General features: G+C 43.8%; 8 protein-coding genes across 22 annotated transcripts; 5 read left to right on the top strand and 3 right to left on the bottom strand.

The window, feature by feature from the left end:
- The first annotated feature begins 18,951 nt into the window (after positions 1–18,951).
- Positions 18,952–42,614, top strand: boc (BOC cell adhesion associated, oncogene regulated). Of its 4 annotated transcripts, none has more exons than XM_056433974.1 (18): positions 18,952–19,197; positions 30,489–30,617; positions 31,078–31,344; positions 34,579–34,725; positions 35,432–35,575; positions 35,983–36,276; positions 37,064–37,336; positions 37,419–37,687; positions 37,798–37,963; positions 38,156–38,221; positions 38,537–38,746; positions 39,055–39,230; positions 39,354–39,576; positions 39,873–40,082; positions 40,165–40,385; positions 40,896–40,981; positions 41,273–41,421; positions 41,601–42,614. In XM_056433974.1, exons 2-18 carry the CDS (start codon positions 30,506–30,508, stop codon positions 41,768–41,770), a joined length of 3,183 nt encoding a protein of 1,060 aa, XP_056289949.1. In that variant the 5' UTR covers positions 18,952–19,197; positions 30,489–30,505; the 3' UTR covers positions 41,771–42,614. The 4 variants fall into 4 exon arrangements, with proteins under 4 accessions (XP_056289949.1, XP_056289946.1, XP_056289947.1 ...); XM_056433971.1 differs by lacking the exon at positions 18,952–19,197 and adding an exon at positions 19,280–20,182; XM_056433972.1 differs by lacking the exon at positions 18,952–19,197 and adding an exon at positions 19,283–20,182 and having other exon boundaries at positions 39,897–40,082.
- Positions 42,615–43,104: 490 nt separating this feature from the next.
- LOC130206082 (basic helix-loop-helix domain-containing protein USF3) lies at positions 43,105–54,345 on the bottom strand. Of its 3 annotated transcripts, XM_056433821.1 has the most exons (8): positions 54,262–54,345; positions 53,663–53,787; positions 53,534–53,565; positions 53,331–53,413; positions 53,125–53,221; positions 46,000–50,942; positions 45,173–45,341; positions 43,105–44,122 (listed from the first exon to the last, which is right to left on the bottom strand). In XM_056433821.1, the coding sequence occupies exons 2-8, from the start codon at positions 53,704–53,706 to the stop codon at positions 43,563–43,565; spliced, it is 5,928 nt and encodes a 1,975-aa protein (XP_056289796.1). In that variant the 5' UTR covers positions 53,707–53,787; positions 54,262–54,345; the 3' UTR covers positions 43,105–43,562. The 3 variants fall into 3 exon arrangements, with proteins under 3 accessions (XP_056289796.1, XP_056289794.1, XP_056289795.1); XM_056433819.1 differs by having other exon boundaries at positions 43,105–45,341; XM_056433820.1 differs by having other exon boundaries at positions 43,105–45,341; positions 53,663–53,723; positions 54,262–54,340.
- Positions 54,346–54,563: 218 nt separating this feature from the next.
- Positions 54,564–58,369, bottom strand: naa50 (N-alpha-acetyltransferase 50, NatE catalytic subunit). Of its 2 annotated transcripts, none has more exons than XM_056433823.1 (5): positions 58,187–58,369; positions 56,845–56,978; positions 56,365–56,484; positions 56,202–56,268; positions 54,564–55,985 (listed from the first exon to the last, which is right to left on the bottom strand). In XM_056433823.1, the coding sequence occupies exons 1-5, from the start codon at positions 58,192–58,194 to the stop codon at positions 55,808–55,810; spliced, it is 507 nt and encodes a 168-aa protein (XP_056289798.1). In that variant the 5' UTR covers positions 58,195–58,369; the 3' UTR covers positions 54,564–55,807. The 2 variants fall into 2 exon arrangements, with proteins under 2 accessions (XP_056289798.1, XP_056289797.1); XM_056433822.1 differs by having other exon boundaries at positions 56,845–56,981; positions 58,187–58,368.
- A 917-nt stretch (positions 58,370–59,286) lies between these two features.
- On the top strand, positions 59,287–67,281 carry atp6v1ab (ATPase H+ transporting V1 subunit Ab). Of its 2 annotated transcripts, XM_056434447.1 has the most exons (16): positions 59,289–59,368; positions 61,005–61,166; positions 61,814–61,917; positions 62,147–62,275; positions 62,701–62,915; positions 63,005–63,142; positions 63,222–63,373; positions 63,463–63,625; positions 63,698–63,806; positions 63,939–64,061; positions 64,728–64,842; positions 64,925–64,988; positions 65,077–65,280; positions 65,440–65,534; positions 65,696–65,867; positions 66,626–67,281. In XM_056434447.1, the coding sequence occupies exons 3-16, from the start codon at positions 61,836–61,838 to the stop codon at positions 66,716–66,718; spliced, it is 1,854 nt and encodes a 617-aa protein (XP_056290422.1). In that variant the 5' UTR covers positions 59,289–59,368; positions 61,005–61,166; positions 61,814–61,835; the 3' UTR covers positions 66,719–67,281. The 2 variants fall into 2 exon arrangements, with proteins under 2 accessions (XP_056290421.1, XP_056290422.1); XM_056434446.1 differs by lacking the exon at positions 61,005–61,166 and having other exon boundaries at positions 59,287–59,368.
- Positions 67,282–67,608: 327 nt separating this feature from the next.
- Positions 67,609–77,667, top strand: gramd1c (GRAM domain containing 1c). Its single transcript, XM_056434698.1, has 18 exons — positions 67,609–67,625; positions 68,389–68,500; positions 68,835–68,958; positions 69,395–69,495; positions 70,190–70,285; positions 70,371–70,451; positions 72,089–72,207; positions 72,288–72,435; positions 72,524–72,662; positions 72,757–72,900; positions 73,100–73,218; positions 73,300–73,442; positions 73,524–73,627; positions 73,890–74,060; positions 74,953–75,019; positions 75,111–75,230; positions 75,561–75,666; positions 75,879–77,667. The coding sequence occupies exons 1-18, from the start codon at positions 67,609–67,611 to the stop codon at positions 75,945–75,947; spliced, it is 1,980 nt and encodes a 659-aa protein (XP_056290673.1). The 3' UTR covers positions 75,948–77,667.
- A 296-nt stretch (positions 77,668–77,963) lies between these two features.
- Positions 77,964–86,291, top strand: zdhhc23b (zinc finger DHHC-type palmitoyltransferase 23b). 5 transcript variants are annotated; one of them, XM_056434401.1, is made up of 6 exons: positions 77,964–78,110; positions 78,484–78,521; positions 79,692–79,849; positions 83,358–84,047; positions 84,460–84,627; positions 85,144–86,291. In XM_056434401.1, exons 3-6 carry the CDS (start codon positions 79,710–79,712, stop codon positions 85,436–85,438), a joined length of 1,293 nt encoding a protein of 430 aa, XP_056290376.1. In that variant the 5' UTR covers positions 77,964–78,110; positions 78,484–78,521; positions 79,692–79,709; the 3' UTR covers positions 85,439–86,291. The 5 variants fall into 5 exon arrangements, with proteins under 5 accessions (XP_056290376.1, XP_056290373.1, XP_056290372.1 ...); XM_056434398.1 differs by having other exon boundaries at positions 77,964–78,196; XM_056434397.1 differs by having other exon boundaries at positions 77,964–78,196; positions 78,284–78,521.
- On the bottom strand, positions 86,042–95,535 carry ccdc191 (coiled-coil domain containing 191). Of its 3 annotated transcripts, none has more exons than XM_056434394.1 (17): positions 95,218–95,535; positions 94,830–94,868; positions 94,470–94,605; positions 94,201–94,353; positions 93,636–93,814; positions 93,263–93,486; positions 92,625–92,769; positions 92,329–92,519; positions 91,868–92,117; positions 90,501–90,916; positions 89,890–89,981; positions 89,473–89,555; positions 89,275–89,376; positions 89,025–89,156; positions 87,864–88,016; positions 87,451–87,596; positions 86,042–86,534 (listed from the first exon to the last, which is right to left on the bottom strand). In XM_056434394.1, exons 1-17 carry the CDS (start codon positions 95,290–95,292, stop codon positions 86,303–86,305), a joined length of 2,748 nt encoding a protein of 915 aa, XP_056290369.1. In that variant the 5' UTR covers positions 95,293–95,535; the 3' UTR covers positions 86,042–86,302. The 3 variants fall into 3 exon arrangements, with proteins under 3 accessions (XP_056290369.1, XP_056290370.1, XP_056290371.1); XM_056434395.1 differs by having other exon boundaries at positions 92,329–92,510; XM_056434396.1 differs by lacking the exons at positions 94,201–94,353; positions 94,470–94,605; positions 94,830–94,868; positions 95,218–95,535 and having other exon boundaries at positions 93,623–93,796.
- A 356-nt stretch (positions 95,536–95,891) lies between these two features.
- qtrt2 (queuine tRNA-ribosyltransferase accessory subunit 2) lies at positions 95,892–108,570 on the top strand. Of its 2 annotated transcripts, none has more exons than XM_056434491.1 (9): positions 95,892–95,953; positions 96,220–96,447; positions 97,115–97,170; positions 99,218–99,294; positions 99,852–100,061; positions 100,710–100,909; positions 102,363–102,514; positions 107,551–107,665; positions 107,802–108,570. In XM_056434491.1, exons 1-9 carry the CDS (start codon positions 95,892–95,894, stop codon positions 108,028–108,030), a joined length of 1,329 nt encoding a protein of 442 aa, XP_056290466.1. In that variant the 3' UTR covers positions 108,031–108,570. The 2 variants fall into 2 exon arrangements, with proteins under 2 accessions (XP_056290466.1, XP_056290465.1); XM_056434490.1 differs by having other exon boundaries at positions 102,363–102,532.
- The last annotated feature ends 12,971 nt before the right edge of the window (positions 108,571–121,541 follow it).

Here is a 121,541-nt window from a genome sequence, read left to right as displayed (position 1 = left end):
TCAGAGGTCATCATGGAGACTCAGGGGGAGGCGGGCGGGGCTTATTGTGCCCAGTCCGGCTGAGTGAAGGACAGGGTGAATGGGGATTAACCCCACCCCAGTGCCTCTCAATGACCCCCCTAACGCCACCACCACAGGGCCTGGGGAAGGTTCCCATGTGACCCCCCACCCCCACCCCTGTCCCCTATATGTGCCTCTCAGCAGCCTCAACGCACCTCCATTATTCCTCATACACACACATTCACACATACAACATGGAACTTAAAGACAATGGAAAAAACACGATATTAATTATTTTTTTCAATTTATAAAAGAAAATAAATTGTTTACCCGATGAGACTGAATTAAAGTCACACACACACACACTCACACACACAATGACGTGAGGGTGTATAGGGGGGGGGGGGGTAGTTTTCTTTACTCATTTAAATTTGCCCCCACTTCACCTCAGTGAAGGAGCCTGAAGTCACTCAGAAAAACACACACACTAAAACGCTTGTGCACACACTCACACTGGCTCCTCCATCCCTTTGATCGCGTCCAAAGTGACTGAGAAACTCCTCAGGTAGAAGAGAAATGCGTTCATAAATAAACTTGCTTTTCGGGTTTTTAGCATTTGAGCCAACATTTTCCTTGAATTCCTTAAATGATTGTGTATGTGTGCATATATATGCATTTATCTTGTCTTTATTTTTTACAGTTAAACTCTTTCAATCCAAACATCGTATCCAAATAGCACCTCTGTGGTTTATTTTTATTTATTTGGTATTCACGTAATCTGTATGCTTTGTTTCACTTTACCTTAAACGTTGCAGTGTGGTTATTGTACCACTAGAGGGCAATATTAATGTACTGCAAAGGTACATTTTGTGTGAGACGAATTTATGTAAAACTATTTACTAACTTTATTAAAAATCTATTAATTTGATATAACTACATTGCTCATAACACGAACAACTAAATAAACAAAATAAAACGAAACAATGGTGGCATTGGAGCATCTGTTATGATGGACACTTCCCTAATTTTTTTAATAGAATTGGAAAACATAAGATGCATTCAAATAAATGTTTTCATACTTTATTGAACGGTCACATCTATTGTGATATCTTAGTGGTTTACCTACCACACAAGCCACTGAGACATTCTGAACATACAGTAGATTAGTTAGATTAGTTGTTATATTGTAAGTGAGTTTGTTTTGAGACACTTTGTTGTCGTGTAGAAGCCATTTTGTCAACTCATTCTGCTGCTTTCTCACCAGAATTGACTTTCAAATGCCTCAAGTTTTCGAACCAGCATGATGTGACACGTGCCTGACGAGTAAAGTGTGTGTGCGTGTGTGTGTGTGTATGTGAGTGGGTGCCAATGTGCGTAGGCGTGTGCTCCACAGCTGTGCGAGGTTCTGATCTGAAGCAGGCTATTGCTTGCTGTGAAAATATTATTGCAAGTGTTTATTATTGCTTCAGTGTGAAACAGTGGGAGTGGTGTGTGTGCTGCACGGGCTGGTGGAGTACAGAGTGTCTGTGGAGGGATGGGGGGGGGGGGCATGGTTGTCTCTCCCTTCTCCTCCTCTCTGTTTCCCACCGGCCAGCCCCCGGCCCGTTGCCCATTGCACCCTGGGTAATGGGGAGGCCTATTGGAGTTGATTAGTTCCGGCTGGATCCCAGATAGAGTCCTGACAGGCAGGAGAAACGAGCTCTCAGCGTGACCCCCCACTTCCCCCACACACACCCCTGTCTCAGGCACAATGGGCAAGGCAGGGGAAGGGCTTTTTAAACAACTGCAGCTTCACTCTACTCCGCTGCCCCCCCCCCCCCCCCCCAAAAAAAACTGGGCCATTATTACGACAAAACACCCTTTACACTGCTGCACCGGTTCACCCTCACTGCGTCTACCAGCAGCGATTACTCTGAGCATGTGCGCTTTTTCCTCACTATTTTCCCGTTCTCCGTCGGGACAAGTAGGACCAAGCTATCCATCAGCAGCACTAATGTCACACGTCCTTTGATGAATGTTATGGATGCAGCACGCTCAGTGTGTCGCCTCCAGAAGTGGCTGCATACATCAGGATCCGCCACAGTGCATTGTGCGTCCCTGACAAACCATCACATCCACCATGTTGGACACCTGTAGCATAAACTGACATCCATTACACACATTCCTGTGCAGAGCAGCAGCATTCACACACTTTCCCTCTGAGGCTTCATCCTCTCTATCCTCTTTATTTCCCACTCCCCCCTCAGATCATCTCTTTCTTCTTCTCTCCTTTCCCCTCTCCCCCTCTTTCTCCACACATAATTGATTAAGGGCCGTTTTCATAAATCAATTTGGGACGCACATCAGTCAGCCCTGAATGGAGGAACCCCCCTCTGAGCAGCGGTATTAATCTACCTCAGCATGCCCTGCCACTCTCTCTCACACACACACACACACACACACACACACACACACACACACACACACACACACACACACACACACACACACACACACACACACACACACACACACACACACACACAGAGAGAGATCTGTGTATCGTTTGTTTTCTTTACTTTAGGTTTTGGCTGCTGCAGGTTGCCAAACATGAAATATGCAAATGTTTTCAGCAGTTTTGCAGACACTACGGCCTGCAACAGGCGGTTTGACAGACACATACCGACTGTTTCCACTGAGTCTGCACAACGCTCGCTGTTATGAAGAAATTGGAAGAGAAATGTTGGTGTTCGAGGGGGTTGGAGGGGTTGATGGATTAGACACGACGACAAAAGCAGAGGCAAGCAAAAATAAAAAGTATTTTTTTAATGGCAGTGAAAGAAGTCCAATTATTTCCACATGTGCTGGCTGTATATCCCCAAACAAACAAATATGTTGTTCGTACACTCAGCAGTCTGTCTCCGGGACAAATGCGTCTTACTGCTGTTTGTAATTACACCAATTTCATTGTCATTAAGTGACTTCATCTTTCTTTCTTTCTCTCTGTGCGTCTCTCTCTCCAATTCAAAGCTATTGTTTTGAATGTTTTGATATTAATGTAACCATGACATCTCATTAGAAAACAAAAATGTGCCAAGTAGCAATGGATTCTGGGAACATGAGCATGCAACAGCTGCAAGTGATATGCCTGACTTTCCTTCTTTGCCCTTTTTTCTCTCACGTTTTCCTTCACCTTGATCTTTTGTTCTTTTTAACATTTTTTTATTACCTTCTTTGTTTGTACCCCTGTTGCTCCGGCTCTATTTGTTTCTCGTTCCTTTAACTTTCCTCCGTCCCCCCTCACTCCGCCACCCCTCTCCGAGCTCCAGGGTGTTGGCTTTAGTGGTAGTGAAAGCTGCTTTGGCTTAAAAAGCAGTTTGTCTTAATGAGACTGGGGGGGGGGGGGGGGGCGAGCAGGAGAGAGGGGGCGGAGGGTCACAGCTGAAGCCAATTGTGGCCCTTTCCTGTCTGAGGTGCTGCTGGCCAGGGTCAAGCTCAGGGTCACGCTGCCTCGTCACTCCGACTGGGTCCTGGTGCCGGTTCTGATCGCCGCCAGCGTGTGTGTATACGTGTGTGTGTACACGACAGCGGGTGTGTTTTTGTACGAGTTAAGAGCAGAGGGGCAAAAGGCACATCTGTTTCTGATCCCCCAGAAAGCACTGCTCTCCGGACCTGGAGGTGCTGGCGTGCCTGTGGAGGACTGCGAAGGAGAGGGAGGGGAGGAGAGGGCGAGTGAGCGGTCACACCATCGCAGTGGGTGTCGGGGACGATGTGGTGCGATGTGGCCTGTTTGTAACGCCACCTCCTCCTCCACTGCCGCCTCTTTTACACTTACACTTTCAAAATGTAAGCAAGTTCAAATCTTCGTCAAATATAAGGCAGAATATATGCCCAAAACTGTCTTTGTCCAAAACTAACAAAATCTGGCTACCAGCAGCTCTAAAACTCATAAATTGACGAGCTATGTCTTGTTTGTTCAATCCGTATATGAACTAAGTATTAGGAGGTTATGCCCAGGACTCTTTATCGGCCTGGACCAGTACCTTCCTGAAGCCCCTGCTGGTCATCTTGCAACCTTGTGGCGACGACAAGACCTTTTCTTTTTCTTTTTTGCATTATTATAAGTTATTTTTAAGTTAATTTTGTTGTGCAGTTTCAACAAAGCAACTACTGTGAGTGAAAAGTGAGGTTTGAAGAGCCTGACTAGCTGTTTCCACCTGCTTCCAGTATTTATGCTAAGCTAAGCTAACTGGCTGCCTGCTCCAGCTACATGTTTCACTGCACATAAGATATAATTAGGGCCCGAGCATCGAAGGTAGTCAGAGCGAAGGACCTATTGTTCTTGTAATGTGTTAATTGTTTTAAAATAATATGTCTTTCAGCAGAAAAAGGAGGTGCTAGGGATACTAAAAAGTGTCTGTATGACCAAGCAAGTGCAAGTAACTTCGTGAAGCCAGCAAGGACCCTCGACGTGCACAATGGTGCAAGGGCCCGACCAATGCTGCCTGCAGCTTTAATATTAATATTAGACTTGTAACAATCTTTTCGTCTGATTCTCGACAGGAAGTCAAATAAGCATACCAAAAATGTCAAAATATTGCTTTACAAATGCGTTTTTAACCCCCCTATAAGCCCCTCCCCCATCCCAGTTTTTTCTGAAGTGGATTTAAGATTGTTAAAATGGTTTAAAAAGACGTTGTTTGACATCTGTTTATTCTGTAGTATCCAGTTCTTATTTAATACTGAAATGAACTAACCTGTGATGGTGTCTTGTCAACGTTCTGTGGGCATGAACAGTGTTTGGCTGTAGGATGAGTTTCTCATGACCCTTTATCACGAGACTATTTTCTGGTCAACATGAGCTTTCTATTTCTGTCTTTGAATCATGAAACCAGTCTTCGGACTTTCATATCATTTGATGAGGTGATTTTCTTTTTATCTCTTCTTCTGGTTTCCTCCTCTCACGGCTGCATAATCTCACCTCATGTGTTCTTTCGAGTGCTCTCGTTTTGTCTCCGTGTCTTTCAAGACTTCAGTTTGTTTTGTGTGGTTTGAAAAGTGCGCTTTGCAAGCACAGTGTTTTCCGATCAAAATATATATGTTCAAGCATGACCATGAACATCTCACAACCCTGTGCATGAGCTCCCCCTTCTTCCTCTGCCTCGTGGTGACGTGGTGTTTCATCCAGGTTGAGATGAAACACCACGTCAATCTTTGAACAGAGCCCGTAAAACAGGCGCATATTAACGAGCATGACTAACAAGCTGCAGGAGCTGGGTCACACTGTGCATTACACACACACGCGCACACACGCACTCACACACAGACACACTCACACACCTGCATGTCTTCTCTGTGATATATATTTTTTTCCTCTCCCTCCGTGACTTGTTTTGAGTTGCAGCTTTTCTCCATTTTCCACACATATTTCATGCATAATATAATCCAGATCTGTTTTTACACCCTTTGTTCCCAACGTTGTGTCAAAGGATAATTCTAGTTCACGTCAACTTGTTTTAGTCGCCTAGTTTTGGCCACAGTTTGAATCGGTTGTGTTCAGATTGGAGGCTACTAACCAGAGTCATTGATCACCGAGTTAACAACAAATTCGGCGAAAACACAAGAAGTCAGAGGATAAAAAGTTTAGCCGGATCGTCTGGAGGTCAAAGGGAACGTGAGCTCACCGAAATTTGTCGTTGATAATCCTCATTTGATAGTTAAACTACAGCGACTACATGAGGTCGAAGTTCAACCAGGAACTCTGTTGTGATGGATCAGTACCAGTTACACTCTATATTTTGGGCCATAATCTTACTGTTTGCCCTCCTTGTTGTCCTCCATATACATCTGGCTAACTTCTGCTCTGTTTGCTGCCCTGACTTGTCTTCCTTTGGCACTGCCACTGTTTCTGATCAGCAGTTAATCGGCATTGATATCATATCCAATGATAGCAAAAACCTACCGAAATAAGTTGGTGGAATCTGGAATCACCTGTTAAAGTATTTTTAATGCAGAGGCCTAATGGACCAATAATCTAACTGGCTACTGGCTGTAGCTCTACATGTATCTATGATGGTGTTATCAATCTTCTCGGCTATCGGCCAAACCATTAAAAAAAACATTCTGACTGAGGTTTACAGCTCACTACTTCCTTCCTTTGGTCCGTCTTCATTTTCTCCACTCGTCCTGAGGGATACAAGCAAGAAACACACACATACACACACACACACACACACACACTCTCTCTCTTTGCTATGATACACTATTCGCCATTTCACAGGCTCAGACTCCCCACCCGACACACCTGAGCCAATAAAGTGAAACTTTCTGCCAGGAAAAGCTATTTCATTCTGTCTCTCCCCCCTCTCCCCCCACTCCCCCTGTCCCCCCTGTGCCTTCTCTGTCCTCCCCCTAAACTACCTCCATTTCAGTCCCTGAGGCCCTAAAAACGGCCCCGTACTTAACTTCTCCCAAACCCCTGAACACAAGCATATCCACCATTGCCCCCCCAAATCTTCTCCTGTTCCCCAGCTCCTCTCTGGCTTCAGGCCCGAGGGCCTTAAGCCGCCGAGCATTTAACTCCTCCCTCCCTCTCCCCCTTTTCTCTCTCCCCCTCCAGGCTCCTCAAGAGAGGTTCTTTACAGCCCTGTCATCCTTGCCAGAGCAGTAAAAAACACATCTGGAATCGCACTTTGCGTTGTACGCTCTCCCCCCCTGTTTAAGAAGCCCACCCTCTCTTACCTCCCCCTTCATCCTCCCCCCCCCCCATCCCTTTCCCTAACACACACACACAAACACACACACACACTCACTGCAAGGGCCAACCCTTCCATAACGATCTACAAACACTGAAATAACACTGTTACCCTAAGTGAGATGTTTCTAATGAGGGCTGGTGAGGAGAGCGACAGAGAGGCACACATTTTGGGTGAAGAGGGGGGGGGGGGGGAAGGACAGCGTGAAACAAGACGCAGGCATGTTGACTGTATTCATCCACCCACACAGACTGAGGCCATTTTGGATCTTGATCAAGCTTCAGCCTCCCTGCCTGTGCTCTTTCATGAGAGGAATATTGTTGTACGACCCCGTGTTCGCTCTTTTCGGCTCTCGTGTGAGAAAGTGTCTCCTGGACTGAAGCGTGACTATATATACATTTAATAAGAGCCTGTGCGGTGCAGTAATGGCCGGTTGGGCTCAGCTATGGTACAGGGAGGAAATGTCAGCAACAGATAGAGAGCTAAGAGAGCGGCGAGAAAACAAATTGATTCCCTGAAATTGCCGCCTCATCTGCTCCGATTGAGACTTGTGTGTGTGTGTGTGTGTGTGTGTGTGTGTGTGTGTGTGTGTGTGTGTTTGTGTGTGTGTTTCCAGGCTTTTGAACCACTTCACTATCTGTGCGAGAAAGTCTGAGCTATTGTTCCTCACCCTCTGTCTCATTTTTCCTGAACTGGCTCCAGCGATAATAATAAAGGCTCAAGAAATCCTCCGGCTGTTTTACTCTCCCTCTTTTTTCACTGCAACTTAATCGTGATGAGAGAAAGGGTGGAATGAGTGAGGGAGGACGAGAAGGAAAATCTCCCTCTTTTTCTGAAATGAAAGATTTAGAAATGAGACGAATAACTCCACGAGAGATTGGGTTTCATTTGGAGCCAAGAACTTTTTAACCAAGACCATGTGCCACTTCTTGGCTGGTTTGTGTATGAGTGCATGTTCATCATCTGTGTGTGTGTGTGTGTGTGTGTGTGTTACGGCGAGACAGAGGGTCAGGTTTCGGTGCTGAGGGGAGGTGCTCTGTGCTGTAAGGGAAAGAGCAGTGCTGCGTGCGGTAGGTAAATAGGGCACTGACCCAGGCCTGCCTTCTTCTTCTTCTTCTTCTTCTTCTTCTTCTTCTTCTTCGTTTGAGGGGAGGGGGGGGGGGTGAAGTGGAGTTTTATGGTGGATAAATGTGTGTGTGCACGCCTGTGCATGTGTGGTCATTATGTGTGTATGTGTGTGTGTGTATGTGTGTTTGTGTGTTCTGCGGTTTTTCCTTTTTGTGCAGAAACGTTGCTGGAACTGACTTTGATTTTCTCTTTTCTCAACTCTACTTATACAAGACTTTTATACATGTACACACACCCTTGTCCCGTCTTAAAAGGTTTGGATGGACACACACACACACACACACACACACACAAGCTCTACACTCCCAGTTCATTAAATCAAGGGGTTTCAGATCGTCTCTTTTTCCTGTATTCTCAGAGCTCAAGAGCAAAATAAATGTTCCTTTCTCTTTTCTTCCCTCTCAAAACTTTCTTTTCTCCTTTCTTTCCTCTTCTGCTGTTTCTTTTCAACAAGTCTGCTGCTCTCGTCCTCGCTTTGATCCCCCCTCTTCTTGCCCCCTCCCAGGGCCTCTAGCCAGCTCACTGGAGCGGTTTCCTGAGTCTGCCCAGATTAATGAGTGTAACTTTGTGTGTGTGTGTGTGTGAGAGAGAGAGAAGGAGGGAGAAAGAATGCCTCAGTGTACCACACATTGTGAGTGTGTGAGTTTACAAACTGTACAAGCCCTTGTGTGTGTTTGTGTGTGTGTGTGTGTGTTTGATCTGCGGTTTCCAAACCAAACTTTATTTTGTGGATTCTTTTTTGTTCAGAGATCATCAAAGTAAGTGATTCTACAGGAGGCTGCATGGCTTTCGCGTTGCATCTGGGCCGTTTTTTAAAGAATTCCCCAATCACCAAGATGCCGGGATACGTTCACGATCAAGCGGCAGGCGTCTGAAAAATAAGACAAGAATGCTCCCACAACTTTCCTTTGTGGCGCCTCAGTTTGTGGAGCCGAGCATGAAAACTTCATTCACACACAGAGTGTGAAACAATCACAATGCAACTGATTTGAATTCCTCCTTGAAAACACAACATGCTAAAAATAATCCCCTGATTGGAGCCATGTGTTGAATTTGGGGGTGAGAGTGGTGTGTATGTGTGTGTGTGTGTGTGTGTGTGTGTGTGTGATGCGGTGGGTCGTACAGAAAGGCAGGAGGCAGCAGAGGGTGGGATGAATCAAACCGGAGTGAAAAAACAGTTTGTCTTTTCTCTGAGCTCTGATAATAACGCCACGTGAGTCCCCGCTGCACAACGTTTATTTACTCTCACAACTCACAGTGTACACACTTTCACACATACATACACACACTCACACACACACTCACTCTGTCGTCAGCACTGACACATACACACACAGACGCCTTCCAGTAGACTTACTAATATGGACATAAACATGTAATCACAACCATGCATGGGCCAGTTTCTTTCTCCTGTCTTTCCCGACACACACACACACACACACACACACACACACACACACACACACACACACACACACACACACACACACACACACACACAGATGGGAGGAGGGGTGATGGAGAAGAGGGGGCTCATAATGGCCAGGTGGTTCTAGTTAGGATGTATTCCACCTGAGACCATTTGAAAAAAGAAAAAAGCAGAATGAATTAGTTTTCTTGGCGAAGTAATTTTCCAAAAAATTCAACTTGGGTGGTTCTTGTGTGTTACAGTAAAGTGACATAACATTTTTTGTAAAGGGTTACAGACATTTAGAGTAGAATTTCAGACAAATGTTTCTTTTTTGTGAGTCAGAAATTTTTACTTTTAAAGGCTATCCACTGTCCCTGGTACCTGGTGGAAATATAACACGGTCACTGATTGGTCAGAGAGACTTATCACTTGTGGAAACCCAGTTATTTTTGAACAGCCAAGCTTTGGTCCAGCTTTGGTCTCTAATGGGGTCAAGCTCCAAAACGAGTTGATCCTACAGTTCCCAAGATGCAACCTGTCGTTGTTTATCATATATCCTCAATGTCTGATAAATGCCAGTGTATTTGTACACAGCCTCATTTTCCCCACTTTCTGTTAACAGTCTGTGTGGTGCTCAAGCCCAAACTGAGATCACCATGGTGACAACGCTATGACATCATTATGGTTCTTTTTTTCATTTGTCCTGAGCACTTATTGACACCTTTTCGTCTATAAGAAATACAACCATGGAAAGAATGAATCGTTCAAGTGTTGACTCATAAAGCCTTTATATGGTACCACCATCACTCCTTATCTCTCTGCCATGGCAACAGAGAGGAGACGCCGAGTCACATCTGCTTTGTACGCTCGCGCATCTCCGAAGACTGTAAATCAGACACATCCACACCGACACATTATTGTAGATTATTGCAGTCACAGTCAGTGGTGTGAGTGGTTTATTTAGCTGTCGATCATCGGGAACAAGCGGAGGCTCCACAACCCGGAGGAAAGTGGGCGGGACATCCTCTGGGAGCGCGTGGTTGGACAGCGGGCCCGGAGTCAACGTCTGCTTATTTGATAAGAAGTCGTCCGTCAGGAAGGAAAATAAACAGCCGGCGTGCTGCTACTGCAGAGCTGTTACTGGAGCACAACACAATATTTACACTGCTGGACTGGACCGACACACAACCACACAGGCACACTTGCGCCCGCCAACACATATACCTGAATACACATGTACACTGAGACATGTGCACATACACACAAACACAGAGGGGAACCAGCTGCTGGGGGGAACAGAGTATTTAAAAAAGGCCATTTAACTTAGATACAACAGAGATAATGAGAGGATGCATTTGTGTAATTGGGTACGCATGTGTGGAAAGATACTAAAATGTAACATTATATTATTCCTGTTCATTCGGTTATTTAAAAGTACTTAATATCAACACAACTGTGCAGTTATAGAAGTACTACTTGACAGTTTAGATCACGGTTTCTAAACTTTTTCTCAGGAAATGAAAATATAACACATAATATTAACTTATACGGTGAAGCTAAAACAATCTTCTCACATGTTGCCAACCCTTGAACAACAACAGCAGATAGAAATCTAGTTTTGCTTTTTGGTGGTTTACTGTCTCACCTGCAGTGATGTAGATGTGCACCGCAAGGTATGTGTGACATCACTGTTAACAACAACAACAACACACTTAAAACCTTCAGCAACAGATGGCAGTTAAGCACAGATAAGTGTTCTTCAGATTTTTGCCTGATATGAGGTTACTGTTACTCTTTAAACAACAAAGATGGACAAACATTTGCTTGTAATAACGTCTCAAATGTGAGATTGTGGTTTGTTTTGTTTTCTCACATAAACAAAAAACTTTGGGTTTTGGACTGTTGGTTTGACAATAGTTTGAGAAACTCTTCTGCATTACAAAAGTACAAGGATAATAGCAAATGTGAACTTTGAAAGACTCAACCTAACAAAACAATACATTTAAAGACCTCTGCTTGGTGAACTGGTGGTTTGAAATGTCTACAATTTCCTTACATTTAGTAGACTAAACTATTTTGCAATTGATTGAAAACTATTAATATCTGAACCATGGACAGGTGCGTTGATTCGCTTGCATTTTTGCATCCATAATTGGAGGTTTCGTGGTACTCTTTACCTTTGCACGGTGTTCATGTTATTGCGTCCACCCCGCTGTGCTGGTATTACGCTGTAAGAGCATCTTGTTTGTTTGGACAAGGAAGGAGAGGAGAGCCGAGGGACCGTGAGACTCTTGACCTCCTGGTTCTGAGCCCCGCCCTCTGGCTGTGACTGACAGATAGCATCAGTTCAGCTCCTTATCAGCTCCCTGCCCTCTGATCTGGGATCTGCCTCCCAGCACTGCAGCCAGGAGGAGGAGGAAGGGTGGGATGAGGCGGGTGATGAGGGAGGACATGCCAAGGCAAGAGGGCACACAAGACACACCAACAGTTATGCACATATATGGAAGAGTTGTGTTCAGGAATCCATGCTCTGTTTTGTATTGTGACTTACTTCTTACATGTGTCACAATAAATTAATATATGCAGATACAACAACACAGTCCAGTGTTTGTTTAACTGAAACCAGGCAGCTTTAATCCATGGACTCTTTCTCCTTTACATTTCCCCTGCTTTCCCCTCAGGATTAGTCATAATGAGAGTTACTGCCAGTGGAGTGCGTGCGTTGTGGGAGTGTGTGTATGTGTATTGGTCTTGGATAGTAGGCCGTTCTGTGTTTGCGGCCTGTGTTTGGGAGTCTCTGTAAGTCATTTGGTGTGTTTTTTGGACAGAGTGAGATCATGCTTTGCCGCTGACGCTGAACATAAGGAGTCATTGAGTGGAGTACGGACCATAGGCCAAGTCTGGAGGTACGGGGGAAACAGGGACTGTGTATGCTCACATACACACACACACATGCACACGCACGCACACACACACACACACACACTGTCTCTCAGGGCAGTGAGTGTAGAGGGCTCCTGAGGGCCAGGGGGACTATCGTTTTCACCGTTAATTATGACCGTCTGGCAGGCTGGAAAGCAGGAAGTCAGAGAGGGAGAGATGGAAAGAGGGAGGGATGGTAGATAGATGATAGGAGGGAGAGGGTGGAGGAGGGGGGGTTGGAGTGAGAAAGCAAGTCAAAATAAGGGAGGAGAAGCGAAAGGCTAAGACGGATGATGGAAGGAAAGAGGGAAAACTATGAGAAGGGAGTCCAGGAAAAGCTGGGGGAGTGACAGAGAGACAGATCCCCAAAAAAAACATTTGCCGGGAGGGTTCAGATGATAAAACCAGGTGCTTGATAAAAGACGGAATGTCTACTTTTTTCTTCTTCTTCTTTTTCGCTTTAAACGCGTCAGGTTTTTGGATGTTTTCTCTTCCCTCCACCGCTCTGTCTCCTGGTGTTCACTCCCTGACTACTGATATACAACTTTCACTCCCCAACCTCGGCTTTAGTTCAACCTTTTGACCTCTTTCAGGAACACCATCTTGTGCCCATAACTTTACTTTACTATCCAGCTTTTTATACTGTTCAACTCCTCTGAGTGGCCATTTCTCATCTGACTCCCACCCGAGCGCGAAAACAAGTAGAGATGTGGCAACACAGCAGACTGTATGCTCAGATATTAATGTTGGTTGTTTAAAAAGTCAAGTGCTGTAAGGAAAGTTGAGGCCAAGCAGCCATGTGAGCTGAGCTGAGCAGAGCGGTCCTGGATTTAACTGGCTCCAGGTCCAATTAGGACCGTCTGCCACATCTGGACACAGTTAGAGTTAAAGTCAAAACTCACACTTCACTCCAATCGGGGCATAAAGTCACAACTTTTACTCTACAAAGAGCAGAGTATATATTTACAGCTCAGCAGCAGTCATAACACGGCTACAGATAAAACCTGAAATAGGAAGAAGGCAGTGTGAGATGGAGTGAGGCTGGCGTGCTGCTGTCAATAAGAGGACATTGTTCCCATGTTGCAACATAGTTATGTTTGAGGCTTTGGCTGAGGGAAAACAATTACTGGAAAAACTGTAAGATAGAGATCTAACAATGCCTTCAATTGTCTATTAAGTGTACAGACTCGGGCCAAGAAACACAGATATGTTCTCATATCCATGGATGGAAACACATTGTTCATAAGTTTGGATTTTAAACAAGAACAAATGTTTTTACTGGATTTTCTAGCATATTGTTTTGTTGTTGAATAAGAGCGATTCAGTGGTTCCCAAGCAGCCAATAAAACTCAGATTTAAAACACACACAAAAAATGTTTTATTACCATTGAATAGTGGAGCCAGGTTTGCAGTTTCTATTATTTCTTCTAGTGAGTAGCGTCATATTTAATCTTCTAATTCAACTCTAATACAAGAACGCAAATAAGTGTCCTTCACAAAAAGGCAAACTATTCCTTTAAAGTGAGCCCAACTTATAGAAGATGCCACAAGTTACAAATATACAATACCTCCACAACGGTGTATGAAATAAACAGAAGCAGAGATGAATTGTAAGATCAACAAACTTTCAAAGGTCAGACAGCAATATCTTCCTTTATTTATCATTAACATAAACATCAGATGAGGCTGAAGCTTTTAGTCCAGACCCAACCAGCTGATCAGTTCACAACAAGCACCTTCTGTGTCATGCCACCTTCCTCCTTATTGTCTGAGAGACCATTTATAAATTGTGCATGACCAAACGTGAACCTTTAATTCACATTTTCATAATTCTGCTGATAAAATAAATGAATCCCTTTTCTGCTTCTGAAGAAGCTCTTTTAGTTTTCTTCGGAGAGTGGCCCTTTTTTTTAAAACCAGATTTTCAAAGTGAAATAGCAAAGAAGCCAAATCGATTTTTGCCCAAAGACGGGAATGAATATTGAAGCCGTTGCACTGTGGAAACCATTAAGTGGTGGAACAGCATCCAGACCGAAATGGAAAGTTACAGATTGCAGCTTCAAGCAGTGACGATGGCCCACGGTGACGGACTGGATAGACATCAAGTTGCAAAAGCTCTGGAGAAAAAAAAAGTAAACAAAGTAAATCAAATCAATCAAATGAATCTCAACAAACAGATGCCATCACTGCTGCAAGAGCTCTGTTACAATAAAAAAAAAGGGCAGAAAATGGCATCCCGGAGTCTCAGTGAAGATATGAGGCAGAAAAACAGCCTCTAACAGCACATTCCACATCATGACACACACAGTAACTCAGCCTGAGGTCCGACCCCACCTGAGCCTGGATCTCTGTCTCAACAGCACAATCACACTGGAATGAGAACCAATAACAGCCAATTACCCCCCCCCCCCCCACACACACACACACACACGGAGAGTGAGCTTTGCATCAGTAAGAATGCAAAAGAACAATAAAATGTCAGCATATGAAAAACTCCTGTGGCAACATGCACATAGAGTATGAGATATTCTCTGTGTGTGTGTGTGTGTGCACATCTAAAATAAAAAATAAGCCATAAATCTTATTGAGTTTTACAGAGAATTTTGGTTGTGAGTCTGGATGTGAAGCCCGAGGCTCAGTTATCACTGTGGTGTGTCTCTATAAAACTGAGGCAAGCTAAGAAATAGTAAAGCACATTTATGACAGTATGTACTTCATTATATACTTTATTGTACTTCATTATATTTATTTGATGGCTGTTTTTACAAACATGTATACTTTGCACAATCAAGATTCATGCAAAACAAATATAAAGCTCATAAAATGTGATGTATTATGAAACAATTTACTTATTTTTGAAGAATCTCTTGTTGCTATTGAGGAACTAATTGTACATGTCCTGTACAGACTCAGTAGCTACTTGTAAGTTTGGTGGAATGATGCTTTATTTGACCTAAGGGGCACAAAAAGGAAAAGAATGATAAGAAACAAATATTTTGTGAAAGGTTTCATGACAAAATGAGAATGAGTTAATAACTTGACGAAGTGTTATTGTTTAGGCTGTAGCTTCATATTACCATACACTCATCAAAGTGATATGAATCTACTCATCTAACTCTCAACAAGAAAAGCAATTGAACTATTCTGCTAAGAATTGAGAACATGTATGTAAAACTAACCATGTGGGTTATGTCAAATATGTCACAAATGTGAAAACAGGGCGGTGTCAAAAGTCACTTTTTATGTATTGAGCATCTTTGGCTAAATGAAACAGAGAAGCTCAAGATGTTCAATATGCGTCTCTAAAAATAATGTAAATTCGTTACTTTTCATGACTAAAGATATTTTTTCAGTTCACGTGAAATATTTAGTACTATTTGAAATTGTATGACTGATGTTACTCATACTCAAATACCGGATTTGTGTACTTTCTCCTTTTTTAAAGAAAATCGCATGCATGACGCTGCAGTTCAGAGGCCACAAAACTCCATCATTCAGTTCTCCGTGCAGACGTTTTCCCATGAGCTCCATCTGTGAGGTCCTATTTTTTTTCAATTTAGGAGCGCCGGAGAGAAAGTTAGAAAAAGAATAAGCGGTGGAAAAAGCCTCCGACTCCCGCTTTGAATCCTTCCTGAGACAGCTCTGTTGTGAGCTCTGCAGTTCTTCAGCTGGCATGAGTTTATGTTTAAGTGTATATGCTAAGACAATGCCAGGAAGTAGAAGTCCTGCCCCTGTGCTGTTCCCATCATGCTTTATTTAATCCTTTATTTCGATACTGTGCTGGTATTATGTGTCATGAAGGCCTTCACTGGATCGCTACAGAAACACCTCTAGTTTAAATGTCTGGCTTATTCTACCGATGTGAACCATGACTGAGGATGTTTATGAGCAACCAGCAGCATGTTGCTCAAGTCACTGCTGATGAACCCGGAAAATCACGCAGGGCTCAGGGTTGTTGTTGTTGTTGTTGAAATACTCTGTGTGTTACTTTAAAGAACAGCTTTGTGTTGTTTCCAGGGTTATCTCAATACATTATTGTCTTTACTGGCGGTGAAGTGGGGACCACATTGTGTTCCCTGTACAAAATGGGACAACATTCAACATCTTTGGTTTTGGGCAAAGCTTCACTCTGAAGGCCTGTAAACTGCCACATAGCAGGAATCTTGCACGGCTATATGTCCCACTGTGTGAGGAGATGGGTCGAATAAAATGTGGGTCGAATAAAATGTGGGTCAGACTGTGCAGTGTCTGGTTTTGAGGAAGGAGAATGATGGCCCGGTGAAACTATGATGCAAAAAAAGTGCAAGTCGAGACGTGTCATCAACCCGCATCGTCCAGCTGCACCGCTGTCATGTTCTGAAATGCAGCAAAACAAATACAAGCTTTGGCCAACAACTAAGAGAGAACAGCACGGCTGTTTTTAACTTCATTCAAATGTTTTTTCTCGGTGACGATATGTTTCTACTTAAGTGCTTATCTGATGCTTGCCTCTTTGTGCCCTCAAGGGAATCTTTTCCCAAAAGTGTGTGTTGTTATTGTCCTGGGCATATTTGAACAATAATCACATATCCACACTGCGTATGACAGCTTGCTTTAAACCACACCTTTGAGTGTGGCTGTCTTGAACAGCTATAAACACGTTTGTCTGCAGATGTGTCGCACAAACTTTTTCATTTTGAGTCTTAATCTGGCTCTTCACTGGCCTTATTGGATCGGTACCACAGAGTCCAGTGTATCAAGGCCTTCAAGTTCAGCTGTGTCATATGAGATGCCAGCAGTGAAGGAATGATTACAGTGATCAATAACACGTACATATAAAAACAAAACCTCACCATTTCCTCTTGGAAACTTACGACAAATAGCAAATCCAAAATGATTAAACAGCATACCAGTAAGAAATAGAGAGAAATACAAGATTCCTCTTCCGTCTTGGTTTTATGAAGGTGAGAGTGAAAACGCTGCTGATTTAGTACTTCTACGCGCCACAAAGCACAAGTGTGCGTGTGATTCAATCTGGGTTTGTCACACCGAGGAAGTGACACAGCTGCTAAGGTCAGCGGGATACAGAGAGGGAAGGAGAGAGCGGGTCGTTGCCATAGCGCCAGGCTAAACAATGGAGTGAGGAGGTCAGAGAAGAGGCAGCATCACACGGTTGAGACCTTTGAGGACAATATCCCCTCATAGTCTCCACAAACACACTCAATAATGAGACACACTGGACGAGTTCACACCTGACAGCCAACACCCAAAACTCTCGCCACTCTCACTCCATCTAACTCTTCTTTGTTGGTAAAACGCACAAATCACACCGCACCAACACAAGCTGACACCCCCCCCCCCTCCCATCTCTCCTTCTCACTCTCCATTACTTTCATAACAACATTTATAATCATCTACATGACAATCTGTGTGGGGCTTTATCGTGAGGCTCAGGGTGATGAGGGTTAGTGCTGAAGGGAAGCGGTGCATGCTGGGATTGCGGCCTGCTGAGAGAGTGGCATTCTGGGAGGCAGTGTCCTGCAGGCAGGGCCTCTGGGGGATGCAGTATGGTTAATAGGCCTTTCATGGCCGCCCCACAAAGCCTTTGTCCCGAGCTAATTCATCCAGCCCTGCATGGAGAGATGGAGGGGGGAGGGGCATCATGGAGGGTTTTATTGGGGTTGGGAGTCCCCCTTTTTCTCTCCTCTCTCTCTCTCTCTCTCTCTTTACTCTCCAGTGCAGTGCAGGGTGGCGCTAGTGTGAGCGAGCCACATACAAACAGAGCCCCGCTCGGTAGCAACAACACCAAAACATTGGCAGAGCTTGCAAAGTGCTGGCAAAGTGCAGCACAACACTGGGAAACACCAACGATTAATGACTCCTTGAAGACATCTTGAGTCTGAAACTTCCCGCTGGGTATGACGTGCAGAGTCAAAGGATGTGGATATTCTAATGTGGAGTGGGGCTTTTTTGATGAATTGAAAAAGCTGAAATATTTGTCAACTGTCCACACTTTCCCTGAACAAGAGCAACAGGTGTCGTAAAATGCCACAGCGTGGCAGTGAATGGAGCCCTGCTGGGTTGCAATAACCTCTCAGGTACATCATGGTGGGAGTTCCTGCATTCACAGAGGCGGGCCGACTTCCCACCATTAGACCCCCCTATCAAACCCTCTGATCTGGGAATAGTCAGTTATTAATGAACTGGACGGGAACGGCTGCCCTCATCTCAAAGTGTGCTGATTGAAGTGGAGAAGAGAATTCCAGAGCGTGCACAGAGGGGAGGGGGGTTGAGCTGTGATCACTGTAGTATGAGAGTGTGCGTGTGTGTGTGTGTGTGTGTGTGTGTGTCAGTGTGTGCGTGTGTGTGCAGCATGGTCCTGACTGGGCCCGTCCAGTTCACAACAACACAGCACCGCACAGCTGCACTGGAGGGCTTGTAGGCTTCAATGGACGAGGGTCAATACAAACTCTGTGGGGACCAACGCATACCAAATCAGGGGGAACAGAGCAGGAGGAGGGGGAGGGGGCGCACTTTTCTCCCCCGGGACACCGTAGTTCTGAAGAAATTAAGTTTCTGAGAATTTTTATATAAAAAAAAGACACGTTTTCACTTTAAAAGTAGGCATTGAGGCTTTAGTTTGGCCCCCAAACCTCTGGAAAGTGTGACTGCGTTGTGAGTAGGACTCAGTCGGCAGGAGAAACGCGGCTCTGGGGTTTGGGGAGCCAGCTATTGTTCAGATCCCTCCTCCTGCTCGGTAAGTGGGAGGACCCGAAAAGGCGTCGCAAAGGGGAGAATTGTTTGAGAGCTCAGTCATCCAAAAACGGCCTTTCAATGTGAGAACTTGGGGAGCCGAAGAAAATGTCGGAGGCATCGCAGTAAATTACCAAAGCAGCGAGGCTTTAGAGGGAAAAGAGAAGGAGAAACTGTTGTTTTTCTGGGACTACAGCTCACCGCGGAGGAGAGACGAAGAGAAGATCGGCCGCGTAAAACGAGGCGTGAGCTCCAGATTGAGCAGTTTGGGTAAATTGTGTCTCTTCATGCGGTCCATGTTCCTGCGCTGCTGCTTTTACAATGTTGTAGATACTAAGTCGCCGTTTTGCTGCTAGTTCGCAATCTGGCGCGAGACTTTACAAACTCACTTGTTGCTTTATTGATGGAGAAAGTTGTGATTTAGTTGGGAGTTAGATTGCGCTACTACTTTACGCTGCTGACTACTTTTGATCGCCACATTTGTTTTTGTTTTTTCATCTTATCGATGCACGTAAACTTTCCCTTAAGCATTCTCCATCACATATCTGCTTTAACTAGATGGACGTGTGCGTTTTGGCTCAGTGAGCGACTTCCTTCGACTAATAACCTTTACTTTGCTCTCGGGCTTAGCTTGTTGTTGATTGGTTGACTGCCGCGTTCATACCTTCCAAAAGTTTTCCTCAATTTTCCGGATGTATTCGCCGACGTTAACACCCCGGTACGTGTCTGAGGAGAGCGATCGGCTTTGCGTGACACGTTGCGGACATTCCGAGCTGTGTTTTAGGACGTGCGTGTTTTTTTATTATAGTTAAACTGTGTCTGCGCGGTGCAGGCCGCAGCCTATAGTCGCTGCCATAGGGTAACAGAAAACAGACACGGGGAGCTCTGCCAGATTTACCCCCGTATTGCCACCGGGGAGAGCAGCAGCGGAGCACCGGGCAACCGAGGCCACCGGGAGCATCGCTGCAAACACCAATGAAGTTCTCATTTACTAGTTTCTTAATGGTGCTCTGACCCCTTTTTTTTAAAAAGAAGATGCATCTAAAGCTATTGCACCAAATGGATTGCGCAGATGTTATTGTCGGCATAGAGAGGACCATAACAACGAGACCTGCGTCATTTTCTATGGTGCCTCTCCAAAGTCCGGTGTAAGAATAACCCAATTAAAGCCTCCCAGGAACTGACAGCTGCTCAACGCAGCCAGGAATGCAGCATCCAGTGAGGAAAGTGTCCCCGATATCATCCTCTCATTCAGGTTTGGTTTAATGAGAACATGTTTGTCTTAATCCCCGTGCTGCTATGGGTTGTTTGGCCCGGGGGTGTCACTCACCGAGGGGGCCTGGTGGAGGAGGAGGAGGGGATGGGGGGTACACGGAGGAGGCCTGCGGGAACAGCCGCAGGGGCTCAAGTTTCCAACCCCAGGTGTCGTTTTGTTATTTGGATTACATTTAGCCTCCGCTGTCTTGCATGGAGGAACCTTCAGTGACAGACATGGCATCAGACAAGAGGGCCTGATTGTTCCCGCTGAATCAATGTCACTTGGATTAAAAGTCTAAACGAATGGCCCGGCCTCCTCCAATTAGGTGCACAGTTTATGAGGGAATTAATTGGTCTCAGTGAAAAAACTGCCTCTTGTTGTTTGGTAGCAGGGTTTGTTGTTGTTGATCATCTCTGGCAGTCCGGTGGATCAAAGTTGGACTAATTGATTCCAGTATGATTATCTGCCTGTTTCTCACACAGTTCGGCCCCTTTGATTGCTTATGTGGAACCTGGAAAACACAATTATAGGAGTTCATCCTCAATATTGTCAAATAGTATGCAACTATTACAGAAGGTAATGCCACGCAGCTACTGGAAGTTGTAAGGATGGTGTTCGAAGAAGTGAATAATCAAACTTTTAGAGTACAATAGACACTAGTTTTGACTGAACGCCACAGGCACACTTTAAATCCTTATGGGAGTTATACTGATGTGTTTTTTCAGGGTGCAGTTCATGGCCAAACCAACGACTGCCCGAAAGTACAGCAGATTTCCTTTAATAAGTGCAACAGAAAATGTATCGGCAGCTATTTTGCTAATTGATTAATAGATTTTTTTTAGCACATATTTTATAGCTTCTCAAATGTGTTTATTTTCTGCCCTGTTGCTTCAATCAAATTTGCAATTTTGAAGTTGTTTCCTTGGGAAACATATCTTCAGACTTATTGACAATGAAACCATTAGTGCTAGCTCTAAACTGCAGTGAAGTGGACTCAATCCATTATTGAATACCACAGGCTCACTTCAAGTCCCGATAGGAGTGTTATAATATCTTGTGTTTTCTCAAATGCTCTCAGGCTGAAGTCTCAAGCAGAACAGTCTGCTAAAATCCTGCACATTGTGGACCTTTTTGAAAATGTGCATACCTTGAGGCGAAGGAGACCTTTACGTCATGGCAGGAAACCAGTTTATTGTCTTTTGGTCACAGAGACTAATATGTGTCAGAATGTTGGCGCTCTTTCTTTCTCTTGCTGTTACCAGCTGGACCGTTTACAAAGAAACTTTAAATTATGTGTGATTGATCTCAGTTACCAGCCAAATAGACATGTAGCAGAGACACAAGCTGCTGCCAGTTTTTGACTATTTGTCCAGAAGCTGGTGGATAGTTTTTCATGCAGTGTTTGAGTTGAGTGTCTTGTGGTGGCTTGTAAAGAAAAGTTACTGTGTGGATTTACACATGAAGTCATAGCAACAGTCTCTCACTAATATCTTCGTTTGATTTGAAAATGTACCCCGCCATATTGAACCGTGATGTGAAATATGAGCGAAAGAACAGGATTTAACTTGTGTGACTCTCTCCTGTCGGGTTTCTACATCTGGACTTAAATCAAAGTATTTGGATGGATTTCAAACAGCCAGCGGTTCCGTCAGGACCGCTGTTGCTCCTACGAGCTCCGTGTTTGTGAGCCAAAGTTCCTGAGGTTTGAGTGCAAGGCTGGAAAGCGGCATTGTTATTGTAGAGGGTGTAACATTGGCGTTAATTGAGAAAGAAGGGAAAAAAATCCTTCCTGAGGCCCTGCTTTCATCTCCATGACAGCAGGTACACTCATGCAGTCATAACAGCCTGCAGGCAGTTCTGTGGGCCCTTGCTGAATCTGTGTGTGTGTGAGTGTATGAGAGAAGGGGGTAGTTTACACTTTATAATTTCAGCAAGTAGTTTTCACAAACTAGCAAGGAACACACTCATCGCCAAATAAGGCGGCGTTATTTCCCAGAGCCGGACATTGTTGGCCTGCTGACATTCGATGCATTAGTCCTTCAACGCTGACAGATTGTAGGCTCGGGCTCTGGCCTCGTGCCCCCGGGAGGGTTTCTGTGTCCAGTCAGACATCGGAGAACCAGAGAGGGACACCTGGACCGGCAGGTGGCCGGGCTCCAGGCCCCTCCCCGGGGGTTGCATACCTCTCTCCTCCTGATCCTCCTTGTCAGCCAGAGAGAGAGGAATGTGAGGGAAATACAAAAGGAGAATGTCCTGAGAGAGAGTCGGAGAGACAAATTAAACAGTCCACGATCAAAACAAAGTGAGAATATTGAGGTACGAGTGAAAAAAAATTGGATGTGAGGAAAGGAGAGGCAGCCGAAAGAAAGCTGTGAATAGAGTAATGTTTTTAAGTTTTAAAATTAGATTTGAAAGCAATACGTTGATGGCCACACCAGTTCATATCTGTATCATGAATACAATCGCACTCTCATTCGTTGTCTTAACAGCCTCATGGAGATTACCCAAAGCCTTAAAACAAGCTGAGTTGATTTGTTCCACGACTTAAGCCAAAAGTTAAGACGCTCTTGATTGGATAATTAAGTTACCCAAGCCATACTCTCTCTCTTGCACACACACACACACACACACACACACACACACACACACACACACACACACACACACACACACGCACTGTGAGTCTGGAGCGAGTGCTGTTAGATCATTGATCAACTCCAGACTCGGGTAAGAAAGCAGTGTGTGTGTGTGTAGACAAATAGCCCTGTGTGTGCAAAGCAGATATTTGGACAACGATTAGGGGGTGTTATTACGAGCCCAAAGCAACCCAGACGATCTAATAGATCATTCACACACAGGCACAGGATTGCACTCTTGACTGGAGCTGTTCAGTTTAAGCCTGGGTCAGTCACTCTTTTTGTCTCGACTGCACACATTATTAGACATTTTTATCTCTAATTAGCTTTATTAGAGCTCGCTAGATGTGTAGCAGTTAGCGCCTGTGTACTATAACTCCTTTTTAGTGCTGTAATATTAACTAGCGTGATGTATTCCTGTCTCGAGCAAGTGTGAACAAAAGAGTAAAACACCAAAAAACGTAAAACAATCTAGGTTGTGTTGCAGGGCTTCAACCAAGAATCAGATTTAAAGTGGTGCCCTAGAGAGAGAAAACTCATCATTGAAGAATGTCAAACTGGCAGGAGGAGACATGATTCAACAGAATAAATCACTGGGCACCAGATTAGTTGGTTATTGGGCCCCTGAGGGTTATCACAACTGGAATTTTCCGTCGACGGCACTCCTCTCTGCTGTCCACATCGTGTGTGTGTGTGCAGCTTTCCCCCTTAAGGATAATGCACATCCGTGACTGAGTGACGGAACAAATGGCAGCTCTGCTGTACCACACCAATCCAGCTTCTGGTACTGAGGGCTCTCTTTGAAACGAGCCTCCTCCAGCTGTTTCTCCTCTTGAGAAAAGTCCTTCAGACCAGCAGCGTTCACTTTATACGCGTGGAGCAAGCCGTCGACGCCGGTTTCACCGTCTCGAACACCGTTGACGCCCCTCAACCCTCACCTTCTGTTTAATTTGAATTTGCCTCCTCTCCATTTTCTTATTCCTCGTATCTGCTTTTCCTATAACGTCCTGCCTCAGCCGTTTCATATAACTTTACGGCTTTTCTCCATTCCCTCATCCCCCTTTCCGTCTCATCTCAATTTCCTAATGCCTCCCCGATATCTGTTTTTCATATAATATTTTACTCTCTGTGCTTTTTTTCCCTTCCTTCCTCCGTCTCCCACTGGGAGTTGTAGGGCAGACTCTCTCCTTTTCCCCCCTCCTGGTTCCTGTTGAATAATGGGGAGAAATTGCTCTTGATTTATAATTGGTTCCATTCACTCTGATGCATGAGCTGCCAAAGGAGTTTGGGGCCCCATTCCCCCCCTCACATCCCTCCCTCCCGACGATGCCGGAACACACAAGGAGCAGGCTGCAGATATGTACAGCTATGAAAGTCTATATCAGCATGCATGAATGCCGCGGTGTGTGTAGTTTATCTCTCTGGCCTGGCAGAAGTGGGAGCCTGTTTTTTTTGCCGGTTGACATTTGGTGTTGGAAAAACTTCCTGAGGTCTGCATATTGATGTGCTTCTGTGAGTATAGCCTTACCATGTCATAGGAGTTTGTGTGAATGCTTGCTTATGTGTCATCAATTGTGTCTGTGAGATCTGTGTACTGAGACTCTTGGTGATCGCTTCAAGCTTCTCAGAAAGAAGTGTCACTAAAGACGCACACACACACACTTATTGTCTGTACAGTGACGTTTCTGTATAGTCCAAAGTAGTCAGCCTTATTTAAGAAGCTGTACTCGGTGAATGTTTGGTATTTTTTTCAGATTCATCTGCATGTTTTGATGATAAAAGGATATAAACAATGTCTTCAATACAGTTTTAGAGTTAGTGGTCAAGGTTTTTAGTTCAGCCTCTTAGATTTAAGCTGTCCTTCATTTTCATTATTCCTTCAGGCGATCATGTCTTCTTTCCTGCTATTTACTTATTTTCTGCTTTCTTTCTATTATCTATCCCTCTTTCTGTTCTTCAATCTATTTGTTCATCTCTTCTTTCCCTTCCTTTCCTCTATTCATCAACCTTTAATCCACTGCTCCTTTCCTTCCATCTTTCCCTCTTTCCTCTCATCTGCCATCCTGATTTCTTTTCTGCGTTCTTTCTATGCATCCATCTCTTCCTTTCATCCATCCATCCTTTCCGCCCTCCCTCTGATTTGATTGGCTGATGCTTCCTACATCACAGCTTACTCCATCTAGCTGGCTCACACTCCCCAGGCAGTGGTGCCGATCCGATCCTGTTCCCATGGCCCCGGTGGGCACGCTGGCATCCCACACCAGGCAGAGGAATGTGGGTGGGTTTGTTCGCTGCGGCCCAGTAATTAGCTCTCCGTGGTTAATTCAGCTTCGTTATCTAAATTATGCAAATGCCGCATTGCCTAATTGATTAGAACGCCCCCCTCTTCTACATCGCGGGCCTGTCCGGATCCCTCTCGTTAATCCTTGAGACGCTCTGTAGCTCGTTAGTGTCGGTTCGGGGGGCGAAGGAGGGGTCGGACGGGCATCGAGCTCGTTAATACTTTGTGAAGCGTGTGTGTGTGTTTGTGTGTGTGTGTGTGACAGTGAGTATTATGAAGGAGGGGGGGGGGTGAGTTCTCAGCCTCGTTGGGGATGCTGAGATGCTTTTGATGTGTCATTTTATGGCATGAGAACGAGTGGAGGATTTGGACTGGCCCCCTCTCCACCTGTTGGGCAGACTTTCCGTGCCAAGGCGAGACTCCAGAAGGATCCCTTGTGTCCGAGAGATAGATGGGAATAGAGTTGAAGTTTGTTCTCTGCCAAGTTTTTGTCCGTGTGAAGTACAACAGAGAAGATTCTCTACTTCAGTTATCGTTGTCTGCGTTACTTTGAAGTGGAGACAGCCGCATCAAGCAGTAGCAGTTTCCTCCAATGTATTGCACTTGTTATCCTCTTTATCTTGTAAAAGTCAATTGAATACTAATTGCATACGTTGGTTTACTTACTTTACTAATTGGAAGGATGAACATTTCCCCCTATTTCCCCAGAGAATTTATAGGCTAAACCTTTAATCAGAAAAATATTAGACGGGCGCATCAATCATGGAAAAACTCTGTAGCGTCAGCCCCATCTAAAGATCTTCTTTGTCCTTGTTGCTGTTGTTGCTCTTTTCCCCGTGTGTAAAGCGGTCGTGTTGTTGGCTTGTTAAGCAATCCCCAAACCCTCCTCACCCTCTTCACCCTCCACTCGGCACAAACACGGGCCGGACCGAGAGACCAGCAAACACATTGACGGAGCGAGGGGACAATATGTTGGGACATTCAGCGACGCTCCCACAAACACACCCTCTCTTTGACGAGGCCCTGCTCTCTCCTCCTGCTCGCCCGCCAGTTGACATCCTCTCTATTAATTTCAGTCGCCGTTCTGCCTTCTCAGTCAACCTCTCCCCCCCCCTCCACCTCCGTAAACCTCCTTCACCCATCACACATCAATCCATAAAGGCATTGAACCCCCCTCTCCTCCCTGCCTCCCCAAACTCTCCACACACTACTCTCAAACCTCTTGGTCATTGAGCCCCCCCCCCTTCTCTTTGGTCATTGAGCAGGGCCCATCAGCTCTTCCCCGGGCCCTTCAGAGTAGCGTCTCCCCTTTCTCCAGGGGTCTGCGGGGTCTTTGTCCGTGCACCGGCTCACTGCTTTACAATGACTCTCCACTCTATTAAGGTGCGTTCTGCCTGTTAGCGTCGCCAGGGGCAACTGGCCTCCCGCATGGCAGCTATGCGGCACGGCATTGTGGGCCGTGGGCCCGACCGGAGCAGTTGAACCCCCCGGCACTCCTCACACTTGACACCGCATGTGTTTATCTAAAGGGGGGGCTTTGTGGTGTTTGGAGAACCTCAACGTAGGAGTGGGGGGGGGGGGGGGGGTGCACACCGGGTGTAAAAAGACGTAAAACGGGGGGAGGAGGGAGGGCAATGGGTGCATTTGGGGATGTGATAAATATTCAACAGCTCAGCTCCTCAGAAGGAGTTATTACCCTGCTACCCCTCCACCACCACCGCCCCTCCTGTGTCCCCTCTCCATGCTAGAAAGCAGATGGAATGTGAGAGCTCAGGGAGGTGGCTCCAGTCTGGTTTTATCCAATTAGCAGGGTTGTCAAAATGAATTTATCCACGGAGGCAGGGGGACAATGGGGACTGGCAGTGGCCCGGGAGGACAGGGGCCCCGGTGTCTTTACTCAGCACACTCACAATGAACTTCTGTCAAGTGACTTTCTCTCAATGACATATAAGGCACTCGCATACCTCCACTCACGATGCGCGCCTGCACACCATCGCCACCACCTGGGACGAGTTGCGCTCTCCCTCGTCGTCTTTGATGCATACACCTTTAAGTCTTTTGGCTCGGGTCAAGTCGCTGGTTAAGTCAAAAGTCTTCAAAATACAAAAAGGCAAAGTTGCATTCAGGTGTCTGAATGTTTACCATTAAAACAAACAGCCGTTTAACATGTGTGTAGATTTCAGGGATTGACCAATCCAACTTTATTTTATGTTACTGATATGAGGCCAGGGATTGCTGTGGCAATGAAAGCTAAATGTAAGTGGTACATAATTGAATTTGTATAATGACATTGACAAAGAAATTGTATTAAACGTGGATCAGTGACATCGTGGCCCATATCTGATCCACTTAATGAGGTCAGCATCTGCACTGATGTCCCAAAGTAAAATAGTTTTCCCCCCCTCATTTTTCTTATGTGACATGTGACCATGCAAGGCCCACCTGCTGCAGGGGCTGATTGTTTAATTACAATGTTAACCCTAGTGCAATTCATTACCTGGACCGATACGCCACATTCTTCTTTGTTTTAAACAGTTTCAAGGAAGCACGTTTTTCTTGAAAACCTTTGTTATTTAAACATCATAAGGAAAACTTCGCAAATGTTAAATTCCAAAGCAGCTGTACAACAATCTAGAATATGAGTTGCAAGTAAACGCAACAATTAAACCAGAGTCGGTGAGAGTTCCTCATCATGAAGACACAAATAGCTTCCCTCCCCTGTAATCATAAAACTGGCAGATTTGAGTTAAAACATACTCCGGGGACAGTGCTCTGTCCCCGGAGTATGTTTTAACTCCACAACGCAGCGTTGTTCGTAAGGCTGTTATACAACAGTCGAAGGAACACTTTAACGGACACGCATTCCCTCGCTTCTTAATTTAGGAGAGCTGTCTGTGTGCCTGCTCTGGCTTCTATCAGTCTCACTGATGCGTAGGAGGCTTCTTCTCCCTCTCTACGTCTGTGACTTCTCTTGGAAGGATGGATGGAAAAAGTTGGACATTGATGTCAGGCCAACTTTTCATCTTAAAGCAGGGTATCCGCTAAGCAAACACAAAACCCAGATGACAAATGAATCAGACGGACAGACGGGCTCCGAGGAGTACGGCTGACTTTAGAGAGTGATGATGTACGAGGGCCTTCTCATACCGCCGTTTTAACAAAAAACTCTCCCCGTTTTCTGTCTGGCACTACTTCTATTCGTCAGGTGAGAGCGCTCATTGGCGAAGTAGTGTGCCCTGAGGCAGGCTGGCTGGTGTGGTTTACGGTTAGTGGCTCTCACGGTTGGGACAGGTGCTCCATACAGATGTGTATTTTTTATGGGCAGCTGTCCCGGGTTGTGTCCATAGAGCGACCGGCCACTGAAGCCGCAGACCTTCACCTTTGCTTCCTGATTCTCCAGCAGCTCGCTGTTTGTTCACTGAGGAGCCCACTGCCGATGGGCCACTCCGAGTGAATTACAGTCTACATGTATGTGAGCTGAAACTATGGGTTGTTTTCAATATTGAGATTACTGAATACGCCAGTCACAGTCTCCCAGTCCATTGTGACACCCTCAAAGTCCTTGTTTTGTGTGAATATATTTCACTTGCTTGAACATGAATGAGTGAAAGCAGCCCATCTGAGAAGCTAGAGCCAGTGTGGGTCATCTTTGTATGAAGAGATGTATGTATTGTTTACATACAGAGGAGACTTTATTGTCTATAAGCTCATTGTTTTAGCTTTTAGGCAAGAAACTATTTTTATTCACTCATCGGCTTTGTTCGGCTGCAGATTTTTCTGCAGCCAGATAGCTTGGAAAACCAAGTGCAGCTTTCTGCTCAGAACCCAACAGCAGACACACAGTTAGTAAGTTGCTGTTGAAGAATGTACTGCTCAAGAGACAGAAAGATAGTAAAAATGGGAGTCATCAGGTTGTCAGTAAGTCCAAATGAACGCTAATGTTGCTTCATATAATTTCTGTATGTGCAAAAAAGCAACTGTTTGCGAACAAGTTCAACCTATAACCTCAGTAGGTGAAGTCACGAAGTGGCCAAAAAATGTGTTGTTGCAGGATTAATAAATGAATAAAGCAGGTGATCGACTAATCTGTACAGTGCTACATTGTGCACGTTGGACGGGAGTTTTCCTAAACGGTTTGTCGTGAGAATTAACAATCTGAAATTGTTTACACTTATTCATGCTATGCAATTAAAATGTAGCGGCGTAATGTGTGGCAGTTGGCGTAGTTAAGAGCCGTTTTTCCATCAGCCTGCTGCTTTGCTCATTTTCCGTAAATGTGCCTGGCAGCTAAACATTTTCACTGCTGCCATTAGAGTGATGAAGGTGCACTGTAAGAGTTTCCATTCTCTTACTGTCCTGCATTGGCCCTGTGTGTGTGTGTAGTCCCTACCCTGAGCTTCATTAATCATCTCCTTGCCATAATAAGATTGGGAAAAATATGTATGAGAAAGTTCTGTGCTTCCATTTTCACTTCATGCCCTGAGTGTGTGCATGTTCAAATACATGTATATGAGAGAGAGAGAGAGAGATTCAGTCTTGCAGGACCACCCTCCTCATCCTGACGGGAAGTTGTTAGTTTAACCTGACAGGAAAGAATTTGGGAAACTTGGCAGTAAGCGACAAGCGAGAGAGGAAAGCTCCCCTCTCTACGTTAACTGTTAATAGACTGCCTATTAACATCAACTTCTTCATTTTCCTCCCGATACATACTGCCACCATAATACAGCCCTCCTCGCCTCCATCTCGCGCACGCTCCTCGCTGCTGTGATATACATTTCCTCCCCCGTGCCCCTCCCCATCCTGCCTCTCATTAGTTGTTCTTTGTCCGCACTCCTGAATGCAGCCTGTGTGTTTTCCCCTCTCCTCTCCCTCCCTCCCACCTTCCTCCTGCTGGACCCTCTACCTGTATCGGTTACACCTGAGCGGGAAGGTGGAGGGGTCGGGTTACGGCCCACAGAATGAGGGCGCCCCTTTGATGAGTTCAGGCTGGATGGGTGCGGGTGCAGGCGGAGGAGATGGGGTCAGCGTTGAGATGGGGGCTGACAGAAAAGAAAGGCTTCATTTGTGTCTGGAGTTTGGCTGCTGAGGGTAGCGCAGAGTGCACCGCCTCGCCTCGCCTGTTTCATTAATGGCTGCCTGTTTGTGTACATGTGTGTGTGTGTGTGTGTGTGTGTGTACAAGTAAGATAGAGAGCAGCTTATGTATGAATCTAGATCAACTGTTTAGATGGATGTTTCCTAGTTTAGGTAGCTTTTTTTCTTTCTCTCTCTCTCTGTGTGTGTTTGTGTGAGCTTCGATCAGAATGAAGTGGGTTGTGTTGTTTGTTTTGAGTGTACCAAGTCCTGTAAATGACCTTCTGACCTTCCTCTGCATGTGTGTGTTTTAGGGGGCAGTGTATGGAAGATGTCTGGAAAGCGAGACTGGACTCCGTGGATGAAAAAGAGACGGGCTCCAGTGTTGTGCGCTCTGGGTGCAGTACTACTGTGCTGCCTGCAGAGCGGCGCCGCTCTCCCCGGTGAGTAGACGAACTGAGATGTTGGAAAACTAGATCAGCAGAGAACTTTTAAAAGTTAAATTAGTGTTCTCTCCCACTTTAAAAGAGCACACTACTTAACCTATGCCCACTTCATGAATGCCTTTGCATTAGTTTTTCCAAACGGCGGATAGTTTGCGTGATCCGTACTAACTGAAAACGAAAAGAAGTACTGTATTTACAATGGCATTGATTAGCCCATTAATCCATAAGTAGACCCAAAGAAAATGAATCGACAACTGTTTTGTACATTGTTTGAAAAAAATCCTTTCGAATTAATCAAAGCCACACATGTGACGGTTCCAACTTGTAAAATTTGAGAATTTACTGCTTTTCAGCCCATTCTTTGTGACTTCTTTTATGATTCTTAGTTGCAGCTTTGATGAAGTGTCTCAAGATGTCTTATTTTCTTCTGAGTTGTGTGTTTGCTCTTTGCCCTCAGACGAGGCGCCGTTGTTCAGTGAGGAGCCCGTGTCCGTGGTGCAGAAGCTGGGAGGCAGCGTGAATCTGCGCTGCCGCGCCCAACCCGCCTCCGCCAACATCAGCTGGCGCCTCAACGGCCAGGAGCTAGTGGATGAACATGTGGAGCTGGGGCCCAGCGGCCTCTTCATCCCCGCACTCTCCAACCTGACGGTGGGCAGATACCAGTGTGTGGCCAGCACCAGCGCAGGAGCCTTGGCTAGTGTGCCTGCTAACGTCACCGCTGCCAGTGAGTAGCCACCCACACAACGTTCAGACAAATAAACATGAACACACAGACGCCTTCTTTGGTTTGTCAGACTAGCCAAAGAGCGCCTTTGATAAAAAATGTTCTTTGAATAAAACATAAACGATGAAGGAGCGGTATTTGTTTGCTTCAAATTTCCACCAATACGACGCTGTAAACCTTTTAGCTCTTTTTCCACTGCTGTGAACCTCATCCTTCACTACAGCTCTCAGTGATCACTGGTAATACCTCCAGATAGTCGGGCACTATTTCGTCTGTGGAGTTAAATACAACATCTGCTTTTGTAGAGTGTCGTATTGATCCAATGGAGCAAAAGTGAATTATTCTCACCGCTGACATTTTTAGTGCGCTGGTCTGAGTGTGTGGTGTTGTATTTGATATGCATCATGGGACTAAGGAGGGGGCCTGAAGCTGTGTAACTTGAGTCGGAGGAATGGAGGGGACCTGGGGGCCGGTCAGGGCAGGGTAGAGGGGACCAGGACTCCAGCCTGGGGGCCCCCTGCTTCTATCGGGCCCCTCTGCTCCACACAACACCACATTCCTCTCCACAGGGCCGACAGCAGGGCTCGCCAAAAATTATGGCCCCGTAATTGGGTGGAGGGCGAGGGGGAGATGAGGGTGGTGTGAGTGAGGGAGTGGACAGAGGATATTCCTCACTAGAACACACCGTCGGGCGTAGAACGGTGCACCGGTAACTGTATTGTTTCACGTGTAGTGATGGATGAGGCTGCCATCGCTGGAGAAACTGGAGGTGTTTTAGGCCAGTCGAGACAAGATCCGCACGCAAGATGAGACGTGATGTCACATTCTGTCTCCTCGAAGGCCTCCATAACCACACATGTACACACACACACACACACACACACACACACACACACACACACACTCCTCTTCCTCTGCACATGTTTCACTCTTCACCCCATCACTTTCTCTCCTCTTGCCTCCTTTCATTATCGTTCACTTTCCCTCCTCCTCAGTCATCTTCAGCTCGTGTTTTTTCGTCCCCCCTTTCTTTTCTTGCACAAAGGCAGTACACGTTATTGATAGTCTCAATTGTAGAGAAATTGTGTTGAGATTACAACATGTGGTGCCAGACTGTCCCCGCCCCCCCCGACTCTAATTTAATTTAATAACTCGGCCACCCCCGAACCGCCTAAGGAATTGCTCCATGTGGAGTGTGTATGTGCCTGTCTTTCCATGCGAGCTCTCTTAGTTGTACGCACATGTTTTTTTGTGATCAGGATAGGTTGGTTCCAGACCCTCCTCGCTATCCGACTTTTTTGGCAGAGGTTAAAAGCTCTGTGCTTGAATTCTTGTGCAGACAATCAGCCTCCCCTTGCTGCAGAGAACAGAGACATGCATCTGCACAACATGAATGCACAACACGTTGCACAAACATGTTATAATACAGGCACGCGTGCACACACACACACACACACCGGCCTCCTACTGCTACACATAAAGATGATGAATGCACTGTCTGTAGAAATATTTAAGTCTGGCTTGCCAAGCAGCCCTGCTGCGGGAGGTCTGCTTCACTTTATGAATGCCATCAATCCTCCATCCCTGCAGGATGCACACACACACACACACACACACACACACACACACACGAGCACAGGAATACATAAGTGCATGCACACACTCACACCTGAGAGGCACTCATGCGGGGTTCTTCCTGTGAAGAATTTGGGGAGGGGGGGGGTTAAAAGGTGTAACTGGAGGAATTTGGAAAAAGTAGGCAGGAGGAGGAGGAAGGTGGGATGGGTAGATATGAGGAGGAGGGAGGGTGGGGGGGGTGCTGTAAAAACAACACCTAATTGATTTAGCAAATGGAGCGCCACACTCTTTAAGGCTTTTTTACCACACACACACACTCACACACACACTTAGCTTGACATGTCTTGGCTGAGATTCTCATCTATCAGAATAAGAGCTGAAACAGAGATGGAGTTGTGTGTGTGTGTGTGTGTGTGTGTGTGTCCCATTAAAGCGCCCCCTGACAAACCGAGAGGCAGATCCAACATGCTATGTGAATAAATCCGCTGCATGCAGTGAAGGTGTTTGTTCAGTGCTGTGAGTACATCACTTTGCTGCCCCTATCAGTAGACACTCTGGCCTTTACTAAACTTTACTTCTTGAGTTGGAGCTGTATACAAAGTCTCATCAGACGACTGTATAAACCAGCAGCGTGGTCTTCTTGCCAGAGAGCGCTGGCTGGTCCAAGAAAAACACGTCAGTTTTAGCACCTCTGGAAAGAATGGAGAGAGGCCATGTTTGTAAAGAATAAATCAACAAGGAGCTGGCAGACATTTAATTACGTTCCTGCAGAAGTTTTATTTATCTTTAATTTCACTGCTCGACTCCTTCATGACACATGTCTCCAGTTGTTGCTCTGTTTTTTCCCTTCCTGTCCTGTTGCCTTCCTCCCTTTTTCCTTTTCGGAGTGTCATTTTAGTTTCCCTCGGCTTCAAATCTCTAAAATGGCAGCGTCCCCCCGCTACGATTTTTGTGGGGTTTTCTTCTTCTTTCCGGCTTCTTAAGAGCCGAGTTTTGCTGCTTCCTTCCAAACCCAAAATGGATATCTTTCTTTGAAACTCTATAGGATGGACACCTCTCACCTTTGACCCCATGGCCAGGCCTCTGGGCCACTCAGGCAGGGGAGGGGGGGGGGAGGGGTTTGGAAGGTCAGAGGTCGCATGAGTGTCTGCTGCGTAGACTGTGTGTCTGTGGGACACAGTCGCAGCACATGGCCCCAGTAATCCCACTCCACCCATTTCCCACAGAACCGGCTCCAGTCCCAGTATAATGTTTGACAGGATTAATGACACCTACTTGAATGCTACAGACAACATGTTAGGCGTTTGGACATCGTTGCATAAAACTGACGAATGAGCGAGAAAATTCCTGTGACTTGAAGCAGATGGAAAGCCAGCGGAGAGAAAGAAACGACTAAATGGAGGCTTTCTCTCAAAGAGGAGGCACTTTGGAGAAGTTGTGGGAATGTGGTTCTGAGACAATGAGGACAACCAACATGGAAACGGCGCAGCTATCATCCAGTTTATTATTGCCCAGATTATTGTGGTTTCTTCTCCAACTGTCTGTATACGTGTGCAGACAGACGAGATTCCCGCGGTGTATTCCGACCATGAAAGACTGATCTGTGTGGCACCGATCGGACGGCACTGACTTTTCCCTCGCCCGTGTGTTTTTCAGAGCTGCGGGATTTTGAGTCCGATGACCAGCATGAGATCGAGGTGGACGAAGGCAACACTGCGATTATTGAATGTCACCTCCCCGAAAGCCAGCCCAAGGCCCAGGTCCGCTACAGTGTCAAACAGGAGTGGCTGGAAACATCCAAAGGTACGGAGCTGCTTCAGTTCATTAACATCCCCCCCCAAATCTCTCCCTACCTCCCTCCCTAATTCTCATGCTGTCTTCATAATTTACCGGAATGCTATAATCCTGCTATCTGGCCCATTATGAAAGCGGTGATAAGGGTATTATCTGGAGAATGTTGAAACGTGGGAATGCGGTTGTTTATTTTTCTAACTATTTACTTCTAAGTTGCTTGGAAGAGAAGAAAAGCTCCAGTGGTTTGTGGCTGGTCTGCTGATAATGTCTGGGAGCTGTAGGTACTGATATCTGCAGCTTATCTGTGAGGAAATGAATACCACATTCACTGACTGCCTCGTCAGACTCTGCGGCGCCACCTTGTGGTCTCTGGCGACGTGCAAACCTGTGCTGGAATGGCACATCGTACTCCGATTACAGTGTTTCACAATATGGACTCAATTTTCCTGCGGCTCCCTCACTGTCTGAGTCATATCTGTGTATTTTCTTGTATATTTCCACATAAGTTTAAAAACATTTATGTTTAACCTGATCTCATGTGTTTGCTGATACATTATTACTTGTCCAGCACACTGTCCTCTGTGAATCCTTTTTATCACCACTCAACTGTAGAGGATTGTATTGCGTAGTATTAAACACGAGGCCACAATACACTTTTATCATTAATAAATACTAATCAGAATTCTTTGCTTTAATCTTTCATTTGATTCTGTAGGAAACTACCTCATCATGCCATCAGGGAACCTGCAGATAGCCAACGCCACGCAGGAAGACGAGGGGACGTACAAGTGTGCTGCCTACAACCCCATCACCCAGGAGATCAAAACATCCAGCTCCACGGACCGCCTGCGCATACGCCGTGAGTCATCGTCATTCTAATGAAGGCTTTAAGGCATTCTAATGAAGGATTTAAAGATGTGCAAAAAGGTCCATCTGAAATGTAAACCGGTCCGTCAATAAGTGATGACAGCAGAAAGGACATTATCTAAGAGCGTGTTGCTGTGGACACGTGTGTTGCACATGGTGCGAGACTTTTATCATACCTTCTTGCCGGGACACTTTTTTTTTTTTTGCATCTTCAAAGGCCGAGATGAAAGTTCTTTGACTTGCATCGTGATTTAAATCCTTCGTAGTCTGGATGCAGTTTCAGCTGCAACACGCATACCAGCAATTTAAGGAAATGGAGAAGGGCGGAGAGATCTCCGCGGACCGTTTCTCATCGTATGGATGTTGTGTTCCCACCCTGACTGTCCTCCTCTTTTCCAGGCTCCACCTCGGAGGCGGCGCGCATCATTTACCCACCGTCGTCTCGGTCCATCATGGTGACCAAAGGCCAGCGGCTGGTGTTGGAATGCGTGGCCAGTGGCATCCCCACTCCTCACGTCATATGGGCAAAAGATGGGCAGGACTTGGGTTCCCACAACAAGACTCGCTTCCTGCTCAGCAACCTGCTGATCGACGTGGTGGGCGAGGCCGACTCGGGCACTTACATTTGCCGAGCGGACAACGGCATCAGCTCGGCCAGCTCTGCCACGGTGCTCTACGACGTGCAAGTGTTTGGTGAGTACACCTGAACAGGGGAGTCGAGGAACGCTGGCATGTTGTGCGTCGGCTGCTTTGGGCTTCTATAAATACCTGTTAAATGCTAATTCCAGTAAAGGCTTTTCCTAGTGAATGGGGTTTGTTCATTTGACTCTGCAATGTTTTTTGTAGAGTTTTTTTGTCTGTGTCATGGATTTAATAATTAGACGTGTGTGTGTGTGGGGGGGGGGGCGGCGGCGGCATGTAAGCCTGGGAGGTGTTGTGTAAGAAGTAGTCTGTGGAGACAGAGCGCTCTGTTCTCAAGCAGGACTTGATTGAGTGTGTCTAGGTTATGGATGACTGTTTTTAAAGTGATTTACTGTGTGTGTGTGTGTGTGTGTGTCTCTCTCTCTTGTGGGCTTGTCTCTCTGCAGCTGGCTCTAATTAAAGCCAGAGAGCTGCTGTAATGAGCTGCTTTCCCCTGATTCACAAGCAGCCAACCATCAACTCGCCAGCCTGGCTCAACCCCCCCACCCCCACCCCTCTCAGCCCCATACAGTCTTTACGCACGCACACGTGCATCATTATGGTTTTACTCGCATGTGCTCATACAATTGACTTTGTTGGAGCTTAAACTTTAAAAAGTAAAGAAATAGTTGTAATTCATAGAATAATCTAGTTCTGTTGAACGATTAATCGCCTCAGCTCTTAGGAAAATGACCTCCAGCGGCAGCCCCCCTGAACGCTCTTGCACAATCCCACCTATGCACACATTAACATTCACGGTTTTGAACCAGCCTCCTCGCTGTGTGTTCCTTCCCTGCAGAGCCTCCTCGGGTGACGGTGGAGCTGCAGCAGCAGGAGGTCGTGTACGGGGAGACGGTGCGGTTCACATGCCAGGCCCGCGGTAAACCCACTCCCTCAGTGATGTGGCTTCACAACGCCCGTCCCCTCGCACCGTCTCCTCGCCACCGCCTGTCCTCCCGGGCGCTGCGTGTCTCCAACGTGGGCCCTCAGGACGACGGACTGTACCAGTGCATGGCCGAGAACGGGGTGGGCAGCTCACAGGCGTCTGCTCGCCTCATCACAGTATCAACCGGTAAGTCAAGATAAATGATTAGAACATGTGTTACTTCAGTCACAGGCTTTTAGATGCTAAGACGTATTTCTTCTCTTTCCAGGGATTTCATCCAGGGTGAAGCTGCCCTCGATCTATCGGCCGCTCAGCCCAGATCAGGTGCTGAGAGAGCAGCCGCCAGTGATGCCGGGGGCCGCGGGGGCCATGTTGCCTCTTGACTGCTCCGAGATGCCAGGACAGATTCTACCTGCAGAGGCCCCCATCATCCTAAGCCTGCCACGCACGGGCAAGGCGGACTACTACGAACTCACCTGGAGGCCGCGGCATGAACGAGGAGTCCCCGTGCTGGAGTACATGGTTAAATTCAGAAAGGTATTGCAATCCGTTCACTGCATTCTCGGTTTAAATACATGAATAAATATTGTATTTTCATTTCAGTTTTCTGTCGGTAACTCGTGCCTCTTTTTGTCTCTCTCTCTCAGGTGGGAGTTTCTCTAGCAGACTGGACCTCCAGCAGTATCTCTGGCGCCCTCCACAAGCTGACTCTGGCTAAGCTGCAGCCAGACAGCCTGTATGAGGTGGAGATGGCGGCCAAAAACTGTGCCGGGTTGGGACAACCTGCTATGATGACCTTCAGAACTGGCAAAAGTAAAGAAAAATGCATTTTCATTTAGAGCAAGTTGTCACGCTTACCATGTAGATCAAAGCAGGACAGCCTCCCAGAGCTGCTAGCATGACTGGACTTCTGCCTGAGAGGAGAATTCAATTAGAAGTGGTTCCGTGGCTTAAATGCTAGCTCCTCAATTGAAACTGTTCTAACGGGTGTTCTCCTGTCTCCAGGTCGCAGAGGTTTAGGGCAAATTGACCCACCGAAAACTCCTGCTGTCCCTTCGCCAAGCCTCTCTCGTAAGTAACCCGCCAGTCCTGCTCCTCTCCGTGCCCCTTTGCAAACACTACCTCCTATTAACTATACTAACTTTTAAAAAATCACGTCTACTAAACTAACTGTAACTTGATGTTTTCCAGCAAGACCCTGAGCTAACCATTCTTCTTTTGACTAACATGGAAACTTCTCCATCTCTTTTTCTTCCTTTCCGTCTCTGAAGGATGAGCTCTCAGTAAGTGCTGAACGTGGTGTTTTTCCTTCACTGTCATAACAATTCCAGAATGCTGTCTTGAAGTTTATGTCCTCCATCTGACTCGGCTCCTCCTCCCGCGCAGCTCCCGAAGCCCCTGACAAGCCCACGGTCTCCACGGCAACGGAGACTTCGGCATACGTGACTTGGATTCCCCGCGGTAACCGCGGCTTCCCCATCCAGTCGTTTCGGGTGGAGTACAAGAAGGTGAAGAAGGCCGGAGAGGACTGGGTGACGGCGGTGGAAAACATCCCCCCATCGCGGCTCTCTGTGGAGATCACGGGCCTGGAGAAAGGTCGGCCATCTTCACACACACTGTTGCTCTTCACAGCAGTTGTTTCTGACTTGCTGGGGGGGGGGGGGGGGGAGGATGTCGTACCATATAATTACAAAGATGATTGTCCTGCATAATTGCATTCCCACGGCCTGTAAATTCATCAGCATAATGACTGTTGTTACAGTCATTTCAGTAATTGCTGCCATCAATCATAACCGAATCGCACAAAAAGAAAACACCGAGTGATGCTAAGACAAACATCATTAGTCAACAAAATGTTGAGCTTCCTAGGGACAGATTATTAACGGTGATCCCTCTCTCTGTAGGTACGTCCTACAAGTTTCGTGTTGTGGCAGTGAACGTTATCGGTTCCAGTCCACCCAGCGCCCCGTCGAAGGCGTACACGGTGGTCGGTGGGAGAACCCACGAACGCCCTGTGGACGGCCCCTACATCACCTACAATGAAGCCATCAACGAGACGACCGTCATTCTCAAATGGACGGTGAGTGACTTACAAAAAAAAACCGTTGTGTTTTTATTAATTGGTGTAAAAATGACTTTTTCCCGCAGTGCAATGTATTTCACTGTGATGGTGACGTGATTTCCCTTTCCTCCCTCTCAACAGTACACTCCCGTAAACAACACCCCCATCTACGGTTTCTACATCTACTACCGGCCGACAGACAGCGATAATGACAGCGACTACAAGAAGGATGTGGTGGAGGGAGACCGATACTGGCATTCAATCACCGACCTGCAGCCGGAGACCGCCTACGACATCAAGATGCAGAGCTTCAACGAGAAGGGAGAGAGTGAATTTGGCAACGTGGTGATCCTCGAAACGAAAGGTGAGGTCATTATTATGTCGGCTGCCGTTATGTTTTTTTGGGTCGTCGGGCCGTTTCTCGTCCGTGTGATGTCTCAGGCACACTTGGATTGAAATTCATAATATTTTTCACGACATTTCACTGAGGTCACAAAACATTTGTGTCTAACACAATAATTGATTATGCTAATTTTGACTATTTCACACAAATGTAAAAATGATGCAGTGATGACATTTTGGTTGCTTAGTTTACTTCAGGAGCATGTGTTTTTCCTTTTTTGCATGTCTGAGCTTTCTTTTCTTTTTTTCTTTAAACAGATTTTCAACTTTTTATCTCCTCAGCTCGTCCCAATCAGCAGCGGCCGGTTCCATCAGAGACCCCTGACCACAGGTTGGGACAGCCCAGCGGACTCGTGCCTCGGCCCGGCGACCTCCCCTACCTCATAGTTGGTATTGTCCTGGGAGCCTTCGTCTTCATCATTGTCGCCTTCATCCCCTTCTGCCTTTGGAGGGCGTGGGCCAAGCAGAGTGAGCGCTCCTCACAGTTCCTCTTTGCAGTCGTTAATGTTTTTGCCTCGACAGCCGTGTAATTGTCTTTTTGTGCTTTCAGAGCAAATGGCCGACTTGTGTTTTCCTGCCGTGGTCGCCCCCGTGTCCTCATGCCAGTACACCATGGTTCCCCTCCAGGGACTTACGCTGGTTGGCCACTGCCCGCTGGACGCCCGCATGACGGCGCCACATGGCGTCTACCCTGTGAACGGAGAATACGGAGAATACCCTCTGAACGGCAAACCTCACCACCACACACACCGCCTGCCGGGCCTGCAGCAGGTAGGAGCAACTCAAATAGTTAAAGATAGGTTGTTACAGTTACTAGCTTTCCCAATTCTAAAATAATGATACTTTCTTTTCTTATTTATGAACGCTTCACTCGGCGTGCCAGACATAAATAAACCTAGTAATGTACAAAACCATGGATATAGTATAGAGCCCCTACTTCTACAACATCAGCAGCTTAAAGACTGCATTGAAACAACAATGATGAACCGATCATTGACATTTTGAAAAATAGCTGATTTACCATTTTCTTTCCCGTCTGTGCCTTTTTTTTTCTTTTTCATTTACTGTATTTGTGTATTTTCATTTGATTCTGATTATGAACCACTAATTATGAGCCAAGTATGTTTTTTATCACTGGCAGCAATTGGTACTGTCACTTACTATTTTTTTATCTATTGTCCAATCCATATTGTACAATAAAAGGAAGCTAATTATGTGATTGGGTGAATTGTAATCAGCTGTCCATGTACTGTTTTTAACATATGATCTTGTGCTTTGCAGGAGGAGGTGGACTGTGATATGGAGTGTGACACGTTGTTGCCACATACGATGTCAAATGGACATCTTCCTGTTTACCACTACTCCAGGTACGTTTACGTGTTATACCACTCATCAGGCATAAGCAAATACTTTGTAAATAATCAACAGATTGGGGGGTGGGGCCAAAAAACACTGCTCATGGGCAGACAAGAGTTAATCATGCAAAAAGTGACTGAATAGTATTGGTTGAGCTGCATTCAAATAGTTTTGATGGTAATTTCATTGATTTCATTTAAATCTAGCCGGACTGCATCATGAGTCAATAATCCCTTAGCCAGCACATAAATGTCCCCATTGTTCATAAGTTGCAGCCCTAATATAAACCTGTCATCCTTTAGGAGTCCAGACCATCACGAACAGAGTTGCTGTCCTCCGGATGACTCCACCCTTCAGCTCCTCGACTCCTCCCATCAGCACCACGGTTCACAGGAACTGGGAGGCGATGACCTCTGCATTGGAGACAAAGCAGAGGACGGCTTCATTTACAGTACGTGTGTGTTCTTTCACTTGTTGAACGGCGCTTTTCTTATGAGATAATCCTTTAGTACATTAAAATATGCCGGTATTAGTGGCGAATGGGAAACAAATGACATTTAAACCTCCGTTGAACACCACGACCAGCGTTGCATTGTTCTCACCATCTCTCTTCCCTCCTCCTCTCTGCAGAGCCAGCGTCCTTTCCTCGTCTATCTCTCGAAGACGAAGGGATTTTCACCACATCGTCTTCAGCAGCCACAACGCCACAATCCCAAGACGTGACGATACAGGAAGTGAACATCCTCCCAAATGTTGCGTACCCCGAGGACGAAGGGACCGCCAACACAACAGACGCATAAGAGACTGTTCAACAAACAGAAGACGAGAGAAAATATTTATTTTTGTATCAGATATTTATATATTTATGCTTTTGTACAAACTGTATATTAGGTTATTTTCACATTGAAAAAAGATATTTGCTGAACTGTCTGCATTTCCTGTGGATGAAAATAATAAGAGACGTGATTCCTTGTGAAGAAGACCAGCGAGGGGACCGTAGGCCTGCAGGGATTCCTCTCAGTTCAGCACTTCATGTCTAGACCTTCCTCACTCCTCACGTCATTCCTCACAGATATCTTCCATCCTAAATGTTGGGACCTTAAGTACTTTGCTTTATGTACACACAACGGGACCATTCAAACCAGTCTGACGCTGTAGTTATGAGGTGCTTCCCTGCTTTTAGTGCTGTTGTTTTCAAAACGCAGCCGCCAGTCATTCTGTACAGCAATAACACAAATGTATTATGCATTGTTCATTAACAAGATATTAACAAGTGTATGCGACATAAATCATGTTTGTTTCTGTAGTGCAAGAGATTATATATTGTATAGTTTTTTTAAAATCACTGAATGAGAGATCCTGGAAAAATCTTAAACTCAGTCATTGATAAGCTGAACTTCATACTGCAACCACTTCTGTTTACTCATTTGCTGGTTACCAAATGACTGCCAGGTGAGGGCCCAGTGACCGGTGTCAGTATTACTCCCCCCTCACAGGTTGGTGCATTAAGTATTAGTCTTTGCCAGAGACATCTGCAATCAAAATGAAGGAGATGCTGAATCTACTCCCCCTTATCAGTGTAGCCGTTCTGTGGTTGTACACGCTGGAGCACTATTGCATGTAAATAAAAGCGTATGAAATGGACCAGGAGTGTTTCGTGTATCTTTTTAACTCTTTGTTTTCAATCTCAACCCTCCTCCTTACCTTATTATTTAACATTTATATTTTACCTTGAGGTCAATATGACCTGACCCCAAAAAAGAAAATTAAAAGAATTATTAATTATTTATTGTTTCCAAGTTTTAAGTGTGGTACTTTATGTTTTGTTGTTGACGAACGAAGAACACAACATAAACATATTGGGTCAAATTGACCCGAAGGCGACACGAGGGTTAATCTTTGGACATCCCCGTGCGGTAACTAATTGGAATGCCTTGCTATGCTTTAAAGTAAAACAATCTTGTGTATTTGTATATACATATATATTTTTTTACAGATGTGGAAACTTAGTTTGAAATCCACCACTAAATCCACCACTAAACTAAACTAAAGAACGAACCATAGCTACAAAACTATTTGACTGAGTTCAAGCGCCATCTAGAGGAGAAAGAAACACACTTCAGTTGGCAGCAGATTGAAATGTCTCCTTATAAACTTTATTAATCCATTTTGTATTTACAAATACATAATCTAACAATTCTGATATGAAACCGTTATTTACAAAATAGATCTTGAGAAAAAAAAAGATTCTGTACAATACAACTGATAAATTAGTAAAATTACATTGGTGGGTAACTGCAGGTTTCTTAATTACCCACAATACATTGCATTCAAGCTCGAAAGATAATTTAGTTTTACTACCAAACAGTTGGTTTAACCAACAACAGAGCTTTAAAGAAATACATTTCCATGTCACCTTCAATTCAAAAGATTATGGATTTCAAATAACGTTGGCACACGTATGCCAGACGGAACAAATCCGAGATTGAAACTGAACATGTAAACAATCGGACAGACACGGTGTCACTTGAGCTCAAACCGCCATCAGGTGCTTCACCACCACTTTTACATCAAGTGCAGCCGGACCTCTTCTCACACGGCTGAGCTGCCGTCGTGGCCCAGAATGTGGCTGATGTTGTGGGCGGGACGGTTGGGCTGCTTGCCAGAGTCAGACGCCGAGGTGTTGGCGAGCGACAGCAGGGGAGACATCGGCATGGCCGAACCGTCAGCGGGCATGCCGGTGGCGATCTCGGGGAACAGGGAGGTGAGGCTGAAGTTGGATATGTGGGGGGTGATTCCAGATGAGTTGGCAATGGGCATAGGGGGCATATCTGGAAGCAAGGGGAAGCTGGTCTGGCCAAACCCCACTGGGCGAGGTGGGGAAAGGATCGAGCCGAAGCGGTTATTAAGCGGGGGAGCGCTGCTCTTGTCTGCATTCGGGCTGGTAAACATTTGGTTGGGAAAGTACTGGAGGGTGACATCGCTGGGAAGGCTGGGGTGAGCCGCTGGAGAATAAGAAGGGTAGAAGGAGGGTAACGTGTTTTGGGTCTCGACAGGCAGAAGGGACGGCGTACGGGAGGCATTGGGCTGGCTGACCGGAGGGATGAATGTGGAGTTGGCATTGATGGGAGGTGGAGGATTCATCCCTCCTTCTGGAATAAAGGGGAAACCAAAGTTCTGTGTTAAGTGTTGATCAGGAACCAGGTTGTTGTCGCTCGGAACCTGAGCAGTATCTGCCATGAAGCGAACGATAGTGCTGCGCCGCGCCTCTCCTCCAGACTGCGGTCTGCTCAGCAGCACCCCTCCACCCTCGGGCTCAAAGGGGTTGCTCTGCCTCAGAGGACCTGATCGAGGCCGGTCACCAGGCCTCAGCTTGGGGGGCTGAGTGTCTCGGCCGATGTGGCGAGAGTGCTGGTTCGCAGCAGCGGGTGGTCGGGAGGGGGCCGAGGAGCGGCCTGGCTCAGAGCTGCCGTGTGGGGTCAGAGGGTGGGGGAGGCCTGTCCGCACACCTGGGCCTCCGTGCATATTACTGCTGACCTGAGGAATATGGCCCTTGTTGCCCTCTCCAAGCCGCATGGCTGGGGCCTTCTGCGTCTGGGGCCCACTGGGGCTGGAGGCCTTGGCCTGGAGGTCTCCTGAGGAGCTTCCAGGCAGACAGCTGTACTCCATGCTGACCGGGGGACAGCACTGCACTGCCCGCTGGTGGTTGCTCTGCTCAGGCAGGTGGGGCGAAAGAAGGCTTTGCATGAAACTCTGGTGACAACCTTCCTGCTCCCGGGGGAGGCCAACTTGGACTCCCTGTGAGCCGGGATGAGCGGCACTGTAGCGGTTTCGGGCATCTGGCGGAGGGCCGACACCCATTCCGAACGCGCCTTGTTGCTGCCCCTGAGGGCCCCTCTGGGAGGACGGCACTGACTTGGGCACCATGTCACTGCCACGAGACACCTGAGCCTCAAAGCCACCGAGTTGATGCACTCCTCCTCCCATGGTCTTGAATGGCGGACACTCTGAGACCCGCTGAACATCCGCAGATCCTGGATGGTCAGAGGAGGTCAAGCGATTCTGCGGGTTGTGTGCACTGCTGGCCTTCCCTTGCGATGTGTCCAGATAACCACGGAGGTCTGGCTGCTCCTGTGTGGCCCCGCGAGGCTGAAGGTGGAGACCCATGCGCTGTTGCTGTTCACCACTGGTGGAACTCTTACCGATGAGTGCCTCGGCAGAGTAGCTGGAAACACGGATACGCTCCTGGCGTGACGGAGCGCAGGCCAGGTCCGACGGCCGGGGCGCAGGATTGCTGGGAGGAGGGACGAGCTGCTGCTCCAGAGTCCTCGTGCTCATCATCCTCTGCATAGCATTATGGTCCTGACCAGGCTGAGGGAGAGGAATAAAGTCAAAATGTTATTTTTAAACAAGTCTTATTCATTATTCAATCAATATTGATCAACATGTTCCGGTCAGCTCACAAACATTTATATATAAACATATATCTTATTCTAACTGGCAAGAGATAAACAATTTAGTTTCACTTGAAATAGATCGGTCTTAACTGCGACGAAGGTGGTTAGGGATGTCTTTTCCCTGCATGGCCCAGGAAAGCATTTTGTTTTTTGGATTCTTTTTCACTGAAATACTTTTCTAACCCATTCGACTGCACTGACAGAAATGTTCCACTGAGGTCGTGATTATACATCATGTCATCATAATTAAAAGCCTAGAGTAATTACAAATGGCCCTCACAAGTTCCTAGTGTTTAGTACACGCACACATCAAGCTATATATTGCAATTAAGTTGTGAACAGCCGATGTCTGACGTGGTTTAAAAGGTAAATGAAAATTAATTCAAATCTGTTGATTTGTTGGTCCGACAATTACTTTTTTATCAAATTTATTATCAAAAAATTGAACAACGGCAACGCCAGTACACTAAAAAGATACAGAAACAAGATGAACCTATGTACCAGAAGGTGCCACTGGACTTAACTTTCCAATCTCATAAATTGTCATCATCCTCCATCTATGGGACACCTACCTTGAGGTGGTCCTGCTGGCCCAGGAGGCTGCCGTGGTGGACCCTGGATCCCGCTGCCTGGGCTTCACAACTCTTCTCCTGGTGTCTAAAGTGCTGCTGCTGCTGCTGCTGTAGGTGCTGCTGGTGTCTGGAGTGGGAGCTCTGCTGCTGCTGCTGCTGTAACTGCTGCTGTTGGTGTTGTTGTTGTTGTTGGTGCTGTGTTTGCTGTTGATGTGTTTGCTGTTGGTGCTGTTGATGCTGAGCCTGTTGGTGTTGATGCTGCTGTGATTGTTGGTGGGGCTGTTGATGCTGCTGCGTGTGGGGTTGATGCTGCGGCTGCTGTTGATGCGAGTGCTGCTGCTGAACTCCAGACTTCTCCAGGTGGTGCTGCTTCTGTTGCAGGCCAACAGGCGACCCGGTCTGACTGCCTCTGACAAGCCCTCGCTTCTTCTGCACATGCTGCTGCTGCTGCTGCTGCTGTTGTTGCTGCTGCTGTTGTTGCTGCTGTTGTTGTTGTTGCTGCTGTTGTTGCTGCTGCTGAAGCGCCCTCTGGTGTAGTGAGTGGTTCTGTGCGGGGTCAGGCTGTGTCAGGTGGTGTTGCAAATGATACAGATGGTGTCTTTGTTGCTCTTGCTGTTGCTGTTTTATGTACAGGTTTCCTCCCAGGTGCTGGCCAGGCTGGGTTGCAGCATGCTGTGGATGACCCTGGGGCAGATGAAGCACACCTGGCTGGTTCTGCTCAAGGGGTCCTTGAGGAGGGCAGTGGCCATCTGGGGGCCGAACTACTGGGCTCAGGAAAGAGTTTGTGGAGAAGAGGTGGCCTCCATTTTCTGAATTAATCCCTATCATGACAGCAGATGATGGTGGGACAGCTGAGGGCATCTGGCTGTGGTCTGGTGCTTTCAGGTCCATATGGCTAACAGTGGTAGGCTTGGGCCGTTTTCCAGTGTTTAGCATCGACTCTTCCTGGGCCTGCCGTTTGGAGACGATCTTCACTTGTCGCTCACCTACACCGACCCCAGCCTGAGCCCTCATCAACGCAGTCTTTAAGGGGGTGTACTCATTCAGTTGGGCCGCACCTGAGCAGGGGGAGAGGGTGTGGTTTGGGGGTTGGGATATGTGGGCTGAGCTCCCTACAGGTGAGGGAACTGAACCCTGTTGGACAGCAAGACTGGGAGAGCCAGGGTAGGGTTGCTGACTGGAGCTGGGCTTGATCAGGTTGTTGACGCTGAGGCTAGCCACGCTGCCGCTCTGGGATGAGCTCTGAGACTGAACCTGGGAGAGAGACTGAGAGCATGAGATGTTTTGTGGATGTCTGCTTCCATTGGGCCCCTCCTCAGCATGTCCTCGGACAGACACCTGGACAGTGGGTTTAGACGTTACTGTGTCCGTGGGTTTAGTCACTTTTGCCTGCTGTCCAGTTGAACCCCTTTCTTTACTGTTCGACACCATCAGGGCTTTTGGTTGCTCCCATGTGGCTGACGTGGGGTTTGTTGAAGCAGTGTTGCCAGAGCAGCTTCCACTACGCCTTCCTGGACTGTCCTGTTCGAGCATGGCCAAGGCCAGCATTTCTGCCTGCTCAGAGGTGAACGTAAACGTGCCAAAGGAGCCAGGTGACGCACTGATAGTGTGGCCCTGGGGAAGCATGGATGCCACAGAGAACCCTCTGCCTCCACCAGCCCCTGAAGACATGGGAGAATCTGTCTGTCTGCTTGCGGTCAACGGGTGCTCTATAGTTTGATCGTCAAGGTTAGTGTACACCTGTTGAGATAGGGCAAAATCCTTTCTAGAGGGAGTGCCAGAAGTTGCTGCCACCAAGCGGTCTTTCTCTGCTGCAGTAGAGTGTCTCTCTACCTGAGACTCCCTATCTCTTCGAGAAGGCTGAGGTGGTTTGATTTCAGCAGGGTGACAGGGTGATGGGTGGGGAATATTCACATTAGTCTGTTGTGTTGGGGCTCTACCGGTAGTGCCCCTTTTCCTAAACTCTGAGCTTGTTGTAGGGGCTGTCACAGAGCTGTGGGCTGCAGAACAAGTTGCTGCAGGCGATGAGAGCGCCACAGTTGTGGACACCAAGGGTAAAGTGGTGGGCTGTGACTGTTGTTTATTACAGGGCAGAGGCTCTTGGGTATTAGATACCTGGTGGGGACGACATACCGTCATACAAGTTGTTTGGGTCGACTGATTTAAAGATACTGGTGCAGTTTCTGGGATACTGCTGGTGCAGACTGCAGTCAGGCATTCGATAGGAACAGTGGTGGGTGTGAACAGAGTTTCAGTGGCACCTTCAGAACCGACCACAGATTTGCTCGGTTTAGAAACAGAAGTGGTGGCAGCTGACTTACTTTGTGTCGTGCTAATTGCTGAACTAGTGGTTGGCTGTTTAACCTCTGGAACCGAGAGTTTGGTCAAAGCTGAGTTGTTGCCAGAAACTATGGATGGTTTACTCTCAATGGCCATAGCTGCACTAACTGTTGGCTTGACCGATGTGGCATTGACAGTTGCAACTGCAGTTGCCGCACCACAAGTGTCACTGAGCACAACATCAGACCGAGTTGCACCCACGGAGCTTTTGCTCTGTGGTGGGGATTGCCTAAAGACAGGCGACTCACTCGATGAACTACACACAATCATTATCTGACTGTTTTGTGTAGGAGTGATATTCCCTACAGCTTCACTGCCACCTGTCGTTGTGATAGCTGCGGTACAAGTAGGGGGAATGTCCATGATTTTTACTGTCGAAGACTGTAAAACTTCAGATACTGAAACTTTAACTGTCTGACTTTCTCCTGCAGCTACCACAGGTTTGGCCAAAACGGCAACGACAGGTGGGGCCTCACTGAGCTCTTTCTTTTTGGCTGGTTTAGTTCTTTTAGCTGTTGTCGCCCTCTTTGTATTCAAAGTTGTGCGAAGCCTCTTTCCTCGACTTTTTGAGGTATTACCCACCAGCCCTGACTTGACTGGGTTGAAAGAAGGGACTTGTAGCTGCCGGGCTGGCAGAGCAAGAGCGGTTCCAGGGACGGACGCCTGAGCAGGAGGCTGCTTCTGCTGGACTACTGATAATTGAGCAGCTGGAAGCTGGACATTAGTCTGGCTAGAAATGGTAAGTGGAAGGCCCTGAGAGATGCTCTGATTGAGACTGCTGAGTGCACCTAAACTGTTGAGGGCCACATTAGTTGTTGGTTCTTCGGTGGTGGTGGGCTGGACCAGCTGGAGTGTACTCTGGCCAGCATGGGAACTGGATTTGTCAGATGTCTTCATGGGCTGCAAAGCAAACACCTGGCCATTCACAGTGATCGTCTGTGGGGTTGGAGGAATCGGTGGTGAAGAGGAGGCCTGTGTGACCTGAAGGGGATGGTTCACATGAGGCTGAACGGGACGTGGGAGAATGTGCACCAGTTGCTTTCCCCCTACACTCTGTAACGAAGTGGCAGATGTTGAACTACTGGTTGTGGATATCTGGGTGGACACAACAGGTACTGCAATGGGAACAGCAGCAGGCACCATGCCAACCTGAGGATTCTGTGGGACAGGAGCTATTTGATTGGGTGCCTGGATGATTACAATATGTTGACATGGTTGCTGATTTGTCATTTCCTCCCTTACAACTGACTGGGTAGGACAAGAACTGGCCTGTTGCAGAATGACCACACTTGGGTTGTTAGTGTTCTGTTGGGCTGTTACACCTGAGGCGGTCCCTCCAGTTGAGTTGACCTGCAGCACCTGCATGGTCTGAAGGAGGGGCAGCACAGTGGCCTGTGGCACCAGGGATGGCTGAGGCATGTGGGTGGTCGGATGATGGGGAACCAATGACACTGGTTTGAGTACAACAGACTGGGGCTGCGACGACACGACGGCAGAGTGGGCCACCGCAGCTGGCTGGGGTACTATGGCTGACTGGGAGAGAACAGCACATTGTGGTGGGGGTGCTAGAACTGGCTGAGGCTTTACCTGGTTCAGGATTGCTGGCCGTAGCTGGGTCGGTCTCTGAAAGGGCTGTGCTTGAATGTGTGCTGAAATGGGTGATTGCTGTACAGGCACATGTGGTTGCATCTGTATTTGAATGGGCTGAACAGAGGGCGTGTGTCCCATTGGACAGACAGTCACCTGCTGGACAGTCCGAGTGGTGTTGAGGGCTTCTGTGGTGGGGAGACTCTGGCAGACTGGCTGCACTGTGTTTCCCACCATCTGCAGCGTTGTCCAGGTCGTCTGTGTGCTGCCTGCCGCCCCAGCCCTAAGAAGGGCTTGGCTGTTGTGGATAGCAGTGTAACTTACAGTCCTCATGGCAGCATCCTGTGGGGCCCAAGAACAACCCTCTGAGGTTGCTGCTCTGGATGTGGCTATAGCTTGGGTGAATGTTGTCAGATTAGACAAGGGCTGCGCAGGACTTTCAGTGGGGAGCTGTGACGCTGAAGTGACTGCTATGGTGAGGGTCGGGACTGGGGCGGCAGGCTGTGGTTGTTGGGAAAGGGCTGTGGTGGCTGCTGGGATCTGGAGGGTAATGTAAGACACAGAGGGTGAAAGAGTGGGGGCTGCAGCCGGTGTCTCGACCACACACTGCTCTATCATTCTAAGGCCTGTTGAAGACTGGTTGGGTGCGGCCGTCGACCCAGGGAGAAGTGTAGGGATTGAAGAGGTATTAACTTGCAACAGGGCTCCGTTAACTCTCAACCTGGCACTGACCTCAGACGGTGGCTGAAGAATTATGGTTTCAGAAGGCTGTTTTGTTGGGCTGGTCTCCTTTCCTGCTGGACACTTTACAATGCCATTGGAGTAGACGACAATCCCTTTTGAGAGTTGGTGAGTGGGAGTCACCATTGCCACCTTGGTGCATCGCTGTTTGCCCTTCCAGTGAATAGTTGGGTCTTCTAAAATGTTAATATCGTGGGCTTTAAGGAGATCGATGTACTGAGCACTCTCCCTCCTCAGCTCCTCCATCTGACGCCGCAGCCGCCGGATCTCCTCAGCTGCACACAGACCAAGCACACATTATCAATAAAGTATACTCACTCATACGTCAATAACTCTAAATGCACAGTCACGCTAATAACTCCAAGTGTAAATAAAACAAGAAGCAAATAAAATTGTGCACTGCTGTAAAAACATATACAGGACTGTCTCAGAAAATTAGAATATTGTGATGAAGTTCTTTATTTTCTGCAATGCAATTAAAAAAACAAAAATGTCATGCATTCTGGATTCATTACAAATCAACTGAAATATTGCAAGCCTTTTATTCTTTTAATATTGCTGATTATGGCTTACAGCTTAAGAAAACTCAAATATCCTATCTCTAAATATTAGAATATCATGAAAAAGTATACTAGTAGGGTATTAAACAAATCACTTGAATTGTCTAATTAACTCGAAACACCTGCAAGGGTTTCCTGAGCCTTGACAAACACTCAGCTGTTATAAATCTTTTTTTTTACTTGGTCTGAGGAAATATTAAAATTTTATGAGATAGGATTTGCTGCAGAGGCTTTGTGGGCTAAAGTGCTTGACCTGTGGTGATCCACCTACAGAGAAGGCATAATGATGTTTATACATCAGCGTTCAAAGTTAGAATGTCCTTTTTCACTGCTTTTTTCAATGAAGATAACATTGCATTCATCAGAAATACACTCTACACATTGTTAATGTGGCAAATGACTATTCTAGGTGGAAACGTCTGGTTTTTAATGAAATATCTACATCGGTGTATACAGGACTGTCTCAGAAAATTAGAATATTGTGATGAAGTTCTTTATTTTCTGTAATGCAATTAAAAAAACAAAAATGTCATGCATTCTGGATTCATTACAAATCAACTGAAATATTGCAAGCCTTTTATTCTGATTTATTGCTGATTATGGCTTACAGCTTAAGAAAACTCAAATATCCTATCTCTAAATATTAGAATATCATGAAAAAGTATACTAGTAGGGTATTAAACAAATCACTTGAATTGTCTAATTAACTCAAACACCTGCAAGGGTTTCCTGAGCCTTGACAAACACTCAGCTGTTATAAATCTTTTTTAACTTGGTCTGAGGAAATATTAAAATTTTATGAGATAGGATTTTAGAGTTTTCTTAAGCTGTAAGCCATAATCAGCAATATTAAAAGAATAAAAGGCTTGCAATATTTCAGTTGATTTGTAATGAATCCAGAATGCATGACATTTTTGTTTTTTTAATTGCATTACAGAAAATAAAGAACTTTATCACAATATTCTAATTTTCTGAGACAGTCCTGTAGAGGCCCATTTCCATTAACTATCACTCCAGTGTTCTAATGGTACATTGTGTTTGCTCATCGCCTTAGAAGACTAACGGATGATTATAAAACCCTTGAACACCCTTGTGCAATTAAGTTAGCACAGCTGAAAATAGTTAAGCTGGTGAAAGAAACTATGAAATTGGCCTTCCTTTGAGCTAGAATTTGAAGAACAAAATTAATATTTCAAATAAAAATCATTATTTCTAACCTTGTCTGCCTTGACTATTTCCTATTCATTTTGCAATTCATTTGATAAATAAAAGTGTGAGTTTTCATGGAACACACAAAATTGTCTGGGTGACCCCAAACTTTTAAACGGTAGTATATACAGGACTGTCTCAGAAAATTAGAATATTGTGATAAAGTTCTTTATTTTCTGTAATGCAATTAAAAAAACAAAAATGTCATGCATTCTGGATTCATTACAAATCAACTGAAATATTGCAAGCCTTTTATTCTTTTAATATTGCTGATTATGGCTTACAGCTTAAGAAAACTCAAATATCCTATCTCTAAATATTAGAATATCATGAAAAAGTATACTAGTAGGGTATTAAACAAATCACTTGAATCGTCTAATTAACTCGAAACACCTGGAAACACATTTTCAAATGTTTGATTTTGTTTTGCTGTTATAAATCTTTTTTTTTACTTGGTCTGAGGAAATATTAAAATTTTATGAGATAGGATTTTAGAGTTTTCTTAAGCTGTAAGCCATAATCAGCAATATTAAAAGAATAAAAGGCTTGCAATATTTCAGTTGATTTGTAATGAATCCAGAATGCATGACATTTTTGTTTTTTTAATTGCATTACAGAAAATAAAGAACTTTATCACAATATTCTAATTTTCTGAGACAGTCCTGTATGTAGAATTATGGAACTTCACCTTGGACTTTATCTCCTCCTTCCAGAAGCAACGTATCATTTTGTTTCTTCAGTTCAGTGATGTAACGATGGGCCTGATCCAAGATCATGTTCTTACTCTATAGATGAGGGGATATTTAATAGAACAGTTAACTGGCTTGTGCAGACACATATTTGACCATAACATTTACTGATAACTCAAAACTGTGACACCAGATGGTCTCCTACCTGCTTGAGTGCCTTGGAACAGGGGAGTAGATTACCAATGCGGTTAATCCCAGCATTAATCTTCTCTTTTCTGTGTCTCTCAACTGTACAGAGAAGAGACTACACTTTAATGACCAGTTACACTTATAGTGACCACCAGTTAAAGAAACCATCCACTAAGCAATCAGGTTTGAACAGAATCACAACAGGATATATTATTTCACCTGCATTGTGAGATTCTTTGTTTTTCTTCTTTCTGCAAAAATATATTCACATTATTATTTCAATCATGTGCCTCTACGGATATTTTGGTTACAACAGCCATAGACAGCAGATATCTCAAACATCCTCACTTGGGTTTACGACCAGGTGTCGGAGTTTCGGTCATCTCTGGCATCCTGTCTGAACAGTTGCCTGTTTGATAAGCAACCGGTCAACACATTGAACACTTGGACCTTAAATCCTTCCCGTGAAAGTCCTGCAATGAAAACATAAATCACCCAGACAGAGTTTGAACACATATGTTGACACCAGACTTTATCCCACCAAAGACAATCATTCAGATGCATTTATCCAGCAGTGATGTTGTCGTATATATAAGACATTGCTAAACTACACTAAGCGTCTCACAACTAACTTTAATGCTAACAAGCTGGTGTTAATTAACCTAGCTTTACAGCTAACCTAGACTAATTGACCAGCTTCACAGCCTGTTAAACGAATTGCATACAGTTGCGAGTCATTTTTATCTTGTTGACAGCAAGCGAAATTCGAATTACTGTCCCGTTGCTTAACGTTGAACAGCAATTACCTATTAAGCTATCTGTGTTAGCTAACTGGCTAATAGCTAGTTTATTATACCGTAACAGACATGATATTAAGCGAATTACTGGCGTATTTCTTCGTGTCTGTGTTGGAAAGAGGCTGCTAATTGCGGGTGGCTTCCACTAACCTCAAGCCTCAGCATTTCTGAGACTGTCTGTCGCTGAGAGTAGATTGAAGGCTAACTGTGAGCTAGCAAAGCATTAAACTCAACTCATTTCTCAAAACAATCTAGCTAAACCTAACGTAGTGCAGAAAGGGGCGGACCCGAAAGGAGCTGACAGCCAATAGCATTACAGATGTGGGAGTATTCAGCCAATCATGACGGGATATATTTGTTCTACGTTTTTCTATTCAGTTTTTTGTTTTGTTTTATTATGTGCATTTGGCTAGGAATTCAGAAGAATACAGAATAAGACAACTTGCAAAACATTTACTGCAAATAGTAATTCCTTTATTTAGACGTTAAAAAGTCTTACAATATAGAGCTCCAGAAAAGATAAAATTCTTCAAAGAAAGGAAAAACATGCGTATACTACAGTGGACAGGACAACTCTCCTTGCATGCCGAGGGGACAGAGCTTCCTCTGGGTTAACACTGTTCGAGAGACCTTAACAAAACTGCTAAACTATCAGACAAGCACAATGGTGTGTGTAACACAAGCTGACTGTGGCAGATAGTTGTAGAAGACCAATTCTGAAAGATGTTTAAGGTAAGATGTCTCAAAACACTTATGTGTTTAAAGACATATCCTCACAAATCTTTATTATTCTACTGTAAATAATGCCCAAATAGACACAGTCTAGTTGAAACATCAAGATTATGTTGAGTGCCCTTCTCAGAACCACATTCAACACAATATGTTGTTTGTTTCTTTCATTCCTTAATGTTTTCAGTCTTGGTAGTAAACCAAGGAGAAGCTCTGAACCATTTGCCATTTCAAATGTAAAAAATACAAAATTACAGTTGAAGGGGAATTAAATTAACAGGCTGGAAAATAAAGTGATTCAGAAATTACGAGTGGCGACAGTCTTCCCGCCACCTCAAAAACGTTCACCCTTCTTTACACCCGAACCGAGGGGATACATTTCTGCTTTTCCCCTCTGGTCATGACATAACAAGCTGGTCAGACTCATTTCCCATAATTCCCAAGGTTCAGGTGGTGAGGGAATAGAGTTGTGACCATTCCATGGAACAGCTCAAAGCATCACTCCAAGCTGACCAGATGGTACTTGTGTGTCAGTGGTGGTCTTTCAAACACTTTTACAGCTTCTAACCAACCGATTTATTTTGCTCAACAGTAAAGATATGTCCCCATTAGCTTTATAACCGCATTAAAACTCAAACACAAACTGTATGATTTGCAAACACCACACCCTCCCCCTCATCACCAAGTCTAAAACTGTCTTATGTTGTTAACTTTGTCAAGCAGTTTTGAATACTGAGATTTTTGTAGTTTTCAATTATCTGTATGAGGACACGGAGCAATACAATATGCAAAAATCAAAAGGGGACCCCATTGCAAAATAAATGCAGCATTTTTTTATTACTTTAAATTTGTTTTCTCTTTTTGCATCCTTTGAAGAAAGTGTTGAATGTGTCGACCCTGGGGCATTTGTCACAGTTCTGTTTCTGTGGAGGCTGGCACAACTGTGCTCTTTCCAAACGCTGTGCCCCTACTCTGACTTCTGAAGCTCTGCAGTGGGCGGTGCACATGGGCTGCGCAGACTCTTCTGCAACACATGGGCATCTGCGGGCTCTATCCTCTTGTAGTAATTCTTTTTTGTTTCGATGATCTCAAAGCCAAACTTCTGGTAAAAGTGAATGGCTGACTCATTGCTGATCTGCACATGACTGTGGAGAGGGAAAGGAGAAATGTAGTTACTGGTAGTAGAATTTGACAATTTACTCAACGAGTAACAATGGAATTAAATGATTTTTTGGTACGGCGGAAATAATCAATCCCTTCTTTCAGTTTCAGTAGAAAAAGATCAAAATAATGGATGTCAACTTAATCCACTGAAGCTACAATGGCCCCTCCTCATACACCTTCTGCAATTAGACACTCACAGGTAAATGTTGTCAAAAGTGCCATCCTTCTCACAGATGTTTAGCACATGATTCAGCATCTTTGTACCTGCAAAGACAAAAGCGACAAAGGAAAAGTTGGAGACACAACACATAAGATAACAAGGTGCACCGCATCATCTTGTAGAAATACAAAGCTCTTTACCAATTCCAAGTCTACGGTAGGGTGCTAGACAGCCCAGCGTCATGATGTACAGTCTCTTCTGGTTCTGAGAGTGATCCACTCTGCAGCACACAGCACCCACTGCAATATCATTGAAGTATGCTGCAAAACAAAGAGGACTAAAACATCACCAGGGAATCTTTAGTTCCTTCTAACTGAAGAACCTGGACTGCAGAGAATGGGGAAAATTTAGTTTTCATGACAACCAAATTTGATTAGGTCTATTAATGACTGTGTGAATGACTTTGTCTACCAAATGTATGGACCCAAGCAGTGAAGGAAGACTGGTTTTCATCCATGTATCAAGTAGTGTAATCTTCTACATTTCACTGACTAAGGACATAATCCTGACAGTGATTTACACTTCTAATCTCTCACTGTTAGCAGAAATCCATTAGCTTCATGCTTTAAAAAATGTGTTGAGGTTATTTGACAGTAAAATACACAAGTGTTGTTTCTTACCTAGCTTTGCAAGCTCTCCAACTTCCAGTACATCTTTGTAAAACTTGTCATTGTAGCTGACAGGGAAGATGACCTGGTTCAGGCGTTTCAGCTGCTTTATGTTGTGGGGCGTAACATCCCCCAGCTCGATCCGGCTACTGGAACAAGAGCAAAACGGTCAAATGGCTGGCAACAAGTACACTATTGTGACTCAAATGCGATCGGTAACTTTGACATCCAGCTGCATACTGTTGAGTGCTGACATTCTTTTATAATTACTTAAATGCAGTTGCTTTATTGACAAAACGAATGCAAAATATAAAAAGAATAATCGATTACTTATCAACAGCAAATATTGTTTGCGCTTATCATAAAGCTGGGTGAGATGAATCCCCCAAAGTAAAATCAAATGACCAAACCATATGTGGTGGAAGCTTTTCCACTGACATAATGGTCACAGATTACTCCTGATGACTGACACAATCCGCCTAAATCACTCTTTCAAAAGCAAAACTAAAATACCCAAAGCTAATGATTTTGATACACATATTCACTAAGAAATGAATAAGGCACCTGCTAAAATCTCAGAGACAGGATAACCTGAGGATGTATGCTATAATGTCATACTGGGTGACAGACAACTCTCCAGTTTGTATCATTGAGGGGTTCACAAGTATTTATAGGAGACAACACATCCCAAAAACAGCTGGTGGTCACGTGTCCTGGTCATCAAGATACGCAGTGCCAGCATCCGTCCAAACTTCAAAGAAATGTGTTAAACATACTTAACGGTCCTCGTACTATCCGAGCACCAAATCCGGAGCCGAGACATATTACGACGTCTAGCATCAGCGCTCGTGTTTCACTTTGACATGGACTTTTACACGAAGTAAGCTGGAGCACTGAAGCTGATGTCGGGTGTCACGTTATCGCGGTAACCGACAAACATGAGCTCACGGTGCCTGTAGCTTGTTCAGTAACTTTGTTTACCGACTTGGCTGAGATAACACAAGTGGACTCCAGTTGACTAAAAAGACGATTATCACAGATCCAGGATCTGTCTGTTTAGCTTAATTTAGCAAAGTGGTGTTTTCTGGCTCAGCTCCCCAGTAGCAGCTAGCTAGTGACTTAGTTTTGAGTAACCGCGACCTAAAAGAACCGACACGCGGCTTAAGTTAACGAGCATTTACGTGACAGAACAGTTTCGGTGACACGGCTGTCCGTCGTATTTCTTGTCATACACGTAAATGAAAGTAGCTTAGCAAGCTAGCTAGCCTATCCGTCTCCTACCCGCCTCCCCTTGGAGAAAAAAAACTTTACTCGTGCTAAGCTACTTATCCGTGACTCAAAAGCTTACACTCACCCTTTCATTGTAAACAGATAATATCCCTTATGTTCAATGAGGCTGAACTTTAGAGTTGTTTTGGGTAGAAAATGAGGGATTTTGACAGAGTTAGGGTCAGGGATGCCTCCCGTTCTACCCTCCACATGTAGCTAGTTACGGTGTTGCAGTTAGCTTGGCCGCCGCACTCCTTCCACGACTGTGTGGAGACTGTCAACCCTGACCTCCGCATGCGCACACGCGTTGCTGAATGTTTTGCGGGAGTTTTTAATTTCCTGAGTTTGGTCTTCCAGGATGTCTACTGTGTCCGTCAAGCAAGAGGTGTTTAGTGACACTACAGTACGCTGTATTAAAACAGCCACGTAGAATACTTTGAGTACGTATGTGTCTGCGCTCTCCAATAATCATATTTGGTCGTCGGATTTGAGAAGAGAAGGTTAGAGAGGGGTCGTGGTTGAGATTATGTCAAGAATAAAATCGGCCAATCATAGCGGACGAGGCGGGAGTGGTGGATTTGTGGGAAACCTGAGCGGAAGCACAGCCTGTGAGGCCGAACCCAGGGCAAAATATCCAACACAAACTAATGCACATACAACAACTTTCATTTTGTGAGCTTTCTGTACTTTTGCTAAATGAAAAAAAAGTAAACGCTTTTAAATATACGTTCAAAAAAACCAACTTAAAGAGATGAAAACGCTTTTGAATTTACTGCCACAAAAACTAAATTAAAGACATACAACCTTGCATCCTTTCTTGCCACACATAACCACACCGCTTTAGAGAAGTATACATTAATACACTTCTTTGATTTTAGAACATATGTGTCCTTTAACATTGCCACAATTTAGATTGTGATATAAGAGAGATATATAACTATCCCCTGATATGAGAGAGACTTAGATAATGAGTACATATATATTAATTATACATTATGGAACGGATGCAATTTCCCCGGTTTTTGGACCTGAAGGACTGAGTACATTAAACTACTGATTACCGATTGACAATTTTAGCTCACACTGTGACCGATCACCAACGTTCAGCACTTGCAAACGCTTTACGGCAGCTCACGGGGCGGACCCAAATGGTAAACCGAGCAGCGAGTGAATGAAGTCAGCTGATCTCAGTCCGCTGTCACGCACCGCAGCAGCCGTCGTTTCTCTCTCGAGGCAAGACAGTAAACCACCACTTCACAACCAGACGGTAACTATTACTTTTTACTCGTCAACCCAGTTCTCTAAAATATGAATGTATAATGAAATATTACATCTATGCTGTTGCGACCAGACGTGAACGTTTAGAGTCAGCGATTTTCAGCCAGGCCCAGAGACCCGTATTTTCTATTGCTTGCACAACACTGAATGACTTGCGGAGCCGTCTGACGTTGCTTGCAGTGTGAAGATAAAGTGGGATTGAGTTAAAATGACAGATATATTTATGCATAATGTGTCAGTAAAGCGGACCAGTGTTGGATACAGTTTCAAGGAAAGCTGTCAAACTGTATATCCTGCATTGAGACCACATTCGGTACACCACATACAGGCCTCTGGATCATCGTTATGCCATTACATATTTTGTTATTGATATTAGTATATACAACAATCAATTTTGCTGAGTTTCATGCAATTAGTTACATGCATTCAAGTCATTTGCAATTAACACCATGTGTCAGGATGTGGTCATCTCACATAGATGATACATTTCTGACCCTATTTTTGCAAAGACACCAACACCTACATATATATATATTTTCTCTGTTGTTATCCTGCTTTTAAAACATCCAATAATGAGTTAATATAAATCTGCCGCTGGACAGAAAGATGCTGTAAATGTTTTTCTGTCTGGATTACAAGCTGTTGACCATTCCCACCTCTCTTGCCTCCAGCACAAATTAGCCTTAAAATAATAATGGGTGCATTTATTTTGAATATATGCCTCATACCAATTTTCCGTGGAGGATTATAATCTGGGGGGGGGGGTGAACATTTCTCCAGTGTGTCCTCACGCAATCATAATTTATACTTCCCAGTTTTGCACCATGCTAGTTTTCCACTTCCTTAAAGAGACTCATACAGAGCAGACCAGCTAGTCATGTGCCAGGGTCATATGATCAAGTGTGATGTCGGTTGTTGGAGCAAAGATTATTACAAGAGGATTGGACTTTAATTGCTTGTGTGCAAACCTACATGGCCATTAAAGCTGATTCTATTCTATTCTGATTCTATTCTAAGAGTTGTGATATTCTTGTCATGTTTATTTTCAAGGTTTAAATGTAAACTATCTAGTTTGATTTTAAGAATTTCAGCTAATCAAGTAGGAAGAGAGTTGTCTGTGGTATTATGTGAATGATTCATCAGAACAATAGACATTATCTTCCCACTCTAGTCTGCTCTTTGGAGGCTCTTTAAAACTAACTTTAAGGTCGCATTGATGTTATTTTGCTGTGTACCGGCTGAAGGAGGTCCCTGTGTGCTTTTGAGATAAGAATTACAATCAACTAAGATAATTTTGTTTTTTACTTTAAAAATGGTATGCTAGAAGAAGGAAGCCTTTTTAGGGGTCATTCATGCAATTCCTACAATCGACCCTTTGGTGGCGCTGCTAAATTCCTGCACAGATGGAATGAGCAGCCTAGCATAAACGGGAAGATCTGTGCATCAGTGGGAAGGACAAGAAAAGGGCATGGATGCAGAGTACTGTATGTGTGATTTGATTTTCAGATATAAAATATCTATTTAGTATTGTGTGTTTGTGTGCAGTATATTGCAGATAAGAGCATCTGCAGTCAGCTCTCTGTGGGGATGGGTCTCCGTCACGACCTGCTTGTGTTTAACTGCAGGAGCTGCACAAATGCCAGCTGTCAGGAGTAGCAGATATGTGATGGGAAAATTGACCAAAAAAATAGGAATAATTGGAGACGGAAGTGTTTTATACAAAGATGTCTGTGTGGAAAAGAAGCCTGTTCACTGTACGTACACCGACTGTCTGTCCACATGTGAAGGTAAGACGAGGAGCGGGCTGCTCTGTGGGATTCCCCTCTAGCGTTAGCCTCACACGTCGTACTGACTGTACTGCAGTGCCCCAGATCAGAGTCGTGAGCAGGGATGTTGCCATATTTCCCCGGTGGTTTCCATGGTAACAGTTGGAGGTGCCACGACTGAGGTACCATCGTGGTGCCATGACAATGTTTATGTCATACTATTATGATTCTTTCCATAATAATTTTTTTAATTTAGAATACAATTTCTTTTTTAATGAAAGAAATCTGAATCTGTTGTGAAAAGTATTTTTGTTAATTTTTTTATCTCATGCTGAAAATGACGTGTGAGAACTTTACTTTTACTAACAAAATGTATTTATGTATTTAAAGTCGTGCTGCTGCATACAGGGATGATCTTGTATGGCCATATAGAGATTTAATTATCTTTGTTTACAGTTGGCTCAGTTCTTAAACAAACTGGTACTAAAGCACAATGTGGCCTCATGTGAAATTAACTACCAAAGAGTTCTAACCCACCAATAAAACATATTAACAATTAAAATGTAGACGCCAAGGTTATATTATGGTAATTAACCATTGCCTCGACGAGGTTTTGTTCTCTGTTGCCGAATTTCTTCCTCACATTGTCCTCTCCTCTCTGCTTCCAGTCGGCCTAATAAACAGGTGAAGATGGACATGTCCAAGCTGCCAAAGATCAGGGACGAGGAGAGGGAGAGCGAGTTTGGATACGTTCATGGAGTCTCCGGACCCGGTGGGCCACCACACCTGCATAAACACAACTCTCTCTCTTAGCGTTGCACTTCTAAAGGAACATAACTACTACAGAAGCCTGTCAAACAGACGCAGGCTGTATTCTCATCATTAAAACAATATTTGAGCCGAAAATACTAAACGGAAGTGGATAGACTTGTTCAGCTGCTGCTCTATTGATTGTTTAACTGCTATCCAGCTGGATTGTTTACTCTTGTTTGTTTCAATAGTGGTGACGGCGACAGCCATGGCAGGAGCAGCCATGTATGAGCTCGTTCGCGTCGGCCACAGTGAGCTGGTGGGAGAGATCATCCGGCTGGAGGGGGACATGGCCACCATCCAGGTCTATGAGGAGACGTGTATCCCTTTCACCACGTGCCTGTTAATGCCCCAGCTTTACCAGATGTCAAAGCTTTCATATTGCTCCATTGTCTGGCTGCTTTTGAGCCATCAGTCAGGGCCACAAATAAGTGATACAAATTAAAAAATTATTAACAGCTTTAAAAGAATGAGAAGATGTCAAGAATGAAAATGTAACAGACAATGCTTGTCAAACAATACAACAAAGAATAAATAAATAAAATCTGAGCGCATAATTCAGGAGATAGTCTTCATTCTAAGGCGAGGAGGAAGTTGAAATGGAAAGGATACATGAATGTGTTGTGGTTAATGTTGCTGTCTTCCACACAGATGCACAGGAGTCTCTTTGCTAAATGATCGACATGTTTATATTCAAAGTATTCCAACATTCCCCTCCAAACATTTTTCCTCAACTTGAATCCAGCCGGTGTGTCTGTTGGAGATCCTGTGCTGCGGACGGGGAAACCCCTTTCTGTGGAGTTGGGTCCAGGAATCATGGGCTCCATCTTTGACGGTATCCAGCGACCACTAAAGGACATCAATGACATCACACAAAGCATCTACATCCCCAGAGGTGTAAACATCGGAGCCTTGAACCGAGACCTCAAGTGGGAGTTTTCTCCTGTCAAAAGCCTGCGGGTGGGTGTCTGTGCAGCGTCAAACCTTCAGCTTGGCATGTTTGAAATGATCCGATTCATGTCAGCTTGCCTTTTTTTCATCGCTGTTAGGTTGGCAGTCACATCACAGGAGGAGACATCTATGGCATCGTGTACGAGAACTCCCTCATCAAGCACAAGATCATGCTGCCTCCCAGAAACAGAGGCACTGTGACCTACGTGGCGCCACCTGGAAACTACGACGTCTCCGTGAGTCCGCCACACCTCCGGCTATTTTACTATTGTTGGATGTTTCTTGGTGTTGATGGTGTGTGCGTCTCTGTGTCAGGACGTCGTGATGGAGCTGGAGTTTGAGGGGGTGAAAGATAAGTTCACCATGCTGCAGGTGTGGCCTGTCAGACAAGTGCGACCCGTCACAGAGAAGCTGCCCGCCAATCACCCGCTGCTGACCGGACAGCGAGTGCTGGACGCCCTTTTCCCGTGAGTCCCTTTTTTTGGAAAACCTTTCCACTCGAGACACGTTGAAATGTTTTCTCCATCCTTGACTCTCCTCTCCTCTACGTGTGAAGATGTGTGCAGGGAGGTACCACAGCCATCCCGGGAGCCTTCGGCTGTGGAAAGACTGTCATTTCTCAGTCCCTGTCCAAGTACTCCAACAGTGATGTCATCGTCTACGTAGGCTGCGGGGAGCGTGGTAACGAGATGTCAGAAGTGCTGCGAGACTTCCCTAAGGTGAGTGGCGGTGGCGTTGTTTTCCAACTTGATTGGTGTTCAGAGTGACTGACCGTGCCGTCTGACCAACAGCTGACCATGGAGGTGGACGGGAAGACGGAGAGCATCATGAAGAGGACAACGCTGGTGGCCAACACCTCCAACATGCCTGTAGCTGCCAGAGAGGCCTCCATCTACACAGGTGAACGCTCGTTGATCACTTGCATGTGTTGGAATACAGAGTCTCATTCATTGTGGATTAACACACACACACACACACACACACACATACATGCACACGAGTAGTGCTTATTAACTCAGTTTGTTTGGGCAGGTATCACACTGTCTGAGTACTTCAGAGACATGGGATACAACGTGAGCATGATGGCCGACTCCACCTCCCGTTGGGCCGAGGCTCTCAGGGAGATTTCTGGCCGTCTGGCTGAGATGCCTGCTGGTAAGTGTTTGGAGGGTCTTGGAGATTATAATAAGACCTTGAGGCAGGTGATTTGGGCTCCATTAAGTTAATTCCACCTACCCCAGAAAAAGTTCAACATTTCACCGTTTAGTTAAAATGTATAATTAAATGAAGCAAAAATGCAAAAAAATTCAAGATTGTTAAATGTGAATACTTGGAGATTTGATGCTTAACGGAGTATTTTGGGGAGTTTGCACTGTTGGTGATCTCAATATTGTCTACTGCAATTTTTAGAAAGCACAGTATGTGTTCAAGGCAATATATACAATTCCCATTTTCCCTGAGAGAAGCTAAATCACACTATTATCATTTTAAAATGTACTTCGAAGAATATTTAAACAATGTCAAAATGATCATTCCCTCTAATATGGTGGAACATTTTTTCACAATATCTGTCAAAATAATCTCAATTAATATCTAATCGCCATTCGAGTCCAAATCATTCACCCTGAATTTTAAGATGTTACAAATGAATTTTTATGGGTTTTTAAATTATATTTTCATTTTTGTTATTTAAAAACTAAACCATTAATAAAGAAAATATTTTGGGGATTAATCAATAATGACTAGAATCTGTGGTTGCAGCACTTCATTCAAATGGGCTTCACCTGTTTCTCACTTCTTATTATCTGTATCTGCCCACAGACAGTGGTTATCCTGCCTACCTGGGCGCCCGTCTCGCCTCCTTCTATGAGCGTGCTGGCAGGGTGAAGTGTCTGGGCAACCCGGAGAGGGAGGGCAGCATCAGTATTGTCGGAGCGTGAGTTAATCTTTTTCCAACTAGAGGGAGCCATTACTCTGCACATCTGGTACATAGTGTAACGAAACTGTTCCTTTCTCAGTGTCTCGCCTCCTGGTGGTGACTTCTCTGACCCGGTCACTTCAGCCACCCTTGGTATTGTGCAGGTAAATGGTCAAATTCAGATTCCAGCCCAGTTTTGTAGATTTTGAAGGTGCTCCGTTGTTTACTCGTTGCGGTTATTTCCTCTCTCAGGTGTTCTGGGGTCTGGATAAGAAGCTGGCTCAGAGGAAACACTTTCCCTCCGTGAACTGGCTGATCAGCTACAGCAAATACACTCGTGCTCTGGATGAGTATTACGACAAGCACTTCCCAGAGTTTGTGCCCCTGCGTACCAAGACCAAGGAGATCCTGCAGGAGGAGGAGGACCTGGCTGAGATTGTGCAGCTCGTCGGAAAGGTAATTCAGCATCAAGTTGGCGGCAGGGGTTTGATCTTTTAGATTAAGTTTGACTTTTTTTATTTTCACAGTATGTTACTTTAAAGTTAAACACAAGTAAAAAGTAAAAAATAAATCTGTTTCCTACAACACATCTCTTTAATTGAAATTTTTTGACAGGCATCACTGGCAGAATCGGATAAAATCACCCTGGAGGTGGCCAAACTGCTCAAAGACGACTTCCTGCAGCAGAACAGTTACACACCTTATGACAGGTAGCATCATACCCAATGTAGCATGTACTCACTTGCCTTTAGACATACGCAGGCACTGACCAAAGTTCAAATAGACATCGGACACCCTGGAGAGAAAAGTGAAACTCTGCTTTAGGGTATTTGCTCCAAAATGGTTGACTGATCTGTGTCCATGTCCTCAGGTTCTGCCCCTTCTATAAGACGGTGGGCATCCTCTCCAACATGATCTCTTTCTATGACATGGCACGGCACGCAGTGGAGACCACAGCTCATAGCGACAACAAGATCACTTGGGCCATGATCAAGGAGCACATGGGAGAAATCCTCTACAGGATCAGCTCAATGAAATTTAATGTGTGTACATCTGTCAAAGCTTGTATATCGTACCTGCCTTATGTGTTGATTTAGTGATTCTCATTTAAGTGGAATGACTTAACTTATGAGTTGTTTTAGACTTTGCACTTTTTGCTTTATTTCCTTTTTAAAACTAGGGAACAGTTTTTAATATTTAAGACTCATAATCAAAAGTGATTTAAAATATATAAATATTAATTTTAAAGCATTACACATTCTGCATAGGTAACAATGTAAAAGGTGGAATACTGTTTTTTTTTAAAATAAGACGTTTGCCCCATCAACAGTACTCTTTGTTTATAATGTGCTGCAGGAAGTCTACATCAGATGTTACATCAGACATCTCTTAGTGCTGTTTCTTAAAAGTTTACTTCAAGTTTAATTGCCTTAACTAGACCTGTTGCGATGAACTTCACCCATCGGGGTTTCTTTTGTCATAGTTGAAGACACACCTGACCAAGGGCGTAGCATGAAAACATTGTTGCAGCAATAAATGCAAACAACATAACAGGCTGAGGCAAGAGTGTCTGTAATATCCAGTTCAGACGCCTAAACAATACAATTAATTAACTTAAAGCTCAGACAGTTTGAAGTCTTTACATCGCTCGAAGAGGATGGTGCAGCCTATTTAAAAAAGCTTATTTTAAAGGACATTTGTAGGACACCGTGAGGATGGCGGCCATAGCTCAGGCACATAATATGCCTACGCGTTCGCTTCACGTTTGTGTTGTGAGACATGTGTTTCTTTGTTGGTACAGGACCCGGTGAAGGAAGGAGAGGCTAAGATCAAGGCCGAGTACGCTCAGCTGTTGGAGGACATGCAGAACGCCTTCCGCACATTGGAGGAATAAGCCCTCACACAACCTTCCCAGTTTTCATCTCTGACCCCTCCACTGCAGAATCACATTCCAACTCCTCGTATGCCCAAAACCTGCATACTCCCCTGTGCTCCTTTTGTGATTGCGTGAGCGATTGTGTGTGTGCGTGCAATTTCATGTGGAGGGAAAAGAAAGTTGTACTGTATTACAAATGTTTTTGTTGCCTCACTCTGGATCCTCTGCATGGTCGTTGGTCGTGTGTGCGTGTGTGGATTTAATGTGTGCAAAAGAAGGATCTCTTCCACCCCATTTCTTCCTTTCTCTGTTTACATGATTATCTTTTTGTATTTGTGTTGCTCTTCCTGAAGAGGATTTTTCGGTTGATGTATTGTAATTCATGGAACATCTGTACAGAAGAGTATTGAATATAAATTAAATAAGATCAGCATATTTATTGCCGGCATTTTGACGTGAAGGCTTTGTCGTCCTTTTGTTTTTATGGTTGTGTTTCACATTGTGTTGTGTACTTTGCTGTGTGAGCTCTGCTGTCCAATAATTTCATGTTACTCCAGAAAAATTAAAACATGAGGAAAATATATATTTGTTGTGTTTGACTGTGTGATCTGATAGTTCCTGATGATGCTGTCAGAGCTGCTGAACTGGTCTATCTGCATATCACTCGTTCCACCCTGTATATGCTTTGTTCTCAAACATCCATTTATATAATTTACTTTCTGTTTTCTAAAAGCTCTAAGTTTAATTTGGTAATCCGAATTCATAGAAGTCCTCACAAACGGTTGTGATTCTAAAGTAAAACACCTTAATACTTGGCTTTCAGTGGGATCCACTTCTGAATACACTCGGAGATGCCATTTTGCAGCCATTAATTAGTTGTGTGAAAACCAATGAGCGTCACGAATGAGATGACAACTCCCATTAAGTAAGTTACTCTGAGAAGATGAGATGCGACAATCCGCACGAGCACAGCGCATCCTTATCGCTCCAAGAAGACTGAGTGGGACCAACCGGCATTTCCTTGATTTATTCTATTCGATCTTTTGTTTGACTCCGTCGCACTAGGAGAGAACAGGAAACCTGCGTCCACTACGCGCCGGGTAAGTGAGTGACAGCACTAGTGCAGTCTCGTGTCGGTAACCCGCACGCTTCTGCCCGTGTGCTCCTCTTGGCGCGGTACGAGTATTTATTCAGACGTGTAGATCTGATCGTCAGCTTTGATCATGTGGCTGTTGGTTAATAACCCTTCTCGGAGATGGCTGCGATGGCTCCAATCTTCCAACACAATCTGACGGGACACAATAAGAGTTTGTGTGTTTGGTGGAAAGTTTCTGAACATGTGTATACATGTTTTTAACTTTGTGACGTAGCCTAAATATATTCTTAAAGATATTGTTTTACATGAGTCATACGTGCATTACAGTTTCTGTTCTTTGGCATATGACTTCTCCCTCCATTCAACCCAGTCAAACCAGTTATGTGACTGTGGCCTTCCTGTGGTGCTGGATAATCCTTGTTTCATAACATTTACCACCAGGTTCAGATCATGTTTTAGTTCAACTCTCAAAGACTCGCAGGTCGTCATTGTTCTCCTTATGGAGAGATTGAAATGTGTTGATATGAATCTGCAGCCGAGGTGAAGAAGTTTCACAGAGGCACATGTTTTTATTTGTGTTTTATTTGTTCAGTGCAGCAGAGCAGATGGACCAGGTATCCAACTGGTCCGGAGTGGCCGGTGATGATGTTACAGTTGAGTCGACGTCCACAGTGGATGTGAAGTTGAGCTCTGATGAAGAAGAGGTAACAACGCAACACAACACAACACTGCCAGTTAACACACAGCTGCTGCTATATGTAAATGACCATCATATAAGTCATCCAGTTAGTTTGATTTATAACATTTATTATACAACTGCTCCCTATTGGGTCACATTCATGACATGTTTTACCTCACACAAGTGGGATTGCTGTTCATCATCACCTCAAACTCACAGGACCTGTCACTCTTCCTCATTTGGCCTCTGGTCAGAATTACAGCTGATCATTTGTTCTCCTTTTTTTGTTTCTGAAGAAAGAGAACAAATGTACTTGGATTTATGAATGTCTCCGTACTAGTAATGCTCTCCTTCACCAGAGCTCCGACCCTCAGGGACCGTGTCTCGCCTCACCTCAAACGCTTCTGACGACCTACAAACAGAGGTTGGATGAATTTAAGAGATTGTTCAAAGAAGTGCCAGAGTCAGAGATACTCATAGCGGGTGAGTTATATAAAGACTGCTTCTCATGGTAATTATAGTATTGGTCCATTTATTTTGATGATATTCTCCACTGATCAATTATTTCAATTGTCCTTGTTATTCCAGGTTAATAATAATAATAAATAGTCCTTGTTTTATTCGTCAAAGATAAACAAGTTAAGTTAAAATGATGTAATATGATAGGCATGTGACCCTCTAACTCTAGCATGGAAAGGAGCATCTTGAAACCACAAGGCTATGCTGAGTAGACCTAGAACCTAAAATGAATCTAAAATATAAATGGTGACATGGTTTCTTTATCTAAAGTGAAGTGTAAGAAGGTAAATCAAACTACGGCTCCCACACCATCTTATTACATTGGCCTGTTTTTATAAATATAGTGTGTATCCTATTGATTTGCATGGATGATTTCAGTAGCCTTGTATACTTCCTCCAGACTACCCGTGTGCCCTCCAGCGGGACATCCTCCTTCAGGGACGCCTCTACCTCGCAGAAAACTGGATCTGTTTCCACAGCATAGTGTTTCGGGGTACAACGGTAATTGGAGAACAGAGGGAGAGAGGGGAGGTTGTACAGTCTAGAAGCACATTGTGTTCACATTAATGGAGCTGCAAATGTGTGGAAAAAGCAACCGAATATGTGCAAGATTATATTATTATATGAATATCCGATTTTGTTTTTCAGTTCTTTAAAAACATAGGCCAAGACATTTTACTTTGCAAGCATGTGCAACAGATGAACGAGCAAGCCACGACAGTAAAAATAGCATGTGAGACAGTTGCGTCAGTCGACCATATGCTAATACAACATTGCTGCTGTGAGTTCAAGCCTCTCCTTGGGAGTTGCTGAATGTCATTATAAGACGTCCTCACAATTTAACTCTTGAGTGAAGGAGGATCGAGCTCACAACATTGGTATCCAGGTGTTGATTATTTTAATTATAAAATGTTTTCATAAGCATGTTTGTAATGATTCCTTCTGTACACATGGCATCTATTGCACCTGCCCATCTGGGGAGAGGGATCCTCCTCTGTTGCTCTCCTGAAGGTTTCTTCCCTTTTTTCCCTGTGAAAGGGTTGTTTGGGAGTTTTTCCTGATCCGATGTGAGGTCCTGGGATAGGGATGTTGTATGTGTACAGATTGTAATGCCCTCTCAGGCAAATTTGTGAGAATGGGCTATACAAAATAAACTGAATTGAATTGTGCACTAACTACTCCCCTTTTCTCATAGATTATACTGCCTCTTAAAGACATCATGACTATGACCAGAGAGAAAACGGCTCGTCTGATCCCCAATGCCATCCAGATCTGCACAAGGACAGAGAAGGTGTGTTCGAGGAGGGGCGAGTTTATTTCACGTTTGATTAACACATACTCCATTACTTTACACCTCTTTACATCTTCACCTGCAGTTATTCTTCACATCCTTCTCGGGAAGAGAGAAAATTTATCAGGGCATTTTCCGCATGTGGCAAAACACGCTGTTGGACAAGGTAGGTCTTCCCCGATTTACCTGCTGATACATCCTGTCTCCTAACTGCAGACACTCGTCAGTGCAATGCTCATTCTCCATGAGGGAGTGACGACTCTTCATGCAGGCTCAACAATAGTCCCTGATTCGTTGTGCACTGACTTGACCGCTGGGACTAAATTCCTCTTCGATCACCAGCAACTCTGTGACTTTACTCCATTTGGCAGCACTTAGCTAATCAGTCCAGAGTCTTTATTGTATTGCCCCGTCTTCCTTTGAGGTTATCGCTGCTGCTCTGCTATTGAATGTAGGGTAAAGATCTGCACACAGCAGCACAGCAGGGTTCAGTCTGGAAATGGAAGACTAACAATGAAAACTAGTCATTTAGAGAGAAAATTATACAAATGCAAAATCATTTATAAACAGGGTTGGATGTCATGTAAATCTAAAAAGATTAAAACTCCAAAGTGAGTCGACTAAGACATGAAAGCAGTTAAAAATGTCAAAGCGCCATATATGTTTTATATTATGCTCACATACTGGAAGGATTTACCTCCAGTATGTCACAGGTGTAGTCAAAAATAAAAACACCAGCTCAGCCATTTTCATTTAGAGAATGAGTAAATATTAAAGCCTAATAGGACTATCCTGTAAAAACTAAATGTAAAAAAATATAGATGATAAATTATGCAGGCGTTATATTATCTTGTTTTTAAGAGGGGAAATGATGCAGCAAAGACTGTTCTTGTAGACGGGCACCATGGCAGCCTTCCCAAGGGGGTGCGAGTCTGCTGGGATTTGGAGAACCAACACCTGCATGAAAACATCCCGTCTAGAGTTCAGTGACCTCTCAGGTGTGGCTGATTTACATGCTGCCTCGAAACGCACACAGCGCACTTGGCGCTCCGCGTATGTCGAAGCTAAACTGTTCGCGGAATCCTTTTTGTTGATGCAGACCGTCGGTGAACCGGACTTTCGACCTGTAGAACCGGCTTTTATTTACCCTTTTGACATTTTAAAACATTTTGTATCGCGTCTTTACGCCTCTGAACTCGCTCCAAACTCGGGACTTCCTGAATGCGCGTCCAGGTTGTAGATCACTGGCTGACAGACAGTTGAAACTCGCAGCTGCGGGGAACACGTCGTCTGACAAGTAAGTAAAGTCCGTGTTTATGGATCTGAAACTGTATCTCTGTTTAGTGGCGCTGGAACACCGTAGGCCTATGTGGTTCCATATGGTGAAAACAAACAAACAACGTGTCGGGTTAAACGGGCCCACAACAATACGGACTGTTGGTATCACTCGTTGGCACCGCCATACAGCTCCTCTTGTTTTGGTAACTGCTCTTTGGTTGTCAACACGATCATGTCAGATTAATATCCTAGCGACCAGAGGAGACGATATGTTGTGTAGGTGCTTGTCACCCATGGAGATACGACTGTAAATGATACTGTGTGGCGACTAAACGTTTCCAGGTTACCTTTAACAAACTCTGAGTTGACTTTCAGCTACATTCTCTGCATATTATGGATTACATATGTCAAGCAGAGTCCTTATTGTGCAAGAGGAAGGAGTATCTACAGGAGCCGGTTTCCAAACAAGATTGTGTGGTTTTATGTTTCTATGACTTTGTGACCTCCCTTTCTCTGGTCCTTTAGCCTCTGACCAGCTTGGAGTTGTGGCAGATGGTCAGACAGCATTATGGGTATGACCTGGGCCTGAGCCACGAGGAGATGGACAGTTTACAGATATCGGCAGAATCAAGCATGCAGACGAGGTAACGCTCTCCCATCTGCACGGCCGTACTCGCACGCAATCCAAATGTGCTGTGATTTGACACCACCTTTCTGTCTGCAGCCTGACAGTGAGGCCCGGTGGCGACGATGGTATCGGGAAGCTTGAGCACCCTCGGTCCCTCCGCCTCCCTGGGATGGAGCATGGGCCTTTGGAGACCTCCTCTCCTCAGAGGGAGGACTTGCCTTCCCCTCTCGGCTCTCCCAACATGGTATACATTTTTTTCCTTCTCACTTCATTGGTCTGCGCATGCCAAAAATATGTTCCTTTCTCATTGGTTTGCATCGCCTCTCGCGCAGAACGGCTCTCGTAGTCCTGCTCCCTCGCTGGACCGCCTCGCCCCAGAGCGTGTTTCCAAAAACTCCTCGCTCTCTCTTGACCTCAACGCCAATGAGAACGACGTGTCTGAGCAGAGCGGTTCAGAAAGCATCGAGGACGGTAAGAAGAGGCACTGGAGGATACGTGAGCTCATGTGTTGTCCTGTTTGTGGTTTAACATGTTCCTCTGTCTCTAAATACCGTTGCCTCATCAGTGGAGGAGCGAGTGGGTTTGCCCCAGGTACATGGTCGACTCGACCTGAACAAGGTGTTCCACATCAGCGCCGCCAAGATGTTTGAGCTGCTCTTCAGTGACTCCAGCTTCACCCGCAGGTTCATGAACCTCAGGAAGACAACCAGTGAGTGTTCAGTTTTTAAAATCGACATTTAAAGCCATAAACATGAAGGGTGGGCCTTGTATACACTGTTGCATTGTTTATCTGTTGGTTACAATGTTTAACTGTATGATCCCTGCTTAATGAATGAATACATTTCTAAAACCGGTTCTGCTTCATCAAAGCCAGTACCATATATTTGAATTGTCCTTTGTGATATCAGACTACAGCTTTACCGCTTGGCAAAAAGATGCCTCAGGAAACATGAAGAGGAGTCTGAACTACACAGTAACCATCAGCAACCCTCTGATTGGCAAGTTCTCCACCGCTACAGAGAACCAGGTGTGTTTACATTTGTGTAAATGGTCCGTGTGCGTCTGAATGGATGAATAATCATGTATTTGTACTTTAATTATCTCTCAGATACTGTACAAAGAATACAAGGATGGTCAGAATTACCTGGTGGACTCTGAGGTGTACACTCATGACGTTCCCTATCACGATTACTTCTACATAAAAAATCGGTACTGCATCATAAGTAACTCGAAGCGGAAGTGTCGACTAAGGTAAAGAGTTCATGATTATCTCATGACTTTGGATATTTCTTTTAAGCAGCTGCCATTTTAAAATATCTGTTGTGCTTCCAGGGTTTATACCGATGTGAAATACAAGAAGCAGCCATGGGGCCTGATCAAGTCTTTCATCACAAAAAACTCCTGGAGCGGCATTGAAGAAAATTTCCGACAGCTGGGTAAGTAGAAAGCCGTGTCCGCCCAGTGTGCAAAAGAATGAGCTTCTGTGTCTACTTTCCAAAGCTCGTGTCTTTTTCGATCTCCTTTCTGACATCAATGTTTCCTCCAATGCACATCCGGCTCTGCAGCAGAGACTTATTTCACAGCTGCATTTGCAAGAAAGGAGTAAATGAATATAATAGTCAACAAAAAAGGTTTCTGATATACATTAGCCACCCTAGTTTTAACCCTACTAACTGAACCATGTTTGACACTGTACAGAGATAGAACTGCTGGAGGAGGAAGCAGAGTTGAATCGAGGAGGTGGAGACTCTGGGAAGACGGGTGGGCTTCGGAGGAGGAGGCGGACTTTTAGCCGGACTCCGCCAGAGCACATGAAGCCCAACAAGCAGTACGGACCAGACCCTGAACAGCACAGTGATGGCACCATGGGTAAATGACACATGCACTGTATATAATGGCTTTAAAGGAATAGGTTTGTTGAGAAAATCGAAACCACTCTTATGTCTCTCTTTAAAAAAATGTTTGAGCCAGGAACTCACCAACGCTAATTTAATCTTGTTTGTATAAAGACGGGTTGTGGCTTCACAGGAGGTTTAAGTGATCAAAACACTGACTTTCTGAGTCAACATGAGGAAGTCACTGTGTCCTGCCAATAAATAGTTAATAGCAAAATAAGGCCATAAAATGACGTGTTGTTTTTAATCCTTTGGCTATTGTGCAAACGTCTTTATGATAAGCTAATCAACTCTTTGCTCCAGTTTCATTCTTCATGAAAAGATGTGAGAGTATCGATCATCTCATCTTGGGTTTTGTGTGCACATTTTTAACTGAAATGTTTAACCATATCTACAAGGCTGCTAAGTAGAGATTCAAACCATTTACTTAATTGCTCAAACAATATTTTAGTAGGCAGAGATGCCAAAAGTGTTTGTATGTATATTTTAAACCCGGGGGCCCATCTTCTTAATCTGACCTAAGTAAAACATGGACCTGTGAGGCCTTCAGCCCTTTAAAAAAGTACCAAGATGTTCAAATGTTGACTGTTGTGCATCTAAGAGAGAATTTCTTGCTGTGATAGAAACAGCTGTGACAAAGCCTTGTAAGCAAACGTTTAATATTACTCAGTAGACGTCTCACTGTCTTATTGGCTTGCACCCATGATACACCCACAAAATAGCAGCATCAATATCTCAGGCTGATGCAAAATGCTGCACGCCATAGGGTGGAAATATCTTCAAACTTTCTCATATTGTCAGCAACCGAGGTTTTGTTTTCAAATGGCCATCATGTCTTTCTTCTTTTAATCTATAATGTATTCCAGGTCCCGTAGAAATGAACAACCTGCACAAATGGAACACTACGACCTTAGTGGCTGGCATGAGTCTGATGTAAGTGTGAGATATAAAATGTCATTTCTGGTGTTGGCAAGCTTTTTCAAACATTCATCAGGTTAACCTCGGTACTTTCTCTCTCTTTCAGTTTGCTGATGCTGATGGTGATGAACATGGGTCTGTTTTTCAAGTTGTGGGCGATGGAGGACGTGGCCCACCGCATGTACCTGACCACAAAGCATCGGCTGAGGGACAGGGCTGAGGCCAGGTCGGATACTTTTCTGTTCCTTTTGCAAGATGACTGATGTCTAATCAAGGGCGACAATCCAGAGACCTATGCAGATAGTAACTACTGTACATCGGTAGTTGCCATGACCGCTCAGATAGCTGAAGATTTGGTGTGGGTGGAGAGGGGGAAGGGGGTAAAAGAAGTTCAGAATGTGGCATTAGAGCTCTTGCTCTAATGACTCAAAGTGTATCGCCACTGCGCTCCTCCACAACACTGGTTTTATCTTCTGCTACCTTTTTTATATAGCAAATGTAAACATCATGTTTTGCACATGAAAATAATCACTTTTTATTTCTTTCTGTTTTGCAGCTTAGCCCCCGAATATGGGCCACAACGGGGACCGGAGTATGGGACCAGAGAGGATGCGCAGCTGCTAAAAACTGTACTGCAGGACTCCATCAACCTTTTAGAACAGGTAGGACAAGCTGGGAATTTACTGCAGAAGTGAACAACTGTAGCTCTGACGTGAATATGATTTTTGACTATCTTGTCTTCACAAAGCAGAGACATGCAGCCAGCATTTTCTATTTTACAAGCAGCGAGAGTCCATCTCATAAATTCCTCGCTGTCTTGTCACTTTTTTTTTAAAGCCTAAAGCTGAGTCTGTTGTTCTTCTTCTCCTCACAGCTCCGCAGCTCTCTGATAATGCTGCAGCAAACCTTTTCTTTGGCCAATCGCACAGCAGCTCCACAGTGATGCTGCACAGAGATGCTTCACACATGGCGACTGCAGAATGCCTGTCCCCGGCCCTGTGGAGGAACAAAAAGACTTTATAGTGATGTGTCTCTGTTGAAATCTCTGGTATCCAGTGACGTTGCCATGTGGACTTCCCCAAACCACTGACATATCATTTGTTGGCAGGGGTTACAGGTCCCAATGCCTGTGGCGGGGCGGGGCCTCAGGTGCCAGGATGTTTTTAGCGTTGTGGACTAACTGCTGCAAGGAGCAGGAGTTTTAGGTTTCTGGAGGCTGCTGTTGTCTGCTCCCTCGGCTGGTGTCTTTTGAACTCTTTCCTAAAATGGTGGCATTGAACTTCAGCAAACACCTTACTATGTGCTGATGATCGTGCCACACCAAATGAACTTTTGGAAATGCTTTTACTTTTTGTTTTATTCCAGGGATGTGAATCTATATTTAAAACAATTTCCTCGATGTACTCTTTTTGCACATTTTTTAATTTTTACACAATTATCTCGTAGCTGTGTTTTTAATAATACTGTATATGAGCCAAATCTGGTGCTGTTGACGATGGGCCTTTTTCCTTTTCACACCACTTGATTAATTTTCCTCATACTTCATGTATTTTCTTCTACACTGTGAACGAAGTATAATATGTTGGTTTAATTTAAAAGTCTACATGTTGGGTCAGTGAGACTCAGGTTATCTCGCACTTTGCTTTCACACTGTTAACACTAGAGGCATGCTTGATTTGTTATTTACATGAACACAATTGTCTTTTTTTTGTTAATCACTTGTTGGTCACATGCCCCTACAATTGTCAAGTTTGTTTACAGTGTTTCTAACGCCGTAATTTGTGTGCATCATTTTGTACAGCTGTTTTTACTTCAAGCCAACTCTGCAAGCGACCACGTGTTTGTTTATTTTAAACATTTTTAGGCATATTGCAATAAATAAACACGATTTATTGCCGTAATCATGAGCTGTGCTGCAGAGATTTTGAAGGTACACCCTTCGAGCTGAAAATGATTATGTTCATAAATTATTTTCTTGATTAATTATTGTCTATAAAAAGCTCTCAATATTATAAACTATAAAATAGTGTTCATAAAAGGTCCATCAAACCAGCTGACATTTTGGTTTAACCAACTTATTCAGTTTTCTATCATAGGAGACCAAAAAAAACTCCCTAATTTAAACATTTTAGAAGCTGTTGATTTTAATCATTTTACTTTAGGAGTTACTGAATCGATTACAGACCACTGCAGGCTTTAAAACAAGCTCATGATTCTATATTGGCTATTAAATAGTGTGTTTCTTTGCCTTGTGAATTATCTATTTATTATTCTTAAAGCTGATCTGCCTCAGAACAAAGGGAAATTACCATGTTGCTCTTCACCAAGTGTCTGACCAGACAGAGTACTAGACTTCATTGTATGAAGCCAAGATTTTTTGATTGTTTGATTTGTTTTGTTGTATGATGCTGGGAACTGCACACTGTCCGCTACTGCTGAAAACAGAAGTGGAAAACTAAATGGGAGTAAAGCCCAATGTGTCTTTGTCACAGGTGAAATACAAGACTATTCAGACATTCTTTAATTATTTACCACTAGCATGTCCTTGTGTACTCCGAGAGGGACTACCACATTGCCTCTGTAGGATATCTAATACTGGCAATTAGTTTATATTGAAAATCTATTGTTGTAGCCTATGGACTTTAATAAAAGAGTATATACTATCTTGTACTTTTCTCTATACTATAAATATTAATTTGGGGTTTTTTAATCCACTGTTTACAGATAATTACTTCATATGTTTAGGTTATTCATCATTTTCATACAAAACACAACACTACAGACTCTGAACTGCTCAACCGTAAAGCAGCAGTGAGTCAAACTGATCTCAGACCAGCGCGGCTCGAGGTGTGGGCGTGTAACCGAGCCGTGGGCGGGGCCCGGGCGACCCCTATGACGTCAGGATCCAGGGACTCTGTTTGGGGGCGGAGCCACAGGACGTCATCCTTGTTAGCGCGTATCAAAATTGGATGCCCGGTACAGCGATCCCGAACTGGGACGAGATCCCCGTCGAGACCCCGGACCCGTGAACCCAGACCGGTTTATCAGACCATTGTCCTGAAGACTTCCGAGAAACACCGGATATGTCAGCCGCTGAAGACTTCCGGTGAGACGCTTCGACGAGGAGGAAACCGCTTGAGTCGAGATTCGACTCTACTCGAAAGCTTCGGCATGTAGCAGATCTTCGGTCAGGTTTGCTAGGCTGTGTTTCAGCTTGTGTTGTGGTTCTGTGGCTCCACGTGGAAGCCGTGATTAATCGGGTCGGATGTATCTTTACAGGGTTCTAGTTGACATGCACGAGGGGAAATGTGGGTCAGCTGGTACCGATGAACCGAGAACTCCAGGATATGTTCAGTGAAAGAAAAACAAAGCCAAGTGCAACTGTAACACCCAGGGCTCTCAAGTCTCACGCATTGAGGGATGCGTCCCCAGCCTTAATCCCACTGTAACAGACTGTCTCATGTGTTTTGGTATTGCAGATGATATGTCCATTTGGGGCTTGCCGTAGAGAGAAAAGGTAATGGGACTTGGGGGAACAAATAAATAAAGAGTGATGCCGTGGGCTGAAAGACACACCTGATCTCCCGACTCGGTAGTGCATCTCACACACAAATCCAGAACGCTCCGTTACACCACCAACACCTGGAAGGACTATTACTTAGCCTGATGTCATTTTGACTGCTTCTCAGATCAATTAATAATATAATGTGATGCTACACTTTGATTTGTTGCTAATCAGAGGTTCATTCAACAGAGCCAGATCCCCCCCCCCCCCAGAGAGAGGTTTAAGTGAGCGGGAGGATTTATCCCATCTTGCTCTCTACTTTTTATTACTTTACTTTTTTATTATTTTTTATATTCTAAACTTATTTTTTTTACCTTTTTAGGACTTATCTCCTTTTTTTATTACTTTGTATAATTTTTTTACATATTTATTCCTTTATTTTATTTTATTACTTTTTATTACTTTTTTACTTTAGTACGTTTTTATTACCTTTTTACTTTTTCATAACATTTGACTTTTTTACTTTGACACCTTTTTGTTATTGTGTGTACTTTTTATTACTTAACTTTTTATTTTTTAAACTTATTTTTTACTTTTTCCGACTTTACTTTTGTATTACTTTTTATTAATTTTTTACTTTTTCATTACTTTTTAACTTTTTATTACTTTTTTATATATTTATTACTTTTTTACTTAAAAAAATAAATATTGTATTACTTTTTATTTTATTTTTTCAATACTTTTTTACATTTATTACCTTTTTACTTATTAATTGCTTTTTTACTTTTTCATTACTTTTTCAATTTTTTTACTTTTATTAATTTTACTTTTTATTGTATTCTAGGCTGTTTGTGATTGATCCAATAACAGTGATGTTGATCCAGTAACAGCACTCAAAAAAAAACCAATTCAAGCCCTTAGAGGTGACACATTTAAATATGGTGGACTGGGTAGGGTCAAATGAGCAGGTTGTGTGATGGAAATCTGTTTGGAACCACTCCAACATCTAAAACGCAGACCAATGGCTTTTATGCTGCTGTGTGCAGAGGACACTTGGCTTTTACAGTAGTTACAGTTATTGTCTTAGTCTTCACATCTCTTATCTGCCACTTTCTGAATCTCATTTAATCTGTAACATAAATGTTAATTCGTACACCCTTTTTTATTATTTTAATCTCATAGGCTGCTAGGCTGCCCGTCATGAAGAAGCGAGCCAACAAGGGGCTGGAGGAGGAGGAGGCGACGCTGTGCTGCTGCGAGTATGTGAACAGACTCGGAGAGCGCAGCCATGTGGGAGCCTGCTGCTGTGACTGTGAGGACCTGGACGACGCCTGTGACCGGTGAGTGGAGGACTGAGGAACATCACTTTACAGGTGTTTTGGTGTCCAGCGAAAATCATTGTGGGCATAATATTCTAAAGGTGTCAATACTTAATTTTTCTCAAAATTTACCGTTGACATGTATTTAGAAGTTACTGTCTTTTGCATTGTCTCCAAAATAATAAGGGGTCACGACAAAGCAAAGGCATTAACTTCCATTTGATTTCTCACTCTGTTTTTGATTATAGCAAACAATATATACTGTATCATAATGATTATGACCCAGATAGAATATAGTAATATAACATGAAACTATCCACTGAATAGTATATGAATACATTAATTAGGCACTACCTACACTAGTTCTTTGATGGTACATTACCAATTAGAGTCAAATTGGCTAAAATAATCTGTGTATCGAATGAACCCCTCACCCTAACGTTATGTTGGCTTGCACGCTTCATTTCTGCCATAATCTATTGTCAGCAGTCTCCTACCTGTGTTTCGGGGTTTCAAAGCCATTTTTACCAAGATTTTTCCTTTTTTAAGTGAGCCATTTTAATAAATTGCTTGGTGCAGAAAAATAGTACCTTCAAGACACAGGGTGTGCAGTGAAATAAGTGGCAATGCAGGAATGTGTGCAGGCAACAAGTACACACTATTTACAATAAAAACAACACAATATTGTGTGTGTGTGTGTGTGTGTGTGTGTGTGTGAGGCAGGTGTGGTCTGTGTGGTGGGGGTCCTGGTGAGGTGGAGTTTCACAGTCCTGATGGCCTGAGAAAAGAACTCCGCCAGTCTCTCTGTTCTTGCAAGCGATCACGGAGGCGCCTGCCTGACCGCAGCAGCTGAAACAGTCTGTTGTTGGGTGGGTGATGATCCTGCTCTGGTTCTGCTCTCCTGGTTCTGCTGCCCCCTGGTACAAGTCCTGGCAGGGTGGGATAGTTAGTTGCTGCTCAGCCGAACACTACTCTCTCTGCAGCCTTCCTCTCCTGAGCGAGCAGTTGCCAAACCAGGCTGTGATGTGCTTCCTCAGGACGCCTCAGCTCCAGAGTAGAAAGACTGGGAAGGATCTGGGAAACTTTTAATTCCTCAGCTGCCTGAGGTGGGTAGGGCGCTGCTGCCCCTTCTCACCAGTGTCAGATCCTGATGGACGACAGGTATTATTTATACCGCCACCCTCTCTCCACAGTAGTCTAAATCCCCAGTGGTGTACCGTCCTCTGTTGTTGTACCCTCCTAAGTTTTTCATGATGAGGCTGTTGTCCTGGCACCAGAGTGACAGATCAGCAACTTCCTCCAGGTAGGCCTTCTCGCCGTTGTCGGAGATCAGGTGTACAGGGTAGTACAGGGAGGGGGAGGGGAACCCTGGGGATCCTGTGTGTTCAGGGGGGGGGTTTGAGGTGTGTCTGCCACCCTGACCACCTGTGGCCTGGGGTCAGGAAGTCCCAGGATCAAGCACACAGGGGTGTCAGCTTGCAGTCAGGCCAGGAGGGATGGTGTTGAAAGCTGAACTATAATCAATGAACAGCAGTCTCACCCCCCCCCCCTGGCTGTCCAGATGAGAGAGTGGTGTGCAGCACCTGGGAGACAGCAGGAGGAGGAAGGCGCAGATGTAGTCCTTTATCAGCTCAGCATTTTTTGACCCACCGAGGGTGAGGGCCACGGTCGGTAGTCATAACACTGGAGCTGCTTAGCACAGGTCAGTCGTGCAGTACATCTGACCAGCAGACCTGCAGCTCACCTCAACAGAGCCCTCCTCACTCCCTCTCACACTGGTCACGGTCAGTGTTCATGTGTGTGTTCAGAACTCACCTCGGCCTCATCGCATTTGTTGTTGTGTTTGTTGTTAGCAGCGAGCTGTTTGTTGTTGCCTCTCAAAACCGCATAAATAAGTTCAGTCGTCGTCCGCCGAAGGGTCGGCACTCACCTCACCTGGGCTGGGTCTGCTCTGGTAGTCTGTGATAGTGCGTAGGCCCTGCCAGGCGCCTGGTGTCGCTCGCTGCCCATCCTCCATCGTCACACCTCCTTTTGGCTTCCTTCACCGCCCTTCCTCAGTCCATAGACGCTGCCTACTGCTGCCTCCCATGTTGCCGGATACAAGACCCGGTTATAGGGGGCAGCACGGCGTTCACAGCTTCACGGATGGATCTATCAACCCGCTTTTTTTGGAAAAAGACCCTAACTTTACCGTGGGGAGGGTGTCGTGTTAATAAGGCTTGAGGCTCATTGCTACTTCAACTCGCTGACGGCTGGAACTGGATTGGGATCATGTCCTGTCGCACGACGACGCAAGCGCCCTGTAGCTCAGCCTCTTACTCTCCGCTCACTACGCTTCGCGATCTTTTGTTTGGTACCCGAAGCAGAAAATGGCGGCATGGTCTGATTTTCCCGGAGGAGAGAGAGAGCAGCCAGCCCTCTCTGAATGGCGTATAGCAGTGGTCCAACGTTCTTTCCCTCTGGTAGCACACGTAATGTTAGCCTATTAAGTCCCCAGCCACCACCACAGTACTCGGGTTGATTGATGCCCATATAACATATCATGTAGATAGTGCTACGCCGGTGTCCTCCGCGTGGTGTGGTGTAGACGGCTGTGGTGATGACCGAGCTGAACTCCGATGGAGGATGTAGAGATGGATGTGTTCCGTTCAGGGGCAACGAAGGAGGAACGAAAGAGTCTGGTTCTTGGGGGTCGCACTGTTTGTTGTTCGCTGAAGCAAACCCCTCCACCCTTAGATTTACCAGACTTCCGCTTCTGTCTGCGGAAAAAAGAGAGACTTGGGCGCATATATGACTCCGATCCACCAGCGGGGTCAGCCATGTTTTCGCCAGACAAAAGGTCTGTTCCTTCGATGTTTTTCTGCTGCCTCCGTAGTAGCGGCTCCACTGTTGTTGATGTGTTCGTCTGATCTCTGCCCGCCACGCTGGGATCGATGGAAAAAGTGGATTGCGCAAGCAAATAAAGTGTCAGTGCTGTGGTCGTATGCTGTTAGTGCCGATGTGTTTGTGGCAAAGAAAACATTAGTGACATGATTTTGTATATCTATAATCCAGGTCCCTTACTGCCTCCCATCAACTAATCCCCTGAATATTAATCTTGTTTTTTATTATGATGATTTATTATTCTGTTATATTATTAGTTCATAAACCCCTGGACTTTAATAGCGTGTCAATGTGTTTCAGAACAATTTCTGCCGATTTAAAAAATAAAAACCTTTTGCACATTCAAATCCTATTCCACATATCTGTGTTCTCTGAGAAGATGAGAATGAAGTCATGTTATTTTATTTAGAAGAAAATAAATCTGTCTGCTGATCACTCTATTGCGCTGCTGGGGGTGGTAGTATTCCCTACAGTTCGTCTGACAGACTCTCTTGAGGATACAAAGTTTAGAGAAGAAGCTGTGCTTTGCTTTTCATTGGAGGTGGACAACCAAAGTTAACATAACACACTTCTGATCAGACATTAATCTTATCTTTCAAACATATTGCTTGCAGAAGTATAACTCTTTCACGTGTTACTCTCTCAGGTTTCTAAAGAGGGAGTCTCAGAGACCTGAATCCCTGTCACATGTGACTGCAGTCGTCACAGACCGGATTCGTTTGCCCTGGCTATGGGGTGGAGCCCGAAAAGTGGATCTGACCATCATCCCTCCTCTTATTCTCCTGCCGGTCCTTCTGCACGTCGCTGCTCTCCACTTCCTGGTCGGCATGGTGGTCCTGACAGCTCTGCCCGGCCTGGTGCTGTGGTACTACTACTTCACCCACCGCAAGAAAGGACGGACCCTCTTCTTCCTCAGCCTGGCCCTCTTCTCCCTGGCATACATGTACTACTTGTTCATCACTGAGGCGCTTCCCAATGGGGATATTGGTCTGGTCCAGCTGGCCGTGGTGACCGTCGGGGTCGTACTCACCCTGGCCGCCCTCGTCCACACCAAGAGGGAACTCGGCATTGTGCGACCGAACCAAGAGGCCGTCCACAGCAGGGTGACGTATTACAGCTCTCTGCCGGACAGAGACCCTGCCATCAACGGGGGGAGGGTGGACGTGACCATGACCGAAGACAACCGGGCGGGGTCGTCGGAGCATGCGGGGGCGGAGCTGAAGGAAAGCGGTCGAAGGAACTGGTGTCCGGTGTGCAGGATGGTGCGGCCCCCGAGGGCGGGACATTGTCGGATCTGTGGCGTCTGCGTGCTGCGTCTCGACCACCACTGTGTCTGGTGAGTGCCATTAACATGCCTCTCACTCGACCCGTCATCACTGTTCCTTCCACTTTGTCTCACATCTCAAACACTGAAGTTGTTGGTCTTCTCCTCTTTTCTACACAAACTATTCAATAAATCATAAACAATGCCCTTAAGTCTTCCTTTACAGGTTAGGCAATCATCTCAGGCTGAATGAGTGTTTGTCCTGATCACACATGGCACAAATATGTATGTTCTTCTGTCGAGCCAGCATCACCAACTAATAACATTCACAGCTACAAGTGAACAGTTCTTTGCTATCATCCGCTCGTTCACTTGCGTGTGTGCTCCTGCATGTGTGTAGTGTAATGTAACCCTGTGGTCTCAGTACGATGTTTTGTCTGCCTCCCTGTGTACTTGTGCGTCCCCTCCGCCGGCGCCCGGGTAGGATAAACAGCTGTGTGGGGCAGACCAATCACCGCAGCTTCCTGCTTATGCTTGTCTTCTTCCTGTTGACGTCTCTGTGTGGTATCATCCTGGTGCTGCAGAGTGTTTGTCCCAGTCAACACCTCTTCACCGCCCTGCTCTACTGCCCGGGGGTCTACAACCAGTACAGGTACTGAGAGCCTAGACTCACTGATGACTTTCACTTTATAGTCTCTCAAAGTTACTATGTTCCTGAATCTGAAGCCTCCTTATTCTGATGAGATGAGTCCAAAAAATAGACAAATTGGTGTGTTTCAGTTGTCCATTCATTGTTATTGTTCTCAGGCCAGGTTTCACTTCTGATCTGTTATTGTGGGTTTTGCGTGGATAAGTCTTGTTCCAAAATTTTGCGTTAAAAATCGGCTAAACATTCAGCCACGGCATTAAAATCTTTTGGATAACACTGAGCTATACTTTCTGTACTTCAACACAACAAAAACTCTGACAACCACCGTTGTCTACTGGCACCGAGTCACATGACAAAATAACAAACGGACAAGATTAAGCAAAAGGGAAAGAAATTATATATTTCTATTTTGGGTCCTCGATGCTAGTAAACAAAAATAAATCGGTAACAAGAACTTAATAATCACAAAACTTTTGGAGTATTTTCCATTGAGCATATTTTCTCATGCCTGTGTTTCAGCACTGCACTTTGCTTCACCTGTGCGTGGTACAGCAGCATCGTGACCTGTGGGCTGCTCCACCTGCTGATGGTGCAGGTCATCAACGTCAGCTACAACGTAACCGAGCGCGAGGCACGCACGGCCCTGAGAGAGAAAACCGCTCGCAGCACCTACTGGGGACTCGTCGTGGACACGGGTGTCTACTCTCAAGGTTTCCTTGGCAACTGGGGAGAGTTCATGACCATGGGAGAAAAGCTGAATCCCCCATCGCCCGTCCCAGCAGACCTGGTGTCAGAGACCGTTTGCCAGCCCTGATTTGAAAACACTCGTTTGGATCTCATGGTTGCTGTTCCTGTTCAAGTCCACTGGATGGCAGCATGGCTCTTTTCACTACAATGTCCTCTTCTGCTTGCAGCAACTTACTTGTATCACTGGGTTACAGTTATTGAGTTGCTCTGACTTGACACAAAAGCTACAGTAGGATACATTCACTGCCATTAATGTCACCCACAACTGGCATCTCCTCCATGCAGCTGTGCACACTCATATTGACCTTTTAATCTTTTTCCACGAGTCTCCCTGCCAAACTAATATCACCGTATCCGTCACACTGACTATCTTCTCTGGACTTGAACATTGTTTTAATGTCTCCTCTACATTCTAGTGCCTTGCTGGGCGATGACAAACAAGAACAATGTGAGAATAGTTGCTCAGCAGGGCCATGGCAGGAGGCAAGACACATCATTTTAAAGATTGCCTCTCACTTACCTGCAGTGTTTTACAAAGGAGGGTACCTAACTTGACCTTGTGAGTGTCATGGATTATTTATCACTGATGAATGAAATGCCACATAATCAGACAATCAAGGTTCTAGTTTGTCATTGCATTTAACATAATGAATGATCGGACAGCCATGAATATATTAGTAGTTACTTTTATTCTCTTAGCTGGTTCAAATGGATTTCTGAATTAATTAAAAGCAAATAAACCAAAAATGTAATTTATTGGTTTATTGAGAAGTTAGCTTTCCACTATCGCTGATTTTTCGAAAGAGATTTTCTCAAAGGGTTTAAAAGGTTTTATTTGTTTTCGGAAATTCTAAAAGTTGTATTGGTCGAGTTGTGTTTGTATGAAATTCATGTATTTATTTTTATAAATATAATGTTGAGATATGTGTATTCATTTTGTCTTCGTATGCGTATCCTCCAGAGTTGTTGAGATGTTTGTGTGCGAGTCTTTCCCCGACAGTGTCGGCTTCTCCCAGAGGCTTGACAGCGGGTAGGAGCCGAAATCCGGCAGAACCTCAGCCACCCTCCGCCCCAGCTTCTCCCGCCGCGCCTCCTTCGCTCTTTCCTTGCGCAGCAAACAGGGAAGCTGCCTCCAGGCCAGCAAACATCGCCGCAGCACCCGTCTGAAGAGCAGGCAGGTGGAGGGACAGATGGGAACAAAGCAATAAGAAACTGCATTATAGGGACAGACGCGGTGACAAAACCAAATGAGTTTTCACATGATGTCACCGGGGGCCTATTAACCATGGCAGCCGGTGGGTTTCGCTGACCTCACCTGAGAAGCTGAAAAACACTCGCTTTCTGAGTCAATGACGGTGGAATCATTGAGTTAGAGCAGTGCTACAGAAACCATAACTTTTTCCATGATGGAAAACAGGACTGAATAATAATGCTGTTACTCAGCATAATACAAACCACATATTTTTGCTGATTTATAAGTAACATTTGGAGGAAGTAATCCTGCAAAAGTAATTAAATGCAAATTAAGTGCCCACTCACTCACTGACTGGTCACTAGCAAACTTGGCTCAAGGGTAAATGTCTCCAACTATTGGCTGGAATAAGAGTATTATTGTTGAAAATGCTATTTTCTTTTTTTTCAGTCTATAAATGCTAGTTTAACTATATTGAAGTTTCTGCTTAAGCGGCAAAACCCGAATGACATTAAACGTGATATAAAGAGACATTTAGAATGAACAGATTTGAGGCACATCACTGGAGTTAGAGATGATGGTGTTTATAATCGATGCATATGCAGTGGAAAAGATATTGGTAAATGTAAACGATTGCATCTGCTCCAATACCGTTATCATATTCTGCATTATTTGTTTCTGAATTAACCATCTTTATTGCAAGTCAATCTCGAAAGACATGGCTTCCTTAAAAATGTCAAAACAGATACAAATATAAAAAAGGGTTTGATACAAATGTTTTTTTGTGTAACCAAACTGCGCTGATAAAACATTTTGATTTGTAATCGAGCATGCTTTGAAATTGAATTTGACACAGTGAACATATGGGAGAGCCATGGGTAGCAGACCTGTTGTTGTGCTCCTGAGCGAGCTCCTGACTGTCCAGCCTCTCCTGGGTCACATGGTCAAGGAGTGCCAGCAGAAACCTCCTCAGAGTGCGAGTGCGATAGAAACGCTTGGCTCTCTCCTCTTGAATCATCCGCCAGTCTTTAAGCTGAAACATTCAACACATCCTCAGAGATGGATGGATTTTTACTGCATTTATAGCAGCAAAAATCCACAACGGAACAATTGAAAGTTAGTTTGAGTGACGAGGACAGCACCGAGAAAATGTTATTAAATCTTTTTTTTTTAAAGACTGGGCCCCCTGAAAACATGATTTAGTGCAGGTACAGGAGAAGATTAGTAAAAGGTGTTGCTCCAAGCCTGTGGCTGAAGATGGGCAGACTGCAATCCTGATTGTGTGTGTGTGTATACACACTCTTTTCCAGCAGCTTAAGCTCCTCCGAAGCAAAAAGTGCTGGTGCAGTTGGTCAGCAAAAGCTTCCTTCTCCGACAGGGACTCTCTTGCTGATTGCTGCCAGCCTCGTGTGCACCGCCTCAGGACGGAGACATTGTGATGACGCTCGGCCAGCTGGCAAGGATTGAAAAGAAAAGTGTTGATGCACGCTGATAAGTGCATCCAAACTCATATCATACGTGCCAGGTTTAACAAATAGATTTTATATCTATCCATCTGTGAAACATGTCTGCACACACATTCATTTTGTGTCCAGTGAGGAACTTTTTGGAAGATGAAATAATGTAATAAGAGAATAAAAAGAGAATGAGAGGATGCAGCGACAAAGTTGTTATATTCTTTAGCTTGGATTTTTTCCTCCCTCTGCCTTGATATACGTGTGCAGGTCCAGAAGAGTATACTCTATGTGTGTAATTAGGTGGTGGGTTTATGTGGAGCTTTGCCCTTGGCCTGGGGACATAAATCAAGAAAATATCAAGACATAAATCAGCCAAAAAAATAGATAAAGATGAATATGGGATTTAAAAAAAGTTATTTATGCCACCGTCTAATTAACGAAAAGATCTGAGCTTTAGTTAAGACGACTGAAATATGAAAGCACGTACATAATCCTTTTTGAATCACTCAAATTTAAAAGAGATTAGTCTTTATAATCCTTGTTGTATGGAGAAAAAAATGTATATTTTTAATGTGAGACAATTGGGAATCATTCTGTCCACAAGCGGTCCGTAAGTCATGAAAGACTTTCAGCCACAAGTTTGATCAAATTTAATTAGAATTGTAAAAAACATTTCAAGGACACACATTTACTTTTAATGCTGACACACAATGCTGACACACAGTACTGTGCAAGCCGGTCCGTAACCAGTTTTTTGGTCTTTTTCTTAAATTCAAATCCACGTGTTTCCCCGGACTTGGTACCTTTGTAGGTCAGAATGTCCTTTTGCTTATTGCAATTCGTTTTTAGGAGCATGTGTGTTGATGTGAAGCCTGAAGCTCTCCTTGCACAGCTCCCTGTTCAAAGTAAAGGCCAGAACCAAATGTTCCTCCTCAGTTGGAGGACTGAATATACTCCCTATGTTGCTATAGCTGACCGCTGAAATGACAAGACAGGTGGTTCACCTGTATGTTGGCTTGTCTGATCTGAATGAGACGTTTCCATGGCGCCAGGCCTCGCCGCAGCAGCAGGTTTCTGCGATGGTGTTGACGGGCCAGCTTCATTAGCTCCTGTTGCCTCTGTTTCTCCTCTTCCCTCTGCACAGACACAAGGAATATGTGACATTAGTACAGACCTGCTACATGTCGGTCAGTGTTACTGCTTCCTGTATTTGAACGAATGTTATCGGAAACAACCAGGAAGAATGAATCTCACCTCTCTTTCCTGCCTTTTCTCCTCCCTTTTCTTTTCCACTGCTTTGTGTTTCTCCTCCTCCTCCTCCCTCTGCCTCTGCTCCTCAACAGCTTTCATCTCAGCCTGAAAATATATTAATTTTTTACATTTTTTATTATATATATTGTTACAGACAAAACTTGCTACTCTTCCTGCAACATTTATTTTTCAATCCCTCACCAGTTTTTCCTCGTCCTTCTTTCTCTTGAGTTCCTCAATTTCCATCCTTCGTTCTGCGCGCTGACGTGCACGGACCTCCATAGCTTCAAAGAAACAAAGAGGGGTGAGTTGAGAGGTATTCCTCTGTGGTACAATAGAGTCTGAGGAGTGAATATGTGTACGATTATGAGTGATTCATATTCTGAACACGTAACTGGGGGGAGTTGCTGTGGCCCGATATCGGCCTATAGGCTTTGACATCAGCAATGTTATTCTTCTTGGGCGTGATTCGGGGTCATGCAATGTTCTTTACGAAAGAACGACAGCATTCATTGTTGGGAGGAAAATATATGTATGCTATGAATGTATGTGTGTGTGAATTAGTGCATTTCATCCTCTGCTTTTAAGCTCTCTGAGTGAAGGACCTTGCAGACTGACCCGTAATGATTGCACGGGGGCATGTCTGCCGTGCGACAGCTTTCCTTGGCGGTGCCCAGAGACTGTCAGGTTCCCCAGTAACTCTTGATGCCCTGCAGCAGTAACAGTGAAAGCCAGAAGCACAGAAACAAAGGCTCAAATCTCTGTTGGCACATTCACATTCTATGAATGTACAAAATATAAACTTCTTCACAACTATTGACTTTTGCACAACCCCCGCTCCTCTGTTCTCTCGCAGCATTAAAATCCCTCTGCAGCTGTTTCTTTGAATCTACTCTGAGACTTGGATGTAAGAAGAAAAGCTATTCAAGGATAATAACTTTTACCCCAATACACCACGTTGGAATAGTGGAACAGGAAAGGTCTACGACTTTAGATTTAGACAAGTTGCAGAAATGGAATATAATATTATTACGTGTGTTTTCTTACGTGTATAATCACCTGAAAATAAGACTCTTGAATCGTTCTCATAACTGGCAACTCAGATATTGTTATTATTAGTGACTTTAAAAAGTTTATTAACTATTTACAAAGACAACCGTTCTAGCGTGAATATGATGCACAGACATCTAGAGTTTTTGTGACATCTCAACATTTTGCAGTGAGCCTACCTCTGCTCTGAGAGTTCACTGTTGTGGCTTTTTGGTCTTGATGCTCTTAGCATTGATAGCTGGGTGAGCTGGCTGATTTTCTCCATTTCCAGCTCCAAACCCTTTACGCTCTGCTCCTCCTTCAGCTGTGCAATCTTCTCTTGCTGCTCCTTCAACAGTTTCCTCTGCTGTGTTATGATCTGCTCCTGGACGGCGTGTCTGTTCTCAAACCTGCTGCCCGGCAACACTGGACTTTTTGAAGAGGTGAAGCCGCCGCCCTCACCTCTCTGCTGTGCCCCATGGAGCTCAGCGGCAGTCGGTGCTGCATGGTGCCTGGTCACCTGCCATGGCTGAGTGCGCTGGGCCACAGCACCCACAGGGGTCTGAAGTGCTGCAGAGGCTTTGTGGGCTAAAGTGCTTGACCTGTGGTGATCCACCTACAGAGAAGGCATAATGATGTTTATACATCAGCGTTCAAAGTTAGAATGTCCTTTTTCACTGCTTTTTTCAATGAAGATAACATTGCATTCATCAGAAATACACTCTACACATTGTTAATGTGGCAAATGACTATTCTAGGTGGAAATGTCTGGTTTTTAATGAAATATCTACATCGGTGTATAGAGGCCCATTTCCATCAACTATCACTCCAGTGTTCTAATGGTACATTGTGTTTGCTCATCGCCTTAGAAGACTAACGGATGATTATAAAACCCTTGAACACCCTTGTGCAATTAAGTTAGCACAGCTGAAAACAGTTAAGCTGGTGAAAGAAACTATGAAATTGGCCTTCCTTTGAGCTGGAATTTGAAGAACAAAATTAATATTTCAAATAAAAATCATTATTTCTAACCTTGTCTGCCTTGACTATTTCCTATTCATTTTGCAATTCATTTGATAAATAAAAGTGTGAGTTTTCATGGAACACACAAAATTGTCTGGGTGACCCCAAACTTTTAAACGGTAGTGTATATATATAAGCAGCAAAGGCTTGATAGTGAGGATGGCCTCTTTATTGACCTATCCTCCATGAACTCAAACTTGATTTCTTCAGTCCCTCGAGCTCTGTGCCACTCTCCTCCACCTCTTGCTTCCGTCTGCTCTATGCCTTCACATCCCCTATATTCACACCACCCCCTTCTTTACTGCTCTCTCTCCAGAGTTTGGAATATAAGTGTTCCTCCTTAGTTGGCTAAGAAAGGTTCAGGCCATGCAAAGAGGAGATTTGTAATATATTTTAAAAGTATCATCTTCCAAGGACAGGGCTGATGTTTGTGTACAACGGTGATTTGTCAGGTCATTTTCAGTGAGAAGCATCAACAAAGAGGTTAAGACAATCCCTTTGCATTGTTGTTGATGAAATGAGGATTTGTGAGTGCACCTCTCACCTTCTCTGGGGCCTCAGGTGGGTTAGTTGCCTCAGCTGGGGCCATAATGGCCGGTAAAGTTTGGGTTTCTGTTGACATGAGTTTGCCCGTTGATGCAGCGTTGATTAAGGCAGCCATCTTGCGTCGGGTCTCCTGCTGCAGAGCCAAAAGCTCTCGTTGTTCCTTCTCTATCCGACACCATAGCTGCCACTCATTCAGACATCGCCGTAGTAACCGCCTTCGGTCACTCTCCACAGCCAGCTGGCGTTGTCTGAAAGAGGGAACAAATGTGATTTTATTTTTAACCATTAATTATCGCTTTGTCAAGGTAAAAAGGATCAGTGACGGTCTTCTAGGAATACTGTCATAATAAAAAAAATAATATAGGTTCTAATTAGCATTGTGTCATTTGTGGGTAAAGGCAGGATGTATACAAGGATTGGTGATCAGAACCTTTAACACAATCTTAATGAGGTTTTTACCTGTTTTCAGCTCGTAAATCCTCTTCTGTTCTCACCACCTCTCGCTGCTGATGTTCCACCCACACGACTCCCCGCCACCCTCGCCAGGCTCTCAGCTGCCGCTTCCAGTCACAGAGGGCCTTGGCCTTCCCTAAACGTAGCCTTCGGTCCAACACAACTGAATACCATCCAGAGAAATGCCTCTGCAGACGCTAAAACATGCGCACACATGCGTGCAAACATGCAGATTCACAAAATTAGAGAATTTCCATTGATTCATTTGCATACCAACCTGCAACACTCACAACACAACCAACCTTGAGATTGACTATGTGCACCATGGTTTGAAGTTTCTGTTCTTTATAAATTCGCTCTCTATCCTGCGGCCGCTGGTTAGTGAGAGGGGGAGGAGCTGACTGGAGGCTTCTGGCTGCCCTTTGCCCTTCCACTCTCTCTCTTTCCCTGTGGAACAGCCATACATATACACCTTAGTCGACCAGTCATCCACAAAAGTTCCAAGATTAGAAAAAGGTGACCTTGAGACCAATTTACTAGTTACAAATATTTTTGTTTGTGCAAAAACACAAACACTAGAAACTAATCACAAGGTGTTCCATGAGTTCAATTGCCTTGCCCTCTCATGTTGATTTTACAGAATGAATATTTTTTTAATGTTGGCATGGTGACCGCCATTAATTGCTTTTCACAAGGGATTTTTATGATGAAAGTTACCTGGTTCACACTTTTTGAGAGATTGCACAGCCGTTTCATTGTGCTTGCCAAGAGCATATGAACTCTCCAGATGAAACGTCCACAATAAAAGTTTGGGTCAGAGAGCTGGCTTACTTCTCTTGATCAAAGGGTTTTCGCAGTCTGAGCCTGCAGGCCTCCCCTCAGACAAAGAACCCACGCGATAAGCTAAGCGCTTCAGCAGTGGTTGCTGTGAATACCATACCTCTGTCGAACCAGCTGTTCCAGGCCTCTCCTCTCCTCCATCTGACGTCGCAGTGTCACCATCTCCTGCTGCACCATATCCTCCTGTCTACGTGCCTGCTGCCTCTTTGTTGTCTCCTCCTCTCGCTCCATCCTCTTCGCCTCCTCTCTGGCATCACGCCGAGCCTCCCTCTCTCCCTGTTGCCTCTGCCTCTCAGCCTCCTGCCGGGCTCTGTTCTCTCGCACCTTCAGTGGCAATCGGGAGCAATTAGTGGAAGTGAGAAACACAATTTGGGTGCCCGTCATTCAGGATGACTCAACTTTCACAGTTTCTTAACCCAAAGCATTCACTTCTCCTTATCTTTAGGAAATTGAGACTCACTTTGGTGACATACCTGCAGGTGTCGCGCTTCCATGGTGACAATTGGATCTCTGAACTTCTTCCTCTTTTGTCCAACATCCAGCGCCAGTTCCTCCAGAACCCCACAATCTAACACCTCTTGCTCCATCAGGTCTTGTAGGAAGCTGTTAACAGCACTTTGCTCTTCCTCCTCGGCCAGGCAGTTGTACAGATCTTTGCACAAGTGAGAGTGAATAAGAAGTATTATATCACAGCTGAGGAGTTTCTAAAAGGAAAAACAGTAGTACAGTAATGTACTTGTGATTCAATCACGAGTACATTACTGTATTATTAACTTTGATGTATTATTAACATAATACATTTTAATGATAATGACTAAATATTGTGTTGTACTACTCCTTTAAATTTTATCTGGACTAACCTTGGAAGTATTCAACCACAAATCCAAGCTTTAATTCATTAGTCCCATTATTAATTTGGATTTTTAATGTCAAATGTAAACCACACCATTTTTATATAAGTAGAACATTTGAATTTGTCGTGAATAATTTTATTAGAAAGCTAACGTTAGTTGGTAAAAATGTTTCCACTCTATTTACCATCAAAGTTGTTGTAGTTAAGTGCAGCAGGCTGAGGACGAGCCAGTGCAGCCGGGCTTCTCTTCTCATCGCAGCACATCAGGTCATCTTCCTCCTCCACCTCCAGCTCCAGACGCAATTTACTGCTCAGCCAATCACTGAGGAGAGCCTGAGCTGCAAGCAACCACGCACATATCATTGTGCGCCTGCAGCTGCTGCAAAGGCTCAACTCTCTTATGTAGGTAACGCCTCTTGAGAGACACACTATATTTTGTTACGGGCTGACCTACCTTCACTGTAAGAGTCGTCATGATCTTTTAACTGGTCAGAACTTTGCAAGGGTACAGCTCGGCTGTTGGTCCCTGAACGAGGCTTCTTCTGGGGGAAGACTTCAGATACAGCAAACTCGGAGGCCATCTCCACACGCTAAGGAAAATAAAATAAACTAATTGATTTTCATTATCAATTAATCTATGGAATATTTGGTTACTTGGTTAATATCCATCAGATCAATGTGAGATAGTAGCCTACACTTGCTTTATTTGTCCAGTCCAAACTGTCCAGAATCCAAAGTAATTCAGTTCACAATGATACAACAACGTGCATCATGAAAATACCGGTATTTACAGCAGCTGCAAATAAGTTCTCACCTTTCTCCACTGATTAATATCACCATTCTTCACAAGCAACTGTGAAGAAAAGAAAAGAAAACAAAGCTGATACTGTTTGCAAGAGAGCCCACAGGGTCCAGAAAAGGTCTCATGGTCACCTGTGCCTGTTTTAAAATGCCCAGCCATGCTCACTGACACATTGAGCTGTGGGCATTGTTTGAGATTATTTCAGATTGTTTGAGATTGTTTGAGATTATTTCACAGAAAAGCTCAGCCATTGCCTTAAATCGGTAGATTTGTATTTATTTTTATTCCCGGACGTCCAAAAGTCGGCCCTTTACTAGCAGCAATTCAGCAATCTGTATCAGGTAGCAGTCATCATTATTTCTTTCCGACTATAATTATTAACCCTGAAGAGTAAATGTACCTTGTCCGCAGATGTTTTCTTGCCGAGCCCCCGCCACCTGAACAGGTGATGATTGTGACCTGGGAATGTCATCATCTGCTTCGTTACAGAAGTAAACCTCGACTATAATGTCACTGCAGTGTCCTCTTCTACCGACGGACACACACGACAACAATTTCACTGCTATTGTTTCAACTAAAAGGGTGCAGAAGTCATCACAAAGAGCCCTCGCTTAACGAAGCCCTGTAAACAAAACAGACATAGAGTTTAATCGCACAGGACTCTGGGTAATGTAGTACAAAAACACTTTTCTATCCTAAATGTCGCCTCGACGATGTAATTCAGGACTACGTGGACTACGTGTTTCTTTGTGGTTCTTGGTAACCATGGCAACGTTGTTCATTTCTCAAATTGAGCCAAATATGTGCTCGAATTTAAATAAAATGTCAAAGTAAAAATAAAATGAATCCAGTAACATAACGTATTCAAACTGGTTCACAAACACAATCAATTTGTGTTGTGTAGTTTTCCAAGTACTGCCGCGGCAGTTGGTGATGACGACTAATTTAGACGACTGGTAATTCATGTATTTCGTCTCGTCCGACCTATCCTTGCTGATTGGTTTACTATGATATTCCACCCAATGGAGGCAATGAGTACTAGCCAATCAGAGACAGATTAAGGCGGGTCTTCGTATGACGCGTATTAGCCCAGCTTCAGTTCTTCCATCATTCTTGTCAGACAGTGACACTTTTGGGTGAGTGAGTGAACGATGCTAATTAAACAAGTCTTCAATTACAACCAGCACAACTACATATTTGTGCGTTTTCTTTACGTCAGTTAAGAGCATTCACGTTGAACACCTCAACTCGGCGAACGTTTGCAATTGAGCTGGTTAGCTAACGCTAGCTAAGTGGTCAAGTTACTTCACGTGTGTTTTGCGAACTGGTTTCACTGTCGTTCAAACTCGCTGTGGTTTAGAAATTGCTCGTGAGTTAAGTGTAGGTCTGTGAATCTTTTTAGAGCTGCTCGCATGGCTGGCAGCAGAATGAAGCTGGAGCTGTCCCGTGTAGTTCAGGGAAGAGGTCGGCTAGGTGTGCTGAAGGAACTTGGCAAGACGGGGCAGTGCTCTCTGGAAGTCCCGGGATGTCTGCTGCACACACACTTGGGCACAGTGCCCCACCTCACACAGGAAACACGGGGCACCCTGAGCAACCTCCCCTCTGTCACTCAGGTCTCCCTGTCCAATATGTAAGCTCATAACTCATCACGCACACACACACATGCACACACACACACGTGAACTACTATCTTAACTAGGACCACATTTAAACCAGGAGAAACAGTTTCTAAGCAGGCACACGATTTAACTAAATATGACTTCCAATATCTTAATAAACTGGGAAAATATGATCAGATTTGCTTTTATTTTTCTTGTGTATGAACATTTGTATGTTCAGCCCCCAAAGTCTACTTCATGAATTCATGAATACAAAAAACCTCATCAACCAGAGCCTATAGGAAAAGTACCTTCAGGCAGTCAGCCTTTTCCTATCAGCCAACACACACCTGAAACACTATACCTAATGATATGGAACATAACATCTGTATCTATCTGGACAATAACACATGCTGTCATAATCTGGAATATTGGTTGTCAATGTTTTATTAACTATCTGTGCTTAATATGTACCCTTGATTGTGCTTTTGTCTTTACGTATGGGTCTGTGCTAATGTGTTCTTGTGTGTTCTCCTTTAATATTATCAACCTGCCAGATATTTTAGATGAAGAATTAGCTTGCATAGCTAAATATGACACATTTACATTTACAATGAATGTGCCATGTAGCCTCTTAAATTAAATAATAAAAGCACAACATTATCTCTGAAATGTAACTCTTGTTTTCTCTTTCTCAAGAGCAGAGCACCAGGAAGTATTGGAGGAGTTCAAGGATGGAGTCACGAAGTTTGCAGGTACTTTTGATCAAACAGCACTTATAAGACATATTCATCATATTGATGTACTAACTAGAGCTTTATTTACAGACACTTAATAAAAGCAACATATTGAACAAGTATCCACAAATATATTCAATATACAGCAGGGTTTTCAACTTTTTGTTGCAATTTAAGACAATAGTTGTAATCGCTTTAGTTTGTGCTTTTAAAGGCAGTCAACTGCAACATGCTACGGACAGGTTTTAGTAATGTACAGTTCTGATTCTCTATATTGGTCAAAATATTGGACCTGATATTAGAGACCATCTTACGATGGGATCCCACCAGCCGTGAGGCCAAATCTGACCACTGGCATTAACTGGATAGGTAACTCCTTCTCTTCCAACCCCCCACTTGCAGCGGCCTCGCTTATACCACATGCGTCTTCAAGCTCAGCCTTGATTGTGATCTTAACTTCACACATGTTTAGAAGTTTCGCACGATTATGATGATATTTAGGTGACATGATCTGTCCACAAACAGACAGAAATATAAGCACATGGCAAAGTACCCAAACCACTTCTGTGGTAGTTCCCGTTACACAAGGTGTCTCCAGGATGACATTATGCCACATTGACTCACAAAGGTTAATACAGTAGCTGCTCATCGTAAGCTTATTGTAAGCAAAGCATGATTATGAGCAACTTTCTATGTAGAGATTTGAAGTTCCTTCTCTGCCTTAGAAACAAGAGTCTCAACACATGTTCTGCCCAGAAGGTCTTCTATTCCTTCAGTCTTAACTTTAGTTCAAAGGCAACATGGATGAAAATCCATAAAGTGCGTGATATAATTGAAATCTCAACAACTACTGGGTTTGACCTCGGGGTGTTTTTGTCAACATATTTGTATGTGTTAAAGATAAAAAGGATATTATTGGATTAGGCTCTGTATCTTTGAAAGATGCTTCAAGTGAGAGGGCCGTCCTGCAACCGCAGGGTTGTGGGTTCGATCCCCGCTCTCCCCATTAGTTGCAAGTCGAAGTGTCCTTGAGCAAGGCACTGAACCCCCAGTTGCTTCCCGGGCGCATCACTGCAGCCCACTGCTCCTTAATAACTAAGGATGGGTTAAATGCAGAGAACTAATTTCCCCTTGGGGATTAATAAAAGTGTATATTCATTCTAAGTGTAAAGGTCTTTCTCAAAGTTTTCCCCCTGCCCTTTGATAAACCCATTGGTATGTCTCAGGTGAAAAGCCTGGCATTTGAACTATAGCTTGGGTAATCATTAAAAACATGTTTGTCTCTCGCACTGTCAAAACAACAAGTAAAATCACCTCCATTGTCAAATATTAAGAGGCTGTAGAGGAGGAAAGGGACTATTTGTTGAACCATTTAGAATGTACCTTTAATCTTCCGCATTAGTCGTATTTTAAATAGCAGCCACATCAGAAGAACCTCCGCCGGGCTCAAAATCCTGTATTGGTGTGATTAGTTGATGTATGTGACGTAAATGTCAAGCGTGCACCGTGCACAAACTGTCTCTGAAGAGTTACGAGTGCGTTAACGTTATTTCCGCAGGATAGATTGGAGAGACTGGAGCAAATTGCTTCGACATATATATAGTACGTTGAGTTCAATATTGAAAAGCTGATGAGCTCCATGAGCCTGACCAAAAAAGGGTTGATGTTCTGCGAAATAATAATAAATGAACCCACAACAGTGACCTCATTCACTTTTGCTGTACAACAGAAGCTTTGGGATTCTGCTGCAAGCCAACAAATTAGAAACATAATCCCTTGTTTTAAACTGTCAGTGGATTACGACTGTGCTGTCTCTGAAGTCTCAGGAGGGAAGAGCAGTAATTGAATAATTAGAAACAGTAACAGCATTAGCTGCGATTAAGCCATTTGTTTTCTCACCTTTTGATCCTCTGCTGCAGCTGTGTTTGCCGATAAGGCCACACCTCATTCCTCTTTCTCCTCATCACATTAACATGCAGTAATGGAGGTGTCAACTCGCCTTGTGCTCTGCAGCCTGTAACTCTTTGTCTTACTTGATTTTGGTATTGTTTTTTGTTTTGTGCAGGTCTCCGTGATACTGTGTTGTACTGCTCGCTTCACGACCCTGCGACTCCGTGCCCAACGGGTTACACCACGAACAAGGTGAGAAGAAGCTTCTGCTTAAAGGAACAGGTCCACGTGTTGGGAAATGGTCTTCTTCCTTTTTAATGCCGAGAGTGGAGGAGAAGAAGATGAGAAGATTATTAACACACTCATATCTGAGTGCTAGACATGTGTACTCATGTTATTGGACTATTATCTCTCTACATTTCATATTCTTTTTATACTCAATACTGAGAACCTTCGCACATGACCGGGACTATATTTAGCTCATTCCTACTTGTCTTTTTTTTAAACAGTTACATAATGCATATTTTTGAAATATTTGAAGTGTAATTTTTCTGTTAAATATTTGTTTTGTTTCTTACACAAAATAAACCAAAGCTAATTCCTTTAATGTAAAACACTTCTTTGCAATAAACTGGATTATCATTTATATTTCTGGTCCTAATGCTAAACTAAGCAGCTGCTGTCAAATTGGTATCAAACGTCTCATCCAACTCTCGGCAAGAACACAAAGACGTGTTTTTCCCACAATGCCAAACTGTTTAAAGAGACTTAGTTTGCCAAAGCTTCGTTTCTCTGGGACTTGTTCGTAGACGGTGTCCGTGTGGGGCAGCGGTGGGCGGATAGAGCTGACAGTGGCCAAGTTCATGGCTCTCCAGAAGACCGTGCAGCCCGACTGGTACCAGAGCATGGCAGATGGAGAGACGTGGCTGAACAACACCTCCCGCAAAAGGGTTCGAAAGTCAGTGGATCGAACTCTTGCCCACTTGGATGAGTGTCTGTTGGTTCACCAACAATCACAGGTACGCACACAGACACAGGCAGCAGTCTAAAAAATGACATCACGGCTCTATTAAATTGGTGAATTAGTCATGCACGACACGAGCGCAGAAGGCAAGGATTGATTGTTTGGTGTTTTTGTTGTCGCAGGTATCTCTGTGCTGCGGCTGGAAACACACTGAGATTACATTAATGGGTACATACATTATCAGTAGGTGTGCTTGTACCCATCAAGCATGAATAAGGGAATCGACTTTTCCTCTTTCTTTGAAAAGCAGTACAACTCTACATCTTTTAATGAGAGAGAGAACATTTCACAATAAATGTTCAAGTGTAGAATGATATTGAGCTGAGAGCCAGGCAACTGAAATCAAGAGTGTACTGAGAGAGCTGCTTGATTGCTCCTGAGATCAACACCCACAGCGTCTTTCCTCCTCGTGATCTGCACTCACCAAAGTCATCAAAACCCAGATTACCTCTGACAAGAATAAAGATATATTCGTTTGAACTTGAGGTACATTCAAACTATGTCCCTGCAACACGTGTGGTTAGAAAAGACATGTTTCATATGAAATATTTCTTCTTTCTCCTTCTTTTTCTTGCTCTTCTTACTATCTTTCAGAGTTTCATTGTGTCAGCTGTTTAATCACCGAACTGTCTGTCATTGTCAGGAGTTGGAGGGCGTGGAGGTGTTCGGGGTGGTGGAGGGAGGAGACATCCTGGAAGAGAGGGTGCGCTCAGGCAGGGAGACAGCCAAGAGGCCAGTGGCTGGATTCTGCCTGGACGGCCTACAGACGGGCTCAATGGACCAGGCCCTGAGGACCCAGCTCATCACTGCTGTGACCAAGGAGCTGCCCGAGGACAAACCCAGGTCAGCTTGTGACTGTGGAATAAATGTTGATTGATTAATTTATACATCCGTATTGATTTTCATCATTATTGAATATGTTGATTTTAATCAATCATTTACTCTACAAAAGGCTTAAACATGTCAACCATTTCAAAGGGATGTTTTAAAATGTAATTGTTAGTCAATTATTACATTTTCTGTTGCCTCTTAACAATTCTTTTCTGAATCTGATTATTCTTTTCTAAAACAATGGTGAAAATATCCAAAGTAACATCTTCACAGGACATGTTTTTTCCAACCAAAGTCCAACACATCAATATATTCAATTTCCAAATATATTGAACCAAAAGAGCAGCAAAGTATTAAAGTAGCTGAAACCAATGAAATGTAAATGATGCTCTTTCATTTTCTGTTGGTCAAGGAATCTCTTAATTGACTAATTGTTTGAGATCTAATTCAGTTAGCAATATAAACTGGAGGAGAGCAACCAGCTCTTTATATGTGGTAACCTCAAACAATGACATTCTTCATATTTGTACTTATTACCAAAATTCACAATCATTTGCCATCATTTGAAGTTCATTGTTTCCAGTTGCTCCCCAGGCGCTTCACTGCAGCCCACTGCTCCTTAAGGATGGCTCAAGTGCAGACAGTGTACATTTCTTTATTTTTTCTTTCTTTAATTCCTTGCAGCTGAGACAGAAACGAATGACATTTTTAATGAATTATTATCCTTTTAGTTTTTAGTAAGTTGGCGAGTTTTGCTCAATCATGAAATGAACCTGATTGATTACAAGTGGAAACCCAGTAGCTCTGATCCCACAGATTATTTCAGATCTCTCTTAAAGAATAGTGCCAGTGCCATTTAATCTTTAGTCCACTGTGCTACTGTCTGTCTGAATTTAAGTTTACTGTTCTCCAGATTAATTGTTTGCTGACATTATTTCTTTTTTATCTAAAATGTACAGCACTCTAGTACAGTGACTACAGCTTCAACAAATATGTCATTTTTCATTAAGTGACAGTAAAGAAGAAAGTTTTCACGAACATATTGTGGTCGGGATGTGATTTAATGTCACAAAACTGACATGCAAAAGAAGACGATACAGTCTTGCTTTGAGTTTAAAACATGTTTACACACATGAATGTAATGCTACAACAAGACTGTTTAGCTTTTCCAGTGTTTACTAATCTTTCATATATGTAGGGTTGGTTGTCTTCTTCCATTTTATAATTGTAATTAAATTAAAGATGAACTGATTAGTTATCAGTCAATCGTTAATCTAGAAATTAAACTTTCTATTTTATCAAGTAATGAAATCATGTATTGAGATACCGTGATACACCGTTACGTTATCTAAATTGATAATAACAGGTACATATTAACTCGTTTCACTGAAAATCGGATAATTTTGTACTACGTTTCTAAGTCTTTTTGATCCCGTGTTTTCTGCTGTGTGTGCGTGACTCTCAGACTGCTGCAGGGTGTAGGACGACCGGATGAGGTGCTGGCATGTGTGGAGGCCGGTGTGGACCTGTTTGAGAGTTTCTTCCCCTTCCAAGTGACGGAACGAGGCTGTGCTCTTAGCTTCAGCTTCGGCATCTCCCTGGACCCAGAGCTCGCAGGTAGAGCGCCCCCAGCAGGTGTGGTAAATCACTGTGCTGAGGAACAGTAGAGTTTAAACTCTTTGTTTTGAATGAACAACATTTAGAGGGCGATTCATGATATCTGACAAAGCTCAACCGATGTAATGAAAGAAAGTTTAATTTAATTGGCATCTGTGCTGTATCGACGGATAATTATCTTGTTATTGACACTTCGCTTCGTCCCAAACTCAAACGCAGATCGCCCAATCATAGCTTAGCTTCGGCCTCCTCTGATAACGGACAACTAATCGACTGCGCCGAGACACTCATCCAGCTCTTTGAGATCATTTTCATTATGGGATGGTTTTGTGGATTTCGAGCTAGTCAGCGTTAAATGTTGAGTAATAGTGATATTCGTTACCCAGGTAAACCTTTCTAAAATGTTCCTGTTTCTACATAGAAACCTGTGGAGCTAAAATAAATAAGAGTACGTCAGCATACGAGCGTTGGCACCTCCTGAAGGTGTACTGACTGGCTACACATGCTGCTTCTCTTTTTAATGATTGTAACATTGCATTAAGCCCGACCTGGTTGTGTTGTTACAGGTGTGTAAATTAAGCTGGAGGTTGAAGATGAGTCTGGTCTGTGCAAGGAGATAGAGGAAGTGGGGAAGCCCCACTTTACCCCCTCTATTTGGTGTAATTGCTGGTGTAATCCCATCGCTTGGTGGTCTCTAGTTTATGTAGATGGTGCCTCAACACTAAACTCCATTGATAAACAGCTTATTTCATTGTTTGTGATTTTACATGCATTTCCTTTCTCAAATCCTCCGGTCTCATTTTGATCTCGTCACACTAATCAAACATCAGATCATCAGATGTAGATTAAGTTTGTTCACTTCCAGCTGCTCTAACCTTTCCATTTAATCTGCATCAAGGATTCCCATTACGAATGCATGGTTTCACACTGTACTCTCTTCTCAGGCAGTACTGCCACTTGTTTTTAGACTTTAGCATTTAACATTTGGCATTTCAAAACGGTACAATTCTGCTCTTGTCAAATGACTTTTCAGGTAAATGAAACTTGCCTAAAGCCTCGTTTAAAAAAAAAGAAGAAGTGTAATGAAGGAAGTGACCCCAAAAAGATAGAACATCGTGGCATTCGCTTCACGAGCTTGCAACATATGTCTCGAGCAAACCGACACGTCACAACGTAATCTGGGGTCTTGGATAGGGGGGGCCTCTCCAACTAGATGCATTTGGGTTTTAATAAAACTCAATGAAATAAGCTTGTGGTAGAACATCTGTTTCCTATCATGATAGTTTACGAAGCATATTTTCCATGCATAAAAGAGAAAGCGATGAGTAAATATTTGTATTTATTTATTTGAACAGAGAATTTTGGGTGTCCGAGGGGGCACCACTTTTATGTTATTAATGGTTCAGAGTAGACTGGAACAGTTAATCATATTCAAATGGACATCACAATGTAATGGATATTGCTTTGTTTTACTTTTTCAGATTTTATAGGTTATGTTAATAATTGCTATATTGTCAACAATACAGAAGATAAGGAACTTTAAAAAACAATTGCAATATTGTTTTAAAATTATCGCAACCATATTTTTCCATATAATCCAGCCCTCGTACTGGAATGATTAAATATGCCCAATAATAAGACAAACATGCATCTGTCAATTTCTAAAGGAGGAGCCTGTGATGCTTAGAGAAGTTTTTGGTGCTTATACAAACATGAAGGTTCATTCATCTCACAGCAAAAAGGCTGCTCAAAGAATATTGTCTAATTGCACCACCTTTACCCGCACAAAGAAGGTTCACATTACAGACCTTGTACACAGAGTGTCTCCAGTGAATGAACAGCTCTTAATCCGCTTCCAACAAGAGCAAGAGGAGGTCTGACTGCGGTTTTCACATAATTAATAGGAATGAAGTGTTTATCTGTGTGTTATTGGGAATACATCTTTCCCTGCAGATGAGGAATTAATTTTTCTTGAAAATCCGAGCTGTATCTAATGATCGTGTGTGTGCATGCGTGTGTGTGTGCGTGTGCATGTTTTCTAGCACCGGGTCAGTTGAAGTAATTGGGTCGAAAGAGTCAGCTGGTGGAATTTAATCAATGGTGCATTTCATATCTGCTCAGGGTAACCAGTAAGCCCGTCCCAAGTGAAAAGCTAAAGAAGTGTTCTGACGAGCTCTGGGACATGGCCCGCTGAAGACTCGGTGCTTCATTAAAGAAGTAGCGTGAAACTCGACAGCTGGAGTGAAGTTCGCTCTCCGGCAGCATCGAGTGTCAGGCGGCATTAATCGATACTGCACAGGGAGTGGGATGGAGTTCGGTGGAGGTCAAACCTGGAGAGACATTAGAATTTTCCTCTCGGCCAATTACAAACATCCTGTGGGGGAACTTTCCAGTTAACACCTTTTTTGACACTGCAGAGCAGATGCTGTTTCATTCCCTTCCTACACATCACCCTCCGGAAGTTTTACACTCTATTTTTTCATCATCGGGTCTTACTATTTTCCCTGCGCGCACTTCCTCCACCTATTGCACCCTAAAAAGCCCAAACGCTACAGGCAGGGTTCGTACGGTCATGGAAAACCTGGAAAAGTCATGGAATTTTAAAATGGTCATTTCCAGGCCTGGAAAAGTCATGGAAAAAACTTAAATCATAAAAGTTTTGGAAAAGTCATGGAAATGTGTCATAATCACATGTTCATTTACGCCGAGTTTAAAAAAAAGAAAGAAAGACGCTCAAAATATAAGCCGACATACGCTCTCAATACGCACAATTTTCTAAATTGTTCATGTTTATACCGAAATTTCAGTTTGGTCATGGAAATTTGTTTTAAAATCATGGAAAAGTTATGGAAAAGTCATGGAAATCCATTGGTCAAAATGTGTAAGAACCCTGTACAGGACAAATGTGTTAAAGTTTTAGATTGATTTAGGACTAGAATCTGTTTAATCATAATATGGAAATGTATTGTTATTAGAAACGTGTATTTTCAGGGGAACCAACAGTAGTCCTGCTAACCCAACTAGCCTAGCTTATCAGAGAGGCAGTAACTGCCATCTCCATAGCCTCCGACTCCACTGAAGTTCTTATGATGTCATGTTTTTGAGCCGGGCGGCCACCTCCAAGTGCCTTAAACTGGCATAAGAAGTCAGATTGGATAGAATATGAGACAATGACTACTTCTCCCTTGATGTACCTCAGTAAACATTGTAAACATGAGTTTATGTCTCCATCGCGAGTTTAAAGTCTTCAATACAACGTGATGGTCCTTTAGTAAACTATAGTTAAATGTAGATTAAAATAGACTATAACGTGGCTTTAGGGCGGAGCTACCTTGTGATTGACAGGTTGCTACCACATCGTTGTCCAGTCTAATAGTCTGAGTTTTCATCTTTAACCCTTTCACTGTGTGTTTTCCCTTCATGAAAGTTTGTTACAGCATTTTATTTGCTTAGATATTTCTTGTTCCGCCTTCGGTTGTCATTTCTGGTTCCAAAAACACACGATGGCGACGGCTAAATGCCAGAGACGTCCACTTCTAATATACAGTCAATGGGTTGAACTACCGTTGGAACTACATATTTAAATGTATTTCATTAAAGACTAATTCATTAAACTCGCTGAATTGACCAAAAGGAAAAGAAGTGTGACGATGAAGGACACATTTTCTTTGCTGGCTTGTTTTCTCTGCAGCTTTTTAGACGTCAACATATTGAGTGTACGCATGCAAACTATTCGGGTTTCCAACCGTCTGCTTCCGTTTGGCTAAGCTCTTCCGCTCTATGCTTTTGTAAGAAAGAAGTGCCCTTCAAGTTACTGCTCCTTCCTTTTCCTCTTATGAGCTTTGGTTCAGCCTCATTTTGATCCTGGTATTCTCTTATCGCCCCCTCCTTAAGCTGGATTCCATTGTACGCTCCATTTATGCACTTTGTTGCTCCCTGCGTCGCCCGCTTCAGATAGCACTAAACACATTTTGCTCTATTGTTACCTTTTTTAACTCTATCTTACATAAAAGTGTACATTATTATTATGAATCCTGGCCTTGTTATGGACCATTTCCATCCTTCTCTTTCGCTGCCTGTCATTTTCATCTTCCTTTTACACCTGGTTTCTGTAGCTGCGAACAACAGCCCTCTGGACAAAACTCAGTCTTTATCAAACTCTGGTTGCTTTTCTATTCTCATTAAATTAAATGAAGTCACCATTCAGTAGACGCCGCTCTGTGTGAGACATGCCTCGGTTATCAGAATAATAATAATACAGTTTTAATGATATCATAATGGCGGAGAGGATAGAGAAAGATAGATAGATAGATATATACTTTATTAATCCCCAAGGGGAAATTTGTCGTCACAGTAGCAGCACCAATAAACTAAACACACGAGAATAAAATATAAAATATAAAAAACAGGGATGAAAGATATAGATGTATACAAGTAAAATATAAAATACAAAATGAAGTATATATATGTATATAAAATGAAACATATATGTATATATATACACACACACAAACAAATATAATACAATGACTGTGCAAAGTAAAATATAAAATACAAAATAAAATATAGATGTATGCATATATATACAACATATATGCATACACAATACAATACTAATGACTGCAGTGTAAAATTTAATTAAATATAAAAATATTAAATATAGACAGTGTGCAAAATGCAAAGTGTGTGTATGTGTGTAGTGTAAATGAAAATAAAATGTGTGTGTATGTGTGTAGTGTAAATAAATGAAATGTGTGAAGTGCAGATCAACATAGTGTAAATATGAAGTTATTACCGTTATTGCACTAGGATCTGGCAAGAGGTGATCTGTTATAGAGCCTAATAGCCGTAATAGCCGTCGGCAGCCGTGTTTAAAAGCGGTCAAGCGACAATATGTGCTCCTGGTTTATTTTCAGCCTGGGCTGATGGAGCGCTGAGGTTTTCTACGTAGGGATGTATTTTCTGCTCTCAGATGAGAGGTGTGTGAATAGTGTGTGTTTAGCTGCGATTAATGCGATGCGTGTGTGTTTTACCAGTGCTGGAGCTGGACGAAGCGAGGGTCACGTCGGGAGAGATGCAACAGAATGGAGATTTAAATCCTGAGGATCAGTCGCTGATGACATCCTTTGAAATCGATCTCAAAGACCAGAGGTTTGTGGCAGCTGTCATCAAACCCCAACGGCTTTCAAACATCGCAATGCTTCCAGAATCAAGAACACTTGATTTACATTTAGGGTGCGTGTTCATGAATTCTACTGACTTCAGCTTTCTTTGAACTTCGATCCAGATACAAAGATGACTTCAGGCCCCTGGTCGAGGGGTGTGTCTGCTACTGCTGTCAGAACCACCAGAGGGCGTACCTGCACCACCTGCTGGTGACCAATGAGCTGCTGGCTGGAGTATTGCTCATGATCCACAACACAGCCCACTACCATGCCTTCTTCAGCGCCCTGAGAGAAGCTCTGGCCAACGATAAACTGGACGTCCTTAAGAGACGCGTACTTGAGAGGGATTGATCTGCTTTTCCTCTCAAGGACCACTGGACCGACACGGCCAGACTCAAAGCTTTGCCTGACTACTGCAGAGGCCTTGAGGCCGAGTCCTTCCATATGTCCCTGAAGTTACGTCTCAGAAGCACGTTAAAAAGAGGAGGATGAAAACACAACAACTTATATAAAGACGACCATTTGATGTGTGTTCCTTGGATTTGTGTCCTGGTTTCACACCAGGAGGAACTGCCTTAAGCCTCCATATTGATCAGAGCAGATAGCGAGGAGAAGTCAAGGCAAAGGTGGCTGTGAAGGGAGCTGGCTAGGGAGTCAAGAAGACTGCATCAAGAGGGAAATGTAAGGATGGATGGCGGTGGACTATCGACAGTGACTGCATCACTTTGAGCTTCCTGTTGTGCTCTGACTCTTGACTTTAATCCTCTGGACTCATTGACATATGACTTATCTGAATATAGCCCAGAGAATCAAACAGCTATGGGAGAAAAACATCTCTGAAGTAGATCTTTCTTTTCTCTTGTATATTAAAATGTCATTTGTATAAAATGATTTCCCTGAGGTTTTTTTTTGTCATTTCATACTTTATTAATCTCTATCGGTGAAAGAATTGTCATGCGTCTTGTGCTTCATTAATAATGTAAAGTCTTTGTGGGGATTAGTTCCATAAAGTGTTTATATTAGTGGATACACTGAAAGAAAAGCTGAAAAGGAAAATAAATAACATTTTAAAAAGAAATATTTCCATCTAGAAGCTCACATTCTTGAGGGCTGATGGTTACGCACATTCTCTCTCCTCTGCCCGACTCTGCACATTTGTTTCAATTTCCATGTCAAATAGCTCTGAATGCTGCAGTCAGCAGGTGGTCCGCCATACCTCATTTCAACTAATTATACAGACTGAGAGTGCCATTCAGGTGTGATCACTACGAGTTTATTTTCTGCCTCTCCACCCTCCTGAACAAGTTTGCAGTGTGAGCCTCACCTCACATTTATCCCACATTAGAGGCTAGTGCCCTTTAGGGCTTTGTCTGAATTAAGCATTTATTGTATAGGAGTCTACAGCGAGTGTAGTTGCAGCGATGCTTTTAGCTAACAGCTAACATGCCTGCAATGACAATACTAATATGATAATGCATGTTCATTAATCTTATTTCAGGATGTTAGGATGCCAATATTTGCTAAGTAGCACACAATACAAAGTACATCCCTGATGGGAATGTCATAAAACTAAGTATTGGACCAATGGACGTTTTAATGATGCACTAGAGGAATAGTTCAAGGACCCCCCAATGTTATTACAATTTATTTTTAAGCAAACAATACCAAATTTCCTGGCTCTGAAATTTCAGCCTGTTTCTGCATGTAATTAATCAATTTAATAATATGGAAAACAAAGATTAATTACACTGAGTCTTCTTTTTGACAAAAACAAAAAAATCCTCTCCTTGCCTGCGCACACACCCATTCGATGTTATATATACTCCCATTGTCAAGAAAAAGACTGGGGTGGCCTAAAAACATATATTACTGGAAGAAGTGTTATTTTGTTTTCCTCAGTCAGCAAAAAGGCTCTCTCCAAAGTAAAAAGAAAAAGGTTGGAGTTTATAGAAAGTATTTTTTTAAAGCAGGCTTTTCATTAATATTGCTCTGCTGGCCTAGAGGTCACTGGAAGTTGAACGAAAGGTCAGCTGTGTTGGGACAGCGAGCGGATGAAAATGCCACGAATTTGACCTTCACCGGTGAGGATCTAAGGTTAATGCGGGTAAATGGGGAATTAACGCCTCATTCAGCCTCTTCCCAGGTCTGGGCTGATGGAAATGGAAAGAGGAAAGGAAGTTGGAAAGGAAATGTTGTTTGGTAAAACATTAACACTTAAAGGGTTCTCAGCAGCTCTATTAGTTTAACCTTTTACAGTTCAGGGAAATTGCCTGAAGGGATTTGCTGCACTTGATGTGTTTACTGCTGAAAGTATCTTTTAGGATGCCTCCCTACACTATTTTTGGATAGGCAATAGGTTGAAGTTTTACACAATGTCTGATGATTTAAGGATTCATCTTCCCCTCATGGTGCGACATGTGGACTACATCCTACAGGGAGTTGTTTATGAGATTTACTTAAGGAGCCTGGGGGGTAATTTGCAAACCACCTTCAAATCGTTTACATTTGATTGCCACATTGTTTACTGCAAGTTTGAAAGAAAGCAAAGACGGAAGACTTAATCACGCTGGATTTATGTGATCCCCGTGCCATCAAACGCATTCATATACATGTCAACCGTAAATCAGGATGGTTTATTTTCCATTCTAAAATCATTATTTTTATATCCTAAACTATTGTCCACATTTTACAGTGTTTGGATGAAGAATAACAGGGACGGAGGCTGCAAGACATGAGCCAGTACCAGCAATAAAGTTTTCCCCACCAATAACAATCCATCAGCCTCCATCAACACACTTCAAGTACAGCACGTCATCGCGTGTCTTATGTTAGTTCGTTTTAGTAAGTACGTGTGGACAAATGCTCACATTACTTGGCCTTTTGCCTTTTTCCCGTGCGCACACGTTATTATATACGCGGAAGGAACTAAACAAAGTAAACTAACTCAAATCAACAGTGACGGCACCGACAATGCCCAACGTGTGACCCAACGTCTTGATTGTCGCACATGCAGAGCCCTGATTAAATAGTGATGTCATGATCAAAAGGGTTTGGTTGATTCCTTTAGAGTTGCAGTGAGACATGAGCAGAGGTTTGTCTTCTTTGCCTCACAGAAAGGCACAAATGTTGCAACAGCTACTTTGTGGCATGTGTGGCATTATTTCTTAATGATGCACACTTTGAGAAAAAGAACAGTATTTTTTTCCCGCAGACAACCTGTGGAATAACTCACTTTTGCAAGGCAGCAAGGCATTCATAAAACATTGGATAGGCTCTCATGGACGCAAAGACAATTAAATGACATTCGCCAGCAGCCTTTGAGGGAGCAGGCGGCCGGTATAGAAAGGGAATCTTTAAGTGGGAGAATCGAGGAGCGTGGAGAGAAATCCCACCGCTTCTGCTCTTAGAGATGAGTTTTCTTTATTGTGGGCTATATGAGTAGAGGCAGTGAAGAGCAGAGATTTATAAATGCATATATATTTGAAGGAACATCAAAGGCAGATGTGCTTGAAGTCACATCACCAGTCACATCACACATCTGTTGCTCAGCATGGTGTCGCTGCAAATTGTGATGTTTTTAAACCTATTTTCCTTTAAATATCTCCTCTTCATACAATTTAGAAAACATAAACATACTCTGCATTGAAAAAATCTCAATAAACAACTGAAAAAAACCTTCAAAGCACAGGCCTTCTCCCTCATTGAGAAGCCCAGTCTTTGAATAATTACATGACACCAACATCTGGCCACTTTGCTCATTTGGTGATTGTGGCTCAGAAGGCGGAGAGCAGGTCGTCAGCAGATTGGCGGTTCGATGCCCGGCTCCTTAGTCCATGTCGATGCTTCCTTAGGCAAGACACTTAACCCCAAGAAGACTGTGAAATCAGTGTGTGAATGGGTCGTGGTCAGAAGATAGATGTGGTGATGAGGTGCTCTCCAGGTACAAGTCCATCCAGATATGAGCTAACACACACACACACACTCACACACTATCGGATTCAATCTGCTCGCCAACAGCAGTTGCCAGCCGTTGTTGACGGTGGATGAATTGTTTTCTCTGGATTCTTTGAGATGTGATTGCTCAGAGGAGGTTTCAGCCACCTTTTGAGTCTACGTATGGTTCTCGGGCCACATTCAAGGACCGTCGTCATATTAAAGTGCGACAACAGCTCGTTCTCAAATCACGTAACCTGGCTACGTTGTGTGAAATAACAGTAATAATATAATATGTACATCAAACATCTTGAATGATTTGGTTTGCCTCGAACACGCCAAGGAAGAGAGCCAGTCTGTATCGTTATGATTAATTCCCTTGAAGTGCGTCGCTTCATCATGCCGGTGAAACATAACAAGTTTATTTGGTATCTTTACAAACAGAAATATATGCGTTACTTTTTAGATGGAGAGAGGATGGGATTCAATTACATATGTTCTCTCGAGACGCATGTGGGGACGCAGACTAACGGCAGGTGTGAACTGACGGCCCTAGAGCTGTCAACGGGTAATCGAATCATACAAAACACATGCTATGGCCCGTTGTGAACAGGGCTTCGGAAAAATCTGTTTTTGGACCATGATTGTGTGCCATTACATGTGATGTAACACATTATGGACATCTGAGATTTCACCACACGAAAAATAAAGTGTTAACCGCTGGACTTGTAAACCAAGAGATTGGTGCTGTCACTGTGATAAATGCACTCAGTCGTTGAGTTTAAAAGCAATGTTCTTGTGTCATTCTGGTTGCACAGTTGTTGATGATATGCATTTAGCCTGTAGGACCCGTTTCAAACTCTCTCGCCCTAAATCTTCCTTTTGCTCTGAGCGATATGTGAGTAACATGCTCCGCCTCATTGATTCAGGCTGAAGGGAATGCGTGTTTCTGGGAATGATGGAGCCTAAACTCATCGAAACTCTGGCGTGAGTCCAGTGTTTTGTTGGCGATGATGTAAAGGCTGTCACGCAGCCACGCGTAGACTCAAATCTCTCCTGTTGTCCACCTCTGCACACCACAAGTATTGAGTGTCAGTTACTCACCTTCACTTGGGACAATTCTCAGTGCTTGACGGCACAAGTGTGATCAGTAGAGAGCAGATGAGTGTGTAAAGATGTAAATTGGGATATTCCACATCTGTTGTTTAAGTACCTCCATCAATGCAACCTAAGTCATTTGCAATGCATAAGGTGGGACGGCAGTAAACCCACGTCCAATCAACACTGAGGTGATGTTTGTGACACTGTATATGTACTGAATACTGATGTAGGCATTCACATGTTTGGTGGTGATTCATGAAACATTTCAATCGCAGTTGGTACAACTTAATTTCAGGGTTATTTGAGGTTGCAGAATACAATTTAATTTGTTGAAAGTTTGACCTAAATCTGTATAGTAGTTATACCCACAATTCTTTACAAAGCCATTGCAATTCATAGTTGTAACGATTTAGTTATACATTAATCTATTTATAGATTAAAAGCACAAATAAATTCACAAACTACATCTATTACGATGCAAAAGACATCTAGAAGTTGTAATAATTACAGGTCAAAGTAGGAGTTGAAACAAGAGCAGAATATTATTATTTCAGCCGGTTGGTCCCCAAGGCTACATGCCTCCTGGATACTGGTGGCCTTAGCCTTCGTTGCTGTCGCAGCATCTTATGTCTCTTCAGAACGAGTCCACAAGGGATTAGCCAGTCCAGAATTAGCATTTTTTTTATCCAAAAGACAATCTGCATTGCTACTGTTTCAATCCAAACCACCAAATAGGACACACGATGTCACACTCCTAAAGGCCTTATTATAGCAGGTGTGGTGTTCTGATATAATGGACAACATTATACATGGGAGCACTCCACTGTGTCTTTTGTAAATTGGACTGTGTTGTTGCATACTTTGCATTATATTTACAATTGCATTATAATATATTCATTATTCATGAGGGCTTTGTGGCTCTAGTAGTCGGTCTGATTGTTGTTCAGTCGGTCATTTCATATTGCGCTATCAGCACAAGCAAACACATATTTATAGAAATAAACTATAAGTATTGTGACAAAAGCAAAAGTTCTCAACTACCTTAGGGATATTATTTTCTGGTGAAATGTCTGTTTTATAGAAACAGAGTCATTGTACTCGGCTCCCTCTATTCGAAGCACAAGCAGAACACTTGGGTCCTCGAAAAAAGATAATTTACCAGCACAGAAAAGTAAGTGGTGCATTTGTAAACCTAAAGTCTATATAAATAGCTTCCTGTGGTCTAGCTTATAACAATGCTCTCCCTCCTCATTTACAACAGTGTCACTGTTCGAAGACAACAAATTGTGCCATATTTTCACACTTTTTCTTAGCGGGTTTCATTGGTTGTTACTATGGAAACATGGCTCTTCGCCATTCGGTTGACAAAGTCAGTATCTATTCAATAAAAACTATGCCAGAACATGCTTTTAAGAAACAGCCGCTGAAGTTCACCTATGAATGTAAAACACGAGTGGTGGGTTGATGACGTCATCCTTTTCAGGCAATTTGGGACCATTTTGGCTATTTTGAGAGAGATTGTTGTGTCTGTGATGACTCACGTTCATGTTTTCTCGGTGACTTTGTCTTCCGATGTTGTTGTGGGTGCTGCTGATGTTTGAGCCAGCTGGGTCGGGTTATTGTTGCTGGAGATATGGAGGTCAGACATGGAGTTAGCTGCAGGGGTAAAAGAACAGCTGGGCTAACCGGGATACCGCCTGCAGCTGACGACAGGCAAGGCACCCCTCTGTCTGACTACCAAGTACACTTAGTATGTATGTGAGTGCACATGGGATCGTGCTGCGCTTCCTGCATGAATATTTGTCTTCATTTGTGGGTTGCACGGTTAAGCAGAGTTTTAACCTAATTTGTAACCTCTGTTCTGTTCTTTGTGAATCAACAGCGACGTCGGTTTGGCTTTGGGAATAAATTGACAGCTGCTGGTTTGAGTGAATCTCCACTACACAACAGGTACTCATTAAATCTTCAGTTGAAGAACTATTTTTCCTGATATAGCTGACATATCATAAGCACAAAGAGAGGAGAGACGCCGGAAAATGGGGCACGGACAAAAGTTTTAAGACGGGTGTTCTGCAGGAGAGAAACTATTTTCCAGCTGTGACTGAGGGAGAGGAAGCTTGTTAGCATGAGGCGATTGAGATTGATCTTGCACTGTTTGGATGGGCCCTTTGTTGTTGTACAAGTTCTCACTCTCACTTCTCTCGATTTGGCTAGCATCAGGGGAAGAATTTTGTAGAATGAAAGTCATCTATTTGTGCTCATCGATTAAACACTATTACCCGGGGGTCTTTCAATCTGCAGATTTAATTAACACGTTTCACACGACTAACAGGCAGCAGCCGGGAGAGCGGGAGTGGATTATATGGTAAAGATATGCAGAAGTAAAGAAAGGGAAGGTGTGAGAGACAAGCCAATCGGGATGATAGACAAGGCCTTGGGTAAGAGAGAAGAAAGGATGGGTAAGAGATGATTAAATCGGTTGATACGTTAAAGTGTGTAACGGTGTGCACACAGGATTGTAGGAAAGTTTATTAAACTGTATCCAAGAGGATGATAACACAATATTACCCGAAAGCTTATTGCCATTAGCGATTCCACATTGTCACAAGTTGAAAGAGGACCCAAATGCCGACAACGTTGCAAAGAAACTTTACTTTTCTTAAATCAAGGAATAATACAGAACAACAGGTCTCCAACGAGCGATCACCAGGGATCAGAACAGTAAACACCAACACTGGGGAATGAGACAAACAGGGTTTAAATCTACAGGGAAGTTGCAGGTGATTAGACACAGGTGGAAACAATCAGGGACAGGGCAGACAATCACAGGGACAGGAAGTGCAGGGAAACAGAGGACACCAGAGACGGGGACTTCAAAATAAAACAGGACACAAGACACAAAAACTCCAGATCCTGACACACATGTGACCAACACATCTGCCTCAAGCAGCTATGCAGGGCAGGTCTTACCAACAAGAGCCGTGGGATTCATAGCTACGCCTAGCGGACAGTTAGCTTGGCTTAAAGACGGGGAGAAACAGATCTGCTGTAACAACATCCTGGTGAAGTATAAGGAAACAAGGTCGCCTAACAACATGAAGAAGAAAACACACCAAAAAACAAAGTGGAAACGTCAAGTCGTGACAGAGGTGCTGGTAGGTGGGATAGCTGTCTTCCCAATCTCCAATCGTTATGCTAAACTAAGCTAAATTAACCTGCTGCTGTATCTTCCTATTTAGTATCCATATGGCATGTATATGGATTGTGTTATTGATCCTCTCATCTAACTCTTGGCAAGAAAGCAGATTGATCTTATTTCCCAAAATGGGTAACTATTTCTTTAACTGCAGTCTTGTTTCCAACCACACGTAGACTGCAGGAGAAGTGTGCAGGAACAGATTACTCAATATGGCCGTGCAGGAACAGCCACCTGAGCATCATAGAAAGAAGAATATACACTTTTATTAATCCCCAAGGGGAAATTAGTTCTCTGCATTTAACCCCCATTATTTTTTTTTATTAGTGAGGGTGGGCTGAAGCGGGAAGGAACTGGGGTGGGGTTCAGTGCCTTGCTCACTGACACCGACTTGCAAACTATGGGGGAGGGGGATCGAACCACAACCCTGGTTGTGCAGGACGCCCCCTTACCCCCACTGAAAAAAGCGCCCCTAAAGCCATCGATGAACAATCAATACATGAGAGCCTGGCACACACAAACAAAGCATGTGATTGCAAAGCAGAGTGAGCTGGAGATGGAGCCATTATTAAACACAGACACAAGAGAAGGCAAGAAATTAGTAAGAGATTTTTGCGTGGAAACAGTTTAGTGGGTCTCTGTAAACTCTACTTTGGAATCACTTGAGATTATTTCTCACAGCAGGAAGAGGAAGCGGGGGGGGAGGCGGTAATTGGAACCCGAGAGCGAGCACAGTAGCACAGAGGTTGTAGGAAACGTGATATGAAGCGTGTGTGCTGACTAAGGTAGCTGGTGGCTTCCAGTTGCTTGTGAGGCTCTGATGAAAGCACACACTGTCAGGTGTGGTAAGCTTTATGAATGAGCACGAACGAGGCAAGGGGAATGCTTTTCGTTGCCCTTCCAGGCTTGGGTGGAGTATTCTCTGTCAAAGCATTAGCATCCATTGTCCAATAGACAACAAACACGAGGACCAAGTGTGCAATTCAGAGTCATTACAGCAGTTTAGGTCTATCTGGTGTCTTTGGATGCTGCATATATCTCGACCACGAAAGAAAATATGACGAGCAAGCCTTTACGTGACCATCTTCCTCTCTATCTCCTTCTATGCCTCACATCCAACCACATCCACAAGCAAGGGAATGCAAATCTCACTCACGTCGCTCCCTATCCTCCCTGCAAAGGTTGTCGGGAGGTCTCACTGTAATTGCTCAACAGATTGACAGAAGGGGAGCCCAGCTGCTGAGGGTCCAGAGTTAGAAAGGTGTGACCGTGCATAATGCACTTATGGATGCTAATACATGATTGAATGTGTGTCTCTGTTTAAGGAGCGCAGCTTATCTGCAACTAAGTAACATTGTCAAGATATAAAGATACAGAGCCTTAATTGGGTAAAATAATAAGTTCATCGGAATAATTTCCACCCCAATTAAACTGTTTCTCTGGTCGATGCTTCTGCCGCTGACTTTCTTCCCGCCTCTATTCTGCTCTTTAACTCCAATAGTAGCTTCCTGGTCGAGACCCATGGCTTGCTGGTAATAATCCCACAGCCCCATTGGGATGGTAATTATCATGCAGCGTAGCAAAGTTAGCCCTTTAATCTATTCCACAGGAGCCCCCGAAAAGGTGTAGTGCATTGGGAATACATGCAAACCTTTTGAGTGTGTCTGTGTGTGTGTGCGCTAGCTTTGTGTGAATGCATTTGATGAGTTGTGTGAGTGCATACTGTGTTAAAAGGGTCTTATAGTTGACCCCTTGGTTCATGTAGCATATCAAATAAACTGAAGTGAGTCTTCATGCTGCAGATTCTTGGCTGGTATTTTTTTAGCCTACAAATGACAGAACATTTGTTCCAGGTTTTCTCTATTTTTGTTTCATGCCCATGTCTTTGATCGAGAATTTAAAATCTTGATTTTAGAGATGTCTTACTGAGGAGTTTCACTTTGCAACGTCCTCCTTCCCCCCTCTTATTTACTCTGCATCGCTAACCATCCAGAACTAATGATATCTAATCACGCTAAGTAGTTAACTCTAATACTTAGCGCCACTTATGAATGGAAGTCATGTAACTTGTGAAGAACATTCTCCTCTTGAGGCCTGCGTTCCTCCTCCTGATTACAGAAGTGAGATGATACCAGCTGGGCAAATGTGAGGGGGCTGCACCATTCAAGGGGCCGATTGGAAAAGAGCATTCAGGCATCACCTGCACAGGAGCATGAGGAGATGTGCATGTAGCGGTTGTGTTATATATTGATGTTGGGGTTTGTGTGGTGGTGTAGCGGCTAGCACTGTCAAGAGGGATCCGGGTTTGATCCCGGATCCTGGGCGGTCCTTCTGTGTGGAGTTCGCAGCTCTCCCCTCCGGGTTCTCTCTGGGTTCTCCGGCTTCCTCCCACAGTCCAAAGACACGTTGCTCAGCTTAATCTAAAATCGCCCATAGGTGTGAGTGTGAAGTGATTGGTTGTCTGTCTCTATGTGTGCTATAATTATGCTAATAATAAAATACAGTCTTGCAGGCTTCCCACAAAGTAGACAGTTTTATAGTATAAACAAACACACATCTTACTAGAGCAAACCGATTATGTCTGAATGAACCAATCTAATGCTTGAACTCATCTGCTTTGCTGTGATTTTACATATTTTTCACTTAATTATTGAATGCCTGGGATACACTGCGTCGCCTGCTTTGATCTTCTGTAATTGGTTGACATATTCAAAAAGCTTTAACTTCCCCCACATCAGGCGGTCTTTAGAACCGTGTTTCTTAACCTTTTTTCAGCTAAGTACTCCCTAACCAGCGCTGTGCTATCAGTGTCGGATTTAACATAGAATATATACAATTCAGTTCATGAACTTGCACTTATATTTTATTGAATATTTATTAACTAACTATTTAAAGGATTTTTTAATGGATGCTAATTTTAAATATATTTTTCTACAAATCTCACGTACGCCTGGAGGGCCTTCACATACCCCCATTTGAGAACCTCTGCATTATTTATTCACCCGATGCGGTCCCGCCAGTCTTTTCACTTCTGGTTGAAACACTATTGTATTAGTTATTCTGCTTTCGTGCTAATAGCGTTTAAAACAATGAATGTTATATTAGAACATGAAGAAGTGATCGAATAGTTATACACATCCATCGGGCTCTTATTCCTTTGACAAAAAGCCAATGATATTTTTGAGATTTATGCAGAAAAAAAGCTCTGTGCCAAAAACAAAAAAATATTTTCAAATGAATGTCACTTTTTTAAGCGTGAATGCAAATGCTAGAAGTAAAAATCGTACTCCACGCTGGTCGAATGACTACACATCACCACCACAAAGTGGACTAGCGATCGGCATGATGATGTTTAATATATTCTCATTTAGCCACTTGTTAGCCGCTCTTTTCATGATGTAACAGCTTTAAAGTTCATGACTGAGGTATTTACTGATATATTTTATGTCATAGAACAAAAAAATATAATGTTTTACTCTCATTCATTTCCACTTTCATATTTTTTCAGAGAAGGAAAAAGAGAAAGAGACACCAAAGTTTTTTATGTGTTACAAAGGATTGATTCCCTCCTTGCACATAACCTCCTAACCTTAAAATGGCATAAAATTAACGGTAACAGCTGAATGTGTATGAACATCAGGGAGCGACAGGGAGGGCAGGATGATTATCATGCTGCTTGACACATGGTAGGTGGAAAAAGTATGAGGCAACTGTGGAAAATGGAGTGAATATCAGTCAAGGCGTGTATCCACCCCTTCTTTATCCGTTGCTAAGGACTGCTGTGCCACCAATGGCCGTGCACCCACAGAAATGCACCAAGCCTCTAATAGCCACAAAGGAAAAGAAAAAAGATGTGTGCAAGAACTGGAGTGGTGGCACTTTAGTTCATTACGTCTTTTTCCCCTTTGTGTTTTGCCTCCTCGGTCACAAACATGCAAAGCAGCAGGGATTTTTAAAAGTGTAAAAACACACAACAGCATATGAGTAACTACACAATGAGCATCCATCACTGGAACAAACATCCTCTTTCCTTTTAAGAAACATGCAGATTCTGCATCGCATTCATCACATTGCTCTTTCCAACATGTCGTCCTCAACTATAAATACAGGGAACGCCTCCCTCTGCCTTTCACGCATAGAAGGGCTTCTTCACTTTGATCCTCCCCGCTCACTTAGACCTATTAACACATGTTCCATCATGCACGCCATGGCACACAAACCATACAGACAAGAAGAAAGGCAAGCACCGGTTTGTGTGTTCACAGACATGTCCACATCAGACTCATGCATGTCATGCAGTAATTTATAAAAAAACAAAGCCTGTGTATGTCCATTCATGCATATATGCATATAGCTGCACAGAATACGCAATGACACGCAATTACAAGATGCTTTCATGTAAACCGCTTACAATCGGTTTGCATGGTGTTGGTATAAATAATCAGGGTGAGGCTTTGAGAGCACCATGTCAAAGAAATTGACAAGACATTTGTACTTTTAGCATATTTACTATGGCTTTTTAAGAAATATGACATGAAACGACATACTTTGATGTGTCCTTTTTGTGATATATTTATGACAAACTGATTTACTACCATTCTAAAAGAAAAAGAGTATAATTTACTACATCTTTTTAACATTTCAATATAATTTTATATGCTGACAATTTTCTGGCAGTTTTATGACTTTTCTATACTAAGTAATTGTGTATGATCTTTTTTAAGAAAGTTGAGTTTGTATATGCATTTGACACATTTGTTTATGGCTAACTATAATGTCACACTATACTATGATTTTTTATGAAATACCATGAAATGTTATGGCATACTATACAGTAAGTCTTGGAAGCCTGATTTCTAAAGGAAAGACTAACAAACTCTCTCTGAGGAGAGTTCAGCTGAGTAGATCAGGCTGTCAGGGAAATGTTTGGCAAGTCTGAGGTTGAAGGTTTGATACTTTTTGAGGGCCAGTAAGGTTTGAAGGCCATTTTTCAAAATAAAAGAGTAAAAAGCTTAAAGAAACAGTGAATAGTGTGATTCAAGAGCTGAGGCTGTTAGACAACACATTGGAATTGATTTTTTTTAAAGTGTTCTAGTAAGGACTCAAACGAGCAGCTACAAACTGTAGAGAGTAAATGGGTCAAATGTAGCACCTGAACAACAAACCTTATTTCATCTAATGGTTCCTTATCTCACTTGCTGCCGCTTCCTGGCAAGCTGCGACAACAAGGCACAACTGACGAGGTTGTCACCATAACAATTACTAATAATCGCCATGTATTTTTGTACCTGTCAAATGACAACGTAAAACCGTTCAATGTTCTTTCTAGTTCTATTTCAATGGTATAGTATGTTGTAAAAAAAGACATGATTAGAAAACATGAACATTATGTCGAAACAATACTTTAAAAAAAAATGATTAGGTTCAGCACTTACTTTTTTTTTTTATGAACTTGTTTACTTTTTTTGATATGCCACACTATGAATCATGTCAAAAAAACATGAAAAAGTAATCAAAAATTAATCGTATAGTTTGTAAAAAATAGCATGTTGAGAAAAATCCCCCATAATGTCACCGCGTTGGTCCCTTGGGATCGAGCGACTTCCAGTCTTTCAAGGTTTGGGCTCATTGG

This window comes from Pseudoliparis swirei, chromosome 16 (genome assembly GCF_029220125.1).
Source record: "Pseudoliparis swirei isolate HS2019 ecotype Mariana Trench chromosome 16, NWPU_hadal_v1, whole genome shotgun sequence".
Lineage (NCBI taxonomy): Eukaryota > Metazoa > Chordata > Actinopteri > Perciformes > Liparidae > Pseudoliparis > Pseudoliparis swirei.
The sequence above is the reverse complement of the archived record's forward strand: the minus strand, read 5'-3'. Positions and strand labels throughout refer to the sequence as shown.

Bases quoted from the DNA above. Each gene is read 5' to 3' on its own strand.
- zdhhc23b (XM_056434399.1), top strand. From the start codon at position 79,710: ATGAAGAAGCGAGCCAACAAGGGGCTGGAGGAGGAGGAGGCGACGCTG. The intron at 84,048-84,459 runs GTGAGTGCCATT...GCGCCCGGGTAG, and splicing joins CTCGACCACCACTGTGTCTG to GATAAACAGCTGTGTGGGGC. The intron at 84,628-85,143 runs GTACTGAGAGCC...CCTGTGTTTCAG, and splicing joins GGGGTCTACAACCAGTACAG to CACTGCACTTTGCTTCACCT.
- atp6v1ab (XM_056434446.1), top strand. From the start codon at position 61,836: ATGGACATGTCCAAGCTGCCAAAGATCAGGGACGAGGAGAGGGAGAGC. The intron at 61,918-62,146 runs GTGGGCCACCAC...TTGTTTCAATAG, and splicing joins TCATGGAGTCTCCGGACCCG to TGGTGACGGCGACAGCCATG. The intron at 62,916-63,004 runs GTGGGTGTCTGT...CATCGCTGTTAG, and splicing joins CTCCTGTCAAAAGCCTGCGG to GTTGGCAGTCACATCACAGG.
- gramd1c (XM_056434698.1), top strand. The intron at 73,628-73,889 runs GTAAGTAGAAAG...GACACTGTACAG, and splicing joins AGAAAATTTCCGACAGCTGG to AGATAGAACTGCTGGAGGAG. The intron at 75,020-75,110 runs GTAAGTGTGAGA...TCTCTCTTTCAG, and splicing joins GTGGCTGGCATGAGTCTGAT to TTTGCTGATGCTGATGGTGA.
- boc (XM_056433971.1), top strand. From the start codon at position 20,134: ATGCAGCATCCAGTGAGGAAAGTGTCCCCGATATCATCCTCTCATTCA. The intron at 31,345-34,578 runs GTGAGTAGCCAC...TGTGTTTTTCAG, and splicing joins TGCTAACGTCACCGCTGCCA to AGCTGCGGGATTTTGAGTCC. The intron at 39,577-39,872 runs GTGAGGTCATTA...TTCTTTAAACAG, and splicing joins GGTGATCCTCGAAACGAAAG to ATTTTCAACTTTTTATCTCC.
- LOC130206082 (XM_056433819.1), bottom strand. From the start codon at position 53,706: ATGCCAGAGATGACCGAAACTCCGACACCTGGTCGTAAACCCAA. The intron at 53,414-53,533 runs GTGAAATAATAT...TTCTCTGTACAG, and splicing joins CAAAGAATCTCACAATGCAG to TTGAGAGACACAGAAAAGAG. The intron at 50,943-53,124 runs GTGAAGTTCCAT...GTCTGTGTGCAG, and splicing joins AGGAGGAGATAAAGTCCAAG to CTGAGGAGATCCGGCGGCTG.
- naa50 (XM_056433822.1), bottom strand. The intron at 56,269-56,364 runs GTAAAGAGCTTT...TTGTCTTTGCAG, and splicing joins CTACCGTAGACTTGGAATTG to GTACAAAGATGCTGAATCAT. The intron at 55,986-56,201 runs GTGAGTGTCTAA...CCCTCTCCACAG, and splicing joins ACTTTTGACAACATTTACCT to TCATGTGCAGATCAGCAATG.
- ccdc191 (XM_056434394.1), bottom strand. From the start codon at position 95,292: ATGATGACATTCCCAGGTCACAATCATCACCTGTTCAGGTGGCGGGGG. The intron at 89,157-89,274 runs GTGAGATTCATT...GTGTCTGTGCAG, and splicing joins AGAAAAGGCAGGAAAGAGAG to AGGGAAGAGGAGAAACAGAG. The intron at 88,017-89,024 runs GTGAACCACCTG...AATCCTTGCCAG, and splicing joins TCAGACAAGCCAACATACAG to CTGGCCGAGCGTCATCACAA.
- qtrt2 (XM_056434490.1), top strand. From the start codon at position 95,892: ATGACGCGTATTAGCCCAGCTTCAGTTCTTCCATCATTCTTGTCAGAC. The intron at 97,171-99,217 runs GTACTTTTGATC...TGTTTTGTGCAG, and splicing joins TGGAGTCACGAAGTTTGCAG to GTCTCCGTGATACTGTGTTG. The intron at 107,666-107,801 runs GTTTGTGGCAGC...ACTTCGATCCAG, and splicing joins ATCGATCTCAAAGACCAGAG to ATACAAAGATGACTTCAGGC.